Source organism: Argiope bruennichi, chromosome 9 (genome assembly GCF_947563725.1).
Source record: "Argiope bruennichi chromosome 9, qqArgBrue1.1, whole genome shotgun sequence".
NCBI lineage: Eukaryota > Metazoa > Arthropoda > Arachnida > Araneae > Araneidae > Argiope > Argiope bruennichi.
The window spans coordinates 8,567,548-8,670,229 of record NC_079159.1 but is presented as its reverse complement, the minus strand read 5'-3'; the positions used below and the strand labels follow the sequence as shown (position 1 = coordinate 8,670,229).

Genomic DNA, 102,682 nt, shown 5'->3' with positions numbered 1-102,682 from the left:
AATTTAAAAAGAAAAGCATGCAAATACTTTCATATAAGGAAGTGAGAACACAATAAAATAAACTCTTGCATTTCTTTCAGTTTTAATGTAAATTTTATTTTTTAAATAAAACCAGTTTATTATATGAGAAATATTGTAGAATTTAATGGCATTAAAGAAACTCCCTAAAATTATTTTTTCAAAAAATGAACCTTATGAAAAATGAACAGTTTTTGTAAATGACTTCAATTAAGGGGTTTTTTTCCCCCTTTAATTTGTAACAATTAGCAAAATTGTTTTGAAAGAAGCCTTTGAAATTTTCTTTTATCAGGCAATCTTTCTGTTTCTTTAAAAAAAAAAAAAAAAACTTTATTTCTGAATAAGTACGTAAAATAGATTAGAAAAATTAAAAATAAACAATTTTTTTATAAATGTTATTTAGCTCCACTTTCCACATGTGCCATATCGAAAACACTGTATCAGAAAATATCCTTCTAAAACTATATAGGTTCCAAATACTTTCTCAAAGTCTATTTTCATTGCTTTTTGCTTTCCTATTTAGTGAAATCTGGTCATTGTTCTTACAAAGAAATCTTAATAGAAAAAAAGCTGAAGTCTTTATATAATGTCATAAAAAAAATGTTTAAAAATTTCACACTTGTTTCTCTTTAAATCAATATATGAATATATTTCATAAAGCATTTAACTTCTAAATCAAGAATTATAATATAGCAGCATCTATTTCAAAATTAATGTTTATGAATTTATATCCTATTATTTTAATGAAATAAGAAATTAAACTTTTAATTATTCTTATAAGATATTAAAAAATCCGGTTTTTTAGAAGAATCAAATTGCTACATTTCAAAAACAATGCAACATATATGATAATCTTCATTAGGTAAATTAGTAATCAGAATAATTTCCCCAAAGCATGTTTTGACATTTCTCTAAACTCGGTATTCAGTAATTTAATATTTTAAACATTTGATAAATAAAACAAGATAGAGAAGTATTTGAAATATCATTTCATAATTTAAAAAATTATGCTTTAATAATTTTTATGTTTGATTTTTTTTCTTAATCTTTACTTATAATAAAGATGAATGTATGTTGAAACTCTACAAACTAAACCATTTGATTTACAGTTATCAAATTTAGTACATATATACTTTAAAAGGTGGAATTGTGTATCTTGAAGAGATTTTTTTTTAAAATTTCAATTAATTAAAAATTAAGCAAAATTTGTGCAATTTTTTGCATAATAGTACAAAAAATAATTTTTACATAATCTTAAAATTCAAAAAAAAAAAAAATTGTTTAATTACATGTTAAATTTTTAAATTCCGGGTGCGGCATAAATTCGTGCAAACTTCAAAAAATCGTAATAAAAAATGTAATGCTCGAAAAAAATTGCGGTTTGCGGGAATATGTTCAGAGAGCCTTTGGATTTTGTTATTTCCATTAAAAAATGTATTTAAAAATGACCGATAGATGGCGCTCACACGTCATACCGAGACGATTTATGCAAATCAGTATAGCTATAAAACACAAGGCTGAAATCGATCTATCATTCGACGCCAGTAGCATGCTATTGCTACCGGATCGAGCATTAGTGGTTAAACTGTTCTATAAGAACGGTGAATCCGCGACTAAAGCATGCGACAGTTACGGACGGTGAAAGGAATTAAGGCGAAGAAAAACACAATCTCATTGAATGGGATATTGAATTCAGTTCGCCGTTTTGAGGAAACGGAAAGATTACATGATCGTCCACGAAGTGGCAGACCATCCGTCAGCGCTGCCCACGTCCCTATTATCCAAAGGGTCATGTGGCAGCCGAGACTTCAACGGGGAGTTGCAGTGCACTTGAAGCAGGTAAAGTAACAGGTATTCCGGAATGGTCGATCCGACGCATTCTGCACAAAATCTTGAAACTGCATCCGTACAAGATAGAAGCATTTCACCAGTTGTTGTCAGCAGATTGCGAGAAAAGACAAGCCTTTGCAACATGGGTGCTCGCACAAATGGAACGTGACCCATAATGGTTACTGAACATGATGTGGACAGATGAATCCCACTTTTGATTGCATGGTGACGTCAATACGCAAAACAGTCGTATCTGGGCGACAACAAACCCTCGTGCGTACACGTCCAAACTACTACATTCACCGCATATGACTGTTTCGTGCGGTTTGACAGCGTCCTTCATTCTAGGCCCTTTCTTTTTTGAAGAGCGTTGGCCTGTATGAGGTTGGAAAACCTGTTCTGTCACCGCAGAACGCTATCTTAGGCTTTTGCTAGACCACGTTATGCCTGCTTTGCAGCAAAGACGTGCATTATCTTCCGTCACCTTCATGCAGGATGGTGCCCCGCCCCACGTTGCTAGTTCCGTCAAGACGTTCCTCCTAGACACATTCACTGAGGACAGAGTGATAAGCCGAGGATGTAAGAATGAGTGTCCCTCACGATAGCCAGATCTTGCTCCAGCAGACTTTTGGTTGTGGGGATACCTAAAGTCTCATGTCTACCGGAGCTCTCCAGCCACTTTGATGGAACTGAAAGATGCCATTCAATTGGTCGTTGGTGGCATCGATGCCGACATCTTACAAGCCTCACTTGCTTAATACCTTGTGGTTGCGGTCATGTTGAGTATCTTTTGCTTTAAAATAAAATGTTGTTTGTTTCTTATGGCACTTGCCACTGACAAGCCCGCTGTTACGAAGACAGCGATTTAAGCCTGAGGGGAACGTCTCTTATTTTTTATAGCAGCGCCAACTAGGGCCAAGAGTACGACTTTGCTACTCACGCATCACTCATTCGCTTGCACAACCCCTTTTTACAGGAGGGCACATTCACACATCTCACAGATAGAACAACAGAAGAACAACCATGCCCAAACCGGGACTCGAACCCGGGACGCCCAGATCACGGGGAAGACGCGCTACCCCTATGCCAGGACGCCGGCCAAAATAAAATGTACTATAATGTTAGTGTGCTCTGTTTTCCTGATTTGCATAAACCGTCTCGGCATGACGTGTGAGCGCCATCTATCGGTCATTTTCTAAATACACTTTTTTAAATGGAAATAACAAAATCCAAAGGCTCTCTGAACATATTACCGCAAACCGCAATTTTTTTTTTTTTAGCATTACTTTTTTTATTATGATTTTTTGAAATTTACACGAATTTATGCCGCACCCGGTATATATATTAAATATATTTTACAACAAGAATACGAAGATACATAAGAATTCTGAAAGAATATTAAAATATCAAGAACTATAAAACAAACACAATATAATTCCGAAAGAACACAAAAATTATTGATAAAAGACTATTAAAAACAGCCAAATTTCTAACTATTTTAAGTTTTGAATTAAGTTACATTATTAAGAGGCTAGTAGGAGCAGAGTGTGTCTAATTTTATGAGATCTGAGATAATAATAAGGGAAATGCTTAGTAAAAATTTTCAGAACAGTGTAAGACTTTTAAAGTAGTATAAATTATATATTTAACAAAATTTGAAGCTTACAAATATTTTGCCGAAGAAGCTATTTAGACCAAGTTACAAAAAATATTTAATTGAAATTTCTAATGGGCAAAACTCCTGGCAAACCAACTGGTTGCCAAAACTAGTGTTTAAATAAAAATATTTTTTTCCAGCTCAGATATGTGCTTCCATGGATCATATTGTAATCATTTTTAGGTATGACGATCTTGATGATTTCAATTACTATTAAAATAATTTTCCTATTTCATTTCATAACTTTATTACACTTTAAAAAGAAAAAAGACATTCATTTTTTTCAAAAAATAAATGTCTTAATTTATAAAGAAAAAAATAATTGTAAAAGTTGAATATGGCAGTGTAATTTAAGTTTGTGAAATGAAAATCTCTCTTCCAAAAAGGACAAATCAAATAAATTTATTACAGATAAAAAAAATACAGTAGATTAATTAGGGCCCTTTGATTAAAACCATTTATTAAAAATTTAGCAAGAATTTAGGAATTCATAACAGAAATTAATGCTATATATATAATATATCAGTTAGTTCATTAAATTTTAAAATCAATCACAGATTAAAAAATTTAATAAACTATAACTTGTTTAATAAAAACTTGTATTTAAATTTATTTAATAAATTAAAAGAGTAGAAATTTAAATCAAGACCAAGATCTTTTTCCAATTTAAAAAATATGCCTTTGTGTTTGGAAAATAAAATAAAATATTCATAGAGATCATGGGCAGTAAAAAAACTACAAAGACGAGAAAAGGATCTCTATTACAATCTGATGAATCACTCTATATGGCCCCTTTACACTTTTTGAAAGAAAAGAAAATGAAGGAGAGAGGAAGGAACTTATATAATATTTTAGAATTTTAAAATTAAATAACCAGTTTAAAGTAAGTTTTCTCCTATAAAAATCAGTTAATACTGAAAATTAAATTATTTATAGAGTACTTGTGTAATAACTGTATGCTACTAGCAAATTTTTGAATTTACCACATGTTCTTGGCAAACATATTTAATACATTATTATGACATATTTAGTGATTAATTACTGATTGCAATAAATATCATATCTTCAGCATTTATCTCTGTCATGGAGTTAGTACACAAGTACCATTTACTGTATTAGCAATCCCTGTACATTATTACCACAGTGAATTTTATTCTGTTTAATAAGCTCTCAAAAAGTTTATTCTTAATATAATTAAAAATAAGCATTATAAATCAATTATACTATTTTATTTTATTTGTCCAAAAAATACTACTATACTCTGTTTCACCCTAACTTGGCAGTATTGTTAAAGGTAGAAAATGTGACGCTCCGCTTTGGGAAAGAGTACCCCATCAATTCCAACTTTAAAATAGTTAAAATGCGCAGAAATTTATCAAATAATATCATAAATTACAGAAATCATTTTTTTATCAATATGTATTTAAAATTATTCTCAAGTTAGAAGTGCTTATATGTCAAGTATTTTGTAAATAAAGCGAACGAATAAAACTAAAAGATTGACATAATGAATTCCACTTTGGCTAGAACCGGTCTTCAAGGTCAAATATTTGGCGCGCTTTTCTTTTACGTCTCCGCCAACTCAACTTCATTCAATTCGCAACCATTATCATCTTTCATACTTTTTTATTCTCGCTTTTTTAGCAGCTGATATTTTTGATACTATTAATCGCATTAGTAGTTATTAGTTTTGTTTGGTGAATATTTATTCGATTCGTCATTTCTATTAACTTCTAAAATGGTTGAAAAAGAGAAAGTGTTATCACCGACTACGCTGTGCACACCTTCAAGACGAGTGAAACCAACAAAAAGTGCAGCTCGCAGAAATATATTAAATGTTTACTCTCGACTCCGAGAAGACCCTTAAGATTCTATCAATCAAATCGTCGATAAAGTTTCGCATCTTACAGATGTTTCGCAATGAACAGTTTTCCTTTTGAAAAAAGAAATAAAAGCATCCTTTAAGTACCCCTGGAAAGAAGCGACCAGGCTCAGTAGATAAGCATTCAGGTCTTGCAAAATATGATGATTTTACATTATTCTGTATTTGACGAAAAATCCATGAATTTTTTTTGCAGAAATGAGATCCCAACATTAGATAAAGTTTTAAAAGATGTGAACGATGATATAAATATCTTTTCGAAAAACATTAGCCGAACTACGCTTTACAGAATATTGAAAGATATATTGTTTTCTTTTGAGAAACAGCGAAACGAAATGAAATAACTTTAATGATTTATTAAAATAATGTGTCAATAATATTGAAAAAATAATGAAAATAAGGAAACAATTAATTCTCTGATAAAGTGATAATATGATAAAGTAAATAAATATTTACCATTTGGCGAAAAATTTGCGAGATAAAGTTTCGCCAGCGATTTGCATTTCTAGTAACTTTGTACTTTAAAGTAACCCTGTTCCCCTGACGACGACTGCGATTCGGCATGCCTAGAATATACACTACTGCCAAGTTAGGGTGAAACAGAGTATAATAGCATTTAAATTAGTGTAGTAAAGTGGTAAAAAAAATAAAAATGAATGTATCAGAAGAAATATATTTATCAATGCTTAGCTTGAAAAAGCTCGGTTTTAATTATTTTCTCTTCTAATTAAAAGATCTACTTGATATTTCTATTGAAATACAAAATGAATCATTGAATCTATTATTATTATTAGGTTTCAAGTTGGTCATTAGTAATTAGTGCTTAATTTTCAATACATGATTTTAGACACAATTCTATATATTTTAATTAGCATTTTACTACACAAAATATATTGATATGTGAAGATTGTATCTAAAACTGAAGCCAACAAAAAAAAAAAAAAAACTGAAAAGAATTTACAAACTGCATATTATCCCCCCCCCCAAATTAATTCTTAGCAAAATAATTAACGGATAGATTATAACCAAAATATTATTATTATATAGAAATATATTCTTTCCGTAAATATTAATTTTAAAAATACACAATAACATACTAAAATCAAACATTCTTTTATTATTATTCTGATTTCATTCAAAAACCAGAAACTAATTAATTATACAGATTTTTAATTTATATAGAATGCTTTCAGTAACTTGCTAAGACATTGAAGAAATGATATATTTCATCTTTATCATAAACTGCTACCTCTGTGTTACAAACTGTACAGCGAACAGGATTAAAAATTTCCTTTTCATTACTGGATGCAGAATGTTCCTTTTTCTTTTTAAATTTCTTTTTATTTGAATATGCAAGTGTTTCAGTTTCAACTACTGTACAATTACTAACAAACATCGCTCTGTACTGACTCTTATAAACATCATGCCTTTGGCAATCCAAGCATAATAAGGATAAACAAGCAGGGCAATTAAGTACTGCATCACTGTTGGGAAGAGGTTTTAGTTTTTTATTCTCAATATTATTTTTATTTGAAGAAGAAGATGGATATATATATGAACGCCTTTTTTCATTAATCCATTTTTCATCTTCATCGTCCATATCAGGATCATAAAAAAGCTCATCATTTATTTTATCTTGTTTAGCCTGTGCATCTGATTTTTCTGAGTCGTTTTTTGAAATCAAGGCAGAATCACTTACAGGCGTTTCCTCCTCACAGCCTTTGAGTTTCTGCAAATGTGCTGTCATGACTTGATCTACTTCCGTTTCAAAGTCATCTTCTACTTGTAAAAGCCCACATTCCTTTTTTAAGAAAATTTGCACATCGTCATCTGAACTTGACGAATCATAGTCTTCATCGCTATATTCTTCAACAATATATTCATCCTCCATTTTGATGCAGGCTATTTTTAACAACGCTGCACCTAATTTTTGTTCTTAAAAAGTTCTATTTACAAATTAATCAAAAGATATGATTAAAAGTATCCAAAGAAATCAAAAACAAACAATCGTTCGTCAAATTTCTTTGTATGTAAACATAGAACCAGTGAGAGAAACGATGTGTTGCCATGATCAGTGGTCCATGAAGATAAATAATAAAATTTCCAATCTTTATAAGAAATTATATTTTCAAAACTAAATTTTATGTTTAAAAATTGAGTGAAATTCTGCTTTTGTTTGTTTTGAAACCATACTGTAGTGGGGGAAAAAATAATGCGAGAGAAAAATAAAGTTTTCCTTGTAGGTCACATGTGTTCAGGATTTTCATTCAAAAACTTTTGCACCTCTACAAGTTTGTCCTTGGTGTCTCCTTCCTTTGCGGCGTGTGCACGGCGGTTTTCTTGAGGTTTTTCACATAAAATACTTGTTTGGTTTGGGTGTATTTTAGGAAATTAAAGAATTTTCACAATGGCAGTAAGTACTTTAACTATTTAAAATTCGTTAATTTTTTGTATTTATGTTTAATTAAACCTGATCATTTTCTGGCTGTAGTTTCTATTTACTTTTGAAATCGAAAATAATACTGATTTGTAACAAACTACTATTAGGCAGTTTAAATTATATTTCTGGTTTTAAGAAATGTAAATTTATGAAATAGGATATATTAACAAGCCTTTATATTTTTGCGCATTTAAAAGGCTTTCTGAAATCTTCCATGAATAGCATTTAATAGGATAAGTTGCTTTCAAAGCGAGAAGTATTTTTTTATTTTATGTCTTATTACATTGAAAATTTCATAATTTTATGTAAAATGTGTCAAATACAGCTAAAATATTTTTGTTTCTATGGGAAAAGTAAACTAAGAATCGAGCAATTTCATGGCTTTGTAACATTTTTCTTTCTTTTTCCTGTTATTTTGCAGATTTGATATGTTTTTCCTATTCAGTTAATTTTATACGCCTTTCTCTATAGAGAACCTGAAAAATTATTGGATGTATATCGTTTATTTTAAAAGTGGCCTTTTTTTAAAAAAATATATATATATATATATATATAAATGTATATTTAGATTATGAAAGAAAATGCGTCTGTGTAAACCAAATCATTTTAAGATATTATATATAATATTTTTGTAGCATTAATTTTTTTCTGTTTATATATATATATATATATATGATATTTTGTACAATATTGTTAAAAGTATTGCACATTGTTCTGTTAGAAAAAGTCTTTTTCAACTTAATTTTTAATTTAGTTTTATAACATTTCCTGGAAGGTACTTGTTTTCTTGCTTGTTCAATTTAAATTTTCCAATTAATTATTATTTTCTCTTTACAGAAGGATCCTATTCGTGTTTTGGTTACTGGAGCAGCTGGTCAAATTGCCTATTCGCTTTTATATTCAATTTCCAAAGGAGATGTCTTTGGTTTGGATCAGGTAATTAGAATTTCCTATATTTGAAAGACTTAAAATGCTTTAAATTTAAGTCATAAATCAACAAATATAAATAACCTGTCATTTAATTGTGTTTTTATATAAAATTTGCTCAAACATGTACATGTGATTTATATTTTAGTACATGTGGTTTATATTTTGTTATCAGATATATCTAAAATTTACAATATTACACAATATAAGAAGTATGGCAGATTAATTTTATTATTTTTATATTAATAACACGTTGTAATCTAATACATATTAAGTAATATATTATATGTTTAAATGATATATTTATATAAGATGATTTACTTCAGTGTGAAATACAGTCCCATGTAGGATTGTCAATGTGAAAAAAAAAAATCTCAAATGTTTTCTACATTTTATTTATAGTAGATTGATTAATAACTAAACAGCTCAAAACCTATCATTATTGAGGGTGGTTTGAGGTATTACAAATTTGTCAGAAAAGAATTCTAAATAGATTAGAGGTTGAATAGTTTTGCTATATCATTATATCAAATTTGGATAACATGGAATGAAATCGGTGTTTTGCCAGTTTATATTTCTGGAAAAGTTGATTTAAGGTTTCATTTGTGTAGTCAGCTTTTATTATTTCTTCAAGGAATATTATCATTTGTTTGGCTATGCCTTGCAATCTATTGATAGCTTATCATCTCCACTACACGTGCTCAGTACCACAATAAGTCAGTAGTCTCATTCTTAACTAAACTTGCTTTTGTTTTGAACTAAAAGATATAGAAATGAGTCCCATTTTTTTTAATATTTGATTTTATATATATATATATATATATATATATATATATATAAATCAAAATTTCCATCTTTTAACCAATATTATTTCTTACATATTGAAAAGGTTTCTTCTAATTTTTTAAAATTCTATATTTAAATATTGCTTTTGTAGTGCTTTAATTCTGTGTTTATTTCCTTTTTTTGTGTGTGTGTGTGTGGATTTGATTGAGTAATTATTAAGAATTCTGTTTACCAGTTATGTTTGTCTTGCACTTTGTATTATCATTTGACAAACTGAAAAGTTAATAGATGACAAATTCAAAATTAAATTAAAGCTTAGTATAGATCTTTAATAGATCATACTGTTGTTAATTGAAAATAGTTTTTGATATTTGCACTGGATTATTGTACCACTTCAGATGTTTCAAAATTTTTTATTTAAATCTTTAAACTAATATGCTTTATGTTAAGTTTGTTGTGAAGAAATGCAAATAATCGTATTGTTTTATTATCTATCTAATATGTGAACGTAACTTGAGTTCTCGGATATCTTTGAAGATGTCTTAATTCCTTAAGCTGTGTTCAGGTTTGTTCTTTTAGCACAATACTTTTGACATGAAATTTGATTCATTTCGAATTTTATCATGAAAGCTTTTTTTTTCTACATCTTTTTTTAAATGAAAATCAAAATTAATTCAGGAAATTAATTTTTTTCTTTGTAATGATTTTTACGGAATAATGTAAAACCATTAATTAGTATTAATTAAAAACTATTAAGTGTTAAATTATTTCTAATAACATATCTTCCTATAAGTGAATACAGAACACTGCCGAGTATCTGGCTCACTACTATCTGACCTAGTTTTCCTTATTGTAATTAATTGAGGAAGGCAAGGCATTGAATTGGCAACATTGCCAAGGCATTGGAAGCAGGCGTGTATTGCAATCATCTTAAGTGTCATGTGCAAAATACAAGTTGTGACTGGAAAAGAGCAGTGTTCTGCTTGTTCATTGTTTTATCAGTGTGCAATGGACTTCAATTGTTGCTGCTGTTCCTGATTATAACTGCACAGTATATACAGTATTCACAAATTTTTCTTGGAGTATGCTTATTGTTTTTTTAAATATATCACAGTGAAGTGTGCAAGATTCATGCTAAAATATGAATTGTTTATAACCTTTAAATTACTCTTTCTTTAATAAATTCTTGCAGTTCAATATATAAACATACGTAAACTACTAGTACAGAGCCTTCTATTTTAACTTGCATGTTACGAACAACTGCTTCTGTTATTCACCGGGCCATAGCCATGTTCACATTCTACATGGCTTGAGATAAACCGTGGGTTGGCACTCAATAAGAAATGATTCTGGTATTGGTGGACAAAGAAATGATTTCATAGAACTCCGGCTTTTCTGGTGTTTTTGTTATCCGGCCTGCTCTTCCGCCACATTAGACAAAGTGTGCTAGACTCAGGAGTGAACTGTATTGGGATATTAATTTTCAGATATTCATATAAAATAGTGTAATATTCATTCATACAATGTATTATTGCTATTTTTTATTTATTTTATTGTAGTAGCATGATTTTGAAAATAGAAAGAATTCAGAATTTCATATCAATTTGATATTAGTTATTATAAAGCACAAAGTGGCATAAAATGTCTTTTTTTTATTGCTTGGAAATTTTCTAAGTGTTAACTATTTAGGATACAGGTGTCAGAGTTAGTACATGTTGTGCAACATAAGATTTCTGTACTTGATACATAAAGCCCTTGTATTAATTATTGTCAAGCTTAAATTAAGTCAAAATTCAATTAATTAATCCTAAATTCAACTTACAGCCTCTCTCTTTGCATTTGCTCGATATTCCTCAGATGATGGGAGTTCTTGAAGGTGTAGTGATGGAGCTGAATGATTGTGCTTTTCCTCTTCTCAGGGGTATAAGTTTTCTCATTACTTATTATGTACTTAGCATTCATATTGGTTGAGAATATTTTCTTTGTGTCTTATATTGAATAATTACACTGTGTTTAACTCGTGTTTTAATTGTTTAGCAGTGTTATCTGTTATTGGAAATTAGATTTTTAAAGAAAGTAATTGTCCAAAATCGGAAAAAAATTGCATGGATATTAAGTTTAATATCATTGAGAAATTAATTTTTATGAATTTTAAGAGGAGATAAAGGTTTTAAGGTTTTTTTAAATTTGCTGAATCTTAAATTTTTTACATAGCAGTTAGTTTGTATAGTATTAGTTAGCTTATAAATTTATTTTAACCAGGCATGCATTTTAAAACATTAAATATTGCTAATTTTTCAAATGCTATCACACTATGAACATTGATCAACTTTATTTTAGCAACCGATAAACAGCAATATAAATACAATAAAAAAACTGAATAGTTGTCTCTGTGTTTTGAGCTTTTAAGTGTTTTTTTTTTTTTTTTCAATGTGTATATATGTATATATATATTTATCTTCTAGAAATAATTCCCACTGCTGATGAAAAGGTAGCATTTTCTGATATTGATGCAGCTTTCTTGGTTGGTGCAATGCCGCGCCGAGAAGGAATGGAGCGCAAGGACTTATTAGCTGCAAATGTTAAAATTTTCAAAAGTCAAGGAAAAGCTCTAGATCAATATGCAAAGAAAGATGTTAAGGTATGTAACTATATATACTATATAATTAAAAGGTATATATATATATATAATAGAATGATTCATAATCACTTTATAGATGTTAGGAAAAAATAGTGAAATTGTGAAGGTATTAAATTTTTTTATTCTTTTAATATTGATTAATATTTCAAAATCACAAAATTTTATATTTTAGCCATTTATAATAAAGTAAGGCATATTCACATTAGCTTGAAAGCAGGTCTGTATATGCATCAGATTCATTGAATAAAACCATCTAAAATGTATATTTGTTTTTCTCTGTTTAGATGTTATTATTTTTTGTAAATAAGTCCACATGTTGGTAATTGCTTGTGACATAGGAAATATATTTCCCATCAACATTTAAGGTCGATAGGTTCTGTTAAACTTCAAAAGAAGTATCTTATTGCATATGATAGCTTTTCAATTTGTATTTCAGAAAATTCTAATGTTTTTCAGAGATTTGCCCACTCTATGTAAAGATTTTTTTCGAAGAAAATAATATATTTTTCAAAATTATGTAATGTCGTAAAGCAACTGCAGTTGAACAGAAGTTATAAATAACACTAAATATTTGTTTTTATTGCATGAAGGGGGGAGGGGCATGTTACAAAACGAGCATGGGACTGAAAATTGTGTTTAAAAACTTTATACTTTATTCACATGTATTAATGTATTCCAGAGAAACATAAGTCTATACTAATAATAAAGGAAAATATATGTATGTTTTTAGTTTTTCTCCAACAAACTTGTTTATAGAGAATTAAACTTATACGCATAAATTTCTCTGTTTTTAATTGAAACAGTTGTATTTATGTTCCTAACTTGATTAAATTTAGAATTTTTTTTAATAATTAAAAAAAAACTCAATGTGAAATTTTAGAATGTGAAAATAAATACATAGGGACAATTTTTCAGCCTTTTTTTATGATGTGAAAAGATAATTTGTGTGGTTTAATATATAACTAAGTTCTAACTGTATATTTGTAAAAGTTATTAATATATTGGTGCTACCAACTTTCTGCTATTACTTTGGGGGAGGGGGAAATGTTGATATTGTAAATTAATATATAATATAAATTATAATATCTGATTTTTTTTTTATTTTTAAAAGTTAGTCAAATGTAAATGAATTTATTATTTTTATTGAAGATAAGTAATTGAAAGCTATTTTTTAAAACTTGTAAATCCTTAAAAATTAAATTGTTCTTCAATTAAAATGTAGTTAAAGAGAAATTTCAAATAAGAAACCTTCATATTATTTAATTACTTATTTAACTATTTGAACATAATTTTTAAGAACTAAATATGAAAATATTTGTGATAATTACATTGTTATGGGAAAATTATTATTTATGTATTACCTCAAAATACATATGAATATGAGATGCTCACAAGTTGGAAATTTCATTCTTGTATATTAATTTACCACAAGTTCTTTTTAGTTTTAATTTTTTTTTTCTTTCATAAAACTTTAGGTATTAGTTGTTGGAAATCCAGCAAACACAAATGCTTTAATTTGCAGTAAATATGCACCTTCCATACCTAGGGAGAATTTCACTGCAATGACCAGACTCGATCAAAATAGAGCTACTTCTCAAGTAAGTTATTTAAAAATTTATTTCCCGTATTTCTTTCAGACTTCTGATTGATATTATCTTTATAATATTAAAAATTTTATATATAACCTGCTTAAATTTGTAAAAAAATAAATAATATATTAAAAAAAGATAGGGATCCTAACTAAGTAAAGCACAATGGCTTTTTATGAATAAGCTTCAGAATTCAAGCATTTCTTTCGGGTTGATAATGTTTTTGGTGACTGATTAATGAGTTTGGTGATATGTCTTCGAATTAATATTATTGGTTTTTTTTTTTAAAGTTATACATTTTGCATGTAGAATTTAGAGAGAATATATCTGATGAAAATGCTATCATTGACTTTCAAGAAGATTTAAGATTTTTCTTTTTTCCCTTTTGCATGTGCCATCTGGAGAGTATATATAAGTTGGTTAGAAAAGTATGCAAGTATTATTTATGATTGATTAGGTTTGAATTGCAGTTATCTCAAGAAGTTTGAAAAAATTGATATACCTGAATGTTAGATGTTGTTCAGTTTATTATTAATTTGAAATTACTTTGTAATGTTGCTAAAGTTGTTTATATGGGATTTGAAATGATTTGTTACTTGTGAAAATGTTTTGAAAGCGATTTTATTTGAATAAATTAATAGATGAGCAAGATTTCTTTTGAATAATTCTTGTTGAAAATTGTAAAGGAATTTTTATTTTTGAAAGAAAGGGATAGCTACATAATTCATTCTGCATGAACCTGACATCTTAAGTGATATACTTATTCTATAAAAATTGCTTACATATTATTATTATTTTTAGATTGCAAATCTGCTCAAAGTTAATGTTAGTAATGTTGCAAACATTATTATTTGGGGAAACCATTCATCCACTCAGTACCCTGATGTTTCTCATGCTGTTGTTAATATTAATGGTTCAGTAAGCAGTGTTCCTGATGCTGTTAAAGATGATGCTTATTTACAAGGCGATTTTATTACAGTAAGTTTTTACACTTAAGTCTTTAAAAAAATTGAAGCAGAACTGTTCTTAAAAAATAATTCAGATTTCTTAAAAGTTTCCTGCTTTTTTTATATATATAGACAGTTCAAAAGAGAGGAGCTGCTGTGATTGCTGCAAGGAAATTGTCTAGTGCCATGTCTGCAGCTAAAGCTGCTTGTGATCATATGAGGGATTGGTTTGCTGGCACCTCAGAGGTATGTTAATGAAAAAAGTCTATATTTATTAATTTTCATGACTGGTATATGAATAGTATTAAACATTTAATATCAATTATTAATCAAAGTTGTTAAATTTTTGATCGCTAATATTTACCCCTGCTGATTCATTATTTAATTTTGCTATTTTCAAGAAATACTTGCATTTGAAGACTTAATTGCTTATAATACTATTTAAATATTTATATCATTTTCAATTTATAAAATGGTGTTATTATTTTTGGTTTATTTTAATCTAAATAGTTTGCTAGAAAAAATATCCTTTATTGAACAGTTAAGATATTAATTGAACAGTTCAAGATAATCGAAAAAGAAAATTTGTCTCTGTTTTTAAAATAAATGAGTCTGGGTTTTAACACACTGATTTCCTTTTTTATGTAAATTCTGTTATTTTTAAAATAAAATGATGCAACTTTCTTGCAGGGTAAATTTGTTTCTATGGGTGTGATTTCTGATGGATCATATGGCACTCCTCCTGATGTCATTTACAGCTTCCCTGTCACCATCGGACCAGATCGCAAATGGAAGATTGTTCAAGGTTTACAAATCAACGATTTCTCTCAGACTAAGATGAAGGTTACGGGTGATGAGCTTCTTCAAGAGCGTGAAGAGGCCCTGTCTGTTTGCCAAGATTGACTTCCTGCTTCCCCTACAGCCCGTCTCTAATTCCTTACTTTAGTTCTCACTTCTAGTGCACAGCATTAGATTAACTAGAACAGTTCATTTCCAATCAGAGAGATTTCAATTTAAATCACATGATAAATTATATGATATTGCAATATTTCAAAAGTTTTCTAACTATTATTGATATTTCCAAAATGCAGATCAATTTCAAGATATATATTTAAATATATATAAATTCTATTGCATAAATTGTTGCAAAGCAATTTTAGTTTGCTAAATTTAGCTGTTTATAAATTTAAAAAGGCTGTAGGTGGATGAAGATGTATTTTACAACGATTATGATTTTTTTTATTATTATTTTAGCCATTTATCACTTTATATAACTTGTTAAGGAACTTTTATATTGTCTATATTGGTTACTGTTATGGGCATCTTTACAAAAAAATCTGTTTATATTTTTCTAAGTTTCCTGCGGAAATGGATTCAGAGATCAATTTTACTGCTGTGCTTTGCATGTAGACTCTATTGTAGATAATTCACTTCCGAATGACCATTTCTATGGAAATTGTTGAATACATAATGTAAACTTTTCTAGAAAATAAAATGTTTGACATTAATTTTGATATTATTTCTTTCACGAGTAGTTTCTTTAATATATACAGCTAAATTGTGATTTCAGTGTTATTAACATTTTATTGCTATGCATTTGATGAATTGAATGTCATAAAGTAGTTAAATATTTTTTAAGGAAATTTTATCACAGATATTCTTATTTCCAAACAGAGATTTTTGTTTAAAATACAGAAGTTCATAATTCTTGTTCAGTGAATTTAATCTGTTAATCCCAAATTAACGTAAAGGATACATTTCAAGATAATCCTTTTAAATAGCGTTAAACACATCAAGATAGGGTAATAGTGGAGTAAAATTTGATTTGTAACAATTTTTTTGTAAGGAAAATAAATTAAAAAATCACTAAAAAAGACATTTTTCTACTAAATAGGCTAAATGACATGTCTGGTCAAACATTTGGATTACATTTGATTTGTTTGCAGAGAATACATTGAAAATACAGGGAATTTAAAAATCATCTAAAAAACAAGGAAAACTGAAAATTTTCATAAAAACCATGAAAGTACAGGGATTTTTATGTTTTTTTTTTTTTTTCTTTCTTTTTTTTTTTTTTTTTTTTCCGCATCTAAAAAATGTCAATCTTTTTAAACATTTGAAGAATAAAAGACTGTTAGCCATACCTTCAAAAACGAAATACAATCATTCGCGACTGTGTCATCTCAAAAAAACTCCTTTATTTATTTATTTTGTACTTGCTCCAAGGTTGCCGCACGACTGGGAGAACAGTCAGTTTAAAAATAGTCTTTTAAAAAACAGGAAAATTTCTATAAAAACAAATTTTGAATTCTGTCCCCCCCCCCAAAAAAAAATGCCGACCCCTAAAGTTTGCAAAAATAAAAAATTGTAGTCATAGCCTTTAAAAAAAATGCGGAAACTTACTTTTTTCTCGCTCCCCTTTTTTTCTGTATAGATCATTCCAGTTTCGATTTGCGAGACAGTTGTTCTTTTTCCGTGACATTCTCAAATCGCAGCTAATGAGCATGCTCGAGACTTGTAAATGTTTGAAAGAATAAGATATATTTCTCCTGCGGGAGTAGCAACATTCAATCTGCGGCGATGTTTTGTCAATTAAACTTGAGTTTATTGATTGATTTGTGAAACTGCGCTTGTTCAAAGTAGATTAAGGATTATTTTTAAATCAATGAACTGCTCAAAATCCGTATGTAATACGAATTGGACGGATAAAAAAAATCAATCCTGATTTTGCTGAATGGGTTTGAGAAGTTCCACTAAAAGCAATTTGTTGCTTACTGCTCTCTTTGTAAGAAGCTTATAAGCCTAAGTAACATGGAAAAACAGGCACTTATTAGTCATGCCAAAAAAGGAAAGCATACAAGATTGTGTGCTAGTTCAAAAGAATCATTGATGCTAAACTTATATCTAAAAGGAATGACACATCAAATCCGAAAACGTAAGATTTAATGTTTGAAAATAAACCGATTTCGAACGCTTTAGTTTAAGAACAATAATTTAATGCTGAATTTTTATGGACATTAAAAATTCTTGTGTCACATTCGTTCTTTAATTCATTCAATAATATATCGGAATTATTTTCACATATGTTCACTGAAAGTGAAATAGTTAAAAATGTACATTAGGCCATAGAGAAATGGTGTACCTTGTTATGGATTAGGTTCCATTAGCTCAATGAAACTGATGGTTGAAAAATCTGCAGAAGTTGCAAAAACTGAAGTCCAAATACTTGCAAAAATGAATAAATAAATAATAATAATAAAATCTTGCTTCGTAATGTTTTTGTATCATGTTAACAAAAATGTTTTGTGTTTCATTTCACTCGAGTCCTTAATTCTTTGTTGTTTACAATTAAAGAGCACGAGAGATAATATATCCTCACACCTAATATATACATTTTGTCTTGATAAATTCTAGTCTATACTTATATAAAGCTCTATGTATGTATGTGTGTGCTCTACAGACCAGACCGTTCGACCCACAGCTACCAAATTTGGCACATGCATACCTTGAAGGTCGGGAATGTGCATTTGGGGTCACTTTTTTGAATTTTTAATTAGAATTTTAATTATTAATTAAAAATTACTTTCCCGCCAAAAAAATCTTCCTTTCCCCACCGCCAAAGGAGTAAGACTTCAGGTTTTTTTTTTTTTTCCCCCACTCTAAAGAGAATAGGCTTAACATATTTTCGGCCGCTTATTTCAAACGATTCTGTTTATTTTCTTAATGTTTGATGCATTTAAGATTAAACATTGCTAATTAATCGATCTTTCAGATTCATTCTGAAGTACTTTTGAATAAAAATAAGACAGAATAAAGGAAATTAAAAATTTCTAATCTGCATAGCGTTACCCCAACTGGAGTAGAAAATTCACGCATTTGCGTTAACATAATTGGCGTTGAAAATTCACGCATGCTAATTGTGTTCTGATTGTTGACAACTATTTTTAATGGATACGGACTTGGTTTTGAAGGTTTAACATGTTTTCGACAGATTATTTCAAACGATTCTGTTTATTTTTTTAGAGTTTGATGCACTTAAAACTAAACATTGTTAATTAATCGATCTGTTCATGATGAATCTGAGAAAATTTTGTTGAAAACTTCTTGAGATATTATATAAATTAAGAAAAATATTCTTTAGTGCCCATAAGCTTTAAATACTCAGCGACTCTGTTTTTAGTACTCATATTTTTTAAAAAAATGCTTCGTTTCAGTAAAAAAAAATATTATTATATTAATTGCAGTTTAATCATTTCCACTTTAATTTAAAGCATACATTCTACGGGTGCTAACAGAAAATTAGAGAGATACATATTACGTTATGGCTGAAGGCCTTTATAATATTATGAGTGAATTATATGACTTTTAAAATTTGAAGTTTTAAAATATTTTAATGAAGAAGCAATTAAAATGGGAGTTCCATAAAATATTTAATTATTAAAATTTTAATGTGCATTAAGATTGGCGAACTGGCTGGTCGCCAAAGGCGGCTAGTAATAAATAAAGATAAAGCCTTCTTTTAATATGCTATTATTTGGAATAATGTTAAATTATTGTTTCCTTTGCTTTTCCACTCTTTAAAATCATATTCCATTATAACTAATGCATGAGTGCTATTCGTGCATTTTTTCCTATCTTAAATATACGTACAGGAAGAAAAAAAATAGGGACTTTTTTTTCCCTCTTTCAGATTTGTGTGGCAACCCAGTCGCTCCCGTTTTTTTCTTTATAAGAGAATAAATTTCTCTGGTGGGAATAGTAATATTCAATCTGTGGAAACTTGGCGGTGGTGTTTAATCGTTCCCATGCAAGTATATTGAATGTTTTTTTTAAATTATTATTATTACTATGAACATATACAGAGTGGGTTTAGAGAACCTAAAAAAAATGAGCTACTCAAAATCTTTATTTATTACGGATTGGACGGAAAAAAATATCAATCCTGACTTAACTGAATGGATTAGAGAAGTTCAGCAAAATCCATTTGTTACGTACTGCTCACTTTGTAAGAAGGTAATAAACCTAAGTATAGTGGCAAAATGTGCATTTACTAGTCAAGCCAAAAGAGGAAAACATAAAATTACGTGCCAGTTCTAAAAAGTCATATCTATCTGAATTTCTATCTGAAAGGAATACAGAAGATTGCATGTGAAGCACAAAAACGTCAAATTTAATGTCCGAAAATAAGACAATTTCGAATTTTTTAGAATAGGAACTATCATTTGAAGTTCAATTTTTACGAGCACTAAAATTTATGGCGCCGCATTCGTCCTTTAATGTATTCAATGAAATATCGATAATATTTTCACATATGCTCGTTGATAGTGAAATAGTCATAAAAATGTACGTTAGGTCGTACAAAAATGTCAGACATTTTTGCTGTGGATTAGCACTATTTTTTCAACAATCTTTAAATAATAATAAAAAAAATTATTATATGCGTTCTTATTTATTATATTTTGAACATCATTTCACAAAAATGACAAATAGACCTTGTTGTAAGGTGTTGCTGTGAATGAACAAATAGTCTCCACAAGATATTGGGATTCAGCGTTTTCAAGGCATACCACTACTCAAGAATTGTTGAGAATTTTAAAGAAGTTATATATGAAATTTTGGCATATAATTACATTTACAAATTAGCATGGATGGACCAAATGTAAATTAACAATTTTTTAAAGATATCAAAGAACTGTCGAACGAAAATGACTATAACATTTTAGATCTAGGTAATTATGGATTATACATAATCCATAAACATAAATCTACTGGACAGAAAGCAGATAGCAGAAAGAGCAACGTATAGAATATTTAAAGATAGTCCAGCTAGATGTGCCGATTTCTTGGAAATTACACGCTCTTCTGAATTTCTTTTGAAATTCTATCCTATTCATTGAGTAGGGGGGGGGGAATCAGTGTTTGTGAACGTGCTTTAAAAGTTTTTGATATCATAAAGAAATATATATATATATTTCAGTAAAAGAAAAAAAACTTAGATTTGCCACGAATGATAATATAACAAACGCTTGTCAAGATAAATTAATTCTGGCTAAAATTTGTTTACTTTGCTAATATTTTTCAGCCATTTCTTAAAGCAATTCAGACATATGAACCAATGGTGCCTTTCTTATATGAAAATCTTTTCGTTTTTATTATATAAATATACAATATTATCAAAAGAAGCCTAATCGAAGAAGTAAAAACATTAGCTTTTTTTTTTTTTTTTTTTTTTTTTGTAGAACTGAATAATTCCTAAAAATCAAAGGCTGTGAAAAATACTGATATTGAAATAATGACAATTTACTTAATTACTAGTGGAACTACTGAGACCAGGCCGGCCATCTGGGGTCGGGTTGGGTGCGGCAGATGCTATGCACCGGGGTCCCGAGATTGAGGGCCTCCCAACATGATCAAGTGCTAGAATAATGTTCTGAACGGTAATAGTGAGATTTAAAGAAGAGAGGAAGAAATTTAACTGGAACAATAGATGGGTTTTGAAATATACGGATATATTACAGTTTAGTGCAAGTGTGCAGCATATTATAAACATAAAGTATAGTTATTTTCATCATATACTAGGTTAAACTGCATATATTACTTTGATAATTCATACCTATAAAATGCTTAATATTGTTAGATCTAATCTTGTCCATGCCAAGGAAGTATTCCTGAAGGTGTCAAAAAAGAAACTTGGTTTCAAAAAATAAAATTAACAGAAAAGAAAAAAGAAGAGAAGTTAAATTTCAAAAAGTAGATCACAAATTCACTAGTAGATCTATGTCCTTGTCTACGAAGTAATTCTGGCAATGAAAGTGCTTCGATTTCAGAAGTTACACTTCAAGCTTCAACGGGGAAGAAAGTTCCGTGTAAGTTACACAATCTTGTAATAAAAGTGTAGAAACTGTGAAAATCCTTGAAGAACCAAATGATAATGTAAATACGATTGAACCAGAAAATAACTACGAAAATGACAATAACAAATGTGATCAAATGCTTATAAATGATTCAGGTTTATGACCAAGCATTATAACAGATAAGTTTAATTTTTTTTACCGCCCAAAACAGATCTGTACAACACAAAGGAATTTTTGCTAAGAATGCTGAGGGTAGATCATTTTCCACTAAATGCAGCTTCGCAGCTGGTTGATTTATTAAAGACTCGGTATGTTGTTTCTTCTGTACATTATTTTCCAGAGGAAATGGAAAATATACAAGATTTACAGGTGTTTATAATAACTTAAGAAAATTATCAACAGTAATTCAAGATCTATTTATCGCTTAATTTATTCATTGCCTGGAAAAAAATTACTGAAACGACCAAATTTGTGTTCAGCTACTGATAAAACAAATCAAGTTTACATAGATACGGAAACGGAAAGACTTAAATTACTATTTCAAAGAATCGTAGATGTGATTCTGTTTTTAGCATGTAATAATCTCCCACTTCGAGGGAACCATGAAATAATAGGAAAGCCTAATAATGAAAATGTTTTAAGTTTAATCGAATTATTAAGAAAATACGACTCTGTGTTTACGGATCATATAAATCGAATAAAAAATTCCCAAAATTGAATTGTGCATGATTTATCACATATACAATAAGAACAAATTATTTCTCCTTTAGAAAAGGAAGTTCTTAACAAAATTAAAGAGGATACAAAAATAGCTTCGTATTACAATATCCAAACGGATTCTACTTCTAATATTTCCCATTAAAAAAACCTTCAGTCTTTATTAAGTATGTAAATCATAAAGAGAAAATATTTAGTACTAGCCGCCTTTGGCGACCAGCCGGTTCGCCAATCTTAATGTTCGTTTAAATTTTAATAATTAAATACGTTGAACCGGAGTTTAATCCCCTTCTTCGCCAAGTTGCGATAACGCTCCAAAGCTGGCAATCTTTATTATGCACTATAATTGAACATCTGTTCCTTTGCTTTTGAACATTTCACAAGGTCGTTGTTGGCGATTTTTAAAAATTGCTCCAAGCAGGAGGTTAAACTCCGGTCGTACCATTAAATATTTTACGCAATTCCAACTTTAATAGATTCTTCGGCAAAATATTTTAAAATTTCAAATTTTGATAGTCATATAATTCACTCATAATATTATAAGGGCCTTCAGTCATAGCCTGATATGTATCTCTCTAATTTTCTGTTACCCCTCGTAGAAATTATGCTTTAAATTAAAGTGTAAATGATTAATCTGCAATTAATATAATAATATTTTTTACTGAAACAAAGCATTTTTTTAATACTATGATTACTGATAATAGAGTCACTGTGCGTTTCGACTTTAAAATACTTAATACTTTAAAATACTTAAAATACTTTAAAAGACTTTAAAATACTTAAAAATACTTAAAAAACGATGTACTTAAAACTATAAGCATATACAAAAAAGTATATAACTAACATAAATACAATTTAATTACAAAAGCATCCAATTAACCTAAAAATAATTTAAATCATTGAAAATAGGTTAAAAAAAACTACTTAAAAAACGATGTACTTAAAACTATAAGCATATACAAAAAATATATAACTAACATAAATACAATTTACTTAAAAAAGCATGCAGCTAACCTAAAAATAATTTAAATCATCCGTTGGTTGCCATGTCAACAGTCAGAAAACAATGCGCATGCGTGAATTTTCTTCACCAGTAACGTTAACGCAAGTGCGTGAATTTTTCTACGCCAGTTGGGGTAACGCTATACAGATTATACATTTTTAATTTCCTTTATTCTGTGTTATTTTAATTCAAAAGTACTTCAGAATGAATGTGAAGCATGGATTAATTAACAATGTTTAATTTTAAATGCATAAAACATTAAGAAAATAAACAGAATCATTTGAAATAATCCGCCAAAAAATGTTAACCCTAGCCTCAATTCTGTTGGGAGAAAAAAATAACTGAAAGTTGGCGGTGGGGAAAATGGAAGATTTTTTTGGCGGGAAAGTTAGTTTTTAACTAATAATTAAAATTCTAATAAAATTTCAAAAAAAAGGGACCCCAGGTGCACATTCCCGACCTCTAAGGTATACATGTACCAAATTTGATAGCTGTATGTCAAATGACCTGACCTGTAGAGCGCCAACACACACACATTGAGCTTTATTATAAGTATAGATAAATAAGTTATTTACAGAGTTTATTGAAGTAATTGATATGACTGGAGAAGGACTAGAAAAAGCTCTATTGGAAATATTAAATGAGCTTGATTCAGATATAATGGATTGTAGTGGACAAGCGTACGACAACGGTAGCAACATGAAAGGGAAATATAAAGGTGTACAATCTAGAATAATTGCTTTAAATTCTCATGCAATTTATGTGTCTTACCTATGACACTCTTTTAATTTATTAATTTGTAATACCGCTTCCAGCAGTATATATTGCAATTTTTGTGCGGATATTGCAACGTTTATGTTGCTTATTTTCTGAATCTACATAAAAGTGAGAAATTATACAAGAGCATTTAAACATTACTCTTAAACCATTATACAACACTCAATAGGAAGCCAAATAGATACGGTTAAAGTAGTGCATATACAGTTTGAACAAGCTTGTAATACTCTAGAAGAATTTATTGATGCAAATAATAATAATACAGCGGTATACAAAAGTCTATTGAATTCAATACAAGAACTGACATTTTATTTTGTTTAATAGTATGGTTTACAATATTGTCCAAAATTAGCAATATCAATAAACTATTTCAAGTAAGAACAATTTTTTTCGACTGAGATTTTAATTTAGTCAGTAAAATTAAAACTAAAATTCAAAATTTAAGAATAAAATTTATCTCATTTTTAGACGAAACAAAAGTGATAGCACGTAATCTGGATCTTTCAGAACATTTTCCTGAAAAACGAATTCGAAAAAGAGAAAAATTATATTTCGAAACAGAAGAAGATAAAATTATAGAATACCCGGTTGAGGAATTTAGAAGTTATTTTTTAATTCTCTACCTGAAATTGTTATTGTACTGATAAAGGATAAATTTAAAAGTATTTCAAATTAATCACTCATATAAAAATTTTAAGAATACATGCATTAAAAACATGTTCCAAAAACTTAGTAGCGTTTTATACTAACGATGTAGATGAAAACCTAATCCAAATAATTGTTTTGCTACAGGATTTGATTTTGAATGAAAGGGATGTAAATAACGCTCAACACAAATTGCAATATATATTAATTAATAGTTATAATGATTTATTTCTAAATGTATTACATGTATTAAAACTTTTCTTTATAATGCCAGTTATTATAAAAAATACTGAGCATTCTTTCAACAAATTAAAATTAATAAAGAATCATCTTTGATCCAACATGTGGGATGTCAAGCACGTTAAATACACTTCCTGTACTAAGCATCGAAAAAGAAACTGCAAAAAAATAGTAATTTTCCTGAAGTAATTAATAGCAAAAACAAAATCATGCGTTAAATAAATATGCAAAAGTAATATGTGCTCGTATTTGCACTTTTTTTTTTACTTTGCAAAAATTCAGGGCTAAAATGGTTTTTTGCACCCAGGCCCCTTCATAGAGAAGGCCGGCCCTGACTGAGATTGAAAAAAAAAGATGCGTTTTGGCCGCTTTTTTTCAGTCTCAGTAACTCCATTTTATTCATTTGTGATTTTCCAATTTGTATTATTTTACATTTGTGAAGAATAGCATTAAACAATATTTGAATGCATGTCCAGAAATTTTGTTATTTTAAAAGCTGTATCTTGCTTATATTCTCATTTATTGATGAACAATGCAATGTTATGTGAAAAGCACATGACTGATTTGCTTCAACTTCTTTACTGTAAAGTACGAATTTCCCTGCATGTTCGGGAATGTAAAGATCCAATTTGAAATTTTCCTGAAAAAAAAAAAGCAAATACAAAGAACAGTTTGATTAATTTAATTAAAAAAAATCGTTTTGATGATTTCTATTCTAATATTTTGAAGGCCAAAGAATTTCTTGATTTTTAGGAAGTTGTAGAAATAATTCTTTTGTTGTCACATTGCAATGGGGTTTGGAAACTAGATTTATACTTGATGAAAATATGAAAGAAGATTCTTTAATTGTAAGATGTATCATTAACTTTTATGGAGATGTTTTAAATGTTCCGATTTCAAAAGATTTGCTTCAGTATGCCAAAATTAGCATGTGCCACGCATTGAGAAGCTTTAGAAAAATTCCATGGAAAGGAAAAGGAATCCAACAAACGAAAAGCAGCATTGTAAGTGAAATTGTTGCAAAAGGAAAAAAAATAAATAAATAAAAAATAAAAATTTGTAGAAATTGATGCTCAATTATATGAATTAACAAAATATGAAATAACTGAAATAAAAAAAGTAAAACAGTTAATGTTTCTTTGTAATGCTTTTTGTTAAGTAGCTATTAAATGATTTGTATTATAATAGCAAAAATGTTATTTTGTGTTTTATTTCACCTGAATCTTTAATTCTATATGGCTTACAATTAGAGAACATGGGAAGTGATCAATAATCCTCCGCCCCACCATCCTCCTAAATATGTAAATTTTGTCTTGCGAACTTCTCGGCAGTAAAAAAAAAAAGAGAAATTGCTACCCCCCCAGTATGTAAATATAAGCATTAATTTAAGCTGTTATTATCTTCAGTAATGTTCGATCTTTGCTTACTTTTTCCACTTAATAAAACTATGGAGTATTGTTATTCCATTATAACCAGCATACGAATGCGGTTTGTGTATTTCGTCTTATGTTGCATATGCATACAGGGAATTTTTTTTTCAGATTTGAGTGGCAACACTAATTAGGCATATTCCCCCACCCTCCCACAAAAGAATTTTAGAACTTTACAAGTTTTTGAAATAGTAAGAATCACCCATAAGAAATATTCTTTGCTTATTGCATAAATCAAACATTTAGACCCATGCCTTTTACTTCAATTCTACCAAATCTGATAAATTCCCATGACTCTGAAGATTGGGAAATGATGAAAAATAGAATTGATATTACTTAGAAAATTTATAGATACTATTTATATACAAACTTTACAATATTAAACGCTTTGCCACAGGATTTAAAGCATTGACTTATAATATTTTAATTAAATGCAGTTGTATTGTAAATCTGTCATGATTCTTCATGTAAACTGTTTTTTCATCTAAACAAGTATATAATGTCAATATAAATATGCTAAATCTAAAATGCAGGGTTTTCTGGCAAGATAACATATTAAGATTTTTTTTTAGTACATAAAATTTCTAATTATGCATTATAGAGATTTTTATCTTTATAATGCAGTGTTTCTGAATGGGAAGTGTACTATTACAATCTTACATATTCAAAAGAAGAAGATTTACTGTAATGATTTTGATGTTTTACTGAATGAAAAATGTTCAAGTTCCATCAGGACTTTTTCATATATGACTTTTGTAATTTTTTTTTTTCCTGCTTTCGGAAACATTTCAAGCAATTGTTCTATCAAACTGACAAACTTTCTGTAGTCAGTGCATTTATACCACTACAAATGTTAAAATATTGTTACGGAACTTCATTTCAATTCCACAAAGTCCGTAAATTCATCGGGTTCGCTTGTAATAGAGATGCATAATCCACAATTTTTTGAATAACAAATAATATTGCTATTGTTATTTTTAAATATGCGTTCCAAATATCTGTTATTTCAATCATATTTTTAATTAAAAATTATTACTTAATATTAAATATAAAATTTAATCATTGTAATTAATACTTAATTTACTAATTTAATTAACGTGTGATTGAATTAATTTATCTGTTTCAGCTTACTTCTTAAATTTTATTTTTTTCTCAAAACTATTAATTTAATTTATTTATTTGAGTGAACCATTTTCTGGAAAAGATGAGTTAAAAATATATGTAATTTCTTTAAAATGTTTACTTTAGTCCTATATTCTACCAATAGATGGCCAGCAGTAAACAGAATACATGTAATCAAAGTCAATCATGTCACGAGCAATTAAAAATGATCTGTATGGAATAGTGCATCATCAAATACGAATATCGGTCACTCCCGTAAAGTGGAACGGTGACTTCGCACTTTCCAGTGAAGCCTCGCACTTTCCGGTGAAATCACCGCTAGGATAAATTCCAGTGATATGCAATTCAATGATACGATACGATAATTCCAATAACCGGTCCGTTCACTTTTCAATCCAATCACAGATTTCTTTCGAGAGCTTCCATTGGACAGATCGTATCGATTGTTACTTTACAGTGAAGTCACCGCTCCGGCAAATTTCAGTGATATCATATCGATTGTTACTTTCTATCGTGATCCAAAACCTGTAATCGAAATATCATCAGTAAGATCGTATCAAGGATTTGAATCACACCCCTCTTTGGAAAGTATTGATCACTTGTATTTGTGACTTTTTGATATTGGTTACGTAATAACCGCTCTGAAAATATTCGTCATCCCTAGCTTGTAATGGGTATATGGTATGAAAAAAATCAGCAGGCCTCAGTAAAGAACGACGACGACTTTTATTAAACACGAAGACACTAACACAAAGAGGACAAATATATACAGCCAAGACAAAGACAGGCAACACACTACAATACACAGTAGCCCTCAAGTAGTAATCGGTAGCAATAACAACCACAGCCCACAAAGCGCCAGACAGAATTCAGCAGAAGGAGGGAATTCACATAGCTTCACTCTACGGCCGCTCTAAACGTCTGCAATTCTTCACTGTCTCATCGCGTTAGCTGTATTCAATTACTGACTCACTACTATACGACTGGCTACTCCTCACAGGATTCGATGCTGCTTCTACAATGAACACCAGGACTCGGCACATAGCTCAGTTCAACAATCGCTTGAGGTCCACACAAAGCATGTTCTTCGCTGGACTATTCCGCCGTTGCTTCGTTATCCTCTCGAGACTCGTTTCATGCCTCCGACTGACTGCAACTACTATTGGGATGTTCAGTGGAACACCCGCCTTGCGTAGCAAGGATATCTCCAAGATCCTGGTGTCATAATTGCCCTGAGCTGTGAAAGAGAATGAGAAGAGTAACAGGGTGGTTTTGTTTCCAAGTCCAGAGACCTGGGTGTGGGAGCGAGATGCATCATCCAATAGCAATCCGTCCTTCTGGGAGGGGCAGGTGAAGAGAGTGAAACCAGTCTGGAGAGCAGTGAAACCCAAGAGAGTGTAGTATATTTAATGTTTAGTTCTTTTTTGCAGTGGATAAACTGTTGTTCGTGGTTGGCGAATCAGATTGATTGCTCTGGTGGTGGTGGGTGCGAGGCATGAGAACTGTGAGGCTCTGTTTTGATATTACCCGATTGGCAGCACATTTCGGGTATAACTATTTATTTCGGCTATTGCTTCGTTTTCATTATTGACCATATTTTCGAATTAACCATATTCTGGTTAATATCATTTTAATTGTTTTTATGAATGTGCTATATCGTATTGCCTTATTGCATTACATAGATCAGCATACCATGTTGAAAGCACTGGTTCTCGTCTGATCACCGCAATTAAGTTGCATTGGGTACGGTCAGTACTTGAGAGGGTGACTGACTGCGGCATGAGATTGCCGGCCTTTTATAGTTCCCGGAAAGTTGACGGAGAAGGTTCTGGACCAATCAGGTGTATCTCAGTTCCTATTGGCCAATTGCTAAAATTCTGGAAGTTTCCAGTAATACCAATTTTGTCGCCAAACTCTGCTGTCACTGACGCCGCACCTGATCAGCACCCAACAGAGCTGATTGTAAAACGGTCTTTCCAGTAATCGAACAAACATTACAGATTTGTAACAATATAGATAAATTTTGTAAGTTGGCAAGATTTTATTTTTTCCCCAATTAATTTTTGTGATATTTTTAGTTTATAACACTAAATGTATTAGTGGATGTTAGAATTTTAATTTAGCCTAATCAGTGTTAGCTTATCTAATCTAATAAAAATTTTAACATTACCCACTCATAATTTATGTTTCATCACCTTGCATTTTAGAAATAAATATATAAAATTCATGTTTCCAATTATTGCAACTTCGAAAAACAATTGCTTTAAATATTTAATAACAGAGAAAGTTTCATCCTCATATAGAAACTTAAAAACTCTAAACTTGAATGAAAGGCAGGGCAATTAGCAAATTAAAGAAATATAGTAAATATTTAATAAGAATAAAGAAATATAGTAAAGAAATAAAGAAATATAGTAAATCAATTTCATTACTAGAAAAATAGTCTTTGTGTTTCAATTGTTTGGTTAAAATAAAAGTTGTTCTTATATTTAAACTTCTTAGAAAATTTAAGCATTTCTATAATGCATACTGCACTAGCATAAATAAATGGGGATTCTGACAACTGACTGTTATCAAAATTGCCAATTTTGATATTTGCATAAATGTAAATAAGTAGATTTTGCTAAGGATTTGCTTTGAAACTAAAAAGTAAAGAAGAGAATTAATTCTTTATGTTATGATGCAAAACTAACCATTCAAAGTGAATTCATTTACACTCATGTCCATAAATTAAGGATAATTCGGGGTCACGCGGAAATCGAACTCAAAAATACATATATCACTTGTAAAATGACTAAACACATCTTCAAAAATCATATGCAAATTGTAGGAAGCCACCAGATGACACCGATAGTACGTCACAATGACGAGAGTGATGTATAAGGAATACAGGCAAAGAAGTAAAATTGTTCGCAAGCGCTTTATAAGCCTTTTGGTGCAATAACCGCATAATTATGAAATAGAGGATGCATTTGGATGATTTTTTTTACTTATCGGCCGTCTGGAACGTCTAGGTCTGGCGTACCCAGCTGGAAGTGTCCGGGGAACTTGGAATCGCCCAGAGTATTATCTCCAGGCTTTGGCAACGATTCCAAGATGATGGTAATGTGAGTAGACGTTACAGAACAGGTCTCCCCCGAGTTACCCGCCGAACGAGGACTGGTATTTGGCAGTTACTGCCAAAAGAAACAGATGGAGCACAGCATCAGACATGTCTCGTCAGTTCTCTTCAGCCACTGGTACGACAGTTTTAAGGCAGACCGTGTACAGACGCTTAGGGCAGATTTGTCTATATGCTCGTAGGCCAGTCAGATGTTTTCCACTTACTGCAACTCACTGTCGCCTGCGGTTAGCCTGGAGTAGAGAGCATGCATTGTGGACACCGCAACAATGGGTTTGTGTGATGTTTTCCGATGAGTCCAAGTTTAGCTTGGAGTCTGATTCTCGCCAGACTTTCATATGGAGAGCGCCAGGTACCCGCTACCACCAAGAGAACATCATTGAATGATACCGTTACGGTGGTGCAGGATCGCTCGTTTGGGAAGGAACTATTCTGGGTTCCAGAACTGACTTGCATACTCAAATTGGAACCATGACAGACCAAATCTATGGGGACGTCATTTTGGAACAACATGCACGTTTGTTTCGGGGCACCATGGGCGCAGAATTCGTGTTTATGGATGACAACGCCCGTCCTCACCGTGCAAACATCGTAAACGAATGCTAACATCGGAGGATATCCCATGTATGGACTGGGCAGCATTCTCGCCGGACTTGAATCCAGTAGAGCATGCATGGGGCATGCTTGGCCGACGAGTTGCAGCCCGTCAACCACCTCCTACATATCTACTGGAACTTCGGAAAGCATTGCTTGATGAATGGTGTAATATTCCCCAAGATCAGATCGATAATTGGATACTCAGCATGCCTAGGCGTAGTACGGACTGTATTGCATCGTCTGGGAGACATACTATGTATTAACCATCATACTAACCTTGTAATATTGGTTTTGGTATATATATATATATATATATGTAATTTGCTCCAGGGAGCAAAAAATCGCAATTTTTATTAATGATATCAAATATATAGCCTCTTTTTTGCTCTTTACCTTTTGTTTAATAAATAGGCTTTACAAATAAGTCACGTTTGTTTTGCTTCTGACTCTTTCTATTCCTGAACTTGCCTTATCCTTAATTTATGGGCATGAGTTTATGTACATAAAAGTAATATATTTAAAAAAATGTGTGAAAAAATTCTCAGAAATGGGCTACAGTAATTTATAATATATAGTAAAAAAAACTCTAGTAAGTATATAAAATCTTTGTGTTATAAGAGAATGTAAAGAGCAACATCTAGAGACAAAATTGTAATCTCTTATATTGAATATAATTATTTTTCTATTGTTAGGGAGTCTATAATTTTATATAAAGATCTATTTAATTCTGACTTACTATAAATAACAGCTCATGAATATCCTTTCTAATTATGAACATGCAAATTGTAGAAAATAAGGATAATTATTATGTTAAGGAAATAATTAGCTGCCACAATGAAAAGTTGAATTACTCAATGATAGGCAAACATCAATTATTTTTATTGCTTTTGATGCATCTATCATTTAATATTATCATAATCTCCCCTCTTTTAAAACAGAATAATTTAATTTGCTTTGCACATAAGCACAAATTTGATAATAAAAAATAATAGTACAATTTTTCAGCGAGATAAAGTCTCACTGAAAAACACATTCCAGTATTTTTTACATATCTTTTCAACCATCTTTCATGCAAATAAAACAATGCAACCTTGGTTATCAATATTTGATTTGAATTAGTTTTCTGTTAATCTTATTTGTGATGAATCTTCTGATTCAAGTTAAGAATTTATTCATAAAGGGCAATTTTAAAAAACAAAAACAAAACATCTAATATCGAGGTATGAATTAAAAAAATTTACATTCATTCTCATAGGAGGAGATAAGAAATTCAGTTTAATGATGATTTTTAGGAATAAAATAAAAATGCGAATCAGGGTTTTTGCTTGTATTTAAAAAAAAATTGTATTTTACTCAAGTGTAATAAAATTCCAATGCCATTAGTCTAATTGTTAAATAATGAAAATGTAATGGATATTTCATATTATTTGAAAATTTAATAGGGATGATTTTCTAAAAAATTCATTAATCCCCACCCAAAATGAACTTTTATATTTGAAGTCCGTTTTTCTGTTTAAATAAATGTTTTGTATATGAAAACAATACAGTAAAAAAAATTTTTTTAAAGAGGAATAGCAATTTATGCCGTAAAACTTACACACATGCATATATATACAATTTGTTTAAGAATATTAAATAAATTTTTAAAAACATTTTATTTAAAATATTATATTTTGCACAAATGCAATCTTAGCAGTATAAATAAACACACTGCTTATATTTAATAATATCAATAAAAATGAGCATAAAGACATTGTTGATCCAACATATAAATTGAGCAAATAGATAAATGCAATAAGTTGAGCAGTTGAAAATAACTAAGCTGTAGGAATTTCTTGAGCATTTTTTGGTAAGATGCCATGACGAGAATAACCAAGGAATGTCTTTAAGACCAATGTACCAATACTCAGAGTATTTTCAATTTGCTCTTTACTTCCTAACTTAGGATTGATTTCCACAAGATCAATGGCTCGAAAACAATCTGGAAAGAAAGATTTATTGTAAAATACAATTTACAATATTAGTATTTAAAAGCCAATTTCAATATGAGAGGTATACACAAAATAACAAAACATTTAAAATTTGATAAAAAAGATTAAAATATTTTTTACAAATTATTTTTAAAATAATTAAGAAAAATAACCAGTTTGATTACAATTCTATGTCAGTCTCCAGAATTTTTATTTTATTTGAAAGTCCATGTATTTATATAAGTCAATAATTGCTTTCCCGCATTTGCAGCACAAATCTCAAAGGCATTGTTTTTTCGTATATTTTTATGGGATAGGGGAATTCATGAGACTTCCCTAACCTTAATAATAGTATCGTTTTCAATATTTTTAAAAAAATAATTTTAAAGGCTTTGTGTTTAGATACATTACCAATGGTTGTCTACTGCCTTTCAGCACATTTTTGAGAGATGTCTGACAATAAAACTTTTGTTGAGTACTCGGCCTTAATAACCAGAGTGTTTCATGACTACCTGCATATGCTCCAAGTTTATAGTGAAAATATAATTTAAAACAGGAGTTTCATTTGGTGAGATAAATCAACTGATATTAATAAATAAATCATATGAATAACAGTAGGCAAACAGCAAGTTGCTGAAGGCTAATTAAAATAAATTATTACAAATGTTTCAAAACAAATATATAAATACATTTAAGAATTAACTATTCAAATTTTTTCATAGAAAACAAACAAAGAATTTTTTTTTAAGCAAACACTTAAAAATAGTGCTATTTTTAAATTAAACTGATAATTAATAAAATATTTCCATGAAGAAAAAAATACTATTTTCAATGCATGAATTTGTAATGGTATTATTCTAACTTTAAATGAATAACTGATATAAAGAGGAATATTAATACCTTTGAATTAAGACACAGTAGCTTCTTAATGTGACCACTTTAAGACATAAATTTTGATAACAATAACCAAATTAATCTATTACATTTCTATGACATCAGGGGGTGAAGGGGAGGGCACTTTTCACAGGGCTATCATCAATAATTTATTTAAAAAATAATGATTTGAAAATTTTTTAAATCTTTATCATTAATAATTTTTTAACTATTCCAAAGATTAATCAAAAATTTGCTGAACGATGTTACATGTTACGCTCAAATAAAAATTCTAGATTCATTTCAGTGTTTATTAGAAAGTTTTCCTCAGCAGATTCATTCCCTTCAGAATCTTAAAATATTTTTTTGCTTTGTGTTGCTCCTGACTTTTTCAAAATTTTACAGAAAAGTAACTGTTAAGTTTTCAACTGTGCCTAAAGTTGTGTTGACTCATTTTAGATTAATTATCATAGCTACATACAATTTAAATTTTTGCTTTAAAACTGAAATCAATTGTTTTAAATCCATTTTGTTTTCATATTTCATTTACATGCAACAGTGTTTATAGCTGTTCAAAAGATTTCAAACCAGGCTTCACAATATAGCTATCCATTTAAACTAATCCAAACTACTCAAATTCCAGACAAAAGAAAGCAAATTCTATTATGGAAAAATGACTTCCAGATGTTTCTTTATTAATGGAAGAAGAAATACAATGAATGTCAACTGGTTATTAATGTTGGTTAAAACTGAAAACTAAGTCAATTCTCTACTTTGATAACATTAAATGATGAAGTGATCACATTAATGTTTTTCTGTACATTTGAACACAATTTAATATTGTTATGATACATTTTTAATTATATAAAATAAATATCATTAATAGTGATCGAATTAGCCCTTTATTTACAGATCCTTTATTTAAAGTATCATTTAAATCCGGTTAATATCTACATAATATGATTATTCTTTTCAAATAATATTTAAAAAAACACAAAAAATCCTTTTCAAAAAAAAAAAAAAGCAGTAGATATAATCTAAAAAATAACATTAAAAATCTTTCATAATTTAATTAATTAAAAAAGTTTTTTTTTTTTCTTTTATCTTTTCCCTGTATCTAATCTGTACCAAAACTTGAATAATGGTTCAAAAATAAATTTGAAAAATTGATGGTACATTAATTTGGAAAATAAAGAATTAAATGAATATAGGAGGATTATAAAAGAATATTTTAACTTTGAATATAATTAACTTTGAATGACTGTATTTAAAAATGATATAAGCTCTAATTTTGGGGCGCAAAAAACCTCACAGGTAAAATTATGGAGTTTTCAATGTAAAATTATAAGTGTTCAGAGTTACTGCAATAAGAAATATCAATGATATTGATTCACAATCCAAACTTTTGTTAAGTTTGGATGGCTGGAGTTATTCATATTTTGAATTTATTAAAGTGATCCAGTACTAGTAGTGAAAAAAAAAAAAAAAAAAAAAAAAAAAAAAAAAATTGCAGAGCTCTTAGCAAAGAAGTTGTGGTGGCATATCATCAAGGAAGAAATAACTAAAATGTTTATATTATATAAGGTTACGAGATACAGATGAGGTTAAAGCGTTATATATTGATCATTATTATAAGGTTGTTTATAAAAAAATAATATATTGATTTATTAAGCAATAATATAGAATTATAAATTATTTATGGGAAGATTATTTTTACTAGCAGTTATTTTATATTTTAGTAAGAAGAATTGAATTATAAAAATAACTAAATTGTTTCTATTTGATAGCAATCTGATCAACAGCCAATGTAATACTGTAGTAATTCTTCTGTTTGAGTATAAAACAGATAAGCACTTAGTAATATTGGGTTGGCAACTAAGTAATTGCGGATTTTTTTTAGAAAATCAAAGACAATTTTTTCATGGAACTAAATAACTTTATTCTGTAATGTATTGCCCATTTTGATCAATGACCTTTTGCCATCTTTCAGGCAGCATCATAATCCCACGTTCATAAAACTTCTGGTTTTTATTAGCAAAAAACTGAATCAGGTGCGATTTAACATCATCATTATTATTGAAATTTTTACCATTCAAGGAGTTTTGTAAAGATCGAAACAAAAAGTAATCAGATGGTGCAAGGTCAGGACTATATGGTGGATCTGGCAAAATATCCCAACCAAGCTGCAATAATTTTTGCCGAGTGACCAAAGATGCGTGTGGCCTTGCATTGTCATGATGGAATACAACACCTTTTCGATTTGTCAATACGGGCCGCTTCTCTTCAACTGCATTGTTTAATTTCGTTAGTTGTTCAATGTAGACATCAGAATTGATCGTTCTGTTGGGTGGTAAGAGTTCAAAGTAGACAATTCCTTTGTAATCCCACCAAACTGATAACAAAACCTTCTTTTGATGAATATCAGCTTTTGATGTTGTTTGAGTTGGTTCACCTGGCCTGCTCCACGATCTTTTCCGCTTGATATTGTTGTAAACAACCCATTTTTCATCGCCAGTTATCAGTCGTTTTAAAAATGGATCATTTTCATTACGTTTCTTTAGCAAATCGCAGCTGTTAATGCGTTTCTTTCAGTTCGTGAGGAACCCATAGCCAAGTTGTTTTAAGTGATTTTCAATGCATGTATGAGATACATGAAGCTTCTCTGAAATCTCACGTGTTGTACTGTGACGATCCGAATCGATTATTGCTTTGATTAGGTCGTCATCAACTTCAACTGGACGACAAGAGCGTTTTTCATCTTTGAGTGAAAAATCACCAGAACGAAATTTGGCAAACCAATTTTGACACTGCCATTCTTTTAAGGCTTCATCTCCATAAACAGCACATAACTTTTTATGAGCTTGCGATACGTTTTTCCCTTTGCGGAAATAAAAAAGCAAAATATGACGAAAATGTTCCTTTTGATTTTCCATTTTTCAACGAAGGCCAAACGAAAACTACGCAACCGATCAAAAAACTTTTTTTACTGATTGACAGCTGAATTGCCAACTATCAAATAACAAAATGTGTTTTACATTTGTACAACGTCTGCAAACCTAAAAATTCAACTGAAGCCATCTATGAGTGAAATCCGCAATTACTTAGTTGCCAACCCAATATTTCTCATTGGGGGGGGGGGGGGGATTGTACTTTAAAACATCATTCTCAATTATCTGTAATCACACTAATTGGTATAGTTGTGGAGATATAATATTTTAAAGCTTGTCATATTTCTGTAATCACCTTATTGAAAGAAATCCAAAGTAATTATGTAATCATTATGATGATAATTTTTAAAATTTAAAAATTTTCTGTCTTTTAAATAAACACAATATTTATTTAAATAATCATTCTTTTACCTAAATGAGAAATTTCTTCAGCAATACATAATGCTTCCCTCACAGTTAATCCACCAATTACTAGAAAAATAAAGAATAATGTTACAAACATAAATAAAATAAGCATCAAAATTAGTAGAAAAATTAATATAATATTAACTTTCTCGCCAATTTACATACTTACATTAAGCAAAAATTTAAAATAGGAAAAAATAAACTTATTTCAGCTTAAATAACTTGTGATCGCAATCAAATCCAATTGTGAATATGTTGCCTAAACATTGTTAACTGTCAACACTGGGGTCAGAATTAAGATTTTACAAATTAAAGTCCTCAATCAATTATTTACATAGAAGGTGCAACTAAAAATTAAATCATAAAGTTGTAGAACATCTTTTGTAACCTTGTAATTTAATTTTTGGTCCAATCCTTTAAATTTTGTGGATATAGTATAACCAGAGGCCTATATTAGGTGCTTGCATGTATTTTAATCAGTGACATCTATTGGTAACATGCGAAGTATCTATATAAATGACAATAGTTTTGTGTTTTAATATTTACTATTACTTTATTGTTATCGTTTAGAAAGTTTTCTATTTAGTATTATTAAGTTATTCAGTGTATGAAGACCCCAATCACGGGCATTTTCAACCTTCATTGTTTCTTTTTTTTTTGTTTGATTTGAAGAAATCTGCTGCCAAAGTCCATCAGAACCTTATGGTGATGCTGCTCCGTCATATCCCAATTGTCGGTTTTGGTTTCAACAATTTAAGAGTAGTGTTTTTGATGTCAATAACAAAGAATGTCCTGGAAGACCAAAAAAAATTTGAAGACAATCATTTGTAAGACTTATTAGATGAAAATGGGAAAAGTTGTAGAAAATGATGGAAAATATTTGATTGATATATATTGTACCAATTTTTCTCAATAAATGCTTTTTTAAAGTGAAAAAATGATTAAAATATATGCAAGCACTTAATATAAATACTGAGGTAAATTTCAGTTCTGAAATTTAAAACTAGAAGAATTCAAAGTGCCTTCTCATGTAGTACATAATCATTTAATTATTCCTAGAAAATGATTCAAAGATGTAGCTACTTTCAATTTCCAATTATTTGAGCCATAGCAGACAACAGCTTTTACCCTCTATTTACAATAATCAATAAAAACGGAATTAAAAATGAAGACAGGTAATTTAAATTTGATCAATATGCAATGAAAATGGCAGATTTAACATATAAAATCAATATCAATATAGTATTAAATGGAATCAAGCAACACCAGAGTTATTTAAAAAAATAATATACCTATTAAATATTGTCACAGAAAAAAAGACTTATTCACTTGATAAAACAGATAAGACATATTACAGATAATTTTAAAGGATATGAATTTAATTGTTAACCAGTACTCAGATGTTTAGCAAGTATTGTCCCAGTATAACAGATTTAAATACATGTTTCTTTTTCTTGCTCTCTCTTCTTTGACAGATATCTGCTCATTGGATTAATTTAGAAGCTTCTAATTTATTTATAGTAGTAAAATTCTATACACAGACTATACTGTAATTTGCATGATTCTTTGGGGAACTGCTAGACACATGATTAAATCATACTAATTTTAAGTAGTAATGCATTTTTCTTATTATATAGATATATTCATACATTCAAGCTTAAGGAATTATTTTTTTCTTTTTTAAACTTAAGTGTCCCCATAAACAATTTCTAATTAAAAAAAAAAGTGATTCACTCTTAACAAAAATAGCATACCTGGTCTCCATTAAAAAAAAAAATCTATAAATAATTGCTTACAAGTTAATATGACCAAAATCACTAAAATCAAAGTCATTCTTAAAACATTGTTTGTTAAAATAGAATTTAGATAAGCATTCTGAAACTACAGATGGACAAAAATAAAAGCAATATTATGCAGAATATATAATGAAATCATCATCTTCATTAGTTCCCATGTTCAGTGTATTATTAATAAATTAACATATTTATTTTTTACAAACTTTTACTTAGGCCACAAATATAAAAGTAAAAGAAAATTCTAACCTGGTGTTCCAGTACTAGGTGTAAGCATTTTATCAATGCTGTCTATATCGAAACTTACATGCAATGACAGCTTTCCCCTAAACAAAATAAAATTCACTTTTTTGTAATATGTTTTAAGAAAAAAAAATTCTATCAATATTAGTCACTATTTTGATCTTTTAAAAAAGTAACTAAAAGAAATGTAGGTGACGATCAGCATGCTTTCCCTTCTACAAGCACCACAATTCTGACTACCACAAAAAAAAATCAAAAACACCAACAATAATATTATATATATATATTTCAGTTAGAAAAACTAAAACCTTATTCACAATATTTAAATGTATAGTTCATATAATCATGGCATCTCTCTGTATTAAAAATCATAAGTTGAAGATGGTGGGAAAAAAAGTTTCTTAAAAAAGCAAAAACTGACTCCTATTTTTAAGTAAAAATTTTTTCTTCTTTCTTTAACAAATATTATAAAAATAATAAGTAATATTAGAAAAAGTCACAAAATTATTGCGAATTAAAGAGGAAGTACAATAAATTCACAAAAAAAGGAGGTAATCCCATAGAGAGAGCAATTCCGAATTTCAACAAAAAACACGAAAGACAAATATATGTTAACAACATTTCATTCAATGGAAATTTAGAACAAGCTCAATCTTAAACACTAAGATATTTCGTCGGCACTAAAAAAAAATCACTTTTAACCTCTTGTGCTATTATGACAAGCTATGTACGTTGCTATATATAGAGTATACCCAGTAAAGTCCCTACCACCCTCTTAAGTTCGGAACGGCTGCTGCTTCTTAATTTGAAAATAGCATAAAATAGGAGACAAAAAAAAAGTCATTTATTAAGATGTAGAGCATTATCGATTTAGCAAGGGAAAACACCTTGTGGACATTAATGCGAAGAATAGAAGGGTTAAAACGTATTTTTCGTGATTTCTTACATTGTGATTTCACAAAACTTGAAGGAAGGAGAAATTATTATATTTTGGAAAAATACAACTCAGCAATGTAGCACAGTCATATCGCTTGTGATCCCCAGTCAAAAGAACTGCGGTTGAAAGCTCGAGGGTTGCATCCTTGTATTGATTGTCTTCATTAACACAATAGATAATATGTAGATCATGTGAAATAATGTCGCATCAATTCAATGCAATTTGCGCTTTGTGTTCGAAATTTTTGAAGTATGCAAATACGGAAGAAACGTCACGCTTGCTCTCCTGAGAGAGATATAAAAGAGATGCCTTCTTGGGATTGTAGTATGTTGAGGCTCAAGGTCATGAAGCGATTTTTCAAAACTGAGTATTGTGAGTATTGCCTGTAAAACTGAGTATTTTACTGTATGGTGAATGTGGACGTAAGGAACGATCAGCCTTAAGGTTGTACCAGCAACGTTTCCCTGCAGGCCTGCATCTTTTTCATCAAGGCATCCTTACAGTTGTAAATGTTTAAAGCCCCATTGCTACGGCCCATGTCTTGCGTCCGACGCATTTTGCCTCTCATTTGTGGTTATCCAGGGTTCTTTGATGTCTGTTCATTTTATCGACAGTTTGCGGGATGCTGCCGACAGATGCCCACAGACGAGAGGGTCCTACAATGGATCAGATGGCAGATTTACGACCATATACCGTAAAGGTTACGGGGCATGGCAACGAGGCATAAGGGTGATAGGCTGCGTGACTTGTCGAGTTTGATTTGGCAGACCAGTTAAGGTAGGACAGTAAGTTCAATCGTATGAGATATTAGCATATTCTCTCGCATATCCGAAATATAGAACAAGAGAGTTCAGTAAACAATGTGGCCTCTCCAAAAGATTTTGAAAATCCTAAATGAATTAGGTGCTTATCTATACCGACCAACGTCTCAACAGGTTTTACTGGACGGGATGCCGAGTGATGCTATGTATGGTGTAACTTTGTCATTAATCAGATACAGGTCCAGCAAACATTCTTGGCGGACGAGGCATGCTTTTCACGGAATGGCATGTATAATAGGCAAAACACCTATTCAACATCAAATGCGTTGGTGTGCAATTTACAATGACAAGCTGATCGTCCCAATATTTTATGATGGCACTTTAACGGGTACACGATATTTACAACTGCTACAGAACCTAATACCGGCTTTTGTGGAGAACCTGCCGTTTTTAAGCTTCAGAATCCATGATTCCAATATGATGGTGAGTCCATTCACAAAACATCTCCAGTGAAGCAATTTCCAGTTCTTCAAAGAATTCAGGAACCAAATAATTGGGTATGGCGTTTTCGAAGATTAGCCTCCATGTTCGTCTGATCTGACTCCACAGTACTTTTACTTGTGGGGATACCTGAAACAGCAGATGTAGGCGATCTCTCCACAAACATTGTAGGACTTTCAACGACGCATTACGGACACTTGAGATAGCGTGTCACTCTCTATGCGCCAAAGTGTGAAATGTGAAATAATCCAAATGTGTAGTGCAGCTGATAGTGAGAAGTAAGAACACCTCAAAAAAGGGTATATTGTTATAACTTTCTGTATTAAATCGTTTTGTCACTTTGTAATATAGGAAATCGCGAAAGAACAAATGCGCATCTTAACCGTTATATTCTTCGCGTTGATGTCCACAAGGTGTCTTTTCATACTAAATTGATAACGTTCTATATTTTTAATCACTTTTCCCGCTATTTCGTTCTGTTTAAGAGATACGAATGCTATCTTCAGTAGTTTCGTAAGTTCATTCAGGAACGCATGGCTACTTTAATATACATAGACACCACTTTTATAAATACAGCAGTAGCTATTCCGAAGTGAAGAGGTTGACAAGGACTTTAGTGGGCATACTGTATACTCTTCTGCAAATTAATTTATAATGTAAGAGGTTTTCTTCCAGTACTGAAGATTTAATATATTTTCTAATTAGGACTCTTTAGCACAAGGGGATGTCAAAATAGTGTTTAAGATCCTAATCTATTCCCTTCAATAATTACACAGGCGATATTTTAACATTATATTAATAGAACATTGAGAGCCCAATGAAAAAATTCGAATTTTCAATGAATTCGAATCAAAAACATTTAAACATGCCAAGCTATTATTTAAGTCATTAAAAATGATTTAAAGCACCTTTTAAAAATATACGTTTAGTACAGAAGTCATTGAATTCGCACATTTAAAAACTTTTTTTAAGATTCAAATCATTGCCAGTATTGAAATGAGAATGCTTCAAATCTGTATCCTACATTTGGTAAGAAAAAGAATTTAGGAGTTTCTTAAATGCAATCTATAACCAGAAATCTGTTAGGACCCATCTACTTCACATCCTTTTTCTATAAAAATTTCAAATCGAAGGTTTCAACAAATTATTTTAGTGGCAGATTCACCAGTTAATCAATTTATTGACAGCAAAGAGGTCCCCTTACACATAAAATAGTATGGTATCCTCAAATTATCTTATCTGTAAGAGGAATGTATGAGAAAAAGGGAAGAACATGTTCAGCCAGATAAATTTTAAGTTACAAACACAAAATCTGATCTGTAAAAGCAAGGACCACTCAGATTTTTGGAATGTTGAGGCTTTAGGAAGGTGGAACTTTTTTTATTTTATTGAATTAAAAATTAAGTAAAATTTTAGCATTTTTCCATGATAATTACCAAAAATATTACAGCACAAAAATGATTTTTAAACCATGATAAAATTAAAAAAAAAAAAAAAACCTGTCTTCTTAATAATTACAATTTAACTAATAAAAAAGATATTTCCAAAATTTTGGCAATTTTTTAAAAAAATTGTTTGTATAATTTTTAATAACACAACTGAAAGTTGCACCAAAATTCAAGCTGCTTTCACCAATCCATCAAATAATTAATATCAGGATTTTTCTTCCTTTATTGAATTCCAAAGAAGATACTTTTCATTATCTGAGCAGTTTACACTGGGAATATAAAGAGACATTATAGTACCACAAAACTCAGATGAAAAGTTGTTTTTTATGAGTTATGAAACTAGCCTCATTAGAATGGTTTATGAATACAATTAGTACAATAGTTGTAAAGTTATTACATAAAATGGCTTTAATATCAATGACAATTTCATGCTTAAAAATAGATTCTTGACAGAAGCATGAACATGAAATTGAAAATAACCAACATTCTCAGTAAAGCAACTGGTTACCAAAAAAAGTTAGTATTAGATAAAATAAATAAACAAACATCATAAATTTTAAAAAAAACAAAATGTGACATTGGTAATCTTAAATAACTTACATGGGATTTATAGCTTCCAATGCCTTATTAGTTACTTCAAAAATACCTAATTTATCAATATCATGCATAGTATAATGAAGAATATTTTCTTTTGTAAGAATCAGCCTAAAAAATAAAAGGAATATATTATACTTGAACAAATATATGAGTGTTTGTAAAAAATAACACATAAATAAAATAATGAAGCATTTATAAAAAATAACATACAAACGTCATATCCTTAGAATAAAATATATAAGCTAATTATACTTTGTCCATATATTGAAACTACATTATTACAGATTATGCAACTAAAACAAGAAATTTGATTTTAGCTAGATTAATTTCACCATGCTATCAAACTTGGCACATATATACTTTGAAGAGAGGAAGGTGCACTTGGAGGTTTTTTTTTTGAAATCTTAATTAAAAACAATCAATTAAAAATTAAATAAAATTTTAAGGTTTTTCCACTAAAATAGCCAAAAATTTATAGCACAATAGATTTAAAAATTGTTTTATTAATGATACTAATTTGATAGTAATGCAAATTTTTCCTTAATTTTGACAATTTTTTAAAAAAATTTTTAAACTTAAATTTTTAACAATAGTTTAAATTGTTGCTTTAAAATTCAAAACTGTTATTTCATCAGATACTGAATCAAGTGATTTTCTTCCATTGTTGAACTAATGAAGGAAGATTCTCTTGATTATCTGTGCAGTTAGCAACACAGATAAAAAAAGTGGTTACAATATTGCAAAAATTAGAAGGTAGACAAACTAGATATGTGCGTTTTAAATAGAATAATGACCACAGAGGGCTGATCTCCATTAGAAAGGTTACCGTCTTTAATGAACAGATCACATGCAGAAGAATTAAACTGTCTTTAATGCCTGACATTACAGTGTAATCATATATATGAAAATATATTTAAATGATTTAACTGGAAATAAATTTAACCCATAGCCCCAGTGACAAACTAGTAAAGTTACTAACCCAGTGACAAACTAGTAAATAAATAAACTTTAACTACAAGAAAACAACTTAACATGAAGATTCGGTAATAAGCTGACACAAAATTTTAAATAAATAAATAAAAATAATAGCAAAACTCAAAGGCTGAAATAGGAATTAAAAATTATTAAAAAATTTATTTTAATATTTTGATACTATACCAAGAAATTTATCTTTAGTTTTCCATCTTTCAGTCTTTATATATTTTTCCAAATCATATTCCAAGACCTCTGAAGAGTCAGACTAAGCTCTCTAAAGGCCTTTAGGTAATGCAACTTTCAGGCCATTGTTCCCATCCTCAATTTCTAAATCTACATTTCTTTTTTATTGAAATGAGTTTTAATACCTATGTAAACAGTTTCACGTAATAAGTTTTGACAAGCTAAAATAAATAATTTAATTTCAGGTCACTATCAAAAAAATTGGTTCCATTATCTTGCCTATGAAAGACTTAAAATTAATTGTGAACATAATAAAACAAGAATGAAAACTTTTAAATGCTATTTAATTACAATATAGAACAGTTTTGAAATTATAAAGCTATATATCTTGTTAGAATTATAAAGCAGCATAATATAAAACTTTCAAAAAGTAATTGTTTAAGAATGCTGTCAGAATTTAAACAATACCTGATTTAATTAACAAGTTTGGGAACACGTTCCTAGTAAATTAAATTTCTCTGAAAACATCTCAAAAATATTGTTATGCCTCTGTATTTTCTACAGATGTTGGGCCACTAGGCTGCTGCCTACTTTATTTACTTATTAATCTGGTCCAGTCTACCTAAATTTTATAATATTAAGAGACATGAAAACAAAGATCAATTTACTTTTCAAGAGGATCAATATCTCTAAGTCCAATAAAAGCCACATTAGACTTGTTTATACTAAAAATAAGAAAATAATCAAAATGTATTATAATTCATAAATATATAATTAAATGGAATATCAGATTTAAAAAGATATTTGCATTTAATAATATAAAATGCATTTAAAAGCTAAATTTGAGATAGATACTTACCATGGATTCAACCAATTAAATCCAGGTAAAGGTTTTTTGTACTTTTTAAGTTCTTTTATTAGGAAAGAACAAGGCATTCCATGGATATGCCCTAGGCACAAAAAAAAAAAAAAAAAAAAAAAAAAAAAAAAAATTATTGAAGAAATTAAAATAGAAAATAAATGTTCATCATGAAGAGCAAATATTTAAAACATGTATTACTTTGTTGACTATTTATTATTAACTTTCTTATTATATCATACATTTCATCTATTATCTTAGTTTTTTAATGAATGCAGACAATTGGAAAACTAAGAAATTTCAATAAGTAATTATCAAATGCTTCAAGTTTCTTATGTTTATAAAAGAGCTCTGCAGCATAAAGGTTAATAAATGTAAAAAAAATAAACAAAATAATATAGTGGAAGCTACAGGGTGTGTAATTAAAGTTAGTGAAATAACTTGAAATGTGATTGTCATGCATTTAAAAGAAATTAATGGATTATGACAGAATTGAGTTTTAAAGTTAATATCATTATTAAAATTTCAAATGAAAGTTATTTGATTTTAAGAAGCTTTTTTCTATAATCCAAGACTTGTAAAAATATATTTTAAATTATTATGCTCTGAATTTGGTTGCTTGAAATTTTCTATGTACTGTCAGATTGAACTGTCCTTGACTATAATCACTTTCCTTAAAATGCAAGAGACCAAAAACGTAAATTCCTTAAAATGCAAAAAATTATTTTTAAAATTCATTTATTATTTACATATTAAAGAATAGAGGTATAAAAATGATTACCTGAAGAACTAGTATAAGCAGTATTAATATCAGGATGGGCATCTATCCATAAGACACATACATCATGCACTTGTGAATGACCATGAACTGTTCCCATTCCCAAACTGTGATCTCCACCTATAGTGACACATTTTCTACCATCTGAAAGGACTTTTTTCACACCATCTGATAGCTAGACATGAAAGGTCGTTTTTAATTCTTTCCAGTACAAAGGAAGGTAAAAGATAAAACAAAGGACTATAAGATAAAACAAGGAAGATAAAACAAAATTGACTATTCTTTATAAAATCAATAACTCATATATAGTAAAGAAAAGTCCTGAGTTTAAATTGGGCAAGAAAATGCACTCTTAATAGTAACAAAAACAGTATGGTACATGCAAGAAAATCATACCTTTTTGCAAGCTGCACCAACTGATAAACTTTTACTGTTGTTTGGGTCCAGGTGCTCTTCAAACTGTAAATTCCCATAATCTTTTACATCTAAGTCTAAAATAAAATTTTCAGCAACATTGTCTTTTAAATATTTAGTGAAAAAAAAAACAAAAACAAGGATAGATATGATGGATTTTTGTATTTGATTGCAATTGCAGCAAACTTAATATTCTTTTTTAAAATGTATACACACACAAGATATTTGATAATGAAAAGAAAGCTGATTCAAAGTTGAAATAATTATTAAAAATAAGTTTTAGTTAATCAATAATAATTTCACTACATTTTTTTTATCAACTTGACTAATTATTATTATTTATTATTGATAATAATTACAAGGAAATATTATGGAATGAGTTTACAATAAAAATTTCAAGTGCCAAGTCAAATCTGGTTCTAAACTTCTTCTCTGACTAAATTCTATCTCTCATGCAACATAAATATTGTATGACTAACCTTTGAAATGAGTACATTTGTATAATAAGGGAGTGGGAGGTATATACTGTTAAGAATTCAATTAACCACGTGATCTTCCTGGGTGGAGCTAGCTGCCTATCATGTATCACGTGGTCTCCCTGTTGTTTAGTATATTTTTTTCCAGTAGAAGTCAACTTGACTCCTGTACTAGGGGGAGTGTGATCTCGGCTCTCTCTCTCTCCTAAGAAATTTTATGTGTAGTTCTCTAGACCTATACTCTAAGGCGCATTCATGTGCTTTTTGTAGTTGATGTTACCAATGAACTCCATAAAAGACAACATGTGTCTTCAAGTCATTTCACCCAGACCACAATCTTCACTATCAAATAAATTTTGTGTAATTGAGAAACGCAATGATAATTTATTTACATATACTGCTTATTATAATCTGGACAAATCTCTCCAATCAAGTGATGTAAACATATAGATGTTGAATTATTATAAATACAAAACAAAATTATTATTTTCTTAAATATATGTCATTTTGCATGAAAAGAATGTTTTGTTGCTAAGAAATCCTTTAATTGAAGATTTTGTAAGAATACAATAGATGTATAGATTACACTGAAGCTTTATAAATAAGCTCAGTTCCATCAACAAATCCATCTGTTGAACCAACCCATATGACAATGAGGTGATTTTAAAACTGGCATTTGCATAAATAACATCAGTAAATTCATCGTGCCGAAATTTGCTATATGTTAAATTTCCACTTTCCTAAATTTCATCAATGTAAAAAAAAAAAAAAAAAAAAAAAAAACTCCTTAAATTCTTTTATTGCTTACAAGTATTAACATTTCCAAACACAATATCATGCTTTCAATCAAAATCTTTTTTGATTTCAAACTTTTGTTCTATTGAAAATTTACTGAATGCAAAATTTAGTTCTGCAATTCTTTTTTCTATACAATTTTTTTTTCCTTAACACAGGGAGCAATTTTAAAATAGCAGGTACACATTCCTCTTTTGTGTAGAAGACTTGAATAGTTTGCTTTATGATTCATTTGTCAACATCATCAATATTACAATTTTGAAATGAGGTTCATTTTCTTTATTTTCAAAGGATGGATATGATACTTAAGTGATTTCGCCTCACATTTTATCGCTTGAACTATCAATACTGAGATTCTTGTCACTTTGACAGTATTTTTAATTACATTTGAAATTGGCATTTTAAGCAAATTTGTACTTTTTAACTCTTTAAAAAATTCCATAACATTGTGAATTATAGCACATGCTTGAGAATGCAAAGTCTTTCCACTTTTCCATTTAGTCATTTTATATGACAAAACTTTTAATATAAGCATAAGTGGCATATTCTCTTTGAAAATTTAAAACAAAGATTGAAGAAGCAGATTAAAAGATATAATTCTACCAGAAAATCACAAAATGTGAGCATCAACCAATATACAAAATAAAGCGAGACTTCCAACTAGTTCTATCAGTGCCTCATGAAATAAAGCTTGTTTCATCACCCTCAAAATACAATGGAATATCTTATTTTGAAACTGAATTCCAACAATTTGTCTGGTGTCAAGGGTTTTTCTCTTGGCAGTAGGCCAGTAATATCTCATTTTGGGACTATTTACTCTTATTGGGACAGTGCATAATAATACATCTATTTACACACACGCACACACAATTTTAAAAAAAAGGTATTCACATATAGCCTTTAAAGAAACTGAATGACATATAATCATTGATATGTTATAACCAATGCAGAATAGGATGATGGAAAATGTACCTAAGTTTTGTAATTGCTCTATTAAGCCATATTTTCTCAATGCCTCAGGAGCTTTGTCCACACCATCTTTTGGCTGTATAAGTAAAGAAAAAAAAATTTAAAAGTCCACCAACAATTCTAACATAAAATAATACATTATTTAAGAGAAAACAAATGTCATTAAAATAAATAATTTGAAAACAATTATACAATTATGCCTTTATTCAATTATTACATAAACACATTTTATATTAAATAGCATCAGATATTTATTTATCAGATATATTATACAGAACATACATTAGCCAAATATATTTTCCATTAAATATCTTCAATAGGAAAAAAATTACAAAATCTTTTTTTAACAGACCTTGAATCAATAGATTTTGGATTTGATGGATAAAATCATTAAAGTTTCTACTTCGATGGGCTATTAATTTTTTTAACATCCTTTCCTCCAAATTAGGCTGTTAAATTTAATTAAATAATTTAAAAATGTCATATTAACAATACTTGCACATACAATGAATACAGAATTATCATATTTTTAAATCTATAAACTAAATTCCATAAATTACAAAAATTATAATTCAATTTGAAAATTAGAAAGAAATCATTAACATGTCTAATATTCTTTCAGAACTCAATTTAAAAACAAAAGATGTCATGATTAAAAAAAAAACAGTAAAGGGGTTTTAACTGTAAAATTCCGTAATAATTGCTGCTACTTACATGAATATTACTCTTAAACATTATTAATATAGAGATCAATATTTCCCCTCGATAATATTAAATTATAAGCTATTTCTCATACAATTAGATATAATTTTGATCTATACTGATAAAATTGTTGAGTATATTAATATAAGGTAAAGGAATTTTATTAAATTTTCAAATACATTTGTACTGCTATAACTGTCGATTTATATTGAGCAATTAACAGTAAATTTTCATGATTCTTAGTTTAAAATTATAACAACTATTCTTGGTATTTATTTATAAAACAAATAAATTTAATAATAACTTGGTGTTATTAACTTTATTTACATTTTAGAAAGACATAAAACCTCATCACTGGATTGTTCATTTTTCTCTACAAATTTTCATCATCATTTCTAAAATAAACATTCTAATATCATCGAAATCATTTCTAAATAACATTAAAAAGTTATTAAAAGCCATGGAACAACAACAACAACAAAAAAAAAAAATGTTTCAATAAAATTGCAATTTGAAAGACATTTTACCTTTCAAATTATCTAAACTTCTTAGTAATAAAAAATTTGCATTTATTAAATTCAGCAAATATTAATATATTAAATATTTTCATGCAGCATTCAATTATATCTTTCATTATTAAATGTTATACACAGATAAACTGTCAGTATAGTTAATAACAGATAAAGCCTAGCACATATTCATAATAAAACACAAATAATATGCACAATTTTTGCGTCTATCAGAGTAATTTCATAATATATCATTTCATCAAATATAAAAGCTTACTTTATAATTTTTTAAGGGAAAAAATAAACACAAAAATACACAGTACGTATTAAAATTTCTGTAGGAAATAACATCCACAAACATACTTGACCCTTGTTGAAAGGCGCTCCTAAAATACCAATTCGGTTAAAATAAGTATCAACTTTCTGTCTAGTTATTAAAAAGCAGCATAATTTCCTATTTAATATAAGACGGGAAGAATGCAACATCGTTCAATTAAAGTAAATCTGCCAGTGCAAAGCTACATAAAATATTAACATCAACTAGCAAAAAAATATCAAATAAAGCTGTAAATATTGGTTTACCTTATTTATTTTTCATTTTACGCAACTCTGAGAGTATCTCTACGTAATCAGATATTTACTGTCGATTGACAGGTGCCATCATAGCTTCTAGCACATGTTTGTAAATAAACGGTAAATTAGCCAATGCCATTGCTCCTTTCTCTGATGGAAATGTTTGCATGTTGATTAAGTTTATTGAATTTTTGAATTATTTCAAATGAAATCAAAGTAATTCATTGATTTTTATCTCAAATATTTTTTCATTGAATCGTCACGTTTTATCTATTAAAAAGCATAAGAGCAATTATTTTTGTTGTTCATCGCCGGACTTCTAGCATTTAGAAAAATTTATGTGATCATTTTTGGCAATACTCGAGTTTTTGCGGGAAATTGTTTTATATCATTGTTATTTTGGATTTCGACACGTGAAATTTAGAATTTTTTTTCTTTTAGAACTATTAAACTATGGATGCAGATTTACCTTTTGCTGTTGAATACGCTAAAAGTGGGAGAGCATCATGCAAGAAATGCAAACAAAATATCGCGAAAGATGCTCTACGCATGGCTATTATGGTTCAAGTATGATGATATTTTTGGAAATAAGCTGAGTTGCGAGAATAATTAATTGTCATTTGTTTTCTTTGTTGAATAAGTCTCTTTATGACTACATCTCATTAGTGCTTGTAAATTTTTTGTTTCAAATAATATTTTTGTTTGTTATAAAGTTATTTATTATATTATTTTAAAATGTATCTCCTAATGTGCACCTGTTTTAAAATTTCGTATATGTGATATTTAACTTAGCTAATTTAAAATTGTAGCTCATTGCAGTAAAATTATAATTTATAAATGTCTGTACTGAAATTATAAAATGATATAATCTGCAGTATTAGGATATATAAAATACTATGCACTCTAATATTTATAATAAATATTTATATTAATATTATATAAATATTGTAGCAGAATAAATTTATCAATCACAAATATTTATTAAATTATATATGTATATATTATAGCTAAATGACATATAGCTTTTAAATTTTCTTTTTTTCTTCTGAATTTTGTATTTTATTTCTAATACTGGTTTTTTAAAAAGTTACTGATTAAAAGTCTTTAGATTTAAAGAAAAAATGTAGACTTGTTTTCAGCAGTTCGTGCACTTAAATTGAATATTGATGTTTCTAGTTCTCAGAACACAAGTAAAATTAATTTCAATTTTATTTTTCCAAAAATCAATATGGAATAAAATTATATTCTGTGTTGGCTTGGTTTTAAATTCAGGTAAATATGAAGTGATATACTAGTAGTATATTAGATATTTTTTCTTCATATTTATTGCATGTCATACATTATTGTAAAGATTATATTATAAGTATACATAATGTTAAGTAATACATTATTATAAATAAAATTAAGGAATTAAAGCATATAATTGGAGAAAAAAAAAGAAAAGAAGTATTTCCCTGACGGAGGAATTGTACATAATATTTTAGATATTCAAAAGAAAGTGATGAACCAAAACAAAGGATTTAATGCATGCAATATAAATTTGTCAAATAAATAAATGAATAAAAAATAATTTTTTTTTTACTTCTGCATAATTACTTTTTATCATATTTAAAATTTATTATTATTATGGTATATTGTCTGAAGATATTATTATTCTGGCCATTTAATAAATATAAACGAATCAATTCTTCTTTTACATATTAACGTTGATTTTTCCATGCAATTGTAGGTCTAAAAACTTCGTAATATTCTATATATTGGTATGTTCATTGAATGCTTATTTTTGACTTGTGATAAAACAGATCTACTTCTATTTTTCCGTTTTTATAACCTGTTGCTCAGGATGGTAGACATTTCTATAATTCCCTTTCTATTGGAGAATTAGAGTATGGTTTAAGAGTTTAAAAATATCAAAGAAAATAAAATATTTATTGAAGATTTCTTAAAACTTCAGGCATTATTAATTATGTTTAGAATAAAATTCATGGTATCAGTTAGTGTTATTTGTTAGGGAAAATTATTAATTTCAGAACTCTCATTCTTTAGCTTATTGCATTTTTAATTAGTAACACTGAAATATATATATATATATATATATATATATATATATATATATATACATATACGTATATAAATTTGAAGTGAAATACATATATATTTGATAGCAAAAAGATAGATGAAAAAACTTATATGCAAATTCCATTGTATTTATTGATTCTGAGAATAGGATGGAAATGCATATTCTATTATTAAAAAGTTATCATTTACATTCTTATTCAGAGAATTAAATTAGTTTATGTTGATAAAAAGAATCAAAATACTAATTTATGGCTGAATTAGATTATATTCCAGTATTGAGAGTGCTTCTTTATAACTTCAGGAATAACAAAGATATAATTCAAAAACTGATACCCAGAATGAAATAATGTACCATTATGATAATATAAAGGATCAAAATATTAATTTATGACTGATTTAGAACTGTATTCTCTATTATTGAAAGGCTGTCATTTTTAGAAAAATGGTACATCATGAATTTATGTTGACAGAAAGGATCAGAACTATAATTTATAATATGATCAAAGTTATAAGCTTGAAAGAAAGGAAAAAAAGGATTACTGTTATAGAAATTATTCATACCTCTAATCCAAATAACTAGATGAAATTATGTTAGCAAAAGGAAAATCTTAATTTAGAGGAATAAAAGTAATACTGGCTCTTAATGCTTATATCTACATAAACATGCACATTTTTTTATAGGTGGAAGTTAAAGTCTGAATAAAGCTTTGAATTGCATTTTTATATCTGTTTTAAATTTGATATTTGTGAATCTAAACTATTTATTTTTATATTTGAAATGATGTAATTCTCTTCATTGAAGATTGCTATAGTGTTGAATCTCATCATGAGTATTTGCAATAATTAGTAATATAATTGCAATAATAAAGTTTTAATTCTTTAAGGATATCTTGAAAATGATGCTTTATTGACTGCAGCTTTTTACTGATCATCAATTTTCTCTTGAAATAGCTTATGATTTCTCATCAATAAAGTGCTGTTCGAGCTGAAGTGTTACATAATTTCATTTATAAAAACATAAGATAACTTTGTACCCAGCAGTGTTGGAATATTTCATAATATATATAACAGCAATAAATAACTATATTTATCCTAGTATAAGAGCAAAAGCTTGGATATCTGTGTGGTAAAACTTAAGATAACAGCACAGATTTTTGGCCATTTTATGCCAAATTGTACTACTCAGTATGAGTTGGATATTAACTAAAGAATACTGTTAGCTACCGTATATGGTAATTTATCCTCTTTAAAACAATATAGTTTGATGATTGTACCATATTCTTTGTTTAGTTGTCTTTGTTTCAAAGACTGTAAAATTACATCTGCAGATAGCAAGTACATGAAACTAATATGTGGTTCAAAAAATTGTCCAAAACTCTTGTAAACTACTGACAGGAATAATTGCATTTAATATAACACACCTTATTGTTGTATTATGTAATTTGTCTGTCTTTTTAACACAATACTGAAGTTTGTGTGCATAATATATGAAAGTTCTATATTATATATACAGTGGTGGCCAAACGCGTGGACATTTTTTGAAAGTTTCATGTTTTTCAACTTTGCATGCTTGTAGAATATATTAATTTTCACTTAAATACAAATGTTTATATATCAAATTGAAGGTAATTTTATGTAGAATTTAATAACAAAAATAATATTACAATATCTGTATTACAAAAAAAAGTTACGGTCGTTTTACTAAGATCTATTTTAGATTTGCATTTTTTTAAAGTGATACTTACACAATCAATATTTAGTAGGATAACCCTTATTTGTTAAGACAGCTTCACAGCGTCTTTTCATCGAGTGAACGAGTGTTTGGAGTTCATCTTTCGTAATCACATGGTGCCAAGAATCAATTACAGATTCAATAAGTTGTCTTTTATTGGATGGACGTTTTTTTCGTATAAGAATTTTCAAACGTCGCCACAAATTTTCAATTGGATTGAGATCAGGGCTGTTTCCTGGCCATGGTAATACTCTATGCCTTTATTTTGAAACCATGCTTTGCATACTTTTGTTGTGTTTCATGGAGCTGAATCCTGCTGAAAAATAAATGGTGCTTTGTTGGGGAAGAAATCCCTGATGGAAGGTATCAATTTTGGTTCCAGGACAGTTTTGATGTATTTTTTGGCATTCAGGATGCCATCAATCACTTGAATTTGGCCCACACCATCTGCAGACATACGTGTCCAAATCCTGGCATTTATTGTTGTTTTTATAGTTGCTTCAATTCAAACAGGATGAAGCACTTCACTTACTCTACGTTGCACGTATTTTCTACCGTCACTACCAAAGAAGGATATTTTAGTCTCATCGCTCCAGATTACTTGCTTCCATTGATTTTCTGACCATTTAATGTGTTCTTTTTCTCACTTAACTCGTTTTTTGCATTGCTTTTGATTTAAATATGGTTTTTTTTCCTTGGAGTTCTAGCTTGTAGTCCAAATCCTGATAACCTTCTTCTTATTGTTTTTGAACTTACTGCAATACGCACTGCATTCATTTCACATCTAATGGCATCTGATGAAATTTTTCTACCTTGAAGGCATAGCCGTTTAATTTTTCTATCGGCAGTAGCACTTGTGCATTTTTAATGGCCTGATTTGGCCTTATTTTCCACTGATTTCGTTTTTTCATAACGTTAACAGAACTTTCGTACATCAGAACAAGTCACTGAACCAACTTGTCTTGCAATTTCAGCATAAGAGAGACCATTTTCTCTCAATATGACAATTCGGTTTCTTTTTGTAGATGTCCAATCAGTTCTTGTTGGTGACATTGTTTAAAATTAGTTTAATTAAAAAAAAAAGGACTTAAAATATTCAAAAACAGCAATACTCTATTTAATTGTACTAGTATGCATCATTCCTCAAAATATTTCCACAACAATAACTCTTTTACCATCCAAATAACCTAAACTATAGTTACAGACATTTGATATGTCCTCAGAACAGTGTTTGTGATTGGCTAGTACACTTTTATTACAAAACACGTCATTATTCAAAACGATTTGTGTTTGTTTGTTCTACTAAAATACGCGTAACTTTTTTTGTAATATAGATATTGTAATATTGTTTTTGTTATTAAATTCTACATTAAATTACCTTCTATTTTATAGATAAATATTTGTATTTAAGTGAAAATTAATATATTCTACAAGCACACAAAGTTGAAAAACATGAAACTTTCAAAAAATGTCCACACTTTTGGCCACCACTGTATATATATAATAGTATAGAATAATAGGCATTTAACAACTTCATTACACTTAGTTCTGAATGTGATTATGTTAATTTTCCCTCCTATTCTTTGTTTCTTGGTAGATTTAAATAACTATTTGAATGGAAAGTGAGAATTCTTCTGTGGTATTCATTTGACCAAAATTATAGATCTTAATATAGCTATAGTCTTTGTATGCAATTGAACTCTAGCTCTATAAATATATTTTTTCCTTTAAATTTATACATCTGCATTCTTTTATTTTTGTAAACTTTTTGTTTTAAGTGTATTAAATTAATTTCATTTTATTAACCAATAATTACAATTTTCTTTTCTTTTGAAATTTCAGTCACATATGTATGATGGAAAAATGCCACTATGGCACCACTGGAAGTGCTTTTTTGAAAAAAAGAATAAATTACAGAGTATTTCAGAAATTGCAAATTTTGATAACCTTCGTTGGGAAGACCAAGAAAAGATCAAGAAAAAATTAGGTAGTTTATTCTTTTTAGTTTCTAAAATACACTTGGAGAATCATTTTTTTTATTGTATAATCTTTTATTGAAATTCATTTTAGCTGGTGGTGGTGATGTTGACGGTAGTGGTGATAGTACTGCTGCTGGTAGTAGTACTGGAGGCAGCTCAAAAAATTCTGATTTTTCTGTCGAATATGCCAAATCAGGTAAATCAACATGTAGAGGTTGTGGTGAAAAAATTCCAAAGGTTTGTTCCATTTTTCCTATTTTAGATACGTTATATTTGTATTCTACTTTATTCAGTCTATGCATCATACCAAATTTTGTGCATTGAATGCATAATTAATGAATTTTAATAACTTATTATTTAAATATTTTAATCTTTCTTTATGATTATAATCGTTAAAACTAATTTTTAATTAAAATTAAATTAAGGAGAGATTATCGAATTTGACCCTTAATCATCTTTTTAATGTGTAATGGTTGGAATATAATATTAATATTTAATTACAGGTAGGTAATTAAAGGTAGCAGATTTTTTTTCCTGAGGATATATATCTTCAAGCTATTTTATTAACTTTTTAAGAAATATATTTAAAATAGAAAAGAAAGCATGAAAAATTGTTTCATTTGTCTTATTGAGGAAATAGATTTTTTTTGGATTTTTTAAATTTAGTTGCCAATTTTTTCAGTACAATTAAAGCAAAAGCATTTTTTTTTTGCTTCTCATATTTACATTTTTTTTTTGCTTATCATATTTACCTCAAAACTGCATGACCCTACTTTTAGTTCTATTAGAACCAATAATGAATGTCATTCATATCTTTTAATCATGTGTTTTTTTTTCTATTTGACTTATTCCACTTCAGATATCTCTAATTACCTCTAATGATTATAACCGTTTTTTAGTTTTTCCTTAATTGATTTAAGGAATCAAATGTAAGTTACTATTTGTATTGCAATCTGCATAACTTTTAGATAATGTATAAATTCACCTAAATTTATCTTCAAACTATTTTAATCAAATTCTTGTGTTACCATATACACTTTCAATTGGAAAAGAAGGAGACTTGGGTGATGATGATACAGGTTCTCTGAATTTAAATAGTTTAATTTATAGTTATTTTTTATAATAAAAATTTAAAAGTTCAAATGTATGAGAAAGTATACTTATACGTTCAATCGTAATGAAGCATAAATTATACAGTAAAAAAATTATTAGTATTGCTGAATTCTGTAGTATAATATTAGTATATAGCTATTAGTATAGTCTTTGCACTGTAGATAGCTCAGTCAGCTCTATAACTAAACTTCAGAACAATTGTCTTACTTTTATAATCTGATGAACTAAGCAATTTAACTATCTGAAATCTTGTATCTCAAGAAGCAAGCTTTGCCGAGCTCAAGGATATGCATTGCCATACAAGCATTTGACACCAAAATTACTATAAGATGATTATAATAAATTATAAAAGAATTTCAGCTCCAGAATGTAAGTTTCATTCACTTAGTGCTTATTATGCTATAAATAAATGATTCTCAATCAAAGCTTAATAAAATACATTGTAGATTAAAATTTGTTTTTAAGAAATCTTCATAAAATCTGTTTTTATTCATAAAATTAAATCTGTTAATTTTTTTTTACATTAAAAGATGCTTTTAATTTTCTTTCACCCTTTGTGTTTTTTTTAAAATTCCATATGATGCAACAATAAGAATAATGTGCAATATACTATGCTTGTATTGTTATTATATTTCCAATTTTCAAAAGAAATCAATTAAAAAAATCATTCTTAACATTTCAAGTTCGCTTGTTAACCCCTTGCCTGCCGCGGGCGTATATGTACGTCTCCCTAAGTTAATGTGTTAGCTGGCCCTGGCGTATATATACTTGGCACTGGGGACCGAATCTCGCAAGTTATTCTCGGCAGGGTAAGGGGTTAATAGCTATATAAAAAAATTTGCTTTTTAAGATGACAACATTTATCGTAAGAGTCATTATCTTTACTCTCCTTTACTAATCTTTATCTTCATTAAATTGGATTGAGATATGTTATAATCATATTGTTTATAATAGAATTAAAAATTGATAAAATTTGCAGTAGGTGTTTAAATTTTTTTTCTGGATAATGATCTTTTCCTTCCTTTTATATTCTAATAGAATGTGATTCTATTTTTATATTTATATATTTCCTATGATTGTAGGGTGAAGTACGTATATCAGTATTAGATGATAATCCGGAGCACCAACGTTATGGGCCTGCTCCTTTATGGCGTCATGTTGATTGTTTTGTTAAAGACAAGCAGCAGTTAGGATTTAATGACTCTGCTGACAAGTATATTATGATTTTTTTTGTTTTTATTTTCTTATTATACATGATTATAATATCAAGATTATATTTACTGTTTTATTATTTGTTTTAGCTTGCCTGGATTTAATTCATTGAAAGCTGAAGATCAAAAAATGGTGAAAGAAAAAGTTGGTTCCAAGGGAATGTAAGTATAAGTATAAAGCTTTTGATTTGGTTTTATTTTGGTATTTAATCTATTACTAAGTATTATTATTTTCTTTAAAGTATGATTAGCATGATTATTATCTTATTATTATGATTATCTTATCATTATGATTATCCTATCATTATTATCTTATTATTATGATCTTAGCATGATTATTATAACTTACAGTTTGATTATACCAAACTCAGGCTTCATTTTCTGACTTCTAGTGAAACTGTGTGTACTTTTCATCTAAATTTCAAAACTAGGATCACAGCAGACTGAATAAAATGCTCTTGCACTATGGCTCAGTTTGTCATAATGGGAGAAAACTTAAAAGTAAACTATCATAAGAAAAATATGAAAATGTTTTGTACATTGTAATTTTTACTTAGCAGTTTTCTTTATTCCTTTTAGTTTATAAAAATACTTTATTTATTGCCTATGTCACATTATTGGCTGAAATGGCTGTACTCTGTATTTCATATAGTAATCTTTAATTGAACTTTGATTGTACTTTGTTTTTAAAGTTCCTTTTATTTCAGTTATCTTTTTAACCTTCATCTATACTTATATAAAACTCAATGTGTGTGTATGTTGGCGCTCTACGGGCCAGAACGTTTGACCTACAGCCACCAAATTTGGTACATGTATACCTTGGTGGTTGGGAATGTGCACCTGGGGTTCCTTTTTTTTGCATTTTTAATTAGAATTTTAACTATTAATTAAAAGCTAACTTTCCCACCAAAAAAAATCTTTTCATTTTCCCCACCGCCAAATGAGTAAGGCTTCAGTTTTTTTGTTTTTTTTCCCAACAGTAATGAGGCTAGGCTTAACATTTTTCGGCCGATTATTTCAAACGATTCTGTTTATTTTCTTAATGTTTGATGCATTTAAAATTAAACATTATTAATGAATCGATCTTTTAGATTCATTCTGAAAAACTTTTGAATTAAAATAAAACAGAATAAAGGAAATTGAAAATTTCTAATATGCATAGCGTTACCCCAACTGACGTAGAAAAATTCACGCATTTGCGTTACCATACTGGCGTTGAAAATTCACGCAAGCGCATTGTGTTTTGATTGTTGACAATGGATACGGACGTTTTGAAGGACGTTTCGACCGATTATTTTAAACGATTCTGCTTATTTTCTTAGAGTTTCATACATTTTAAACAAAACTTGGTTAATTAATTGATCTGTTCGTGATGAATCTGAGAAAATTTTGTAGAAAACTTCTTAAGATATTACATAAATTAAGAAAGTATATTCTTTAGTGCCCATAAGGTTTAGTTTAAATACTCAGCAACTCTGTTTTCAGTATTCATATTTTTAAAAAAATGATTTGTTTCAGTAAAAAATTTCCTTATATTAATTGCAATTTAACCATTTCCCCTTTAATATAAAGCATAAATTCTACGGGAGCAAAAAGAAATAGGAGTTACAGAAAATATTTAATTATTAAAATTTTAACGAGCATTAAGATAGGTGAACCGGCTGGTCGCCAAAGGCATCTAGTTATTTATAAACTGCAATATGAATTATGTATATAAAATTATAACTATTTCTCCTTTAAACTATACTAATTTCTCTTTAAATTATTTTTGAATTATAGTTGCATAGTCCTTTGAGGGAAACTATGTTAAAGGGGGAGGGGAATGTGAAATATTCAATTCCTTTAAAGTTGAAATATTTCCCAAATGCCATTATTTTTCTGCCTTTAGTTTTTTTTTTTTTTAAACGAGAGAGTGAAATTAATATATCCCACCTTCTCTTAAAGATCCTCGTCATTTTGTTCCGACTCTGCATTATTGCTCTGTACGTATCGCTTGGAGCAAATTATTTCTTGCAAGGTGGCAACTGATCAGGAAACTAGGAAAGATCAGAAAATTCTCAGAATTTCAGAAAAGTCAAGGAAATTTATTCTAACTGGAATTGGAAAGTATCAGATTACAGCTATTATAAGCTTTTTCGGGCATTGTTTGTTCATTGTAATATAATGCAATGTAACAAAATTTTTGAATTAAAATTTTTTAAGGGACTTTTATAAAAACAAACTTTAACGCTTCCATTGACAGCATTCATTTTTCTCATCAGATTTCAAAACTACATTAAAAGTTATTCCTGGAAAGCAAGTAGCATTAGTCTAGGTCTATTTGTTTCAAAATTATGAGCTAGCAAAATGTTGTCCTTCTGATGTTAAAATTCGAACTTTTATTCATATTTTAAAAAATAAGATATTTATTGATCTAAGCATATTATTGTTATGAAGCTATAAAGTATTCTATATATTTTGCAGTTAAAAATTTATCCTAAAAAAATAATTTTTTATACACATACACACACACACAAAAAATAGAGTTAAAAAAAATTTGAATGACAACACACTTTTGTCCTTCGATTATTTGGGCATAAATCGAAGGACAAGTTCATTTTATGGGGACGCGGAAAATTTCAGATCATTCGTATGCGTAATTTTTCCAGTTTCAAATCCTACTTTTTAAAATTTATTTCTAACATGCATTCTAAAAAAAAATTCTGACTCTTTGATTCTTAACCCTGAGTGAAGGAGAATATCCCTAACACCTAACACATTCTTTCAAAGATACTTGATTCCCTTTCCTAATTGACATATATTTATTCTTATCAGAATCTTGTGATAAAATTCCTTAGGGTAAAATTTGTCAATTTTTCTCTTATACTTTGATGAGAAGGAACACTTTCAAATTTCGTCCTCTTGTACAAATTATATCTTCCTTAGTCAAATAAATGAAAGTTAAAGTTCCAAACCTGTCATTTTCTTGGCCATGTATCTACCAAAATTGTATTTTATAATATATATATATATATATATATATATATATATATAAAGAAATGCCCTAAAGAGATGATTGGGTAATATTCATTTTTTTCCCCTTCTTACAAAATTTATGCTTCTTAAGGAGTGACATATTCTCGAAGAGAAAAAAATTATATATTTTAAAAAAATAGAAATATGAAGGAAATGCTTTAAAATTTCTAAATATACATAGGATTGTCTTTTAGAGTCTTTGATGTGCTCTGCTGTTAATTAGAACAAAATTTAAGAGTTTTCTGAATAATTTTAAGCTTTTATTACTTGTCTGTTTTATTTTTTATCATTATCTTTTCATTGATCATTTTCTTTCCTTCTTATTCTATTTACCTCTCTATTCTTGCAAAAGTAAAGTTGCAAAGTTAACCATTAAAGTTTGTATACCTATGAGGAGGGTATTTAAATTTTAATGTTTTACTACATTCTCTTATTTTTCAAATTTGATGTAGCTGTTTTTTTTTTTTTTTTTTTTTTTTTTGGTAAGTGAACAACTGGTTTTTTTTGTCCTCCCCCTTTTTATTGGTAAAAGTAGCAGAGATATTTCATATTTACTTAAGTCGCCATTATCTATTAATATTAAAATTCCTTGCATCTTTACACAGTATAAAATAAAGTCTCCTGAAAGCATCTGTATGTTTGAACTCTTAAAACTCGAAAAATACTAAACTGATATTGGATATATTTGTACCATTTTGTAGGACATTTATTGGAGAAAGTTAATATATTGAAGTCATATCAAAATAAAATAGAGGAGTTTTATAATTGTGGTTTTAATTAATTGATTGATTGAAATGAGATAAGAATGGGATTTTTGGCAACAAATGCCATTATCCCCTAATACCAAAAGAGTTCATTCAATATATATTAAAAAACCTCAGAGATTGAAGAAGAATCCGAAGATATTGCTTATTAGAAACAGCTTTTTGAATAAACATTTGAATGAAGAAGAAGAATGAAGATCAATATTAAGTTTTGCAAAAAGATTTGACCAATTAGTTGCGTATTTAAAACAAAACAAGGTGATATGTTCAATGTTGTTTTCAAGATTACAAACTCTATATTATGATATCTTCTATTTTTTAGCCATGTGCAACCATTTTTTCTTACATCCGCCTTTTCCTTCCAATGAATCTGTGAATGTTCTGGAGACCACACCAAACATATTTTCTGATTTAATTTTCCCTGTGCTTAAATTTTGCCAGCTAATCTTTGAATGATTTTTGGAGATTTGATTGTAAAGCATTTTAAAGTTTATAGAACCTAATAGCTGTCTGTGAACAAAAGTGAACAAAAACATTTTTTCCTGTAACTGAAAGCTTATGCAGAGATTGACAAAGTGCCAAGGCTTCTGCTGTAAATTAATTAGACGAAGAATTGGTTACAAGAGATATCCGCAATAGAAGTGAAAGGTTGAGATTTGGATGTGTCCGTAGCGATAATAAAATAATGAAATTGTTTGCATAAAGTTTCCTTAAAGAGATTCTTGATTATATAACTAGGGAGCTTTTTAATTTATAACTTTCAGTTTTATTTTGAAAGCTACAATCTGAAAAATGAATTTCACAAAACATTTTGGGAGACAATGGGGTCTGGCAAAGCAAAAATATGATTTGTAAGTAGCATTCAGGTTTGCAAATAAATTTTCAATTAAAATTTCGTCTTTTTTAACTTATTTGATTCCAGGATTAGAATTATGATGATAAATGGATGAATGAGTGCCAATGGCAAGTTGCCCGAGAAAGAATTGCACAGTTAATCTTTTAATTTTTTCTGATAGTACTTCCTGAAATGCAATTTTCATTAAAACAATATATGGGGTCCATTTAAGCAGTCCAAGTGCTATTCTAAGGGTTATAATTTGTATCGAATTGCAGGCTTTATATTGAGTTTTGAATAATTTGTTTGTAATTGAACTGCTATAATAAAATAAGTTTAAAATGCCATTATTGGTTATATTTGTGAAATCCATTGTTCTGGGGCCATAAGTTTTATACACAATAGAGTTTAAAGCATTAATTTTTCTAAGGTTTTAGCTTGTATATTTTTTAATATAACCCCATTTTGGTTTGTTTTGGCAAAATAGATGCCATAAATATTTAATATATTGTTTCCAAGAGAGAGGGAAACCAGCATATGTAATTCGAGGGGTCAATTTCAATTTCTTTTATAATAGATCAGCAATAAGATTTTAAGTTTCCGATAATTACATCATTTGTGGACATTTCCATTTTTATTCTGAAGCTTCTTTGAAATGTAGTCTAAAGATGTATGAGTGCAAAAGATAAAAATGTCATCAGCAAATATTGAGCATTCCACACCAACATCAAGAGTTTCAAAGAAATCTGCAAGAAAAATTACAAGAGTATTGGTGAGACAACACTACCTTGAGACAAACCTTTCTGAGAAGTTTTTCTCCTAGAAAGAGAATTTCTCCAACGAATTTGAAATGTTCGGTTTTGGATAAAGTTGTGCATGTTGAAATATTGCCTTTGATACCATGCTGAGGGCACTTCAGCATAAGACCATCAATGTAAACAGAGTCATATGCACTTTTACTATCTAGACTAATTCCTGTAAAGTATTTTTTTAGATTGTGGACTTCCATAAATGCTGTGTAGATTTTTATATACTGCAATCTGATTGTCCCTGAAGAGAAGGAAACCATTCATAAAAAGAGGAATTTTTCTCTTGGTTATTAAATGATGGTTAATATGCTGAATCAAAATTCTTTCAAAAATTTTTGGGAAAAACAGAGTGAGAGCTATTGTTCTATATGAAGTGATTTTTGTTTTGTCTTTGTTAAGTTTAGGAACTGGAACAATGATTGAATGTTTCCATTCCTCCGGAATAAAAGATGTTGTGAGAACTTCTTGAAAGATGGATGTGATGTTTGTTACATCTATGATGCTAAGATATTAAAACCAATTTGCTGTAATACCATCAGCACCAAATGTGGAATTCCGTGATTTTTTTTACAGCATACCTGTAGGTGAATAGGAGTATTAAGACAAGAAATGCAGTCTTCGCTGTAATCAAGTACAGTAGCATTGAGCAAGGCTCATGCTCAATGCTACTGTCAGCAAGAAGGGGGGGAATCAGCAAAACGATTGTTTTGCTGAAATGGATATCGATTATTATGCTGAATGAGGTTTGAAATATTCAATTCTTGGTTTGAATGATTGTAAAACTTGTTGAGTATTGAGTATAACATTCTAGGATTTGTAGAAATGTTGCAAATTTTGTCTCAATAATTCAGACTAGGCTTTTTTAATATGAAAAGAAGTTTTGCTGCATATTTTGTGTGCTTTATTGAGTCTGGTTCTGAAATGAAACAAGAGGCTCTTTTTCGAAACAGAATTTTCAATTTTTGAAATCTGTGACAATATAGTTTCCATCAGAGAGGATAAGTATTAGTCAGCAATGTATTAATTTTGTGTTTTCTCTTATAACTTCCGAAATCCTGCGTGTCAATGCATTTAGATTAGTTCTTGTAGCCAATACTTTTGCCGATTGTTCTATAGTCTGATTCCAAACTATTGTTTTTATATATAATTCACTAGACTAAATTTGACCGTGTAATTATGACTGGGCAATGATCGCGTTTAAAGGACGAATCTGAAACATAAATTCACACCATGAGAGAGCTGAGATCGAGTAGCAAAGCTGATCTAGTTCACGTGGCATACGTAGGGTTCGAAGTATTAAGGAGAACAAAACTGGAATTTTGAAGCCACTTTACGAAATCGTAACTTAGAAGAGATGACTTATTTGATCCCCAAAGAGGGTGATAGGGAATTACAGTCACCTAATATAAAAACAAGAACGGAGAAATAATCGATTTTTTTCCCCCTGCATTTTCTATATTGAGCTCTTGGGGAGCATTTAAGTTAATGATAACAAAATGTAAGGCTTTATGATAAACTTTAACTGCAAGAATTTCAAGATTGCTCTTTTGTGTGTGGCACTAATTGGGATAATTCTATTTGACGCATTTTTCAGAATGCCGGTAATTAAACCATCTCCAGGCCGATCTTGCCTGTCTAAATAAAACAAATTTTATTTAGGCAGAACACAGGAGACACAACACAGGAAGTGATCTTTCTACTTGAAGAATATTTCTTGAAAAATTCGGATAAAAAAAAAATGTAGGAACTTTGAGCCAAATTTTTTTGTTTTAAAGACCTCTCTACAGTTCCACTGTACAAAAGTCATTGTAAAAAAAAAAAAAAAAAAAAGTCCAATGTAATTATGGGAAAACGAAAAAATTTTTAGGCAAACAAGGAAAACAAAAATAAAAGGACTAAAAGGGGAAAGAGAGAATCCAGGAACTAACCAAAGGCACCTGCATCCAATTTCATTGGAATAGATACGTTGCTAATCTTTTCTAATGCTTTTTTCTTTCTTGATGGAGAAAGATTTTCACCTCCAAGATTACTCATAACGGTGAAGTTATGTGACAGCGATTCCACCAATTTTTCAAACATCCCAAGGATTATGTTAATTTGCTCTTTCATTTTGATTTGAATTGTTTGGATAGTAGAGTCAATCCTTGCGTTCATTTTAAGGAGCATAGTCTCCAATTTTTTACTTTATTTTTTCTTCGATATTTTTTATAGTTGTATTTATTTTTACATTTGTCGCGTAACTAGATTTCTTCCACTGGTTATAGATTCGTCTCCTCTCAGCAGTTGTGATATGGTTTTTACATTTTAGTTCTTAAAAGCCCTATTCTTTGATAAAGAAAATGGACGTCCTCTCGATGTGGCCAAATGCTCACCCTGACATGCATTTCATGCTTTATGCATTTTTATTGTGATTGACAAATGGCTGCTTGAGTGTCGCCCCACAAATTTACAAATGTTTGGCTTTTCACATACCCTTGAGGTGTGCATGAAACTAAAACAATTTGTGCACTGCTGTGGATTATCAATAAAAAGTTGTACTCTTTGATTTGTAAACCAAATCCACGGGTAAGCGTGCTCAAAGTTTGGAGATAAGGATCGGTGAAGTCTCCTGAGAGTCATTTTGTTTTAGAAATCGCTTCATTTCCACAGTTTCAATTTCATTGTTTTTCGTTAATTCTTCGGCATTTTCTAGCAGTGAGACTTTAGTAGACATATCATAGAGGAGAAAATGAGGTTATATTTTTCCATATAATATCCATCGCAACTGAAATGTTTACTATGGTGTCTAGGTTAAGTAATCATGTTTACAACTTTCCTGTGTTGTAAACATGATTTTTCCCTTGCGGGTAAATTTCATGTTTAGCATGACATTTCATTTGGGTAATTCTTAATTCAGAATCCCCATTTAACATTACAATATTAATTTCTTCTTATTCATTTTGCCCAAGACGTAATACCAGTTCATTTGTGGATTTTCGACACGTGAAGAATTTTTCAGACATTGAGGATTATATGATGTTTACAGATTAGCAGATATCATTTTCTTCGACTACCGTAACCTTTGAATGGCCCAGCTTTATTAAGTTTCAAAACAGAAGGGAAAAAATGGACAGGTCTCACGTGACTTCAATGCACTATGTTGAACACCAGATGAAAACAGAAATTCTAATAAAACAAGGTAAAAAAAAGAGTAAACTCTTTTGCTTCAAAAATAACAGTACACAGCTACCCAAAATTCAAAAGTACCGGCTCTCTCTACCGACCAAACGCACACATTCTCTGATTTTAATTAGTTTCGTATTACGATTCGCGCAAGCGCAAATAGCAAGAGCTATGGTATGCATATGCGATACATTTCCTTGTTTACATCTTATTATAAACAGCTATTTAACACTCGTTATGCCTCCAAAATTAATTGATATTGGAGATATTTGTACCATTTTATAGGGCATTTAATGGGGAAGGTTTTAGTTTATTAGTCATATCAAAATTTAAAAAAAGTTTTATAATTGCGAATTTAATTTTCCTACTACGATTCGCGCATGGGTAAAACAGTAGTATCTGTGCTTTTCGCTTATTGATGCATGTGTGGAAACCTCTAACTGCGCATGAGCAAATTGCAAGAGCTGTAGTATGCATATGCGATACATTTCTTAGTTTCGTCTGATTTTAAACAGCGATTCAAAACTCATTTCATGTGATATTCGTATTTTGATTTTCTTAACCCTGCACAAGCTAAAAACCCGTTCAGGAGCATACGCCGGAAAACAAATTTCTATTTTTCCTTCAAAATTCATGTTCAGAAAAAGGAAATCCAATATTGGCCAGAGCACATTAAATGCCAAAAAGCTTCGTTTGTTGTGCGAAAAAGAAAATGTAGAGGAAAGAAACGTTCGGTTAGCGAATGTTAGAGAAAGAATGCCCATACTTAGGTATATTTAAAGCTAATTTTCCCTCTTGATGTTATGCCACGGGCAATGCTGTGCAGGTACTGCTAGCATTATAATTAAACATATAGTTATTTTTCAAAGGCTGGTTCCTAAAATTATTGAAAGTTAGGTAATCTATTTTTTAAAAATATTTTTTTTTTGTGAAATTTAAATATGATTAGGAGGTATTAAAATTGATCAAATATTTTTTATTTGCTTATCACAAAAAATATAAATGCAGTTTTTTCTAGTAAAAGCTGCTACTAACTGATATACTTATGCTTACTGGGAATGAAAATATTTTCTTAAATTTTATTGATAAAAAATTTACTGTCTTATTAGCATCTTCTGATTTTGTTAACAAAATTTTTATTTATAGTAAAGGTGCTATTATATACAAAATCAGTTGTCGACACATATAACATTTTTAATCTTGAAATTACTTTTATACAAAATATAATACATAAAAACAATTTTTCCTCTGTGATTTTTTGAAATTAAGATGAGAGTTCGGTTGGACCAAATAATTTTTAAATATCATAATATCTTGAAAAATTAAACTATGTGTAATATTTTTTTAAACTGCTGAAACTTAAATTTTCCTATAAGGTAATAATTTTTACACTATGATGTAAAATTTAATTAAATTATTGAAATTACAACTTGGAGGCAAATAAAATGATATAAAATATCTATTACTTATTTGCCATAAGTTTTTTTGAACATTTATAATACTTTCAAGAATTTCAGAATTTGTAGAAATTGCATTTGTACTTTAAATTCCTATAGAACACAATACACTTAAAAATTTTTGCTTTTATTTTTATTGATTATTTTTCTATCAATATTTCTTGTTTTAAAAGTTGGTTTTACTATAAATATCTAGTATAGCAATGTAATGCTGATAATTACCACAACTTTTAAATTCTAGAAAAAGAAAATCTGAAGATGATACTTCTACTACTGCAACAAAAGTAAAGAAAACTGATCAGAAAGAAGGGAAAACTTTAAGCAAAGAGGAAAAGATTTTAAAAGTGAGTCTTTATTATTTCTATTAAATTTTTACTTTTTTGTGTGTGATCAAATTATTGATTTGTTAAAATTATAAATTAATATATGATTCGAGTTGTTAAAAATTATGTAATTATAATAATTATCTAAAAAAATTAAATATATTTATATAATTAAAATTGTTAAAAAAATTTTAATTAATTTTTTATAATATTTGCTTTAATGTCTATTGCATTTGAAATTTTTATTTATACCCTTTTTTTTTTTAAATTTTTGTGATATCCTTATATGAAAATTGGCTCCTAATTTTAACATCCTTTCATCAATTGCAAGTTTTACTCTTATAATTTTATTGAGAATGAAAAATTGAGGAAAAAAATTCTATAGAATTCAAACGTACTTATAAATTGTGATTTGAAAGCTCTTGAAATAACTTTTTGAAAAAAAAAAAAAAAAAATTATGTAAATACAATATAATAATTATCTAAAAAAATTAAATATATTTATATAATTAGAATTGTGAAATTTTTAATTTTTTTATATTTGTTTTAATGTCTATTGCATTTGAATTTTTTATTATTATTATTATTATTTTTTTTTTAATTTTTGTGATATGAAAATTGGCTCCTAATTTTAACATCCTTTCATCAGTTGCAAGTTTTAACTCATATAATTTTATTGAGAATGAAAAATTCACACAAAAAAAATCTATAGAATTCAAAAGTACTTATAAATTGTGATTTGAAAGCTCTTGAAATGACTTTTTGATAAAGAAAAAGTCATTACAAGAATGTAATGTATCTTCTAAAAGAAGAGGGAAATAAAAGATTATATGATTTGCTGTTTAATAAGTTTTTTTACGCATTAAAAAAAATGTTGATAAAGTGTTCTAATAGGTAAGAACTGGATTTAAAAAAAAATAGCATCAGTTTTTTTATATAATTTTTTTAACCTAATAATTTTGTATGTATTTTATTTTAAGTTATAATTAATAACAACTTTTTTTAATCTTTTAAAATAAATTAATGTATATGCCTCATAAATTCTAAAACAATAGTCTAATATATGTGTACACTCTTTACCCAAATCTTTCTAAATGATTTTCTTTCTTTATTCTTTTCTTTTCTTTCTTTTTTTTTTTTTTTTTTTTTTTTGTAAAATCTAAAATGATTGAGATTGAAAAGATTTAAATTTATGGCATAATTGTTTGATAGAACAATGACAGATATAAATTTAGAGAATGAAAAGAAATTCTTAAGTGTTTTAGTATTCTATTTCTGCTTTTGGGTTAGTTTATCTTTGCATAAATAATTAAAAATACCAAGTTATGAATTGATCAACCCGGGACAGTCTATTTACTTATAATTCAGCAATGTGTCAAAGATATATTTCAAGAACTGAAATACTTCTTTCTCTCTCTCTCTCTCTCTCTCTAAAGAAAAAAAAAAGTGAAAATTTTTACATTTAATTTCAGATGCTCTTTTTTTCTACATTTTAACATTATTTAATAATCAATGTTTGTTGTCTATTCAATCTAATTATATTTAAAATGACTTTATATCTGTGAGTGAATTGTCAAGTTGTGCAGAACACTTAAAATATAACTCTGTTTATAGTTCATATTGGAAGGTCAAACACTTCCTTTTATTTTGAAAAAGGATTTATTTTTATCTGTAGTAACTGATAATAATAAGAAAAAAAAATAATCATATTTATTGAGTTTGAAGTACATTCCTTGTATAAATATTTAAATGAACTATAAGTAAAAAGTGAAATTATAAATCTAAAGGCGAGATTGATTTGGCAACTAGGTTTAACTTGTTGTGATATTAAATACTTAAAAAAAAGTCAATAAATTATATGAAATAAGTTAAGGTTGTGAAATTATTATGAGGGTGATTGTTTCAAGCTACTTTCAAGAAGCTCTACAATATTACTATACAAGTTACCTCTAGAATCTGAAATAGTAATTCAACTTTTGTGTTTAGCTTAAGATTAGCTGTGTGTGTTAAATTAAGTTTTGGCTACTTGTTATTTCAAGCTAAATGAGTGATAAAGGAAGTGGGCCTTTGAATTTAATATTTTTTTAATTGCAAAATATATAGCACTTTGCTTTATTAAAAGTTTATCATTTTATTAAAAGTAAAACCTTTGATGCTAAAAATATTTATATTTAAAGAATTTTTGTAAAAAAAAATTATTATGAAATAGCATTGTTGAAAAAGTTTTGATTATTAAGCAGAATCCCATGTATAATTATATACCTCTATAATAATATTTTCTTTGCATCTGGCAAAAACCTATTCTATGCAATTCCAATGTATTTTGAAGTCTGTCTGTGCAATAATAATCTCTTACTTCTGCTCATAATGATAATTTTTTGTTTTTAAAAAGCTGGTAGTATGATCACAATATATATCTTTTGAAAACAATGTCCATGATCCAGAATCTAAGAAAATAAAAGAATCATGAGGAATTAGAAATCTGAATCTGTTGTAGTAGAAGGAAACGGAGTAATGATTGAAATGTGCCCAGATATTTGCTGATGAAAGGCAATGATGTGCAACGTGTGTGCCCATTTATGTATGCAAATATCATTTTCTTCAATAAATTAATAATTTTCCTATAATTTTATTTGAAATAAAAATATAATTACATCTCCCTATATGCATACTTTTATTGCCTAGTAAAAATTTAATTTTGAATTTATTAAAAGACAAATAATAAGATAATTTTAAAATTTATAAAATACAGTTTTATATCAGTGAATATTTGCAACATGGAATAACAAACTTGATGCAATTAGTTAATATATTGGTATATGCACAGATCCATAAACATTGAGGGAAAATTCTCAGACTGTCTACAATGATAACAATATTTTTACTAGGTCCTAGTTTTACTGTTATTATATCTACCATATAAATGGAATAAGAATGCTTTAAAAATTATTTTTATGTATTTTTCAATTTAGGAACAAAATCGACTACTTTTTGATATGAGAGACAAAATTGCAAAATCGTTTTCAAAGAAGGATATGATAAGATTATTGGAACATAATGAACAGCATATTTCAGCTGGAGAACAAAGAGTGAGTTATTTAAATTCTTAGACAGAAATGTTTCTCTATAAGTGTATAATACAAAAGCATCCACTTATTGTATAACACATAAGCCTATATTTTGAGTTTTTTTTTTTTTTTTTTTTTTTTTTTTTGTAAAAAATAAAAAGAATAATATTTAATATTATTAAAAATAAATTTTTAAATATCTTTTTTTTTGTTTACATTTTTTTGTTGAGTTTTTGCATTAATATTCAGTAGACTGGTATACATTTTGCTGTGATTAGTTGCTTCAGTTATATAACAGAATAAGTATAATTATATATTAAATTAGAAGCTGTCATATAAGCAATTATAAATTAAAAGATGTAATTCATTATCCTTTTTTATTCAATCATTATCATATATATATATATATGTAATGTTATTTTAAACTCTTAATTTAAACCAAATTAATTTCCAAAACTTTATCTTAATTTAGCCCATAGTAAAATATTCTTATTTTCTGATCTCATTCCACATATGAAGCTGTGTAAAAATTACTGTGCAATCAATCTACATATCAAGGGAAAGTGATCCCTTCAGTGCCCTTGCCAAGGTGTCAAAGGTCAAAACATGTATTCAATTGAGATGTGGCTGGAAATCCCATGTTATCTAAGACTAGTGATCATTTGCTCCCTTCCCTTTTTACTTCTGCTTTTGTGTGGCTCTGCACCTTCTTGTAAATAAATCATGCCTATCTCCCGAGAGAGAATAAAATGAAATTAAAAATACAACGTCTCCTCTATGTCTTCAAACTTGCATTCTGCTGCAACCAAATAATGTTATATAACTTTATATTGGTTAAAGTGCTGTTAGTTGGATATTGAATACTTTCTTAATTTTTTCATTCATTCATTTTTCTGGCATAGTTATCAAACTTTTTTAAAGCTTTTTCATTTCAGAGCTATTATATTGTATTTACAAAATATATCTCTGAGCTCATTATAAATTTTTTCTAAATTTTATTAATAAGTCATGGAATCTAACTTATCTATTTTCAGTATTTCTTTAAAAAAATTTCCATCTGTGCTTCTATTTTTTGATAAAAATTATTCTTTCTATGAATTTTTTAAAAAGATTAATATTTGACAATGGTAACTTAAATGTTAATTTAGATCTAGAATTGAAGCTTATCAAATTGTTTTTAATTTTTAGCTTTTAGATCATTTGGCTGATTGTTTGGTATTTGGAGCTCTTAAAAAGTGTCCAGAATGCAAAAGTGATGCTCCTCGTTTCATGTTTGTATTCATTTTTTATGCATTTTTTTTTCATTTTTTCTCTATGATTCATTTATAAGGTAGGTTCAGCTAAAATGTTAAGCATTTACAATAACTAGTGGGGAAGAAAAAAAAAAAAAGCTTTTCAGTTTGAAAATTTGATAAGATTACATTTATGTTTAGTGCTGTCTTTTATCAACAAGGCATAATTTAATGTTTTTGTTTGCAAATTATCAAAGTAGTGAGCTCTACAGGTGAGGCTGTCTGACACAGAACTACCAAACCTAGTACATATATATACTTTGGAATATTAGAATGTGCCTTTGAGAGATATTTTGAAATTTTAATTAGGATTTCAATTAATTAAAAATTAAACTGTTGACTTTTTTCCTTCATAATGTCTGAAAATATTATAACACAAAAATAATTTTTATGTCTTAAAATTTAAAAAGAAATTCCCTTTTTATCGATACTGGTTTGAGAGTTGTACAAATTTTTCCCAAGTTTTGAGAATTTTTAAGAAATTCTTGCTTGATTTTCAACTATAGATTACATTGTTGCTCTGAATTTCAATCCAGTTTCATTGTTTTATCAAAAATTGAATCATGATTTTCTTCCTTTGTTGAAAACTAAAGAAGAGAATTTTTTTATTTGTATAATTTCATGAGGCAAATAAAAAATTGAAGTTAGAAAAAAGATAAATTGGACCTTTATTTTTTAAATAATGTTGTAATGCTATAAGACTGGTTTTCATTAAGAAGGCTCATACACTGGGTGAACCACTCTGATGAAGACCTGTTCTAAGACATTAAAATAACAAAACTTTGACAATTTGATGGAATCATGTATATGAAGTTATATCTAAAGAAATTAACTAATATTAAGTATAAACAATATTCTTGGGGAACCAGCTGGTTGCCAAAGGTACCAGTACTAAATAAATAATTACTATTTAATTCAAATTTTGCTTTAAATATACATGCTTAATATATTAGTAAATATTATTATGATAAGTGTTTTATAATTGTATATGCTTATTTTTAGGAACAACAAATATGTCTGTAATGGAAATTTAACTGAATGGACAAAGTGTCAATTTGAAACAAAATATCCTGAAAGAAAAAAATTTGATGTGCCTGAAGACTTTAAAGATGATTACCCATTTTTGTAAGTTTTTTCTTGTTTTATTTTTCAGTTGATTTTTCTTTCTGCATTATAAAAGTTTTTTAGTGTTTTCTGACTTATTGAAACATAATTTCTAAATAGTTTAATTAAAAATTGCCCACCAAATTTGTTTATTTTATAAATTGATCACGATCTTGATATGTGTAACTCTTTATGAATTTAGGTAAATACGAAATTCTGTAACAGCTTTATTTTTTCAGTTCTGATCTTTATCAGTTTACAGCATTCATTATAACAATCCTTTAATGAATTAGTTACATCATAAATAATTTTGTTCTCAAAATAATACTTCACAATGTATCAGTATGTTTATCTTATATTCTATGAATTGTTTTAGATCACCCTAAAAATATTTTAAAATCTCAAAACTAGTTGCTCGTAGAGTTATTTTTAATGGCATAGCGGCTGGCAAATATTGTAAAAAGTATTTTTGAAAAAAATCTATAAAAAATTAGCTAAATGCATCAGTAATGTATATTATTACTTTATTAAATCTCTCTTTTTTTTTTTTTTTTTTAACAAAAGTTACTTTTTAAACATGTATGTATTCTCAATTTTTGAAAAAAAAACTTTTAATATCTAGATTTTTTTAAATATTTTTCAGAAATAATGCACCTTTTCAAAAATATATTGATTTAATAATAATATTAACCTTCAAATATCTTATGTGTTTTCTTTTATTCCAGAAAAGACTATAAATGTGTTGTGAAAGAAAGAAAATTTCCTAAAGTTGAGGATGCTAATTCCAGCAAAAAGTAAATTTAATTTATTCTCGTGCAATATTCTGTAGCATATAGCTTTAGAAATTGGCAATGAATTTATATCTGTGAATTTTGAAGTGGTATTGATGCAATTACCATATAAAAAAAATTCTGACCATTTAATATTCCATAGTTATGAATGAACATTTGAATAACATATGACTTCTTCTGAATCTAAATTGCACAAGTAATTAAAAAGAAAATTTAAAATAATTTTTATTTTGACAAATTTAACTTTCCAAAAAGTTTTGCTGATTTTTATTCTTTATCTGAAATTTGTGAACTAAAAAATATGATTTTTAGCACAATTAATCATGAAGCTACCTGTTTTTGTTAGCTTTTTTTTTAATTATTATTTTATTTTAGTATCGTTTTAAGCTTTATTTTTCTGGTATTATACTTTTTTGGATTATTGTATTAAATTTTATTACAATTTAACTTTCTATATCTTATGTATTATATTATGTAACTATCTTATGTATTCATAAAATTGCTTATATATTTTTTCTTCTTTTTAAAGAAATTTGCCATTAAGTGACTTTAAAATCAGTTTGTTTGGAAAATTTAAAACTCCACAAGATGTTATTCAAAAACAACTTGAACAACTAGGTGCTAAAATACAAAAAAGTGTCAATGGATCTGTGAATTTATGTATAAGTACACCAAGTAAGTTTTATTTTTTTCAGTTACTGAATGTTTTGAAAATGCTACTTATGCATTCCAAAAGGATAGTATTTTGTTTGGTCTAAATTGCAAGTTTTTTGCTGATAGTGAGTTATACAACATATAAGCCTGGAAGTAACTATTACATAAGTGTATAAACATTAGTCTGCTTCTAAAATTGCCAAATACATAGAATCTTTTGTTACTGCATTCTGATATATATTTTATTAGATTGAGATATATTGTACTTTATTTTATAAAATAATTCTTCCGGAATTCTAATAATTGTATGCTTTTTGTAAACATTTTGGAATGTTTAAAAAATTATTTATAACTGTTGGTATTGTATAATAAATTTCATTTCAGTCAATAGTTTGTTAATTAACAATTAAAATTATAATATGCTTTATAATTTAATCTTTAATACATATACACTTAAAAAGAGTTATTGGCATTAGTAATTAAGAATTAAAATGGAAGTACCTTTTGAATTAAAAGAGAAATGCTATTTTTTTCTAGTTTCTAAATGTGGCAGATAAATATTTTATTTCAAGATTCTTGTAGATATTCATTATTACTAACATACAATAATTGTATAGATATTTATATAATAATAATTGTTTAAACCAAATAGTAAGTAAGGCATCTTTGAATATTTATATATTTCTAAATCATCCCCTTTTGTACTACATTGTTGTGTCTATAAATTATTAGTGTAATTGCTAACAGTATGCTAACTATCATAAGCAAACCATTAATTTAAGTCCCCTTCATTTTTCTGTATTTGTTTATGAGATCTGATATATTTATAATATTTTAATAAATTATTTTATGATACTTTTCTTGTAATATCTCTTCATAAAGGTATGAAATTTTAAATATAGGCTTTTAATCTTCCTTAATAAAGGGAAAGTAATATCAAGATTACATTCCTTTTTAACATTGAAGCTTTTATTCTATGATTATTTTAATTTTCTTTTAAAAGAATTGATTTATATCTGATATTATTTCTTTTAACAGCAATTACAAATTATTAAAATTTCATAAGTTCCAATTTGTTTTTATTTAGAGTATTTGGTTTTAGGTATTCTTCTATATGTTTGACAAATTTATTTTTGTGTTCATGTTATGAAGAACATTTTTGCTGTAAAAAATAAAGCCATTGGACATACATTAAAAGACTTATTACAAGTATGTAATAAGTTCTTTTGTAATGTCCATATATTAACAGCTTTCTGATGACTGTAATAGTGGGAGAACCTACTTACAGACAGATACGAGGCTTACAAACTTTAATTTGGTGAAAGAAAAATATGCAAATGATTGATGTTATAATAAAACTTTTAGTGCAAAATATTCATTAATAAGCGTTCATACACAAGGTGTTTTAAAAGTGTAAAGTTTTAATTCTTATTCTTTAATTTTAGAATGGTTTAAGTTTTAAAAAAAAATTCTTTCCACTTTTTAATAATAACTGTTGTATTAATTCTGCAGTAGATCCCTAACATGTGCTATTTTGTTTGGGTACTTCAATTTTTTTCTGTTTATTTTAGATGAACTTCAGTCTGAATCCTCCAAAATTGAGAAAGCTCGTTCATTAGACATTCACATTGTCTCTTATGGTTTTGTTGATGCTGTGAAGAAAGGATCACCAGTTGCTCAATCAATTAAGGAAAATTTGTTATCCACCTGGGGAGAAGATGTAACTTTTTTTATTATTTTATTTTTATTTATAATTATTAAAATAAAAAGATGCCATTTTTACAGTTAATACTTCAAATGAAAAATTTCAATCATTGCTATTTCATTATCAGGTGTCATAAACACTTTTAGTAGTTTTCAGTGCTTGTCTTTGCAATTATATTTTATTTAGTTAGCTTTTAAATAATGTAATTAAATAAACAGGAAATTCTGAGTTCTTTCAAATTACATTGTTACTTTTTTAAAAATTAAGTTTAGTTAAAATATTTTATTCAGTTGTTTAAAAATTAATTGGTCTGTTTTATTTGGTATATATGCCTTTGTATTGTAACTTCTTATTTTTGAAATATATTTTAATTTAGAATTTGTTATTATTTTTTTTAATGTAGCCAATTCTAAAATTTGGAATAAAAAAGGAGCATGGACAAACGAAGTCTGGAGGTATTTGAACTTCTGATATTTAAGTTTATATAATTATGTTGAGAAAGCAATAAATTTATACCTTTTCATTGTGTCATAAATTAAAAATATTTTTATATTTCTGTGATTTCATACATTAATTCATTTTTCAGTTGAAAAAGATCAGCTTACTAAAAGTATACCTCAAAAAGTGAAAGTTACTGTGAAAGGAGCTGCTGCAGTTGATCCAGAGAGTGGTAAATACATTTTTTATTGTGTTTTGTATAACAATCTATAATTTATTTCGAAGCTGCCACATTTATATTGAGAAAATGCTCTCACAAATAAGCTATTTTTCATACAATCATGATACTGATTAAAACATTGCATTCTAATTAAATTGTTGGTTGTTCTATGTTGGGGTGAGTTACATCCTTCATAATACATTAAAATCATTATTGTTAAATTATTCATATTACATAATCTTTTCCATTTTATATATTTGAAATGAGTTTCTTTATTAATCTACAAAAATTATTAAACTAGCTTATACCTATTTAGTAAATAACAGAGCTTTTAAACCTAGAAAAATTATCTATATCTGAAATTTTAAAGAATGATTGTTTAAAAACGGGATAATTTTTCTATTTTTAAGTTATTTTCCCCCATACTAATTCATGTTATTAATTTGTTTGCTGCATTTGCAAGAAGAAAAATGGAATAAGGCTAATATAGTTTGTTATATTTCAGTGCATAATAAATTCTATCTTTTCTCACCTGCTAAAATATTACAAATTAAATCAAGCCAATAAATGAATTCATTTTCAAACAGTAACAGACATTTTATTTAATATGAATAGCAGTAGATGGAAGAATACAAATGATCTGCATTAGTTTAGATTTTTACAAAATTTGTAATGGGTAGGAATATAGTAACATCTTGCAGCTTTTGCTAAAAGTTGTGAAGATTGGTTTGGATTAAAACAAGAAGTTGGATTTAAAAAGTAATGAATAAAATTTAAGGGATAATTTTAAAATTAAATTAAATTAAATTTAAGGGATAATAATAAATTTAGGGATAAATGAATAAAATTTAAGGAAAGAAAATGATAATTTTTCCAGTCTCACAAAAACAACACAAATCAATGATATTACACATAAAGGAAAATATTCTCATACTATCTGTAATAATAATGCAAGATGTATGTATGGGTTTGTTGGCCTCTATGCACAACTGTTTGATCTACATAACATCAAACAATAATATCAAACAATTTCATAGTATCATGGATTTATAAAAAAATGATATATCTGAAATCAAATATAATCAAAATTCCTGGCAAATTAGCTGGTCGTCTGAGGCAACTTGTCCTAATAAATAAATATTTAAGTAATTAATTGTTTTGAACTACTCCTAGCTTTAGACAAGATTTGTGTATGTGTTGCCTATTAAAATACTGTTAGATAATTGCAAAATGCCACTTATATATATATCCATCCACTATTTTGCAATGTCCACAACTTTACAATATTACTTGTTAAAAAATTAGCAGCTGATGTTTTCATAATCCCTTTTCCCTCAAATGCATAGTCATTTATTCAGTGTCTAATTTTGGCTATTAGTTTTCTCTGTCATGGTTACCATTAGCATCACATTAAACAAAATGCAAAATATATTCAGCTATATAAATTAATAAGCTGATTTGTAATCGTAAGTAATAACCCTATCTAACACAAAACAATATGTAAAAAAATTAAAAATTCGCTAACGCTTTAGGAAATTTGATAATAAAACAGGTAACTGTACCACATTTTTAGGCATGTAAATCAACTTAAAATTATGAGATACCATTTTTATTTACTTTAAATTAATTTCAAATTAGCATTCTAATAAGAATTTTTTTTTCTTGCAATCACAATGTTATTGATAAAACTGTTATTTTAATTAGTAGCACATTAATAAAAATTAATGTGTTACTGTGTAGTTGTTGAGATTAGTTGAGGAATTGGGTGAGAAAGAAATTTATTTTTCTGCAAAAAATTTTTTAATAATCTTGAACAAATATTTATTTTTCATGATAAATATAGTTAGTTTAATTTTGAAATTCATGAATGTGAACCATGAATGTCACATAACCAATAAATTTGATATAACTTTGAGCTCTGTTCATTGTGATTTTAATGAAGTCATTTAAAAAATTTTTAAAACTAATTCAACTTTTGAAATCTGAAGAATTTGGACATGGCTCATTTCCATGAAAATGTAGATTTCAGTGATTTTGGAATTGAATTTTGTTCTTGAAATTTCTCTTTTATGTAATAATTCTACTATAATTTTTAATATCTCGTATATGCTTTTTATTTATATTTATTTTGTTGTTCAATTAATTATATTTATTTTAATTCTCCGCATTTATGTTTTGCATAATTCATTTTTTGAAGTTTTGCTTCTTCTGTTCTCAACTTTTGTCATGCCTGAGAATTTAATACTTGGATTTTTTTTAAAGAAAATGTGTGAACCAATGTGTCATTTTGAAGTTAAATGGAAATATTACTAAACATCTTGATTGTACTCACTTTGCAGAATGTGGTTATAGTAAGAAATGTACATTTGTGAATTAAGTTTAAAATTTGTTTCTTAAGTTACTAAATAATTCAATTTTAAATTTGTTTATATCTTGTTTTGTTTAAGTGATATGATAAACTGTTATTATTTCTGTTTTGATCAATAAGAATAAAGTGTTAAATTTCAAGTAAAATTCTTTCTTGTATTTCTTTTTAGGACTTGAAGATACTTGCCATGTTTATCAAAAGAAAGATAATGTGTATAATGTAGTTTTAGCTTATGTTGATATGTCTAAAGGAACAAATTCATTTTATAAACTTCAAATCTTGGAATCCAATAAAGGGTCAAAGTAAGTTTAGTTGGATATATTTTTGAATAAAACTACAACCTTTTACTATGTCGTATTGTTTCTTAGGAAAATGTTTCACAAGGCAAATGATTCTGCAGTTGTAAAAGTGAGGGTGGACATAATTATTCAGCAAAGTTGACAAAAAGTAAGGCAGTTGTTTTATCAATACAGGCAAGGAAAGTCAATCATTTTTATAAAGCAAATATTATAAACAAATTAAGAAATGATATTTAAGATACTTGATGTCTATTTACACCACTCTTTCTGTGTAACAGTTTAATGGTGAATCAAATTATATTCAACCTTTTACTTAAAAAGCCTCATGTTGATTGTTGATCAATAAATTTCATAAGGAACCTTTTGTGATTTGAAACATTAAAATAATACTTGAAGCTTCTAGTTAAGTATGGAAATTCTAAACTCAAACTAACTCTTCGTTTGGCAATAAACCTTATTGGCATTTCATCTTTGTATAAATCGAACTTAGAAAGTTTGTTAAAAAGTGAAATAAAAAATATTTTTTAAAACAAGGCTAAAATGGCATGTTATTTTTATTTAATATTTGTAATAACATATAAAAATACATAGATTCCTCTTAGTTTCCCCTTCCCTTAAAAGTCTTTGAGTCAAAATGAAGGTATTTGAAATTGAAACTTTTGCAAACAGATTTATGCATTGGGTATATTTGGCATTATCACAGTTAATATTGTAATTCACTTTATATATTCAAATTCCTCTAGTTCCAAACCAACATATTTAAGTGTATACAAAAATATATTCATTTAGGGTTATCGTTAAGTCATTTAATGATATCAGGTTTGAAGTGCAGTAGCAACTGATGCTTCATTTTCAACGAATTTTAATGATTGATGTTCATGGAATTTTTGCATCATTTGTAAGAATATATTTTTTCTATTGGATGGAGTTTATATTCTTTTGTCTGGACTAAAGGTATCTGAATCAGCTTAAATGGATAATTGTGCTGCTGTCTGGCTTGAAAGCTATTGAACAGCCATAAAACCATTAAGTATAATAAATTTTAAAATCAAAATGGATTAAAATGAACGGACTTGAGTGTCAAATACAAAACTGAAATTCTTAACAGGTATGAAATTATGAAATGATGTTGAAATAATCTAAATGAATAATTTAATCTAAAATGTCAGTACAATGCTATGATGCAATTGAAACTTCCACTACCTTGTCATTGTAAAATTTTGAAGATTCGTGAGTTTTTGTGATCAGAGTGAAACAATAAATGTTGATTCCGATGGGGATGAATGTTTTGAAAAAAATGCTTTAACGAACATGGATGAAAAGAAGTGAGTCAAATAGTTAATATTTTGAAATTGTGTGTACAGCATTGTTAAATAAGAAATATACGTAAGAACTGTATATAACTGAATTGTTAAGAAGTATTATTTTAATGGTAGAATGTTTTTATTTCATTTGTTCAATCATAAATAATTTTTAAATTTGTCTCTTGCATTTTCCTTTTCATTCTTCATTCAAAAGTTGAGTTTCTTATGGTATTAATAACATTTTTGTAATTTTTGCTTCAACTAATTTCTGAATGTGTTTGTGTAATCAGAGCCCTTTAATAATTTATTGGAAATTAGAGTCTAATTGTTGCTGTGCTAGTGGTGATGGCCTTTGCACTATGAACTTATTTTGAGCTACATATTATTAGCTGAAGACAAACATAACAAATCTCCTTAATGCTCTTACCTTAAACATTTTGAATTAATATGCAAGACAGTATTCATACATTTGAAAAATAATAGTGAAAATTTTTGTATTTAAATTTATTATTTGCATTTCTTTATCTAAAGTATGTAATTTTATGATCCTTGAAAAATCCTTGAATTTTTTTTTTTCTTCAAAAAGATTAGAAACCATGTTTAATGTAATTAAATAAAAAAAATATAATAAGATAATCAAACTTTATATATATATATTTTTTTTACATTAGGTATTATGTCTTCAGGCAGTGGGGAAGAGTTGGTACAACAATAGGAGGCAAAAAAGTAGAAAAATTTTCTAGTTCTGAAGAAGCAATATTTTCATTTGAAGCATTATACCTTGAAAAGACTGGTAATGAGTGGTGGGATCGTAAAAACTTTGTTAAGAAGCCTGGATGCATGTATCCATTAGATATAGATTATGGGCAGGTAAGACTTTATGTATTTATATCTATGCATATATATATATATATAATATACTTATAATAAAGCTCAATGTGTGTGTGTGCGTGTGTGTGTGTGTTGGCTCGCTACAGGCCAGGTCATTTGACATACAGCTATCATATTTGGTACATGTATACCTTAGAGGTCGGGAATGTGCACCTGGGGTCCCTTTTTTTGAAATTTTAATTATTAATTAAAAACTAACTTTCCCGCCAAAAAAATCTTCCATTTTCCCCACCGCCAACTTTTCCGCCAAAATAATCTTCCATTTTCCCCAACGCCAAATGATTTAGGCTTTAGTTCTTTTTTTCTCCCAACAGTAATGAGGCTAGGGTTAAGATTTTTCGGCGGATTATTTCAAACGATTCTGTTTATTTTCTTAATGTTTTATGCATTTAAAATGAAACATTGTTAATTAATCCATGTTTCAGATTCATTCTGAAGTACTTTTGAATTAAAATAACACAGAATAAAGGAAATTAAAAATGTATAATCTGCATAGCGTTACCCCAACTGGCGTAGAAAAATTCACGCAGTTGCGTTACTGTAAACAGCGAAGAAAATTCACGCCTGCGCATTGTGTTCTGATTGTTGCCATGACAACCATTATCAACAGATGATTTAAATTATATTTAGGTTAGTTGCATGCGTTTGTAAGTAAATTGTATTTATGTTAGTTCTATATTTTTTGTATATGCTTATAGTTTTAAGTACTTCGTTTTTTAAGTAGTTTTTTTTAACCTGTTTTCAATGATTCAAATTATTTTTAGGTTAGTCGCATGCTTTTGTAATTAAATTGTATTTATGTTAGTTATATATTTTTTTGTATATGCTTATAGTTTTAAGTACATCGTTTTTTAAGTAGTTTTTTTAAACCTGTTTTCGACCGATTATTTTAAATGATTAATTTTATTTTCTTAGTGTTTGATGCATTTAAAATGAAACATTGTTAATGAATCGATCTGTTCATGATGAATCTGAGAAAATTTTGTTGGCAAATTCTTGAGATATTACATAAATTAAGAAAGATATTCTTTAGTGCCCATAAAGTTTAAACATTCAGTGACTCTATAATCAGTAATCATATTATTAAAAAAAATGCTTTGTTTCAGTAAAAAATATTATTATATTAATTGCAGATTAATCATTTACACTTTAATTTAAAGCATAAATTCTACGAGGGGTAACAGAAAATTAGAGAGATACATATCACGTTATGACTGAAGGCCTTTATAATATTATGAGTGAATTATATGACTTTCAAAATTTGAAGCTTTAAAATATTTTGCTGAAGAATCTATTAAAGTTGGAATTGCGTAAAATATTTAATGGTACGACCGGAGTATTCCGGTTCAACCTATTTAATTATTAAAAATTAAACTAACATTAAGATTGGCGAACCGGCTGGTTGCCAAAGGCGGCTAGTATATAATATAATACTGGGTGTAAATTAAGGTTTGTTTTGGTTATATGAGAAAACTCTTTTCAGTTTGGAAATAAGTTTTTAGAAATTTTCCATTCAATGAATTGGATTTTATTTCATTCCTGTTAAGTATTCTCAGGAAATGTGAACAAGAAATCACCCTTTTATTAATTTTAATTTAGCTTGTTTCATGTTTAGATAAAATTCTGTAGATTATTTTATGCTCATTTCTTATTGTGTTAGAAAGTTGAAATTTTTTTATGCTTGTGTCCTCAAAGACTAAAAATTTTTGAATCTTTTTAATACTTAAATAACTGTTAATCTGCTGATTTAATTATATGATAATACTATAAGAAATATTTCCACTTCATATAAAATTTGAGAAAAATTAATTTCTAAATTCCATTATATTTATGCCATTGGATTATAAATTAAATACTTCAAATAATACAAATAATACAAAATAATTCAAATAATACAAAAAAGAATTCTCTCTTAAAATATAATGATATTTTTTAAAAATGTTTCTAATTATTTTCTTTGATGAATTATAACCAAAATGCATTTCACTTGTATTGTATTTACAAAGTCAAGGATGGATCTTGATAATAATTTCAATGGATGTAATTGGCCCTGATTTAAAAAAATGGTGAAATGGAATTAACCTATTATAATTTTAGATTCTGGACTTTTTTTTTTTTTTTTTTGCACTATGAAAATAAAAGTAACTGATGTTTAACAAATGAATATACTGATATTTTTTTTAACATTATTATTGGTAAAAAAAAGTATCATTTAATTTGATTGATCACAAACGAAATTAAATCATTATATGAAACGAAAATAAGTTTTAACATGTTTTATGTGTATATCTTATATTTTTTATTTTTATAGGAATGTGAGCAGATTAAACAAGAATTGAAACCTGGGGAAAACTCCAAGTTGCCTAAACCTGTTCAAGAATTAATTTGTTTAATCTTTGATATTGAAGCAATGAAAAAGGCTATGGTTGAATTTGAGGTAAGATGTTTTGTAACAAAAAATGTGATATTTAATTACTATTAATGATAGTAACTATTAGCTCAGAATTTAACCATTATGAATCTAACAAAAAAAAATTTACTTTATGGAATTTAAATGATTTGTGCTATTTTTCAAAATCATGCAATTAATTGTTAATTCATACTGAATATCAAAATGAACATTTCTCTAGTAGCCACCATATAGATAAGCATAATAACAATCCTCTCCAAAATACAAGAGATGGAATTAGCTGCTATCAGCTATAATACACATGCAAAAAAAAAAAAAAAAAGCATGGGTACTTTTTTGACCAATAATGGGAGTCCAGTACGTTCTTGTTATATTGAAATGACTGGACTGATTTTCTGTGGTTCTGTGGTGGGAAATTATATATTGTTGGTGGTCATTAATAACAAGTCAGAATTTTTCTCAGATGGATCACTCACTCCCTTTTCATTTTGTGTTTTATAATTTCAATTTTTTATTAAAAAAATTTGCCTCCGTTAATACTTAAATTAGCTGCACTTAGTGATCAGCTTCTTTGCCAAATTTTGGACTTTTAGACTGTTAAATGTTAATGTGGAATGCACATTTTTTAAATTAAAAGTTCACCTTTTTATTTGATAAGACTGAAAAAATATGAATTTAATTGAATGTGTCCAAACCAATTCTAACACATGAAAAAAAAATGTATATACTATGTCCAAACCAATACTACTATGAAATAAAAGTGAAAATTCTATTTGAGAAATAATGTGCAAAGAAAACTTAAAAAAAAAATCTTAATTTTAACATTGGTTAAAATACAATTAGTTTGATAATACAATAACAATTTATATTGTGTATATACATACAAATGATATTGTATACAATTGATAAACAATTGATAATACAATTAGTTTGATAAATATCAATTTCATAACACCAAAAATTAACTGTTACAAATTGTGTATCACATTAAAAAGGTTGTTAAGATAAAAAAAAATATTATGCGGCAATAAAATTGATATTATTAAAAAAGGATTTTTAAAAGTTTTAAGATAATGCAAAAAACATTTTAATGAGATAATTTTGGAAAATATATTCATCAAGTTCCATAAATAAGCCATAGTTATACCTATTTATGAGCTAAATTCAATTTTTTTTGTTCTTACTTTTTAATTTCTTTTATATCTTCTTTCCTCTGAATAAATAGAATTTTGGGGTGCCTTGTTGAGAGCATTTATATTAATATTTTGCAACTTCATTAATTGATGAAACATTAAATGCAGCAGTAAAAACATAAAAATATTCCATGCATGGATAAAGGAATTTGTTGCTATTTGACTATATATATAATGTGTGTGTGTGTGTAATATATATACACAATGTATTCAACTAAAGGAGAATGTCAATGAACCGTTAGATGATAATTTAGATAAATTCTAATTCAAAGTATACATTACTATATTAATTAGATTTTAATTTGTTTGATATGATATGTCTACATTTTATTATTTTTGGGCAGTTGCAGATACAATATTTAATAATCATTTTATTACTGTATGATAAGACTATTACTGTGATGAAAAAGATTGTATTATTTGTTTTACATATTTGAAGAGAATTTCTTAATGGAAATAAACAAGAATTATAGTATTAAATAATTTGTGTCTTGCAGGAGTTATGAATGCTTTGTAGAAATTAAATATTAGAAATAAAAAATATAATTGTAAATTTATTTTTTCTTATGTATAATTTTTTTCTTATGATGAAAAAGTAATGTGAATGTGCATTTAGAAAGCTAATAGCAATTGATTTCGTATTCAAATTATAGATTGATTTAAAGAAAATGCCCCTAGGAAAACTTTCTAAGAAGCAAATGGAAATGGCATATAAAGTTCTTGGAGAGGCTCAGCAAGTAAGGTTCTTTAGTTAATTATAAATTTAGTAAGCATTTTTATATGAACTTTAAAAAAATTGGTTGATTAGATGTGCATGTATTTTTCATATGTTTATGTCTTTGCTTTCCAATTCACCTCAACTTCAAAGCTTTGAAATTGGAAATAAAGTATGGAAATTTCTCCCTTTCATTGAGAAATGAATCCATTTTCTCTGGTCTGCTAATCTAAGTTTTAGGTACATTTTATATATGTGTAATATCATTGAACCATGAATGAGGAAAATATAATCCCTTAAAACATGGATTTACAAGTTTTTACGTGAATATAAAAATTTTAAAAATCAAAAGTTTTTTTCCTCCTATTCTTGAGAAACATAGTATAGATAATGATTTTTCTTTTTAATATATATTAATAAGTGATTTATAAGTGTTTTGTTACTAGTAATTAAAGCAAAATGTTGAGAATATTTAAATTTTAAAAATTATTGGTAGAGATAAATGGAATTATATTCTCCACATTGTTATCGTTTGAGATTTAATAGCAATATAAATATAAGGGTTCCCTTGAATTCAATGTGTAATTATCAAGGTATATTATCTCTACATAGTGATATTCATTTATCATTAAATAATAGAAATTTGAAATACTATGTAAGTTTTTAATATTATTTGTTTTATATTTAGTAGTAATGTTTGAATTTTGTGTAGAATTCTTTTTCACTGTTTATTTAGATTCTTGTGACTGGAGCAAACAATGCTAAAATTACAGATGCGTCAAATCGATTTTTTACATTAATACCTCATGATTTTGGGATGAAAAAGCCACCTCTTCTTGACAATGAAGAAATTATAAAAGTTGGTGTTTATTTTTTTTATTAACTTGTGTAATATATTAATAATATCTAAGTTTTTTGAAATATATTTTATTGATAAAATTTGACAACAGTATATATCAGGATATAAATAGAAAAAGTGTCAATGACAATTTTGTGTCAGTAAAAATTGATTCTCTGCATTCAAATCAGTATAAAAAATGATATGAAAATACTCTATCAAAGATACTTTTATTCAACTTATCTTTAAGACCAGCCTGCAAATGCTGCTTTTAATTATCTCACTATTTTGAAGAAAGGTGATAAAATACTAGAATTAAGTGCAAAATTAATAAGCTAGTTGTAACCAAGATGTTTGCATACATGGTAATTTCTGATTTGTGTCTAAAGCAATTCATAATTATGACCAGAAAAATATGTATTGTTTTGCTATACTATGTATCTAAAATATATAGTCATTTTAAACTATTCTAAATAGCAATTTTAATTGTAATAAAAAATTGTAATTTAAGAATTTATAGAATTTTAATTTGTTATGTTACTAATTTGTATGGCTCAGCGTGATTTCAATTAAAAAAAAATATGCAATTACATAATCTGCTTCAAATAATTCAGAATGTTCTCCATTAATATTTAAAATAATTTGTTGGGAAAGAAATCGGGGATCTGATTTACATTATTTTTTCTTTTTGTTTTAGTCAAAAATTGAAATGTTGGACTCTCTCATGGAGATCGAATTTGCTTACAACTTGCTCAAAGAAGAACATAATGAATCCAAAGATCCTGTTGATGAGCATTATGAGAAATTGAAAACTGATATTGAGCCTTTGCCTAAGGATAGTAAAGAATTTGACTTAGTTCAAACATATATGAAAAACACACATGCTCAAACTCATGACAACTATAAATTGAAAATTCAAGAAGTATGTATTCCCTTTTTCTGATTATATATTTTTTGAAATAATAATTTGTACCCAATAAATATTATTTCTAATTATTAATATATATATATATATATATATATTCAGTATTTTAATGTCTCAACCTTTTAGGACTCTTTTGCATCAACAGTTCTATTAATTTTGATTGGGTGTTTCCTTATCCTATTGTAATTCTGATTAATTTTGGAATTTTAAATAATTAATATCAAGAGGCCTCTTTTACTATTTTATATATATAGTGCATACATATAATTTGAATGATCAGTTAATAAACACAAGCTGAGGAAAGATATTATTTGTCATTGAATAGTCATAAATTTCTGGTGAATTTTGTTTTAATCTTATCTATAGATCTTCTTTAAAATCATGTTATTAATATTGTGTGTTAATCAAATGTAATGTCTTTTATTCAGTTTCTGTGATGACAACAGTTCTTGGAAATGTTATTGTTTTTAGGCCTCACAATATAAATAGATTTTTATATAAAAGAAATTCAGATAATCAGAATTTAAAGAGCAGACAAAACAGTTATGTCTCATTCCAGAAATAATTTATAAACTAGGGAGCTCTGCCCCCTGCTCGCTTATGCTTGCCAACCCTCAGGAACTGCTAATGCAGTTCCTCTTGGATTGTTTCATGATCCAAGCTCCAAATAATTAAATATATATTTATATGTATTTACAAATTCAAAAAAATTGTGCTTTTCTCTCAATTTTTCAAATGGATTTTCTTATGAACTATTCTTGAGCATTTTCATTCAACCTGTCTTCTTTTTTTTTATTTTTTTATTTTTATTTTTGAGGATTTCGTTTTAAAGTCGATACAGCGCGACTTAAACTCATTGTAAAAAATTTTGTGATCCTTTTGACCATTTATCTTTTGCTTTAAAATATTTCAAACCAATGTAAAAGTATCATTCGCTTGAAATCTTATCAAACCGCGGGTTGTTGTTCCTGGACGAAGTCTAAGTGTTGCCAAATGGCAATTAATTCTGCCTGATTTTGTGTGCACGTAAATGTTTTATATATAGAGATGTATATAAATCCACATTTTATATTTATTTCATTTCCTTCAACTCATTTGTGTTCTGAATGAATCTCTTACTGCTTTTAGATACCCATTATGTACTCTTTTTTTAATCCGGGGGTGGGGGCTTATATTAAAAGTTGAAAAATTTGTAGAAATTTGGATTTGTTTAGTGATTCCAATTTTTATAATAATCCACTTTAGTTAGTGGGGAATTCTTCAAAATTAACCACTTGCTAATTCTAAAAGTTGATATCAAATGCCTTTGTTTTTGTACTTTATGACAAATTTGTAAGTGACCTATGAAAGGATATTATAGACAGGGATATGGAATATTTTTTTTACTAGAATAAAAGAAGCTATGAGCTTGTTTAATATATTGAAGTTTCTATGGCTGCTTTGTGCCATTTCTTTTAATGTTTTTCCGTCTATATTATAATGCATTGTCTTAAGTACAAAAGTTAGTGAAAATTTTCGTGAAGCCTTTCTTTAATGATTGGAAACACTGTGTTCTAAAAGTGTAGGATCTAAAAAGTATCAGTAAAAGAATGTCACGCTAGTCCAGTAGTTTATCACAGTGCTTGAACAACCTTGCTGTCGCATATTGCATTATGCTGAAAAATAATGCTCTTATATCTGATGAAAATAGGTAATTAAAATGATTGTTTTCCTGTAAATTCAGCTTGTAAATTTTTATTATTTTAATATATATAATGCTAATTATATTCTTTAGATAATTTCATTTCTGTGAAGTTTTTTGATAAATCAATGGATCTAATTGATTTGCAGCACAGTCACTCTACGTCTTTAGTTACAACTAAGAAGCTTTTGGACAGTTTTTTCCCTCTGTTTAGGTTATAAATTAATTACACAATGGCTGATATACAAAATTTATATTGTATGTTCAACTTTTATATTTCAAGGCAATAATTTTCACTTATTTATATTTATATTTATTTTCAGGTGTTTAAAATCAATAGGCATGGTGAAAAGGATAAGTATAAGAAATTTAAAGATCTGCATAATAAGAAACTTTTGTGGCATGGTTCGAGACTTACCAATTATGTGGGAATTTTATCACAAGGTCTTCGCATTGCTCCCCCTGAAGCTCCAGTTGTAAGAAAATATTTTCTTATTATGCCAAGGTTGAAGTTATTCAGAAGTAATAATTTATATTGAGAGAGCCATATGTGATGAATTATGAATTTATCCAAGAAAACAAGTCTTCAAGTTTCATTGCAGATTAATAATATCAGTTTTGGCAACATATGTACTCTGCCGGTATCCAAATGTCAACCAATCTTCTTGCAAGTGTTTTTAGTAGCATTTGTGTAGTTATTAAATGTGCCATATGGATAAAGTTTTCAAATAATTTAAATTGTTAAATCTTTGCTGCTACACTATTATTTTAATGCCTGTTTAATAAAAGACTAATGGTACATGTAGTGACATCTATATTCTTGATGGTCAGTTACCATAAGATGCTATAAAAACCAATTCATAGTAGTCAATATTTCACATGGAAATCATGGTAAAAAAAGACTGGAATTTACAAATATATATATTTACAAGTAATACTTTTATTGTTAATCATATGGTTTTCTCAATATGAACAATTATTTTTGGATACCTTAATTCTGATGCCATTTCCTGTTTAAATTATGTATTGTCTGTTAATAAAAATAAGTTAAAATGTTATTATAATTCTAAATTTTATTTCAAAATTCTCTAATTTTAGACTGGTTACATGTTTGGAAAAGGTGTCTACTTTGCTGATATGGTATCCAAAAGTGCTAATTACTGCTTTACTAGTAAGAAAAATAATACTGGCCTTTTGCTGTTGTGTGAGGTAGCTCTTGGAGACATGTAAGTAATTTTTCTTCTTCTTTTTAATAGTTTTGTTAATTTTTTTTTTTTTTTTTTTTTTTTACTTAAGCAGTTTTTTTTTTCTATTTCTTAATCTGATTTTTTAAAAATTAGGTATGAAAGAACCAAAGCAGAGTTTGTTGAAAAATTGCCAAGCAAGAAGCACAGTACATTAGGTAAGTTTTATTTTATTTCTAAATAATTTATATCATTATATCTGAAGTTGATATCACTTATATGTTATGTATGTGGGTTGAAACATTTATTTAAATGTTGTGTTATTACAGAAATTTTTGGAAATTCATAAAAATAAATAAAATGAGCTTGGTTTAGTGGATGTGTAATGAAACAGTTCATTAACAACTAATAACAATTTTTCAACAAGAAGATACAGACAACAAAATACAGCCAAAACATATATAAGAATAGCAACTACAGTAAATAGCTACTCACAAGAAGCAAATCAGAGAGATTTCATGCAAATATTCATGCACATCAGATGATTGCTTTTCTCCACTGTCCACTTGCTTTATCTGAAACTGGCTGTCAACTTACTACTATCTACTTACTTTATCTGAAACTGGCTGTCAACTTATTACTAACTACTGTCTACTTGCTTTATCTGACTGTCAATTTACTACTAACATAATGCTCGATTAAACACTGACTGGCTACAATACAATGCTGTCTCAATATTCGATTTCAAGACTCAGCACATTATACAAAACTCAGCTGACTTCAATTCTGCCTCTTAAATTTTTTGCAGTTTCTGTAGTAAATCATATAAACCCCTCTAAGGATTATCATAATTCACATCCTAATGACAACATTAGTGATAAAATTCTTGTTGAATTCTGAAATCTTCCATTTCATTGCCAAGTTCGGGGTATCCATTCAACATCCATTAGGGCCACCTATGAAACAATTTTTTTACTAGGAAATCAAATACACTGAGAAGCAACATTACAAATTTGTAACAATATATTTTCTTAAATTATTGATTTGCCATTGGCATTAACAGTTCAAAAAAATTTGAAGTGAAGAGAAGGATACTTTGTTTGGGTGTAAAGCTATCATGTTTTCAAAAAACCAACTTGAGAAATTTATTTTATTTGTAGGAGATGTAGTGTAGATAAAACTGGGTGTATAGTCACTATATTATAGACATTATACTAACTGATGAAATCAGCAACAAAACCACATTACAAAGTTACAAAGTAAGGAGCATTTTATATATATATATATATATATTTATATATATATATATATATATATATATATATATATATATATATATATATATATATATATATATATATATATATATGAGTTATTTGTTTAAAAATAAAAGAAATGAGATAAATTGGAATCAAGTTGGCCATAAGGGGGGGGGGGGAGAGATCTAGTTGTTTTAATTTGGCATTTGAAATTTAATGGTTCTTTAGATAATATGGTTTATTTCAATACAGAAAACAAATGAGTATTAATCAAAGCATTACTAGATAAAATAGACCGTAAAATAATTGCTTTAATTTTGAGGTCTACTTGATAAATAAAATTGATTGGAAATTAGTAAGTCTAAACATGCTATTTTTGCAATGTAAAAAATTCTTAAGACCATGAATTAATTCTTACATTAGTTTAGTAATTCATGGGAATTTTTTTTTTTTTCAGGTATGGGTATGACAGTGCCTGATCCAAATGAGAAAACTTATATTGGAGATGTAGAAATACCATACGGCAAACCCACCCAAAGGACAAATATTTCACGTAGTGATCTTCTATACAATGAGTATCCTTTTTATTAATTGCTGGTATTTTAATATTTTTTTAGGCTTTCAGGTAAGTTGACAATGTTTTAATTTTTCTTTGAAGAAAATTGTTTTTATTAATTTAAGAAAACAAAATTTTAATTCTGATAATAAAATGTTAATTATTAATTTGATTTAAAAAAATTGAGAAGAAGTTAATAATGTCTATAGCTATCCTGAATTAATTTTTTAAATATAATTAGTAGTTAGTTTTCTTTTGTGAGCATTTATCTTTTCTATTCATATAATTATTGACTACTAATCTCTCTTACTGTAAGAAGATTAATGAATTTTCTCTACTCAATAATTGATGAAATAAATTCTAGATAGTAACATTATTATTTATTCCAACACTTGGAATGGTGTTTATTCATATTGAGAATGCAATTTCTGCTTCAGAACTTTGTTTCTTTCATGAATATTTAATATAATTATGATATTCTTTTTATATTTATTAATAATATGCGGAATTGAAAAGAAGGCAAATATAATGAAATCTAAAAGACATTAAAAAAGGGATTTATTATTTAGTTCTGAAAAAAAAAAATGTAATGTATGATATATATATATATTTCTTACAAACATGTCTGCTTAAATTGAATTAAATATAATTTTCTTTTTCATAAAAGTAAAATTTGCAGGAAAAGATTTTAAAAAATCTTTTAGCATTTACTTTTTAATTGTTTCTGGACTTAATATATTTAAGTTTTGATTTAGATAATTATTTAATGTTCATTGTTGCTGATTGTGTTTATTTTCTTTAATATTTTTAAAGATATATTGTGTATGATACTAATCAAATAAATATCAAATACTTGTTGAAAGTGGAATTCAAGTATGTGCGATAATAGGTTCCTACATCACACCATAATTTTGGACTTAAAAACTCTGCAGCTAGCTACGTGTACCTTTCTTTTTTATTGTAACAAGGGCATTTTGCTATCTCCAGCTATTTCACAGCTAGAAATTGTTTTATTGATTTTACATTGCAGTTTATGTTTCATATATTAATAAAATAAAATGTGTAAATATGTCTCCCTTTTGTCTTTAAAAACCAACATTGCAGGAGTTTAATGTGGGATTTTCAATGTAACAAATATTTTAATGTTTAATTTATTATGTCATAATATTTGATAATTTTGAGGCATTATATTGGAATTAGTATATTATTCATTTCTGTTAAATAATGCTTAGTTAAATTAAACTAATGATATAATTAATATTACACTAATTTTATTGTTAATGTAATTATTACATAAAATGCTTCACAAAAATGTCAAATTAGTTGTTTGGATATGATTTTGATAATACCCAGCATAAATATCCTCAGATCAGGATTATTGTCCAGTCAGTGGCATTGGAAAAACATATCATGTCACTAAGCATGAATATTTTCTTTTTTAATGGCTGCTTTGACTGCTATAACTGATCTTGGATTTTTAAGTACGGTACATTCACGAGCATCCAGTTTAATGTAGGGGGAATGGTAGGCAGAATAAAAAAAAGGCTGAAGTTCTATGAACTAATTTCTTTGTCCACCAATACCAGAAGACAAAGTTTTATACAAAAACTCATCATTTATAAAGCATATATTCTCGCTTCTTATTGAGTATGAAGCCTTCCATTTATTTCATGCCACGTAGAATGTGGACGTGGTTGCCACCCATTGAATCATAGAAGCAGTTGCCGGTAACATGTCGAATCGAAACAGAAAGTCACGTCCTGGTAGTTTATATACTTCCCTATACGTTTTAAGAATTTATTAGCAAAAAAGTTAGTTAAAGGATATGAACTGTTCACATTTTAACACAAATTCTGTAATGTCAAACCTTAACATTAAGTATACCCTAAGAACAATTTACGAATACTGTACGTACTGTGCAGTTATAATCAGGAACAGTGGCTACAACTGAGGTCCGTTACATACTGGCGAGACCAAAACAATGACCAACGAACAGAAAGCTGCTCTTTTTTTGTCATGTATTCTGCACACGATCCCTAAGAGAATCATAGCAGATGGCCGCTTCCAATGTTGCCAATGCAGCATCTTGCCTCCCTCATTTAATAAAGGAAACTAGGCTGGATGGTTGTGAAATGGATACTTGGGAGTGTACTGAATTATGTTTTAACATGACTTTAAAAAAAGTTTGGATGAAATCAGGTGGTTGTGTACTTCTGTTTACATTAACTACACATCCATCAGAATAAATCATGTTTGAAATTAATATTTCAACTCTGATATTGTTTTATGAGTTCAATATCAGAATTGAAATATTAATTTCAGACATGACTTTATAAGACTTTGATGCATGTAGTTTATTTAATGGTTATTGAAATTTTGTGTACAGCTTTTTAATATTTATTTTAAAATATGTAGTGTGAAGATGAGTTAAAATCTGAATAGGGCCTTATAAACAATTATTTTGAGTATTACCCCTTGTTCCTTGTCCCCCCCCCTGTCTTTTTAACCCAATTCATACATTTTATTTGGCCCAAGGGATGTTGTCCGTTATAGAAAATTATATTAGTTAAGAAGGAGAACACATACATTTCTATTATTTATATATATCAGATCTTGAAAAGTCTGAAGGATTTTTAATTGTCCTTGAAGGGTTCTTTGAATTTTTGCATCTAGCTCTTTAACACTTGTAATTCAATCTTATAGTGTTAGGTAAGCTTAAAAAAAGCAGATGGCATTTGATTATGATGTTGTTTAGTTGTCCATGTGCTACCTGCTTTCTTTTGTGTGTATAGAAATATCTCGGCTGAAGGATATGATTAGCCATATGGCTATTGACGTTATGCATTTTCCCCGCATGAAGTATAATTGATCAATGGAGGATGGAAAATTAGCCTATTCCTCTCTTGGTGTATAAAAGGTTTGGTGGCTGTAGAATAAGGCAACTGCAGCTTTAGAGTTTGAGACACTTCAAGAATTCTGTTAGAATTGTCCACTACTCCAAAAAGTTTGGGCAGATGCTTCAGAGAGGTAACAAATTGTAGCATCTCTAAAATTGGTCAATGGGTGCATACTCAAGGCCCTGCACCCAGAATACATATGTGTTGAATTTTTTTAAAGAAAATTTTAAGGTTATGAAATTTATACCCTTTATTCAATAGAACATGAAACATGTGACGTCTTAAATAGAACAGTGTTGCCATGCCACTTGAACAGGAAGAACACAGGGAATTTAAAATTCGCCTTAAAAAGCCGAGAAAATGCGGGGAAATTTGAAAATTTTCATAAAAACAGGGAATTTTAAGTCCCCCCCCACTTTTTTGCCATCTAAACAATGTCGACTTCTAAGGATTGCAAGAATATAAGATAGTAGTCATAGCTTCCAAAAATGAAACAATAACATTCGCAATTGTGTAATGCGGAAACTCACCCCTTTTCTCTCCCCCTTTTTTTCTGTGTAGATCATTCCAGTTTCGGTTTGCGAGACAGTTCTTTTTCCATAAGATTCTCGAATTGCAGCTAATGAGCATGCGCGAGACTTCTGTAACTGCTTGAAAGAATAGAATACATTTCTCTGGCGGGATTAGCAGTGTCCAATCTGCGGAAATCAGCGCGGTGGTTTTAACTTATAATAATTTATTAAATGGTTTGTTTATTATTTGAGAAACTTTGCGCTTATTCAAAGTAGATTAGAGAATTCTTTTAAATAATGAGCTGCTTAAAATTAGTATTTAATACGAACGGGGTGGATAAAAAAAAAATCAATCCTGTTTTTGCTGAATGGGTTCGAGAAGTTAACGCAAAATCCATTTGCTGAGTATTGCATTGTAAGATAATAAATTAAAGTAATATGGGGAAGCAGGCTCTTATAAATCATCTGAAAAGAGGAAAACATACAAGACTGTCTCCCAGTTCAAAAGTGTGATAGTTGATCTTGGATTTAGTATGTAAAAGGAATACAGGGAAAGATGCCTTGTCAAATCCGAAAAAGTCAGATTTAATGCCCGAAAATAAACCGATTTCGAACTTTTTAGTTCAAAAAGAATAATTTAAAACTGAATTTTGATGGCCTTTAAATCTTGTTGCGTCACATTCGTCCTTTGATGCATTCAGTGATATATCAGAAATATTTTCAGACATGTTCACTGAAAGTGAAATTGCCAAAAATCCAAGTTCTGAATTTTGTGTGACTTACAATTAAAGAGCATAAGAGGTCTCCCCCCCCCCTTAATATATAAATTTTGTCTTGCTAAATTAAATTCTAGATTATTATTTTCTAGAAGAATTTTTTTTCTGTATGTAAATATAAACCTTTTTTTAATATGCTATTATTTTGAATAATGTTAAATTGTTGCTTCCTTTTCCACTACTTAAAAACCATATTCCATTATAGCTAGTACACGAGTGCTATTCGCGCATTTCCTCGTATCCTGAATCTATGTACAGGGAAAACGCAGTTTCTCTCTCTCTCTTTTTCTAGATTTGAGTAGCAACCTTGTAGAAGTTAATGAATTCACTGAAATTAAAGCAAAGGAAATAGTAATATAAATTTTTATTTCTTTTACGTTAATATAATTTTAAATGTAATATTATATAATGCTGTTACCTTTCTTGCATTAAAAATGATGTGTTTTATTTGGCTAGCTGCATCTAATAACCAATGATTAGTTAGGATACTTGTTTTCAAAAAGTAAGGGGAAAAAATCCAAAAATAGTGATAATTCACTCAAAAATAAGCCAATTTATATAAAATTTGATTATTTGTTTAATAAGAGTTACTGGTTAAAACTTCCAACATGCAAATTGGAGCTAATGGAGGCCAATCCCATGACATTGTAGTGCTAATCTATACTTATATAAAGCTCAGTGTATGTGTTGGCGCTCTACAGGCCAGACCGTTTGAAGTACATCTACCAAATTTGGTACGTGTATATCTTGGAGGTCGGGAATGTGCACCTGAGGTCCCTTTTTTTGAATTTTTAATTATAATTTTAATTATTAATTAAAAACTAACTTTCCCGCCAAAAAAATCTTCATTTACCCCATCGCCAAATGAGTAAGGCTTTAGTTTTTTTCCCACGCTAATAAGGCTAGGCTTAATATTTTTCGGCCGATTATTTCTAATGTTTGATGCATTTAAAATTAAACATTGCTAATTAATCGATCTTTCAGATTCATTCTGAAGTACTTTTGAATTAAAATAAAACAGAATAAAGGAAATTAAAAATTTCTAATCTGCGTAGCGTTACCCCAACTGGCGTAGAAAAATTCATGCATTTGCGTTACCGTAACTGGCGATGAAAATTCACGCATGCGCATTGTGTTTTGATTGTTGATAATTATTATCAACGGATGCGGACTTGATTTAAATTATTTTTAGATTAGTTGTATGCTTTTGTAATTAAATTGTATTTATGTTAGTTACATATTTTTTGTATATAGTTTTAAGTACATCGTTTTTAATTAGTTTTTTTTTAAACCTGTTTTCAACCGATTATTTTAAACGATTCGTTTTATTTTCTTAGTGTTTGATGCATTTAAAATTAAACATTGTAAATTAATCGATCTGCTCATGATGAATCTGAGAAAATTTTGTTGACAAATTCTTGAGATATTACGTAAATTAAGAAAGATATTCTTTAGTGCCCATAAAGTTTAAACGCTCAGTGATTCTGTTTTCAGTAATCAGTATAAAAAATACTTTGTTTCAGTAAAAAATATTATTATATTAGTTGCAAATTAATCCTTCCCACTTTAATTTATAGTATAAATTCTACGGGATCTAACAGAAAATTAGAGCGATACATTTTACGTTATGACTGAAGGCCTTTAAAATATTATGAATGAATTATATGACTATCAAAATTTGAAGTTTTAAAATATTTTGATGAAGAAGCTATTAAAGTAGGGATTGCATAAAACATTTAGTTATTAACATTTTAACGGACATTAAGATTGGCGAACCGGCTGGTCGCCAAAGGCGGCTAGTAAAAATATAAATGTACAGTCCATCTATCACATAAACTTTAACCGTGTTATGCGTCTCTTAAACTACAGAAATATTAAACAAAATCCTTTTTCTTTGACTTTACAATGGGAAAAAAATCATGAAATCTGATAGTTGATGGATTAAGGCTACAGTGTAATCTATTGTTGAAAATAAGGTTTAAAAAAATCTGCAAAAATTCTCACAATTATTAATTTGACATATTTAAAGAAACAGGAAAATTAATTTTTGTGCGATAATATTTTCGAAAGCTATTCGTGAAGAACGCCAAAATTCAGCTTACTTCTTAATTAAAGTTTTAAAAATTGGCTTCCAAGGTGCACATTCTCAACTTCCAAGGTATGCATGTGCCAAATTTGGTAACTATAAGCCAAATGGTTTGGCTTTTAGACACCTGTGACAACATACATTCATCTTTACTAGTCATATAGGTTTTTACGCGGTTTTTTACATTACTTTCACCCTGGGCTTCAAGAAATCGAGGAATTAGGAATTTCAAATTTGTTGTTTGAAGTTTTGAGAACAATTATCTGCTCTCTAAAGCTGCAAATTTTCTTTTTTATAACTTTATAGAATTCTCAGAGTTATGGACCGACAAAAAATTTGTGTAACTGTAAAATGTAACTGATTTTTAAACCATTTATTTGGTCTCCCCCAAATTTTCTCGCATACTTTCTAATAACGGTGTTATTTCAAAGAACGCCTTGCATAGCATTGGCATTCAGTAGTCAAGAAATATTAATCTTTGTCGTGAATTCAGCATTTTTAATGAATCTAACTATTGATCCAGAGTGAGTTTTTGACTATAAATTCCTAACATGATATCCGAAGATCGAATTTGTATTTTAGATATGTTTTCCCTAGCATACTGAATAAAAATGTGACACAAAGCTACAATTGTAATCGCAAAATCACATGTAAGTTAGATATATTTATTCATTGCATTTTTGAGATATCACGTTTACATACTTATGAAAGTACATGTCAACTTTTTATTATATACTAGTTGGTACCCGACGCGTTATTGCCGCAGAAGAATAATTATGGAAATATCATTTGGAATTTGAAATAGTTGCCTTTTTTTAATTAGGAATGATATTAATTTTCTTGTCGACAAAGATTAGATTCATTGAAATTGAATGATATATAAAGGAGAAGTATATATATATATATATATATATATATATATATATATATATATATATATATATATATATATATATATATATATTATTTTATTATTCAAGCGTTTTATTGTAGACAATATTTTTTTGTTTTTCCGTCTTCAGCAAAAACAAATACATTTCTTGGCTGTCCGACTCGTGAACATCCAACATACAACTGCCATGTGAAAAACATGGATTTTCTAGGTTCAATCCGCACACTTGAAGACCTTGCGCCTTGTTGATAGTCATCGAGAATGCAAATCGAATGGGGAACTGCAGTCGTTTGAAATCAAAAGGCATGTCAATGGGAATGCGTGAAATGAGTACATCTTCTCCGTTTGACTTTCCGTTAAGAATATTTGCCTCGATGACATTCGGCATCAATTTCTTTACAGCGAGTCTTGTTCCATTACACAATTGGGGTGAATTAACGTTCCGCAAGAGTGGCACACCGTCTTTGAGTGAATTTGTGCGGTAGTACACCAGGGAAGATCTAACGAATTTAAAAACTGTATTGATTAGTTAGACAACCAATAGAGCAACAACAACCTTCTTCCGCACTCAGTATGCTGTCAATCGATTTGTAGGTAACAGAATCGCCTGGAATTTCTTCTTGAATTGCATGATTGATTGCATTGACGTCGTTATTTTTTGATGCCAAAATAGCACGTTCGCAAAGCCATTTATGATTTTTATAATTGGTGATAATTTGTGGAAAAACTTTCTGAAGGAATTGTTCGATGGATGGCACAATGAGGCAAAAGTTTAATACAAATGAGATACTTTTTGTGATAGCATTTACTGGTACTTTTCCTTCACCAATGTTCAACAGTTGTTTTGAGAATGTGTCTGCAGACGCATCGTGCTGCAAGTGTACGCGCATATTGGTTTTTAATGTGAGTTCTCGCACGTCTCCAAAGATGCGATGCTTTGAGGCAAGCATTGAGCTCATCATCAGGTATTGATTTAGGGATCACTGGAAGAGTTTGTCGGAAGTCGCCAAATAATAGAATGAGAGCACCACCGAACGGTTGTGCATTTGATCGTAAATCTTTAAGAGTTCGATCAAGTGCTTCAAGCGATTTCTTATGAGCCATGGTACATTCGTATCACACAATGATCTTGCAAATCTACAAAACTTTAGACATGTTAGATCTTTTTGAAATGTTACATAATGGAATTTTTGATAAATGCATATCCAATGGT

General features: G+C 28.2%; 4 protein-coding genes across 4 annotated transcripts; 2 read left to right on the top strand and 2 right to left on the bottom strand.

Annotated features, from left to right (window-relative positions):
* Positions 1-6,484: 6,484 nt before the first annotated feature.
* LOC129984007 (E2F-associated phosphoprotein-like) lies at positions 6,485-7,603 on the bottom strand. Its single transcript, XM_056093755.1, has one exon. It carries the CDS (start codon positions 7,276-7,278, stop codon positions 6,577-6,579), a length of 702 nt encoding a protein of 233 aa, XP_055949730.1. The 5' UTR covers positions 7,279-7,603; the 3' UTR covers positions 6,485-6,576.
* A 44-nt stretch (positions 7,604-7,647) lies between these two features.
* Positions 7,648-16,225, top strand: LOC129984006 (malate dehydrogenase, cytoplasmic-like). Its single transcript, XM_056093754.1, has 8 exons — positions 7,648-7,800; positions 8,665-8,763; positions 11,365-11,461; positions 12,006-12,181; positions 13,657-13,779; positions 14,572-14,748; positions 14,850-14,963; positions 15,408-16,225. Exons 1-8 carry the CDS (start codon positions 7,795-7,797, stop codon positions 15,618-15,620), a joined length of 1,005 nt encoding a protein of 334 aa, XP_055949729.1. The 5' UTR covers positions 7,648-7,794; the 3' UTR covers positions 15,621-16,225.
* A 16,634-nt stretch (positions 16,226-32,859) lies between these two features.
* On the bottom strand, positions 32,860-50,935 carry LOC129985165 (arginase-1-like). The gene is made up of 10 exons (XM_056095091.1): positions 50,723-50,935; positions 49,152-49,224; positions 46,891-46,985; positions 46,498-46,669; positions 45,717-45,807; positions 45,526-45,582; positions 43,703-43,807; positions 39,462-39,538; positions 37,426-37,485; positions 32,860-33,204 (listed from the first exon to the last, which is right to left on the bottom strand). The coding sequence occupies exons 1-10, from the start codon at positions 50,843-50,845 to the stop codon at positions 33,041-33,043; spliced, it is 1,017 nt and encodes a 338-aa protein (XP_055951066.1). The 5' UTR covers positions 50,846-50,935; the 3' UTR covers positions 32,860-33,040.
* Positions 50,936-51,310: 375 nt separating this feature from the next.
* Positions 51,311-95,373, top strand: LOC129983890 (poly [ADP-ribose] polymerase 1-like). Its single transcript, XM_056093582.1, has 25 exons — positions 51,311-51,499; positions 56,586-56,730; positions 56,814-56,959; positions 58,918-59,048; positions 59,137-59,208; positions 69,330-69,432; positions 72,384-72,500; positions 73,668-73,750; positions 74,774-74,896; positions 75,601-75,669; positions 76,196-76,341; positions 77,892-78,040; positions 78,429-78,480; positions 78,612-78,695; positions 81,221-81,353; positions 83,326-83,524; positions 85,857-85,982; positions 87,802-87,885; positions 88,600-88,722; positions 89,399-89,623; positions 91,631-91,783; positions 92,406-92,533; positions 92,648-92,709; positions 94,208-94,325; positions 95,120-95,373. The coding sequence occupies exons 1-25, from the start codon at positions 51,386-51,388 to the stop codon at positions 95,190-95,192; spliced, it is 2,958 nt and encodes a 985-aa protein (XP_055949557.1). The 5' UTR covers positions 51,311-51,385; the 3' UTR covers positions 95,193-95,373.
* Positions 95,374-102,682: the final 7,309 nt, after the last annotated feature.

Excerpts from the sequence above, each read along its gene's own strand:
- LOC129984007 (XM_056093755.1), bottom strand. The coding sequence starts at position 7,278 with ATGGAGGATGAATATATTGTTGAAGAATATAGCGATGAAGACTATGAT.
- LOC129984006 (XM_056093754.1), top strand. Across the intron at positions 11,462-12,005 it reads TGCTTTTCCTCTTCTCAGGG|AAATAATTCCCACTGCTGAT; the intron begins GTATAAGTTTTC and ends TTTATCTTCTAG. Across the intron at positions 14,964-15,407 it reads GGTTTGCTGGCACCTCAGAG|GGTAAATTTGTTTCTATGGG; the intron begins GTATGTTAATGA and ends ACTTTCTTGCAG.
- LOC129985165 (XM_056095091.1), bottom strand. The coding sequence starts at position 50,845 with ATGTTGCATTCTTCCCGTCTTATATTAAATAGGAAATTATGCTGCTTT. Across the intron at positions 49,225-50,722 it reads CGCCTTTCAACAAGGGTCAA|CCAAAAGATGGTGTGGACAA; the intron begins GTATGTTTGTGG and ends TTACTTATACAG. Across the intron at positions 46,670-46,890 it reads TTGGTGCAGCTTGCAAAAAG|CTATCAGATGGTGTGAAAAA; the intron begins GTATGATTTTCT and ends TTTCATGTCTAG.
- LOC129983890 (XM_056093582.1), top strand. The coding sequence starts at position 51,386 with ATGGATGCAGATTTACCTTTTGCTGTTGAATACGCTAAAAGTGGGAGA. Across the intron at positions 59,209-69,329 it reads AAAGTTGGTTCCAAGGGAAT|AAAAAGAAAATCTGAAGATG; the intron begins GTAAGTATAAGT and ends TTTAAATTCTAG. Across the intron at positions 78,481-78,611 it reads TGGACAAACGAAGTCTGGAG|TTGAAAAAGATCAGCTTACT; the intron begins GTATTTGAACTT and ends TTCATTTTTCAG.